This window comes from Amphiura filiformis, chromosome 15 (assembly GCF_039555335.1).
Source record: "Amphiura filiformis chromosome 15, Afil_fr2py, whole genome shotgun sequence".
Lineage (NCBI taxonomy): Eukaryota > Metazoa > Echinodermata > Ophiuroidea > Amphilepidida > Amphiuridae > Amphiura > Amphiura filiformis.
This window is the reverse complement of record NC_092642.1, coordinates 57,072,388-57,200,154: the sequence shown is the minus strand read 5'-3', so window position 1 is coordinate 57,200,154 and position 127,767 is coordinate 57,072,388. Positions and strand designations below refer to the sequence as shown.

The 127,767-nt window shown below is 36.6% G+C and overlaps 3 protein-coding genes across 3 annotated transcripts; 2 read left to right on the top strand and 1 right to left on the bottom strand.

Moving 5' to 3' along the window:
- Nucleotides 1–69,658: 69,658 nt before the first annotated feature.
- LOC140171863 (uncharacterized) lies at nucleotides 69,659–108,599 on the bottom strand. Its single transcript, XM_072195197.1, has 6 exons — nucleotides 108,478–108,599; nucleotides 76,483–76,972; nucleotides 75,153–75,317; nucleotides 74,168–74,392; nucleotides 71,766–71,858; nucleotides 69,659–70,771 (listed from the first exon to the last, which is right to left on the bottom strand). Exons 2-6 carry the CDS (start codon nucleotides 76,952–76,954, stop codon nucleotides 70,578–70,580), a joined length of 1,149 nt encoding a protein of 382 aa, XP_072051298.1. The 5' UTR covers nucleotides 76,955–76,972; nucleotides 108,478–108,599; the 3' UTR covers nucleotides 69,659–70,577.
- Nucleotides 80,165–83,359, top strand: LOC140170675 (histamine N-methyltransferase-like). The gene is made up of 3 exons (XM_072193920.1): nucleotides 80,165–80,366; nucleotides 82,000–82,326; nucleotides 82,859–83,359. The coding sequence occupies exons 1-3, from the start codon at nucleotides 80,165–80,167 to the stop codon at nucleotides 83,260–83,262; spliced, it is 933 nt and encodes a 310-aa protein (XP_072050021.1). The 3' UTR covers nucleotides 83,263–83,359.
- A 295-nt stretch (nucleotides 108,600–108,894) lies between the features above and the next one.
- LOC140171860 (THO complex subunit 7 homolog) lies at nucleotides 108,895–125,026 on the top strand. The gene is made up of 7 exons (XM_072195192.1): nucleotides 108,895–109,060; nucleotides 114,360–114,480; nucleotides 115,853–115,980; nucleotides 117,171–117,315; nucleotides 119,123–119,189; nucleotides 123,104–123,173; nucleotides 124,228–125,026. Exons 1-7 carry the CDS (start codon nucleotides 109,048–109,050, stop codon nucleotides 124,308–124,310), a joined length of 627 nt encoding a protein of 208 aa, XP_072051293.1. The 5' UTR covers nucleotides 108,895–109,047; the 3' UTR covers nucleotides 124,311–125,026.
- Nucleotides 125,027–127,767: the final 2,741 nt, after the last annotated feature.

The following is a 127,767-nucleotide window of genomic DNA, read 5'->3' as shown; positions in this document are numbered from 1 at the left end:
TATGTTAGGCAAAAATGACTATTTTTGAAAGCGTCAACTTAATACTAAAACACAAAAAATACAAAACAAATCTTATGTTCCTAGTAACATTAAACTACATTCTTTCAGATGCAAAAGACTAGAAATTCATATCTGGTGTACACCTAAAGTTATTAGGGGTCAAAATTTGCCGACTTTAAGTGCCATTTGTGGCTGAACCACTTTAGGGGTGGCCTAAAATTCTGTAGGGGTCTAGAAATTTCTCTTTTTTTTTAATTGCTCATAGACATTGGCATATGGTTAATCCATTCTGAACATAATTAGGACCTATAAGTGCACTGTGACATTATCATGGGTCCTTCAAAATCAAGATAATTTGATTGAACAGTACGAAGTGCTGATTTTGACCCCCTCTGAAATCCCAACGAAATTCCGAAATCTATCTTTTTTGGCATTAGGTATTTCAGACACAGCCAGTGAGTGACCACATTCAAAAAGAGGATCACAACTGATTCAATTAAGAAGAAAGTGCCCCTCAAAGAGAGCACTTTGTCATTTGGACCCCTTAAATTCACAATTTTGGTCGAGGTCGGCAAACTTTGATTGCCCGCCATTCGCAAACGAAATGGAAATTGAATTTTTTTCTTGTGACCTCACCTAGGGATCCATGAAAGGTACCCCTGAGCCAAAGGAGAGCAAAATCCAAGAGGGTGGGTGTACACTCAATCTGTTTCGACATGGACTGACCCAGATGTTATTTTTGCTAATTGATTATGAAAAAGATTGGAAAATGTGTTTTCCAAAAATTAGAATGCGTAACTTGAAATTAGTCTTTGTTCAAGTCTTTTGGCTTGATTGTCACAATACGAAATAGGTAAAAATCCTAAAAATGCATGTTTTGGGCCATTTTTTCCAAAAATTGACCAAATATTAAATTTTTTCTTTCATTGCCGAATAACAAAATTAAAATGTGATGGAAATTGTACATTATGGCTGTAATTTTACATTGAAAAAAAACAAAAAACAACACCAAAAACACCTCATCAGTTCATGAAAATCCTCTGGACTAGAACCCAAAAATTATTTTCATATACCCAAATGTGTATTTTGATTTTGTGTTAAGTGGGGGATGAGGCCACGCGCCTTTAACATAGGTTGATAATGATATAGTCATGTGTGCTAAAAATAAACGAATGAAAAGCAAAAACAGACATATCCTATTTCTTTGTTTTTATAGGATGTGTGTGAAGAGTTGAGATGAGAATCACAATACTAAGGTCTATATCCACAAAGGCTGCTTTGTGGATTATTTGTATGGGTGTGAAGAGTTGCGAACCACGATAGGGCTTATATTCACAAAGGCTGCTGTGTGTATCATTTGTAAGGGTGTGTGAAGAGGTGCGAATCATGATAGGGCCTTACCGCCTATATCAAAAGGCTGTTTTGTGTATTATTTGTATCAATATTAGCTGGGTTTTTTTTGTTACTTAAGTGATGGAATGCCTTTGTAATTGTCCATTGAAAAACGAAATACATAAGGCAATTTCGGGGAAGGGGGTGGGGGCTGGACTTTGGATGTGATGGGGATGTGCAGACACCAGTTTGAATCTAGGGGTCTTCCGGTGAGAGACTTGACTCAAAAAATTGGGTCATTTGGCGAGACCCCAGCTGGGTACAACATTTTTAAAACTGGTTATATACAGGGTTTGGGGAAAATAAAAATTTAGGCCAAAATATTTTGATAAATCGAATGATTAAAATTTGAAGAAAAATAATGAAAGTAAATGGGTAAAACAAGAAAGGGGGTCATTCGGTGAGACACGAGTTGAAAAATGCACATCCTCGTCACCCATTTTGGCGAGTGCCCCCCCGAATTCACAGGGTCGGTTAAATCAGTGATATGACTCAAAACTGATGTGAAAATCCACTACCCAGTTATTTGGTTAATATAAATTAAACCAGATACATGGCCAATGGATCTTCCAGTGAGACGGGGAAAGACTCAAACAGAAACATACGGAGAGCAAAATATAACTTCAGAAATAAACTTTAATTTCTCATCAACAAAGTGATCACAACATATTATAGATGAGTAAATATTCTCACGTCCTTTCTTCGCAGCGGCTGGCTGTCATCTACTACCCAGAATAATAGACGAGGGTAATTGATGACACGAAGCCGCGGAGCGATATATTTAAATTAGAAACTATGGAAAGCAAATAGCGCCATAACACACGCCCTGCCTTTCTTGAATTGGCGCCTGACAATTCTAATTTAATAATACAACTTTTTAAAATAGCAATTTAAATTGATTCAACATATGATTTAAAAATAATTATATCTTTTTTAACATAAACTTTAACATCAGACATAACATTCATCAAGTAACTGCATGACTAATAATTAACTGCATCTTTTCATCTGAAACTCCAAAACACGATTGGATGGGAAGAAAATTATTTTTAAAAACAACATCTGAAGCTCGTACAGCAGACAAGGAAAAGGGATGACAAACTAACACAATTCTGAAAGACATCGACCAAGACCTTGCACAATTCCCAAACTGGGCATTTACAATGTCAAGTTCCATGTGTTTCAGAAAGTGCAAAGATCTTACTCTACACCTTAAACTACACCTTAAAATTAACCCTAGAGTTCATAATCTTGAATCGCTGAATCCATGGCCAGTAGATCCACCGCTGTCGACTTGAACCCATTCGCTGCACTGTACTTGACGCTGATCTTGACGTTGAACTTGACACTTGCGTGATGAACTCGACACTCAATTTGTCGGTGTGATTCAGATCATGTTTTCCATAAAATTTTAAACATGACGTAACAAGAATTGCTTTTTGCAATTAGACGATAACTGATGACGGATGTCAATATAAATAACAGACGAATTAATTTCTTCATACAATTGCAGTTTTCAATGCACCAACATTGTGAAATAACCGGTTTAACCCACCAGAGTCTGGTCCTAAGTCCAGAGACCTCAGTGATTTGATTGATGCCTACCCAAGACAAGGAGATATGCAGTTCAATAAATACTTCACAAGACACCTTCAAAGAGGCATTATAATGGATTGCTCATCTGTATAAGGGTGAAATAAGGCTCCGAAGGTGACTGCGCTGGTGCTCTACCAATGAATTGCTTCTCTTTTAGAAAGAAACCTCACAGTGTATCTTAAAGGTAAAGGTCTAAGGATTCTTAGTAATCGTTGTATTATGAGCCAAAGGGAAACATTTGTTACAAGTTGTTTGAATTTTTTTACTACATTCAAGCACCATGCCTTTTTAAATTCACTTCACTTTGGAAAGGTTACTACATGTAGGCCTATTAACGGATTTCGTTAAATTTTGGATATGCGTTGCTAACACATTAGAGAAAAAATGAGAGCAAGGTTTAAGTTTTATAACAAGGTTATTACTGAAAGCAGGTACCGTCTGTGCCCCTCACTTTTTATAATTTTAAATTTCATATTATGTTAGGTGGCTGGGAGAATGTATGCATGGCGAAGAGTGGTGTGTGTCTGAGATATGAAGTACTATAAAACCTTTCACTAAAGGCAGCTATTAATGTGTGTGTACACTGTATGTATAATACAATAGCTGCCGGCCGGACTTTTACTGGTTGCCTCTGTCCGAACTTTAAGTTTAAGCTCACGGTGGACCCCCTTCCCGACCTCCGGTTGAATTTAAATTTGGAGGGGATAATTTTCTAGTTAGATGGCACAGTTTGACACTAGGAGCAAAAAATATGGTTAACATGAGGGCGTTTGATGCACCAGGGTTCAAAGCATTATATTATGATGAGTTATATCATATGTTGATCAATGCCATGAAATTGACCGAGTCGCACCTGGTTAAAATTATGAAACGCAAAATGAGTAAATCAGCTTAATATTTTTAAATTGAATTTATTTGATAGGCGTGCGTAAAATTTTGTCGACAAAACCACATGAGAAAACATTAAATTAGAAACATGAACAAATCAAACATCACATTGTATCAAACATTTCTTAATGCATGACAGACTTTAAATGTTCACAACATTTTAAATAAATATTGGATCAAGGTAAACATCATCCCCTGTCAAGGTTGTCTTTATATTAAGTGCAAACTACTTAATCGTTCTCTCATTTCATTAATATCAACAAAATAAAATCTTATGTAAACTATTTTATTGCGAAATAATGTACAAGTGTGAACAATTCAGCATCGAAGTGGTTACGTAATTCTCTTGGTTACCGGATCACGCTACTTTGGTATGCCTTCGAGTGCCATACTTTATGTGGTGATCATTTCGATCGTGGTTCATTACTCTAGCGCGTGATCCCGTTGACATAGTAACATTACGTAACTTCGATACTGAATTGTTTTCAAAAGCAGCGGGTCCCGATGGCGGTGCACGCGTTCTTCCCCGCGTGCTTACCCTCATCCACGTGCGCAATAATATACTCATATAATAAATATCTTTGTCCCTTTCTTGCGGCTGAGAATCAAACCCGTATTTTCGAGATATCGCTGACCAGTGGCGTGTTTATTTTTCTTATATTTTTTTTTAATTGTTTCATCTTCTAAGTTTACCCCCCCTCCCTTTTTATTTATTTTTTTAATTATTCAAATCGTAGAGGCTTGATTTAAATAGTTTTGATTAAAAATTGGTTTGTTAATATTGAAAATATCATGAAAGAAAAGTGCATTTGCATCTCAAGGACCTATAGCGTGTTTTTTATTGCAACAAAATTTATAGGCCTTTTAACGACAATTTCTATTCACTTTCAACCTATCAACCTACAGTTTGCTAAGGGACCGATCGTTATTTACGGCAGGGGGGGGTAATGGGCATTTTGGAAAAAATATCGACAAAAAATTTCGCGTTCCCCCCTCGCGTCCGCTCAAAATTTTCGGATTCCCCCCTTGTTTTCCCGAATTTCTCCATTTAAAACTTAACATTCCCCCCTCTTGGTTCAACGAAAAATTTCGCGTTCCCCCCTCAAGACCCAAAAAAATTTCGCGATTCCCCCCTCAAAACGCCCATTACCCCCCTGTCGTAAATAACGATCACTCCCTAAGTAACAGTGCCATGGCGTATGTAACAAATTCAACATTTTATAGAATAGTCATTAAATGAGTTACAGAGTCCGGAAAAACAACACGGTGCACCTACCTTTGTGCGTTGTTCGTCATTATTTAATGTAGGCCCCTATGAGGAATTAACTAATATAAAAGGAATTTTTCCTTTTTTTTTTTCTTTTTTTTTTTTCTTTTTTCTTTTTTCCTTTTTTCCTTTTTTCTTTTTTTCTTTTTTCTTTTTTCTTTTTTCTTTTTTTTTTTTTTTTTTTTTTTTCTTTTTTTCTTTTTTTTTTTTTCTTTTTTTTCTTTTTTTCAAATATCTATATGGTCGAATCCAACCAAAAGTGTCCACGGGCCAAAAATAAAATTCCGAAATAAAAATGTCTCCACAATTTTTTCCTTTTGCCCATTGATTTATGACATATTGGCCTTATAGGAACCAAAAGTGCCATTACTAATCTTGAAAAATAAATCCAGGACGTGTGATAGTAAATGTGATATCAAAACCCAATGTTACCTACGAATACCACTAGGATGCTTTCACTATCGCAATACTAATCAACCTAAAACAAATGGAATATTCCCATTAACGCTTTTTTTCGTGTAATGTAGACCACAGGGTGTCAGGAAAATGCTAACTCAACCAGAAAATATTTGTTTTTATTTTTATAACGCGATCAATATGAGCTTAGTCAATTTATGCTAGTTTATTTTTGAAAATGAAGTTTAGGTCAGTTTCTGTATTTTATTTATCAAATGAGTATGAATCAATTTACACATTGTAGAAGAACGAGTATGATATATGTTTTCAAGAATATTAGGAATTATACGCATACACCTAACGCTTTATACAATGAAAAGGTGAAGAAACCCGGGTATTCGTAGGTAACATGAGCGATTTAACAATATCTATATTGAGTTTATAGGTTTAAATGTTGCTATTATGGTAATGAATTAATAAAATGGTAGTTTTTAGATCTCTTTCAGATGGTACGTCCAAATAAATAAATGCTTTTACCTTAGATCAAAAAATTTTGGATGCTTTTAGCAAGATTTTGACCTCTTCATTTTGATATACAAGTAGTTAATCAGCAATTTTACATAATAAATAATTAATTAATGAATCCGTATATGGGTAATAATAGTGTCCTGGGGGTACCGCTTAAAGTTTTTGACAATTAATTTCCATTGGTAGGGACACTTCATTACACATGTCAGGTATTATGCTGTATTCGTAAGTAACATTTCAGTATTTGTAGGTAAGAATTAGACTCTTGGTGGATATCGCAATCAAAACTTCATTTTATAAAGCACTTTGAATGTATTATTTTCTTTGTGTGCGTTTATTGATACTTTAGACCCTATCATGTATTAATAATTTCGGTTCAAAGCGGTTGAAAGAGGATTGAAGTAAGAAACAAAGGCACTAAAGTGACTTTAATTTGCTTAATTGCACACAAATCGCTTAAAACCGTTATTGCAGACTTGTGAAGTCCATCTTGGAGTCAGTTACGTCTTGTGGCCTTTCGTTTGAGGGCAACTACCATTAGCTTTATACCAGGGTCCATCAATGTGTTGTCTAGATCATGAGACAATGAGAACAGTAGTTTTTTCCATGGTATTCGTAGGTAACCTTAGCGAAAACGTCAAAAGTTACCTTCGAATAAATCAATTTGGACACAAATTACTCAGAAACCAGAAGGTCGGTAAACATTTAAAATGAAGCACACATGACAGTTGACAAATCCAAGTATTTATCCCTTCTAATCTTCTTTGAATCTGATTTTCTTTCAAATGAGCAGACCGTCGTCTATTTCAGTACATATTTTTCACCAATTAAGCCGTATTCAGTTTTGCATGGTGGGCATGTATGTGAATTTGCAACTTTCATTGACATATGATTTGATAGCAAACATACAGGCCTTCGTTATGTACCAATATGGGCATTGGCATGAATGGCGGTGTTTCACAATACTGTCATGATGTCAAAGTGTATTCGTAGGTAACATTCGGTTACCGAAATTTACCTACGAATACTTGCTTTTATTGTTGACATCTCAGAAATATTTAAACACAGGTTATTGAAACTTGGTAGAAATAAAGAGTGTATTACCCTGCACCTATTGCTTAACTATTGTTTACTATTCTCTCACTTTGTGGAAATGGCACAGCTTTTAACATGTATTCGGAGGTAATGCATATTTTTTACCAAACCGACCTTTGTGCCATTTAGAATTTCTGGCAGCTAAACACAATAATAAAGATGTCCGAATCCAATGCATTTCAGTATTGGACATATCAAAGCTTGTATCAATTGCGCATTTATTAGTGATTTCCATTTTTAAAGATATATCTAGTGCTATGAAAAATTGTATTCGTAGGTAATGTAAAAAAATACCACTCAAAAAATTATCACAAAAAATTCATAATTATGTACAAATATGTGAAAAATTGAACAGGCAATCTTTGAATACACACCTTTCAGGAAATCAATTTAGATTCAATCCAATGACTTCTTTTCATAACTGATTTAGATGTTTTAAAAATACTTTAAGAAATATTTTGAAAAAATGGGTAAAAATAGCATGTTTTGGGGTCTCTGTGTCTAAGTTTTTCACAGAAGGGGGTCTTATTATATATGGCGTGAAGCGTATGATCAGCGCGAATAAACACAATACAAAAACGAATGCCAATTGATTAATACTTTTAAGTTATGGCCCTGAACATGCCGTGTACACTTTTCGTTGGATTCGACCATATACGTTTCACACTGACATTGAGTATACTGGTTGTTTAGGTAACATGTTGAAAAGGTTAGACAATGATAGCAATAAAACTCTCGATTATTTGACAAGAGTTAGCTGGTAATTTGACAAAATTTACATTAATTCGTCATTAAATGCAATGACATCAAAATCATGTTGCATTGATTTGATATAACCTATTACTGCGTGATTTGTTCGCACGCGTGTCAACTGGTTAAAAAAAGGGCGATTTTACTCAGCTGATTATACAAGGTGCAGTGATAAAACACGAATTTTATACACTAAGAATCAACTCTTTACTGTGCCACATGATTGTGAACGATGGTTTATAACATCTAACACAATACTACAAGTTTGTTAGATACATTTTGCGCGGAACCTCGAAAAACGGAAAGCCTGCATTTATGTAGTCTTTGACAAAGACCATCACTCTGAACGCTGGTCGCAAAAGGTCGATCGATTCATGTTGAAATCCGCATAATTCAGAAATACACCTTTTTGCTTTGAAATTAATTTTCTCGGTCAAATATAAAGCAATAATTTTGTTCCTTCAGTAATGTCAGTTAAAACATAGTGCTTGGATATACATTTAAAACAAAATCCTGGTTTTAAAATTAGGCATGAAATTGTGTCTTTTACTGTAAGATTTTTGATTTTTATAGACCTTAATTTCGCCCGCGAGCTTTTTGCGGAATTCGTGTTTTAGCGTTTCAAACTAATATAATTCGCTAAAGAAAGATATTTCCCACCTCTAAGGCACATCGTGTGAGTCTATATATTATAGTTTTGTCAGAATATCCGTTTGATTTCACCTTTTTCCACTTGCGACTCCCAAAATGTCCAACCAGTGATTCATTTCTAATTTGATTTTGACAAAATTGGTAGTCAAAATTTTGACAAAACTATGACATATAGCCCATTATGATGTGCTTTAGAAAGTTGGGAAATATCTTTCGTCTGCGAATTATGTTACTTTGAAAAGCAAACACGTTAACCCCAGAAAAAGCTCGCGGGGCAAAATGAAGTCTGTGAAAATCGAAAATCTTACACTAGAAGCCTAAATTTCACACATAAGTTTAACACCAGGGTTTGAAAAAAATACAGTACCAAGCATTATAGTTTTCTTCTGACATTTACCAAAGACATGAAAATTATTGCTTTTCATTTGACGGAGGAAAATTAATTATTGCGTGAAAAGGTGTAACTAAAAAATGTGCTTATTTTAACACCGAATTCGATCGTTTCAAGCGCCTAATCGACTGACTAGCGTTCAGCCTGTATGATGGCGTGAGGAAGCCAAACAAATCCCAAACAGAATCTGACATTTTCTCAAATGCCCGATTTTGCATTCAATCAAAACGGTATACAATCAAAACGGTATACGTAAATGACTAGGACTACCTGGAAATATTATATTGTTCAGGGAAAAACTGAGAGGAATATAATTGGTCATATAAAGGGTTTCATGTATTTAACATGGTTAGGTATATAAATACTAGTTTTTATCTCGGACATTTTATGCAGTGTTGTTCTCGCAAAGAATTATGGGATCGCATTCAATATTAAATGTAAAGGACGCGAGTGACAACAGACAATATATGAGCCAAAATAAATATTACGGAAATCATCCTCATGACTTCTTACATTAATGGTACATCACTCTATACATGATTAGGGCTTTTGTGTCTTTTATACCATGAAATTACTAGGATAGACACGCGTTTACCATTAGGATTTTGACACAATTAAAACTCGGTTAACATCATCACGTGTCTACTGTTGTTCAAAAAAGGAATTTTTCCCCATTTTAGACAAAAATGCAGAGATTGTGCCTGTGAATGCATTTATTTACGGTATTACGGTAAAAATATTACTTGAACACTTTCCACTAAATATAAACAATTTCCACTAAATATAGCCTAAATTCTAATTTCAAAATAAATTTCAAAATAAAGTTTTTAAAATAAAGGGTTCTTAACATTTTATTTATTTTTTATATTCTGTATCGGAGATAAGGCTGAAAGTTGAACAGTTTTCTTCAGATCTGCCATTGCAATACGTCACACGCACTTACGAACTCGTTTTGATGTCCTGGTTTAAAGTATTGTGTCTAAATCTAAACATTTGGTATAAATTGAGAGAGCGTATAGAATTATGGGATTGTATTTTATGTTGTGATGACAGCTGCCTTTATGGAGATAAAAGATAAAGGTGTCTATTTTGATATGTTTATTACTATTTCGAGTCTTAGTTCAATATAAATGAAGAAAGTATTGCCAAAGATACTATACATCTTGTAAAAGAGTGATATTAAAATAATTAACAATTGTAATTGGCCTCTACGAATTGCTATTAGGCGCGTGAAAGTCGATTCCGAGTTTATCGTCCCCCGCCCGCGTCACTTTTTGGACACCAAAAACACCCGCGTCAAATTTTCTAAAATGCCAAAATAATTCATTATTTTCAAAGTATCAGTGTTTTCACCAGTTTTAGCAATTGGAAACATATATTTTGTTTGTAAAACATATAAATTTATAACTTGGAACCAAAACCAGGCTCTTTTCTAACTTTTCTAGTCCCTACCCATATAAAAACATGTTTATAAATAACATGTATGAGTGTGGCTTTAAATCAACACGCACTTTAGGTCAATAATGAAATCTGATGAAATAATGAAAAATGAAAAAGTCACCTCACCAACCTGGGAAAAAAAAGGGACGATAAACTCGGAATTGACTTTCATGGGCCTTATGAATACAAATAATGTATAGACAAGAAGAAACGTCAGACAACACAATCATTTATATAACAAATGAATGCTTCAAGACGACAAAAAAAAACTGTTCTAGGTCCCGACCGACCCAGATTTTCCGTTTTAGGATTTTCTTTACAAAACTTGCTGTATGCCTATAGCATGTAAAATCGGTGCTTTCTTGGTCGTCAAAAGTGGATTGATTTGCATGTCAGCTGTTTTGACTTATTTTGACTAAAATACGCGAGCGAAGCGAAGGAACAAAAAATACAGATTTTGGTGATTTTTAGAATCATTTGCTAAGGAAACAAATAACGCTCGACCGATCGACCGACCGAAGTCCATCCGCCTGTAGATCAAGTCTTTTTTTCCGTCGCGCCCTAATCCCAAATCACAAAATACAAGCGTCCCTGGCTGCATGTAAAGCGTCAAAATACAGACACGCCTGCATATAAAGCGTATAGAATAACAGATACGTCAAATTTGACAAAACATAAAACACAATTTTACTGATGAGGCTTAAATAATTAATAGACCTTTTTATCATGATGACATTAATGTTATTGTATTATGTTGTTAATGTTTCCATTTTGTCTCGGTTCTAAACGGTTCTATGGCTCCTTCACGTTTTGTTTTCAAAGAAAACATGCATTCACAAAACGTCTGAATCTGCGACTGTAACATTCATGATTGTTGTGAGCACAAAAGATCGTATCTTTAAAACTACAATGTGACGACGTATAAGCAATTAAGAAAAACCCGGTCAAACGGGGATAGAAAAACAAATTTAATGATCATAACACCAAGCTTTAACTGGCATGACATATGACTATAGCGTGTCTTTCTGATCTTTTCTCTCTTATTGATTTCGTACCTCCCTTTTACGTTATATTATATTCTTCTTCTTTCCATATCCTGATTTGCTTTTACCTTCCTTCCTTTCTTCCTTCTTTCATTCCTTTCTTTCTTTCTTTTCTTCCTTTCTTCCTTCCTTCCCTCCTTCCTTCCCTTTTTCCTTTCATTCCTTCCTCCTTTCCTTCCTTTCCTCCTTCCTTCCTTCTTTCTTTCCTTTCATCCTTCGAATCTACATTCTTTATCCTTCAAGTCATGATTCTGTTTTTCCCGATTCCTTTCCCGTGCTGACGCATATAGGTATGTCATAGTGCAGGTTTTCCACTTTCCGGACTTCCGCACAAAATTATCTATGTGATATCCCCGTCTAATAATTGGGTTGTTCCATAATTTTGAAATCCATACACCTTAATCTCCCGCACAAGGGGTGCAGATTTCAAATGGAATCACCCATTTATTTTTGCTTTTTAATTCAAAAACTTTATTAAGACCAACTCAAATAAGTATTAATTTTATTTAAAATTCTTTATAATCATATGGTTTATTTTGTTTAAGAAATACAAAACAGTTGAAATTGTCGACTTGAAGTGTACACGTGTCAAACCCTATACCGCACATTCATCAAGCATGCAAGCCTCAAAGTATGTGTTTCAAAAGACAAAAAATATAATTGCAAAAATTTGATTATTTGTTTTGTTGAAAAGCTAGTTGGTTGGCACGCGAGTGGCTAATTTCTACACCAAAGTTAAAACCTTTTGAAATAATTGGTATCATCTATAGTGTTCGTACTTGCTATACAGTGGTTTGAAAATTGCAATGTGATTAATTTGTCTTATTATGATGACACAAGACATCGCTTGATTGACACACCGTGACGGGGTCGGATATCTTTTGAGAGCAAATTGCGCCTAACAAAGATAATTGGAGATTTCCCATAATACACTGCAAGCTTGTTCTTCTTAATTTATTATGTTACTTAGACGAGTGGTGTACTAAAAAAAAAGTTTTGTATCATTTTCCTCGCTTTTCGCTGTCTCGTGGAAACAAAAAACGCTCTCGTCGGCCTACCTATTATAGCTATGCAAATTGCTGGCAAAACAGGAAGCAATTATTAAATGATTCATAAATTTCTAGATGAAAGTTGTAGCGAATTCGGGGAAAGCATCAACCATGTCTACTTAAAAGATCCGCACGCGAGTAGATTTACACACGTGCATTGGTCGCCATCCTTCGCGAGGCATAGTCCACTTCGATCAAATTCGCTCGTTTTGTCCGTCGCAATGACGCGCTGGAACTGACATCCAACTCGCGCATCATTCTTGTCGAAAGTCATATCATAGAAAAATTGGTCATATCCCCGGGTATGGTTTGTAAAGTGTTAACATAAATCACACAATTGAATATGTTTGCCTTAGATTTCCCAAAATATGTATAAAAAAGTATGTCTCGATTTTGAGCTCATCATAAACAAATTTTTTTATTTATTATCATCCGTAGTCCTGAAAAAAATATATCTTTCAGTTTTACACAATTAGTACTAAAAGGGTTAACTAAAAAGATCCAAATAAAATGGTGATGGGATTATAGTTAAACAATTAGCATGACTATGTATGCTTCAAAGAACATCTTTAAATACCATATCACGTGAGCAGTGCTAATTTGAAGCCAGCGCATGCGCAGTAGCGATGACGAACAGGTGGATTGTAGCTGATAGGCAAAGCAACTGTTTCACGCTTTTAATAATAAAACACCATGGAAGACTGATTATCAGCCAATCTAACGCAATACTGAATCTTCAATGACTGAGTAAACATACTTTTGAAATTCGATATCAGCATTACATGCATGACTCCTAAATAGTATTATATAAACTCGTTACTTGATCAACTCATCAATATCATTTGTATGTACCACCTGATGACTTCATACGAGTCGATTCGTCAAAAATTTCACGCCGCTATAAAACTTTCAAAAAATGACGAGGACAGTGGTATTTCTACTTTGCAACCCGGTCGTTGGGACGCCTCGTCAAAATATTGCCACCAAAAATAAAACGATGACTTTCGACAAGTACTTGCTTATTGATGGTTGGAAAGAAATAGATATTTCTGAGTCACATGATGTGCTTTCCTCCGCTGATTGCTATATTTCATCTCAAACTTCTGATCAAATCTGGACTTCAAATGTTAACCATTCAAACGGATTCAAAAGATGTCAGAAGAAATTGTCCAAACTCCAAATATCTGCACTTGGTTTGAAGCATGCAGACGCAGTAACCACAGCCTCAGTGTCGACCACGTACAAGCCATGCTTACAGAAGAAACGGAGGAAAGCGGCAAATGATCGCGAAAGATGTCGAATGAAGAAGATCAACACTGCATTTAACGAACTCCGTCAAAAGGTGCCGTCGTATAACGAAAGCGACAGACTATCTAAATATGATACGTTGTTGATGGCTCAACAGTATATCTGCGCTTTACAGGACTTGCTTCAACGAGAAACTGAGCGAGAACGGAAATCTAAAACTGATGAAAAACGAAGGAATTCGTGATTTTAATGGGTCGGCAATTACGTGCAATATGAAGGTAAGGACAATTTCGTGAGCATGGCTTACCAGTCACGCTCAACACATCTTTATTATGCATTTTTCAAATTCATACAGTAGATTGTTTTTTTCTAGTCCAAAAGAAGACCCTATACAACAAGATCATTTTTGGAAGAAATTTCACTTTTCACAAAATCGCCCCCCCCGGAAAAAGTCCACTTTTTCAAAATCAGCACCCCCCTCAAATAAAATCCTGCGTAACTTTTGAATAAAAAGTACTCTTGCGCACGCAGATTTTATTGCCTTCAACACCTCTAAAAATAACCATTTTGGACCTCTTCTCACCAGTGATCACCAAAGTTTTGTATGTTGTCAATTAATTCTCCCATACACTTTTGGACCTTTTTAATTTTTTGATTGAATTTGTTTTAATTATTATTATTATTTTTTTTTATTGGACCTCTTGGGGTGTCTTAACAGTTTGATATATACAGAGCTATATAGTGTGTATCGGAAAAATTAGTCTATAGTCTGGTCAGTACAAAAAACCCAGAGTGAATTTTAATTTATTTTCTAAAATTAAAAGAACCGCTTTTTAGCGGGAATTTATGTAAGTTATGCAGCGGAAGTTGTGATAGTATTAAAATACTACAATATTATGGTATAAAAAACAATACGTTCATTTGGTCATTATTTCTATGTCCATATCCCTTAAGGTTATTAATTATTTTAAACTGTTGTGATTTGGTAGTTCACAGCATCTTACGAATGGTAGTGAGCTTTGGCAAAATCTGCATTGCTCAATTCATAGCGAGTGTGTAGAAGAATTAAAATATCACAGATAGGCCTATACTTTTATAGGTGCTGCGGTTCTTGAGTTACGTTGTAAAGAGGGCTGAAACAACAACACTTTTGTAAAACGTACATAACTCATTAACAACAATAAATTAAGCAAGTTTGCAAAGTATACGATTTGTAGAATGAACTTTTGCAAAACATCAAGGTGTTATTTTCAATAATATATTGATCTAGATAATGAAAATCGATTTTTATGTTGCTTCGACCAACAATGCCTCGTCTACCCTTAAGTACACATCATTAGATTTTTAAAGTTTACTTCGTATCAATTTATAAAATTGGTATTATATGATATTAGAAGGACGTTCCTCGTATTCAGACTGCAATTTGGGTTGTCTGATGTGCTCTCAGGTCACACAAAAATACTGTGCAAATGTTGCTATCTGAGCCCTTAAGAAGCTTAATATATAAAATAATAGAGTACAAATTCAAAGTATAGACCTCTGGCAAGGCAACCGTTACTTAAAGTTTCACGGAATACCCTCACTTACGATCATTGGGTAAACCGATCATCAGATGGATAATTTGTCATGATTTCAAATTTACAGGAATGTTTATACAAGTATATACATTCTGTGGTGTCGAAAAATGACAAACCAAGCCAACCAGAACAGTCTCTACTCCAAAAGTAGTCGAGAGTGCTCAACCACTAAAAATAGTGGGGGCGTATTATAACAAGTATACTTTACAAGTGACTAACTTTGGAATTTAGAGTGCTCAAACCCATTACAGGTGAGCTATAGAAACAAATTCAATTATTCAAAGTATAGACCTCTGGCAAGGCAACCGTTACTTAAAGTTTCACGGAATACCCTCACTTACGATCATTGGGTAAACCGATCATCAAGTTAGTCACTTGCACTTGTAAAGTATACTTGTTAAAATAATAGAGTATATAGGAGTATGATAAAACAAGTTCTCCGAGCACCGACGCTTATAAGATGGTCAAATAAAATACAGCGCATGCAAATCAATTTCAATAAAACAATATTCGGGATTCTTTATAGCTTCAAAAGAAACAAAAACACGAAATATCACGGATTTCAACAAACACGATGACCTGTTGATTCAAGATTTGTTAACCAAAATAATTTTCAATTACTTTCGAAAGAATAAGTTATTTTATGAATGCACCAACACACGTGCTATGTGGAAGACCTGCAAACATGCGCGTGCCAAGACCGCGGCATACGTCAACCTTGTATATAGAACGGGTGCTCTGACACGGGCGCCGTGCCGGTCATTCGAAGAGGGCTGGTGATCGACGTGCATGATATAGTCCAAATTACTACGAAAACAAAAATTCTATACATTATTTTAGATTCTTTATTATATATTTATCATCAAAACATTTCTCTGTTTCGACAATTGTCGTTTATTAAAGCACGAAGTAACTCGCTGCTTGCATGAAGGTAGCGCGTAAGTCCGGAATACGGAAAACCTACATTAGGATCGCATTCATCATAAAAACTTCCTTATAGGCTACATCTACACTATAGGCCTAGCCCTACATTGTGTAAACCAGGTGTGTAGGGTGGTGTGAGGGTACGTATGAAGGGTGGATGATGGGTGGGGGGACGTTGGTGCCTTGAACTATAAAGTATGGGTTATACGGTCAGCTTCATAATAATGGATTTGCAAAGATGTAGGCTATATTATACGCGTGTATATGAAAGGAAGTTACAGTTTCAATATGATGCCATTATTAAGGGGTTGGTCACCCACCTTTGCACAGTATTTTTGTGGGGCCTAAGAACACATCAGACACACCAAATTGTATTCTGAATACGAGGAATGTCCTTCTGATATCAAATAATTTATTTTACAATGTAGGCCTATATCATTATGAACTCAATATTAAAGCAGCGTTAATGCTTTAAGGGGGTACTACACCCCTGCCCAATTTTGTGCCTATTTTTGCACTTTTCTCAAAAAATATAGCGCATTGGGGACAAGTAAGATATGTATATTATAGGGGCAAGGACTACAACTACTGCACAGGAAATTTTATTTCAGCACAGACAACAGTTGTGGAGTTACAGTCAAAAATGAGGGAAAACCAATATTTGATCAATAAATCAAAACTACTTGCTTAGAGTTGCTGAATGTTCAGTACAGTAGCCGGGTAGTCCTTGCCCCTATAATATACATAATCTTACTTGTCACCATTGTGCTATAATTTTTGAGAAAAATACAATGTTGCTGATTGGTCCAATCGATAATGAAAGCTTCTTTTTGGCCAATCGGCAGGTAGTTCTCCTGGGGTTAATTTGTTTGCTTCTGAACTCCAGTAATGCACCAACATCCTGAAATAATAGGTTAAATCCACATGTTTGTTAAAAGCTATGCATGGTCTTCAATCTTTAGGAAGAGGAGAGGAACTTAGGCTAATTTATTACTCGCAGCATTGTGGGTAATAGGCAAGGGGCATTGGGAATAATTAAAGGTATTCAAAAAAATGACAAAATATATAAAAAATCAAGGTTTAATCTGAATTACTAGATATTCATTGTACATTATAGGCCAAGAAAAGGGAAATTTATCCAGTGTTTAGAGCGATGTAAACGGATAGAAATATGAAAGTTAGTGCAGAATTATGTGGAGTTCAAAATTTGGCATACTTTGTAGGTGTAAGCTTATATCGAAATTGTAAATTCGCGAAATTAAATACTCGCGAAAATGTCGATCATCGCCAATTCGCGGAATCAAGTACCCGCGAAATTAAAGTGTTTTACAGTAGCTGCAAAACTTATCTAAAAAGTAGGCCCCTGATGTAGGCTTGTGTGATGTTTCTGTTTTCCTTATTATAATGACCCTATGATAGTTTTAGTGTAAAGTTTTGAAAACATTTAACCCCTGCGTGGTAAAAATTGGATTGGAAATATATAAAAGTACGGTCGAAAGATAGGCCTATAATTGTTATTGATATTATATACCAGTGCGTATTGCACTATCAGTTCTTTGCAGTGCTGGGCTGGGCACACTGTTCTGTGAGGTCTTGAAATTTTTACAGATACGTCATACGTGTCTGAAGAATTTCGAAAAACTGCCCGTCTCAGGCTGAACAGATTACATGAACTACTTCATTCACCAAATTAGACCCAAACAATATGCCGGTTATTTGAGTTCTTGGAATTGTTGCCACTTTCATTGTATATGCCTTTGTAATAGTATGACATCGACATGACAGAGCGGGTGTAAATCGCTATATAGGCCTAAATTACCAGAATTCAGTGCTTAAGGGTAGACAAGGTATACTGTTGGTCGAAGCAGCCACAAATATCGATTTTCATTATGTAAATCAATATATTATTGAAAAATAACACTTTGATGTTTTGCAAAAGTTCATTCTATAAACCATATATTTTCCAACTTTGCTTGATTTATCGTTGTTAATGAGTTATGTACGTTTATGTATATTTGCAGGGTTTTAGCCCCTCCCCTACACCATAACTCAAGAACCACAGGACCTGCAAAAGTATATCTGTGATATTTGAATTCTTCTGCACTCGCTATGAAATGAGCAATGCGATTTTTGCCAAAGCTGACATTCGCAAGATGATGTGAACTACCAACTGGCAACACTTTAAAATAGTGTCAAACCTTAACCTTAAGGGGTACTACACCCCTTGATAAATGTGTGACTATTTTTGCATTTTTCTCAAAAACTAATAAACACTGGTAACAAAAGTTGTGTATATTATAGGGGCAAGGAATCCAGTTACTACACTGGAATTTCAGTGACTCAAAACAAGCGGTACGTTATTTATGATAAGAAAAGAGGTACCGCTAGAATGTACCTCATTTCTTAACATATATAATGAACCATTTGCCTTGAATCACTGACTTGTGCATGGCAAAGGCAATTAGACCATTATCTTATTTTAAAAGTTTTCAGATGAAAAAAACCCATGCGTTTTCTGACATGGCTTATCTAACTAAATATAGCTTGATTTGTACAAAATGTGACCTGTTTAAATGATCAAATGCTTTAAAAAAAGCTGATTATGATTGTCAGCAATTACTACTCCTCCAAAGCGCTCTCTTGAAATGGTCGAATTAACGGACTATTGCAACTTTTGTAATGTTTAGGAGGTTTGCTGCTTTAAAATCGTACTATTATGACACCATAATTCTAAGTAGGGCCTAAATAAATTCTAAAGTAAATTCTACGTAAATTTTATCTACCATAAATCAGCCCGATCATTGGTCAAAATAGTGTAAAATACAACATTTTTGCGCGCACATTGTAAGGATAAAGCCATTTCCATCCTGATAATGGGTGAAAATAGTGTAAAATATCAAATTTTCAAAACAAAGCCTTTTTGAAGCTCGAAGATATGTATTGTTTGATGCAACAAATTTTTTTGTCTGTGCCCCCGAAATTTTATTTTGGCCCCCTTACCAAAAAAAAGCTGGCTACGCCCCCGGGGGGGGGGAAGTACACGTGATATCTAGGAGCCGTCTGGGGGAGCCAAATCGACCAATTCTGCGCCCCTAGATTGATGCTGGTCCCCTCCAACATTGCCCAAGCGGTGAAAGTCCACATTTTCGCGTGTTTCACTCGCATTTCAACATAAATATCATGTGAAAGAAACTTTTTTAAAGACCTGAATTGTTTCAAGAATTGTGGGGTGGACGATATTCTGTATCCTTGCCCCGGGTTGCGATACCCCAAGCTATAATGTAGTTGTGATAAATAATGAGTTTCTCCGATAACACATCACTGAATGGAGCTTATGCATCAACAGGCAATTATAATTACTAAAATTAATAATTGACCTTTTTTTCTTATATAGGCTTTATTCTGAACATTCTGAACATTGTCATTGATAAGGAGGAACCACCACACCCTAAAATTCAGTTTCAAAAGGCTTAAAAACAGATAAAATTTTAAGCAAATTGTTTGTGAATATAATATAATGTTTCATCAAATTGTAATTTTAATTATATTATTTGTGAATATAATATAATATTTTCATCAAATAGTAATTTTTATTTGTATTTTTCTTACGTTTCCAGGGCAACACGTGATGCTAATGACATCAGACCAATCATCCTCATTAACTCTGTCGGCATAATCATCGTCATCGGTTTGAATATAAAGCCTGGAACAAGTCAGCTGCTTCTAAAACACCATCAATAATAAACGCTAATGATGGATTTAGCAAGAAATGCTTCATTGATAATGATTATTTCATTCATATTTGGCATCAATAATGACAATTTTCAATTCATATGGTGCTAAGTAATGACATTTAATACAGCCTAATTTTAATTGCTTTCATGTATAATATAATAACTTTAAGGGGGTACTACACCCCTGCCCAATTTTGTGCCTATTTTTGCATTTTTCTCAAAAATTGTAGCGCATTGGTGACAAGTAAGATCTGTATATTATAGGGGCAAGGACTACAACTACTGTAGTGGAAATTTTATTTCAGCACAGACAACAGTTGTGGAGTTACAGTCAAAATGAGGGAAAACCAATATTTGATCAATAAATCAATAACTACTTGCCTTGAGTTGCTGAATTTTCAGTGCCGTAGTTGTAGTCCTTGCCCCTATAATATACATATCTTACTTGTCACCAATGCGCTATAATGTTTGAGAAAAGTGCAAAAATAGGCACAAAATTTGCCAGGGGTGTAATACCCCCTTAATGGTGTTATTGAAAATAAAATGCTGTAATTAAGGTTGATAGTATTATGCGACTTTTGCCCCACCGTGACAAAAGGGCATAACTGACACTTTCGTCAAAATTGAGTTACGACCACAGATGTATCCAGGTATATTATGATATCTATTCACAGAATAATATAATTACACCAATCTGGCAATCTCTATCCCGAACCATACATTAAGGTGGTATTTGAGGCCTTTTGCAAGTGCTCTGAGCATGTTTTCAACAGATTAATTGAGTAGAGCAAACACACTTACCAATTAGTACTGATGCAAATTAGCTCATTTATTATGCAATATAATACATTAGAACATATTAGAAACACTTTGATCAAGTTCCAAGCCAAAATGTTCAAAATAAAAGTACCCTGAACAGTTATGCATTAATGTTTAGCAAAATATTAGCAAAAAATACATATTAATGAGCCTTTTCAGTCATTTTAGCTCAGTAACTACATTTTTATTGATAAAAACAATAAGATACAAAGAAAATATCAACAATAAATTGATGTATTATGAAAACCGTATATGTCTGATTTGCTTCAAACAAAAGGCTCATTGATCGGTGTACTTTAATATATTTAAAACATACTCCGAGCATTTCCTAGAACATTTTTGTAGAAATATCCTCTATGAGCGTGTTTATAGTGAATATGCCGCATTTTGAGTATACCGTACACGATCACACCACTCCACGCCATACATAAATTCTCCCAGTCACATTTCCCCAATATGAAAAAAGTTAAATTTTAATTTTAATTTTACTTCTTTTAAAGTTTGGCAGAGGCGGGGTTCGAACTCACGGCGCACCACGCCGCTTTGGATATGCTCTATGAGCCTAGCGCCTTAGACCACTCGGCCACTTGTCTTGATGGAATCCATTTGAAGATATAATCGCAACTTCAATATAGGCCTACCACGTGACAAGCAAAAGCAGAAAACGTACCATATTTTGGAATTTTATTTGCCTAAACATTAATGTGTATTAATAGCGCTCAATTGTTGTTAATCCGACAATAAACATGATAAATGCGCGTCTATATGGACAATACGTTTATCGATTTTGACATGTGCTCGCACGGTGTCAGTACATTTCCATGGTCAGTAAAATACTATAGAGGAACCTACCATTTTTCTTGTATACACGTTCGATGTTTTTATCAATTACATAAAAATCCATTTTAGACCCCAAATGTTTCTTCGGGAAATAAAAGATTAGATTACCATAAAAACGAAACAGTAATCTTTTGCCGGGTCTAATGTTATTTATACATAGAATTTTCAACGTTTTTTCTATCCTTATTCTTGCTCAATTAAAAAAATATTTTGGCGTATATAAAATTGAAATAAAATTCTCTGGCTCATAAACAACATCAAATGTGCCACAATTGGGTATCACGAATCGTTATATATGATGTGCAGTTAATATTCATATTTTCTTTTATACAGAGGATGCTTCAGTTTTGACAGGAAAATATTTTCTTGAAAACCCTCTCACTCGGTTATTTCAAAACGGTAACCACGCTTCCCTAGAATGTGCAATAATTTAGCATTAAAATTTTTCTTATTCTAACAGCAAGCGTTTCTAGAATGCAGTATGGCGAAATGTAGTGTAGTACACGATAATCCTTGTATATATACCGATACCCTTGCTGTTTATAGTGAGACACAGTTACCGCACAAATTATATACCGACTAACATTATCGTACATTTGCAATGACCCCGAGGTCACACGGGGAATGCGTAAATATTGTGGCGCGAGCTATAAACAGCCCATTCTACAATATGATCATGGCGGTGAACATGTAGCTTCTGTTTTGATAACTCTTGGGGTGAGAATCGTTCCGAATGTCCTGCGCGCATCCTACGCATCATGAAGAAGCTCCTACTTCCGGTAATACCGCACACAATTTATACTGGTGTGTTTATAGTGTGAATATCGATATCGATGTACCGTATATACTGTGGCGGGACGGCCGATTGCCAAGAGAGCTCGGGATGTCTCAATGTGTGTTAAATGAATACCTGATTAGCTGTAAGTTGGTATATGAATGTCAGGTGGCCGGGTTGACACTAGACTATGCCATAGTCGATTTTTGATAAATAAAAATGTTATTAATCATGATGAACGCATTCAGTTGAACTCGAAATTATACTGATATTTAGTAGGCCTACATCAAAATACTAGTATAAAATGGTTATGAAACAGTTTAGGCTATAGGCCTATAATTATATTTGTGACAGTAAAAGTAAAGTATAGGCCCTACGTAGGCTTATATTATTGAATGCAACATATCATAATGGCATAATTATAATGACACTTCAATACTGAACAATTCTAATTTTAGAATCTGCCAGTTTATTATCCGAAAAACCGACTATGGACTTTCACTTTTAAGCAGAACTTTACCCCGGGACTCACACACTGTCAATCATACTTGTTTATCAATAAAATCTAACCACAAGACTAAGCATGGTGGTACAATACGCGCTAGATGCATACGTTCATCCACCAGCACAAAAGCGCCGCATTCCCTAGATAGTTGTGTACCATGTATAGTTATAATGGTACCAGTACGCGTCGGGAGGATTTAAACAATAACGAGATCTGGGCGACCAATCACAAGCCAGATTCATTTTTAAAGATGCATTACATCATCACCAATTTTAGTTAGGCCAGAAATTGGCCTAACTCTCAAGGCAAAGTCAGTAGTCCACTTGGGAAGCTAACAAACAGAGGGCGTACGCGTACGGTGACTGAAAAGATCAGTTGTGAAAATCTATCAATTGTGCACTCATTAATTAAATCAGCTTTTGAGTTTTAAGCTTAAATGTAATAGCCAGAGTAGTGCACAATTGGCAAGTGGACTACGGAGAAGTCTAGGTTGACACCAGTTCCCAAAATGGGAACACGAAAAGTTTTGCACGAGACGTGGGCAAGTCGTGGGGGCAGAACCCCACCTTCAGAGTATCTTTTACAAACAGAAGCACATCTAAATAATCCTCCACGTAGGTCGTTCTCTCAATTATCCTCAACTATATTTTATTTACTCCAGACTATAACATACAATACTCAGCCACACCCCTATCCTACACTTTAGCTTCCTACTCCTACAACTACCTCTGCAGTACTATACAGCGAGCACCCCCGGCAGCAAAAGATGAGAATCAATAGAAAAAATGTGTTAATACAATTTAACATGAAAGGCCTACAAAAATCTAAGTTATTTTGGTACCAAATGAAAGTTTGGGCAGCATGGCTCCGCTAAGCGCATGCTAATAGTAATGACACTTACGAACACATGGCAAGCATGTATTGGTAAAGTATCATCATAACATTCATCAGAAATCCTATAAAACACAACTACCTTTTTGCCAAATGAAAATCTGGTCAGCATGGCTCCCCTCTAGCTGCTGACCAGATTTTCGATAATACATAAAAATGTCACACCTGAGGTATGCATCTTTATGTATCATCACCATTTCATAATACACATAACAAAACAATATGATTCCAACGACTGTGTTATAACAAAATATAATACAAACCATTAGGCCCCCATCATCAGGCCTCCGATTGGTCACTCCTCTCTACTACAAATAATAACTCCCCAAAATAATATCCTCTCTTGATTATAAAACATATAACTCGCCAAAATGTACTCTACTCAGGCATAACATCGCCCCACGCGATGTTACCCCATTACTCCGCAATCCTTTGGTATGTCTTTTAGGCATAACATCGCCCCACGCGATGTTACCCCTTTACTCCGCCATCCTTTGGTATGTCTTTTAGGCATAAGATCGCCCCACGCGATATTACCCCTTTACTCCGCAATCCTTTGGTATGTCTTTTAGGCATAAGATCGCCTCATGCGATATTACCCCCTTACTCCGCAATCCTTTGGTATGTCTGTTAGGCATAAGATCGCCCCACGCGATATTACCGCCTTTACTCCGCAATCCTTTGGTATGTCTTTTAGGCATAAGATCGCCTCATGCGATATTACCCCTTTACTCCGCAATCCTTTGGTATGTCTTTTAGGCATAAGATCGCCTCATGCGATATTACCCCCTTACTCCGCAATCCTTTGGTATGTCTGTTAGGCATAAGATCGCCCCACGCGATCTTACCCCTTTACTACGCAATCCTTTGGTATGTCTTTTAGGCATAAGATCGCCTCATGCGATATTACCCCTTACTCCGCAATCCGTTGGTATGTCTTTTAGGCATAAGATCGCCTCATGCGATATTACCCCTTTACTCCGCAATCCTTTGGTATGTCTTTTAGGCATAAGATCGCCTCATGCGATATTACCCCTTTACTCCGCAATCCTTTGGTATGTCTTTTAGGCATAAGATCGCCTTATGCGATATTACCCCTTACTCCGCAATCCTTTGGTATGTCTGTTAGGCATAAGATCGCCCCACGCGATATTACCCTTTACTCCGCAATCCTTTGGTATGTCTTTTAGGCATAAGATCGCCTCATGCGATATTACCCCTTACTCCGCAATCCTTTGGTATGTCTGTTAGGCATAAGATCGCCCCACGCGATATTACCCCTTTACTCCGCAATCCTTTGGTATGTCTTTTAGGCATAAGATCGCCTCATGCGATATTACCCCCTTACTCCGCAATCCGTTGGTATGTCTTTTAGGCATATACATAGAAGTCCTCCTGATGCACTGAAAAGCAAACATCACGTGCACGGGACCATAACACATGTCGGTTGGAATCAATAATAAAATAAATAATAATTAAAAAAAATATACCATATCAACTCACCACAACCTTCCGTGAACGCTTAATTCACTTAAATATATATGAATATTTAAATATACCTTTTCACACAATGCATAGGCCTAAATAAAATCATAGGCCCTGTACATGACAATCTCATAATAAAAACCTAATTATCTTGAAGTAGCATTTGGGTGTGACTGTACATATGATCTAAATGTTAAAGCCTCTATGATTTGAAACAAATTGTAATTTCGTTACAAGACTACTTTTGGTTGAGGCCTATGTTTGCATATTAGAAATAAGCATGAATAATGTCAAAGGTCAGGCAACATTGCAAACACATAATAATTTGTGAAAAGTGAGAGAGAGAGTGTGAATATTATTTTCTGCACGAAAATAATACAACGCGAAAATATAATGATCCCGCTTAATTATGCACAACATGCCACGTCTAAAATAATTAATTAAATCAAAGATAAGAAAACATAAAACGGGGAAACCCCGTATTGACGCAATTAACACATGTACATTGCATGCACTCCCAGTAATGTACCCGTGCTGTACACGCACCTTTGACCTCGAAGAAAGGCCATCCATCACCTTCACACGTAACCCACGCTGAATAAGCATGCACAGTGATGGAACCCCTATTTAATTACACAATAAAATAATTCACAACACCAAACTAATTCAGCTCTTTCACACTTCCCACTTTACCTAGAAAGCTGAAATGCACACCATAGTAAGGGCAAAGGTATGCTGTCTGGTTTAGGACCTACGATTATAAAATACTATAATGAGAAATCATGATTTAAGAGGTGCATTTGAAACCATAAACGACAATAAATTTGGATACAGGCGCTATGCATGCCGTATACACGTACGAGACAACATGACAAAATCACTAAACTCACGCATGATGAAAATCATCCAAAACACGTTTTAAAATTGATTTCACGATCTCAAAACCACCTCCCCGCGTTCTATACACAATATCCTAACTTAATTTGGCACGATTTAATTCCGAAAACATAATAATACTCCAAAAAAATAATGAAATTAAAAACACGACAAAGAAAACTGTATATTCACCTGCAGCAAGGACGAGATTGACATGAGGTCGCCCATCACGTACGGCGCGCTGGTTGGCTGAGGCGATAATTGATTGAATACGTACGGCGCACTGATTGGCTGACGGTTAATTGATTGAATACGTACGGCGCGCTGATTGGCTGACGGAGATAATTGATTGATAAATAATGACGGGTCTCCCTGGCTGCTCCAGAAGGGAAATTTAAAGGGACACTACGCGATTTGGGTAGGAAAATGAAATGGGAATTACCTAAAAAAAAAATATTATGTGTTGGCTTGATTTACCAATACCGTTTCAATACATTATACTGCTAGTGTTTTACAGGTTAATCCACTCATTTGCACGTAAAACTTACCATATTGACCAGGTAAATCTAACTGAAGGAATTAAAATGATACACAGGTTTTTCTTTCAAAATCACTTCCCATGGACTTGGGTGGGTTTTGTATTCATGTATTCAATTGTTACCTTGCGTTTGCTTTATAATCGTTCACCCAACTGAAACTATAATACCAGCTCATTGCTCATCACACAGATAAAACAGACACACGTGTGTGTGGATTTAACCAGAGAAGATCTGATGTAACATAGTTGAGCTGTTTTCAATGAGTGTTATTTTGGTTTAATAGCTTTTAATGGGGTTTAAGTCCTGCAAAGGTCGTGGTGAATTCTACTGTAGATATGACTGCATCATGACCGGTTTATTGATCGCGAAACCCCGAGTCTGTGGCAGAAGCCAATGTATGGCAAGCCTTGTTGCAATAGTCTAATTGCATAATGATGACAAAAGAAGTTATACTGGACACACAGTGGAGCTGTGCATTTGTCGCGGGATGTGAATGACATTGTATCTTGACTGATATAAATAGGTTGTTTACGGTTGCTTGGTCATTTATCATGTTTATATGATCGTAAACAACTTATTAATATTATAGAGGAGGGGTGATGTAGTTTTATAGAATAGCTCCTCAAATTGTCAAACGATGAATATGTAATTAGAGGATGAAGGTATTGTTTTAGCCGCTGTCGTGCATCTATCGTCTCATATAAAGCTATATAACACGGTCAACATCATGTAGAACAACCAGGCGAAGCCGAGTTGTTTTACGCTAAAAATTATGATGTCGCCCGTGTTATATGAGACGATAGATGCACGACAGCGGCTAAAAACAATACCTTTATTCTCATTCCTAAACACTTCAATTCAAATAAAAATATTAATCATAAGAATACCAAATTTTAATCAAATTAAATCCTATATTTTACAAAGAATTACCAAGGGCTTAGAATCGATCGATCTTGTTGTTGCTATTCGCCCTCTGATTGCTTCCGATTGGTTATATCGTGTCATATCAGTATGACACGGCTAAGAACCAATAAGATTGCAGGAACTTTCCCAAGTGTTTAAGGTGGTACTACACCCCTTGATAAATTTGTGATTATTTTTGCATTTTCCTCAAATAATAACACTGGTAACAAAAGTTATGTATATCATAGGGGTAGGGATCCAGTTACTACACTGGAATTTCAGTGACTCAAGACAAGTGGTACTTTATTTATGATAAGAAAAGAGGTACCGCTAGAATATAATCTCATTTCTTAATACATATAATGAACCACTTGTCTTGAATCACCGAAATTTCAGTGAAGTAATCGGAGAAATGAGAAAAATACAAAATAGTCACAACATTTATCAGGGGGTGTATTACCACCTTAAGAATAAAAGAATTTACCTTAATTTATTATCAATGATTTCCTTTGCAAACCTTTGACAATAATTCGAAACATTACTATTCACAAATTAACCCATTGAAGATAGTGACAAAGAAAATCCACAAAGCGTTCAAATCCCTGCGGTGAACATTATCAGTGTATTTTGTCATCTTATTCTATCGACGATTGACACGAAGCGATTGAGTGGCGTAATGATTTTGCTCCTGGACTCAGTAGTTTTGACAACCGCAACTGGATGTTAAAGAGCGTACAATATATTGTGCCATTAGTTCAAACTTGGATCATAGTAGAAGTAATACTTTGTGAGCAAAGTAGTACAGAACGAACTAGAACAAACTACGCTAGCAAAAAAGTTTCAACATGTCGAATAGTTCGAACATCTCCATGATCTCAGACGTCTTGGACGTATCTGATCACTCAGTCTTAAATACTAGCAATTTAGTAATTAACATCAGTGTCGTCATATGGACGATATGCCTTTCTCTCATAACAGTCCTAGCCAATCTTGGTACAATCATAGCATTCTGGAAGGTGAAAGGTTTAAGAGAGAAACCATCGAATCTTCTGATATTGAGTCTTGATGTTAATGACCTTTTCCGGGGATTGATAATAGTCCCGTATCATATGTCTAGTTCCATATTTGGAGGAGGCTGGATTTTTGGAGAACTTGGATGCAAGTTTTACGTCGCAATGGGTTACGCATCTGTGACCAACGGCCTCCTGATTCTTTGTACCATCAGTTTGGATCGCCTTCTCCTCGTCAAACTTCAGTATCCAAAATACATCCAAGTTTCAGTCAAAACCACGGATTTTGTTGGCAATATCTATATGTTGGATTCTGTCTTTAGCAGCTGCTGTGATAGATATAGGATTTTGGGAATATGCTAAATCTACTAGCGTAATCGCTGCGCACATCAACTTTGACTTTGTCTGTCTGTCGCCGATAAGGTGGATTCCAGAAGTATCCCTTGCATTTTTGTTCACATTTTTATTTACTCCTGTGTTTCTTGTTGCTGTATTTAGTCTAGCCTTTCTTCATGCATTACATCTGAGACTTCAGAGGATCAAGAGAGTGGACCTGAAGATGAGAGCACTATGGCTAGTACAACAGGTCCAATGACATCAGAAAAACGATTGCAACGGAACCGAAATCGATACTTAAAACCTGCCATGACTTTAGGTGCTTTAAGAACCGCTATGTGTATTTCTGTATTGCCTTACATATCATACGTGGTAGTTATTGGTTTAATTTGTCCAACTTACCTGAAACCAATAATCGTCTATTATCTGGTGCTTCTGTTGTATTGTACGTCATTATTTGATGCGCTAATGTATGGAATTACAGAAAGTAAGCTACGTAAATTTTATATCTCGTGTTTCAAAAAACTCATTGAACGCCGGTAATCATTATGCAAAAAAAAAATGCAAATAATACAAAAACTATACATTAGCACATTCCCCACATTGTAGATTTAACCGATATCGCACTGACCGTAAAGTTCATGTTAGTCAATGTCGTCTTTTTGATATTTATCATAATTATTCTCTTTTTACTGCTGCATATCTTAATATACAAAATGATTAGTATCCATCAGTTTCCAGTGATTATGGACAAGACTGTCACATCAAAATGCAACATAAATTAACCTTATTTTTAGGTGAATGTTAGAATTATACATTCATAAAAGTATAAATCCTGGACATTTCAAGAAAATCCAATGTTGCACATTCAGCGTTTTTCTATTGAACGTACGGTATAATAAAACAATTATTCCGGTTAGAGATTAAGGGATTTTGAGCGTTTCGACAGTATTTTTTGTGGGACATGAGAGCACATCAGACATATCGAATTGTATTCTGAATACGAAGAATGTCTTTCTGATATCAAATAATTTTCATTTTTTGAAATTGGCACATATTTGAACGTATTCCTAATGTTTTCCTACACCTTTTTAGGGCGTAATATAGAAACGATGCCCAAAATATCTGTGCCAACCATACTGCAGTTACTGTCCGTTTTCCTATACACAATACACAGTGCTCTTTCCCATTGACGCGTGACCTCTACAAATAGCCCTACGTTAAAAGTATGGGGATATGACTAGTTAACGTCGCTGTGTGAAAAATAACCGGCCAATATTAAAAGTACTCTTCTAAAGTTCTAGAAAATATAGTTTTTTAACATGTCCTAAATTTTGAGCTAATTTAGATGTTTGGAAATATTCGTACTTTGGTGTTTTAGTTAATGTTATAGGTAATAGTACATTGCCTAGTTAACGTCGCTGTGTGAAAAATAACCGGCCAATATTAAAAGTACTCTTCTAAAATTCTAGACAATATAGTTTTGTAACATGTCCTAAATTTTTAGCTAATTTAGGTGTTTGGAGAGGGTCGTACTTTTGTGTTTTAGGAAGGATATGTAAACGACAGATAACACCAAAAATATGAAGAAATTATTTCAAACCGTGTTAAGTCAACAATCATTATGTTGCTCATTTTCAAGAATGCTGGTTTACAAAAAGCAGACCATTGTCTCATTTCGTGAACAAAGGTACACATACTATTGTTTCCTTTCGTTTCCTTTATGATCGGTTACCCAACTGAAGCTATAATACCAGCTTTATTGCGATATCGCACATGAAAACAGACACTTGTGCACAACCAGAGAAGATCCGATTTATCTTGGTTTAATAGCTTTTAATGGGGTTAAGTCCTGCAAAGGTCGAGATGAATTCTACTGTAGACATGACTGCATCATGGGGTGTAGAATTGTCACTCAGTAGAGGATCATACTTAGAAAGTGGGCCCGTCGTCCCTTTTTCATGACGTTGACAACCACATTTGACCAATTGCAACCACACTTATGTTGGTGAGACCGGAAGGAAGTATGAAACGCGACTCAAAGAGCTTCAAAAAGCAGGGGCGTACCAAGAGCATCAGGGGCCATGGACAAGGAGCAGTACGGGCCCTTTTAACCAGGGCGGGATTTACCTCATGGGGGCCCTGGACCAGGCCAAAATTTGGAGGCCCCGAATTCACTTGCCGAAGAAGGCATGTGCACTCAAGTGAGTGGCCAAGTTTTAGTTTACGTATAATATAGAGGGAAACTAACATATTTTGTTCCGATGTTACTAGGACATTTGGGCTCAAAGCACGCGAAAAATGTCAATTTCAAACTAATTTAGCCTCAGATCAACATGAATTTTGCTATTTGAATGCGCGCAAAGCGCGGAAAATTTTACAATTTTGGCCAAAAAACATGCTGTTATTGGGGTTAAAAGAAAGATGCATAAGGCAATTTTGGGGAAAATTTTGGGGCCCTGGACCCGGGCCCATCTGGCCCAATGGTAAATCTGGCCCTACTCTCCATTATCAGCCCTTATTTAATTTTCGCTTTTGTGCTCAGGGCCCCGAGGCCACCCTGCCCCCCCCATAAGTCACTTCCATCTGAGCCTCCAACTGCTCAACATCAACATAATCGTCATATATCATATTATCATCAATTGCATCCATCTTCAGGAACATTGTTTCTACATATTAATTATTATTTTATTAAAGCCGGAGCACTAACATCTTATAGACGAATCCGACCGCGCACTCTCGAAAGGGCGCCCTCTTACATCGCCGCCATTACGGGGGCCATTACGGGCATGACGGGGGCCATTTGTGCAGCATAGCATAGGCAAACAACAACAATACTTTGGATATGCTTCTCTAAGTTCACTTCACTGTCACCATTATCAAATTTCCATGGCTGCTTAGGCAGATGATGTTCGAGACTGGCCAAAACTAGAATTTCAAGGCCAAATTTACTTGTCAAAAAAGTGAATTTATGCAACTTTTTTCGCCGTAGCTTATTTCATCCGTATGAAAAGTGTTAAAAAGCATCGGTCGCTTAGCTCTGGTTTAAAGAACCGGATAGGCCTACAGGTGTATTGAAAATAGTTTTAACTTTTAAGTAGTATAAAATATCGCAAAATTGTCATCAGAAGTAGAGTTTTAAACTTAAAAAAAATGCAAATGATGAATGCTTTTAATTAAGAAGCGACAAAAGAACAAGAACATTATCGGTCTTTGACTGACGATTTTCTTCGGCGACGAATTGAAAGTCCGATGCCGTAGGCCTACTTCCCGATGAGGCCAATTGAAAATAAATAACGTCCCAGCCCGATTTTTGAAGATTTTCAAATATTTTTGTTATTTTTCTTCTTTGGTCCCTTTCTTTGTTTCTAAAATTGTTGCAATGAAAAGACATGTTTAGAAGTTCTTGCTTACCATTTATAAACATGTATTGCAAACACTCTCTTCAAGCTAGGGGTAGGCTTGCCTAGGGCTTTGGGGAAATAACAAAAAATATTAGGGGCCTCCCCGTTTTTATGATGTGTTGCCAAAGCCTTTGCAATTGCAATTTTACACAGAAATGGATGGTAAAAAACAACATATAAATAACAAATAATAAGGGACTCCCTCACTGATTTTTGAAAAAGTCCGGACGGCACAAATCTTTGTAGGGTTCTTACACTTCATGAGCAAAAAAATCCATGACTTCCCATGACTTTAATTAAAGAATTCCATGACTTGCTCTGGTATATAATGCACCAACCATTTTCATACAATTGTACTATATGTGTAGGAAACCCTAACCATGCTAAGGGGCACTATACTTTCAAAATATGCTTTAATTCAACCACCTTCACAATAAAAAAAATGACAATAGCAATTGGCATTTATTTTTTTCAAAACAATTTTCAAAGAAGCTCCATTTTCAAGTTACAACACTTTAAAATGTCCACGTTCCCATATTCAACTAGGCCTATGCACGAAGCATTTTTTAAAACTTTTGCACTGGCTTTATTACATGACCTATGCATAAACTAACAATTCATTGTGATTTTATAAAAAAACGGGGAAATTTTACTTTGACACACATGACCTACATGTAAGTTGACAATTTTTCACCGGGCGAAAAAAAATTCCACCGGGAGAAAAATAATTTAAATAACAAAACAATTTCTAACGGTTTTTAAAAATTTGATTTAAATATGCAAATTAACTTTATTTTAACTAAAATTGATGAAAAATTACTACTAATTGTACATTCATTGATAATTTTATATATTTTACCTACTTCTTTACTCTAAACCAAGAAATAACGGTAGGCCTATATTAAAAGATGCTCTATTTGAAATAGAGCATTGCATTGTGGGATACCATACTGCCTGACTCGGCAACATACTGCCTGTTTCGGCAGTACTTCCTGATCAGGCAGTCGGACCGGACTGATTATATAGCTAAATAAATTTAGTTTTACTAAGATGGGCAATTCCACGGTAACGGAATGTAACATGTATGTTTACATTTTCAAAAACAAGATTTTGGGCAGAAAATCATGTCTTTTGAAAAAAAAATCAGTACTGAGTAGTAAACATATTTCAATATAGGCCTAACTGCAATACGCATCAAATTAAAGATATTGTTCTACTCTATCATTTCATACCAAATTTGTAATATTGTGGCACCAGTGTTTTTGGAGATATCAACTATTTTCACCATTTGGAATTTGCTCTCTATCATACGGAATTGCCCATATACCTTCAGACGACATAGCATGATAGGTCTACTTAATAAAAAAATATTAATGTGCATGAACCATCTGAAAGTCAGAAGTATTATTTCGGAAATCATCTTTTAGGTAGGGCCTATAGGCCTATTAAATAAAAAAATTAATGTGCATTCATGCATGATCCGAAAATCGGAACGAAAACGATGTCGGAAATCATCTTTTAGGCCTATTATTTTGCACCAAAATAGCTAAATATAGTTAACTAAATATATACCTTCAGACGGCGGAATAGTGGGCAAGTGGCATAATGTCTGTGCATAATTTACCCAGCAGGTGCTGGCCGGTAAATTATGCGTGATTTTACTTTCCGATTTAGAAAGTAGGCCTAACAATCGGAATGGATTTTAAAAACACGGCAAAGGGTACCGTATTAAATGAAAAAGCTAATAAATTTAATTACCATTTTTGGTTTAAAATAATATTATTAATCAGAGAAACTCTTTTGGGGGAGCAAATTGTGAAATTCCACGACTTTCCATGACTTTCAAGAGATTTTCTGAATTCCATGACTTTGCAGGCCTGGAAAATGAAAAAGCAAAATTCCATGACCCATACGAACCCTGCTTTGCTCTCACAAAACGTGTTACGTTTTTTATTGTAGGCCCATGGGCCCGAGTAGGCCTATATGCTTCGATCGTTTATTGATAAATCATGAATGAATCCCACCTCTAGATCCCTGACTTGAAGTTAAACCTTGTCTAAATTATACCAACATGCCAATATCGGTTGTGAGAGCCGGCGAGTTATGCTAGGGTCGGCTACCCGTGTCAATGCCGAGTAGGCCTACCAACCAAAAATAAATGACTAGTCAGGCCCAAGGCCTAGCATATCAGGCCTAAAGTTGAGCATCAATATAATTGTAGGTCTAAATGCTCAAAAATGTTCCGACCACAGCTCCTCAAAATAAGGTAGACCTAATCATGAAAAAATTGCAGTAGTAACCTGATTAAAATTGCTTAAAACAGATGAAAGGTGAACATACAGCGTGCACGTGAACTTGAATCAAGCGCGAAATGGCCCCCGGCAATGGCGGACGCAACAGCGCCACCCACGGTTGAGGAGTAGAAACAGCTCCCGTCGGATTCGTGTATACCTACAAGTCTTCCATGTGTTTTATTTTGTGTAACGGGATTGGACATTGCAATCGCCCGAATAAGTCCCTTAACATAATGAGCTATTCCAGATAAAACCAATCAGGGGCTATTTTAACGTGCCTCCTGGCACGTTTGTGCAGTGAGATTAAAAATCCGTGCAATGAGAATTTCAAAAAAAAAATCCGTGCTTGAAATATTTCTATTCCATTCGTTAAAATCAATAGAGATGGTTAGTAGGGCTTACCTAATGATTACTTTTAGGTAAAAATGTCAAAATGTTCGCGCTGCACCGCTATTTTATATCGTCAACCCGCCAACGCTTTTGCGCACAGTGCTTATACAAGCAATACAATCTGGAAACTTTCTATTTGCCAACGTGCGTGCTATCATGGTATGTGGGTGTACATTTAACCCCATAGGTTGTTATTATAACTTATTTATTGGACATGAAGAACAAGGATGTTATGACTGGCAATCATGAGTGCCTCGGCCGTTTTCATTATTGTACGAAATGTTTATTAAAAGCGGATGGTCCATTTTTTTCAACGAGGCGGGTTGAAGAAAGGCAAGTGGGCGGGGACGAGAAACTAATTTATTTTTTGATGAACCATGAAATGGTCTCAGCATATATTAGTGTATATTACTTACTACTTACTTACTTACTTACTTACTTACTTACTTACTTACTTACTTACTTACTTACTTACTTACTTACTTACTTACTTACTTACTTACTTACTTACTTACTTACTTACTTACTTACTTACTTACTTACTTACTTACTTACTTAAGACCCGGGTCAATATTCCTATTTTGGGTCCTTTTCATATCTCGAAATGCCAAGACGGTATGACCCCCTGAAGAAAGTATGATCCCCGTGTCAAATGAAAGAGAAAAAAGTACAGAATATAATATGAAAATAATTTCCCACCGGGGGTGACAAGACTAGTGTGACAATGTATACCACAATATACTGCCGAAGCCCCGTGGTTCAGCTTTGGTGCGGCAATCGCTCTAGTTTTCACTGGTCCTTACAGCAAGGCTAACAAAACAAGTCTTGCCTGCTTTCGCGATGACTTTTGAGCTTTTTGGGTAACAGGGCGATTCTCAAACCACAAAGCTGGACCTTGGGGCTTTCGGTTTGTAAACAAATATGAAAAAAATGAGAAAAAATCTCCAAACCAAACAAAAAACCACTCCCACACTAGCTCACACTACCCACCACCCCAACATTATAACCTCGCCCTTCCTCACCACTATCCCATCTCACCCTTTACCTCACCCATTCCCAATCCCACCCATACTATTACCACATCCCTACCCGGGGTATTATTACTAATATTATTTCAACATTTTGAATAAAGAATAAGAAAATAAAAATTTGACGGAAATCGTACATTAAGGCTTTAATATCAAATTTTGCGCTGAAAAATCTTATCAGGTGTACAGCTGGATATCTATTATCCTCCCCCCCCCCACCAATACAAGTGGCATTCCCATAGGCCTTACAGATCCCGAGATATACAGCTCAGGATGGACACACAGACAGACAGGAAAGTTGTTACAAAGGCTCATCCTGAACATAATTTAGCCTCACTGCTTACTGTGCAGCGTATACTGTGCTACTATGCCTCCTCGTACACTGTTGAGCTATAATGCTTAATTCAAGCACTGTGATTGGTTGAAAGTTTTAAAATACTTCACTCTGTTATCACACTAGCTACAGTGCTTAGAGTGTTGACCGCGGTGGTAATTGACATTTGATACGCTGGGTATAAGATGACAGAAAGAGTCTTTGCAATGATGGACAATAAGATATTCTAAAAATATTTGGTGCCATTCATCTGCTTGATTGTTGGACAAAGTGACTCTCAACATCTTTCCTCAACATCTTTCCAAGAATTAGAGGCTGCCAATTAAGTCTTCACAATTGTTGCTACTTCATCCATTTATTAATATCTTAGTGGAAACTACAACATTTAATATAACACACGAAAGTAGCATAAACAATTGTACTTGTACTCCATGACATTTTACAGGTCAGGTTGTTATTAGAAACCTTATCTATTACTTACAATTTGGGCGCAAAAGGTTTAATCAAAAAGTCAATCGTATATTAATGCAATAAACTTCTCCTGGTCAAGGACTAGTATATGTATAATGGTAATGCTACTTAGTGCACAAAAATATATATTTATCCTCGGCGTAATAGTTCAAAAACAGATTTTGCTCTTAACAATGTTTGATGAAAGGTACGGAAAATTGGTTGCAGTTTTCATGTGGGGAGGTGTATACTACAGGGTGTCCCTGAAAGAACTGTATCGTCGGAAACGTAATTGTTTGGGTATTTTAATGCCACAACTAAACATAACTAAATACTTGGTATGGTTGAGGACTAAATCAACCCTCATATATGTTTTGTACGTGTCAGTTCCTGGAGAACTGACACCTTCTAATACAGGTTTGACGATCACGTGACAAATCGAATCTGTGACGTCAATATTGATATCGATATCAATTTAAGGCTGTTCTAGTTAAATTACATACCCATTGGCATTTTGGCTGTTCCATTTAATTTACATACTCCCTCTGAAATAATGGCCCCAAAATAGCTGTTCCATTTAATTTACATACCCCTCTGAAAACAAATGGCTGTTCCATCCGCTGAGAAATCAACATTTCCCTGTGCATTTAGTCCATGAATTGATCCTGATTTGCATTGTCGTATAGAGTTATTTTTGTACACAACAGGGATGTTACTATTGTTTAACTAAATGAAGTATACTTTTGCGTTTATCTTTCTTTGTCCTTTATTAATTATAAATTAGGTAATTTAATTAATATAATTCTTTGTTTCAGCGACCCTGGGGTAAACAGACAAACAAAAACATTGGTCAAAATCCTTCAATTTCTATGAAAATTGAACTTTAAAAATCATTTAAAATGACTTATAAATTGCCTTATGCTATAATGGGGCCTTATACATTTGTATTGTGTGAACTTTGTTTTTAAATGCCTTTGGCTTCCAGGTTAGTTTCTCGGAGCTGGTGAGGTGTATTGGGGTGTAACTTGGTAGGGTGGTGGTAAGTGGCTGCCTTAAGACTTGATGCAATGTTTGGCGCAAAATATGCAAGTTAATTTGCATATTTAACTTAAAAATTGTTTTGGGTTTTTTTTTTTTGCCATTTCGAAGAACTGGTGAGGCGTATAGGGATATAACTTGATGAGGATGTGGTAAGCGGCAATCGTTGGATTCGATGCGATTTTTGGTCGCAAGATATGCAAATTAGTCACCACATTTTTCGGAGCTGGTGAGGCATATAGAAATGTAATTTGGTGGGGTGATGGTTAAGAGCAGTCTTAAGATCAGATGCTATTTTTGTCACAAAAATGCAAATCAGCCACCTCATTTCCTTTTTTTTCTATTTTTAAAAACGCTTTTTGCCATTTTTCGGAACTGGTAGGGGATACATAGATGTAACTTGGTAGGATGGTGGTAAAGGGGCAGTCTTAAGAGCCCACGTGATTTTTGTCGCAAAATATTCAAATTAGCCACCTCATTTGCATATTTGTTTATTTTTAAAAAGGCTTTTTGCCATTTTTTGGAACTGGTGAGGCGTATAGAGATTTAACTTGTGGTAAGGGGCAGTCTTAAGATCCCATGTGATTTTTGTCGCAAAATATGCAAATTAGCTACCTCATTTGCATATTATAGATGGTAGATAAATGTACACAGGTATCAGTTTTGGCCCCCAAAGACCGTGGTACCTGGGCCTGTGCCCACTCTGCCCTATGGTAAATCTACCCATGGGCCTATGTGTACAAAATAATTTTGCAATGAGAAATAGTAAACTGAAGTGTGCAGTTTACGTGCAAAGAAATCCAATTTATTTGCAATATTTGCTTGATTTAGTTGTATTTTGATCAGATTGGTACATAATCATTTTTGTAGCCTACTTTGAAGAGATATAAAATTCTATGATAAAAAGTGCCAGTATTTCTTAGACCAACCCAGATGTTGCATGTTGCTGATCATCTTTAATGTTATATTAATTAATAGATATGTGTACACTAAGTGCCATCATTTTTTTCAAACAAAAGCACTGAAAACCCAAACTTGCCCATGTTAAAAGTGATATAGATGGTCTCAATACGCGCGAAGCGCGCGAAAATTTTGGGTTTTGAAGAGGAAAACTTTTTTGGCCCCCTTTCCTACCACCTAAAACTTTTTGGTCCCCCCTCTTTTAAGGTCCAAAACTTGTTTGGCCCCCATCCCTTTTTACCAGCCTCCCACCAATGTATATCTGAACACTCCCTAATGGCAAAGAAAATTCACAAAGCATTGAAGTTGATACCCCGGTTCCAACGGTAATCAGTAGCAGTATTTTCTCGTCTTAATCTATCGACCACATGACACGTGATTGAAGCGATTGAGTAGCGTATAAAATGAGTTTGCTCATAACTCGGTAGTTTTGACAACGGGAGTTAGAAGTTACAGAGCGTACAATATGGTGTTATTTAACAGTTGAACTTGGATCATATAGTGGCAGTAATATTTGTGAACAAGCTGTATAACAGAAGGAACTACTGGAACGAACTCAGTACGCTAGCAAAAAAGCTTCAACATGTCGAATAGTTCGAACATCTCCATGCTCTCAGACGTTTCGGACGTATCTGATAACCCAGTCTTGAACACTAGCAATTTAGTAATTAGCATCAGTGTCGTCATATGGACGATATGCCTTTCTCTCATAACAGTCCTAGCCAATCTTGGTACAATCATAGCATTCTGGAAGGTCAAAGGTTTACGAGAGAAACCATCGAATCTTCTGATATTGAGTCTTGCTTTTGTTGACCTATTCCAAGGATCGATAGTAATCCCATATCATATGTCTATTGGCATATTTGGCGGACGCTGGATTTTTGGAGAGCTTGCCTGCAAGGTTTACGTTGCCATGGCTTACGCATCTGTGACCAATGGCCTCCTGATTCTCTGCGCCATTAGTCTGGATCGCCTTCTCCTCGTCAAACTTCAGTATCCAAAATACATAAAGTTTCAGTCAAAACCACGGATTTTGTTTGCAATATCTATATGTTGGATTCTGTCGCTAACAGCAGCTATTATAGATATAGGATTTTGGGAATATGCTAAATCTACTAGCTTAATCGCTGCGCAAATCAACTTTGACTTTGTCTGCATGTCACCGACAAGGTGGATTCCAGAAGTATCCCTTGTATTTTTGTTTACATTTTTATTTACTCCTGTGTTTCTTGTTGCTGTTTTTAGTCTAGCCTTTCTTCATGCATTACATCTGAGACTTCAGAAGATCAGGAGAGTCGGACCTGAAGATGAGAACACTGTGGCTAGTACAACATCGGAAAAACAATTGCAACGGCGCCGAAATCGATACTTAAAGCCTGCCATGACTTTAGGTGCTTTAGTAACCGCTATGTGTATTTCTGTATTACCTTACTTATCATACGTGGTAGTTGTTGGTTTAATTTGTCCAACTTGCCTTAAACAAATAATCGCCTATTATCTGGGGCATTTGTTGTATTGTACGTCATTATTTGATGCGCTATTGTATGGAATTACAGAAAGTAAGATACGTAAATTTTATTTCTCTTGTTTCAAAAGACTCACAGAACGCCGGTAATCATCATGCAAAAAATTGCAAATATTTATACAAAAACTACATTTATAGCACATTCATCACATGCACATTGTAGATTTAACTGATATTGCACTGACCGTAAAGTTCATGTTTGTCAATTTTGTCTTTTAGATATTTATCATAATTATTCTCTTTTTACTGCTGCATATCTTAATACACAAATAACTTATGCATCAGTTTCCAGTGATTATGGACAAGACTGTCTCATCAAAATAGAAGCTACCTTATTTTTAGGTGAATGTTAGAATTATACGTTCATAAAACTATAAATCCTGGACATTTCAAGAAGATCCAATGTTGTACATTGAAGAAGCAAGATTGTCAATAAACCAAAAACTGACGGGTACCAATCATTTTGATACAGCTTGTATATGATAAAGAATAAAGTGCTACGTACTGTACACAGGTGCGTCAGCCCTTACCCAATGTGAATAATAAAAAAGATAAACAACCAATAATATTTCGTTTAAGCCTCTTTTTTCCTTGTTAGCAACCAATACTTTTAATTTAATATAATTTGTCTAATTTATTGTCTCGGTATTAACATAATGGGCTATTCCGGCAGGTGGTTGCGTCTCCTTTGGATTTAATGAAATCTTCAGATGATGGTGGATGCGATATCGCCATTTTTGACGTCGCCATTGGATTAACACATAATCATGAAATCTGCACAAACAATTCTAAATTTGTTATGTGGTGTCAAAGCAAAATTATCTTACTCTAAAACCGTCGGGGTACGACAAAGTACCCCACTGCTAGTATGTTAATTTTCCATTTCAAATTGCTAACCGTATATTTTGAATGGGGCTATCAGCCCTGAATCTTCGCGAGCCTCGTACGTCACGTGTTGTGTGTCCTCTGCCGCCTGGAAATCTTCACAAACAGTTCTAAATATTTGTTATGTGGTGTCAAAGCAAAATTATCTTACTCTAAAACCCTTGGAGTACGACAAAGTACCCTATGTTGTTTTTCAATTTATAACTGCTAACCAGGTGTTTTCATAAAAAACGTTTTAAAACGTTTCCATGACCTTTAACCCGACATTTAGATTAAAACGTTTAAATTTAAACCCAAACCCAAAATATAACATGTTTAAAACGTTTTAAAAACATATTTGTGTTTGCTGGGTATACATTAGCAGATTGGACATTAAAGCCTTAATGTACGATTTCCGTCAAATTTTAATTTTGTTATTCTTTATTCAAAATGTTGAAATAATATTAGTAATAACTGCTAGGAAGGGTTGCTGTCCATTTTAAGTTGAAATAACAAGGTTAAGTGAAAGAAACGTACTCACTGGTTATTTTGGCCATTTAACATGCAGTTCTATGGGAGGACATATGTGACGTGTCATGTCAAAAGGAGACACTTTTGGGCAGGATCGTAAATGGAGAAATAGCCAAAATCTGCCCGGGGTGATTTTTTCACAATTTGAGTTTGTTGCGAATTTGTGATGTTTTTAATGTTTAAAATATTGTCTGATAGTTTTAGACCGGAATATAACTGGCATCTTGTATTTTTTGAGACATTTTTCAAGGTAATTCCTACTCTTAACATTGTCAATAATATTTTTAAATGCCGATATCTCAATTTCCAATTTTATAATACCATAACTTATGAACTCAATATCTTCGCTTAGGAATGTCCGATTTCATTGGGGAAAACGGCGGTGTGGAGCAAAGTATCTCTACATTTAAGATATGTAAAAACCTCAAAATTGATAACCTGCCCAAAAGTGTCTCCTTTTGACATGACACGTCACATATTATCATAATTTTTAAATTATGATAATATGTCGAACTTTGCTCTGTTGACCTACAAAGACAACAAATTTGGCCGATTCAAGTGCAAGTTGGGACATGTGGAAATGTTACAAATATGCAAACAAATCAGGTTTGAAAGATTTCATATTATAAGATCGTAAATTATGGCTTTAAACATTTAAACACTGAAGGTTGTAGGCAGAAAGGCATTAGTCCCTGTTTCCACCTGGCCAGGGCCTGCACCCCCGGCCTGCACCTGGCTACGTACTGTACTTACCCAATGTGAATAATAAAAACGATAAAACAACCAATTTCGTTTAAGCCTCTTTTTTCCTTGTTAGCAACCAATACTTTTAATTTAATATAATTTGTCTAATTTATTTGTCTCGGTATTAACATAATGGGCTATTCCGGCAGGTGGTGGCGTCGCCATTGGATTAACATATATTAATGAAATCTTCACAAACAATTCTAAATTTGTTATGTGGTGTCAAAGCAAAATTATCTTACTCTAAAACCCTTGGGGTACGACAAAGTACCCTATGTTGTTTTTCAATTTATAACTGCTAACCGTCTATTTTGAATGGGCTTGACCGCCTTGTATTTTCGCCAGCCTCGAACGTCACGTGTCGCGTGTCCTATACCGCCTGATTCCGATTAAAATCCATACACCCCCCCCACCCGACACCCCCTATGGAAGAAATGACCGATTCCATCCCACACACATGACACAGGGAATGTGAATTTCAAATGGGTACCTGATCGGTGACACCATTTGAATTCTACACCTGTGTGGGAAATGACGGTCAGGTCAAATCTTCCACAGGGGTGTATGTGTATCAACTGGAATAAATTATAGCCCAATGTAATAAAGGGCGTCTAACCTGATTGTGTAATGAACATGGGGAGAAACAAATTTCACAAATCCTTGTCCACGGTGACCGGTGTCAGTAGCGGGGTCAGTTGTTATTACCCTTACGAAGGGGACGGGGTGTACCAACCCCCGTGGGGCACTCCAACTTTGGAGGTGACGCGTATGTAGGGTTGTTAAGACCCCCCTTTTCAGCGTCGCTGTCACCCAAAGACCCCTTATTTTTTTACGAACACATGTTCTGTCACCCGAAGACCCCCTATTTATTAATTTGATCTGTCACCCAAAGACCCTTACTTGTTCAATTTTAACAGCAACTTTCATTTATCACTGATTTTGTCACTTATTTTGAAAAAACAGAGAAATTTGAAGCCATTTAGAACTAGAAATTCGATCTTCGAGGTTTCTGTTGCCCTATTTCGGCTCTCACCCAAAGATTCCATTTAAAAAACGGTCATGTTCTCACCCAATGACCCCATATTTTTTACATTTTGCTCTCACCGAATGCCAAAAATCATGCTCTCACCCAATGACCCCATATTTTTTACATTTTGCTCTCACCGAATGCCCCTTAGTGCGAAAGTGCCAGCCCTACACCTAAGTGCCCCCCCGTACCAACCCCTAAGATATTTATCCGTCATAAAACAAAACCCGCACGCGTTTACGCCCAAACGACCTAAGCTAATAGTTGATCCATCCTTTACGCTCATTTTAGTGATACAACTTTTTACCCCAGAACCCTACCCATAGACAACCATAGAGGGGGTGATGTAGTTTAATACCTCCTCACATTGTCAAATGATGTAATTAGAGGATGAAGGTATTGTTTTAGCCGCTGTCGTGCATCTATCGTCTCATATAACACGGTCAACATCAGGTAGAACAACCAGGCGAAGCCTAGTTGTTTTACGCCAAAATGTCGCCCGTCTTATATGAGACGATAGATGCACGACAGCGGCTAAAAAACAATACCTTTATTCTCATTCTTACACACTTCAATTCAAATAAAAATATTAATCATAAGAATACCAAATTTAAATTAAATCCTATATTTTACAAAGAATTACCAAGGGCTTAGAATCGATCGATCTTGTTGTTGCTATTCGCCCTCTGATTGCTTCCGATTGGTTATATCGTGTCATATATATATCAGTATCACACGTCTAATAACCAATAAGATTGAAGGAACTTTCCCAAGTGTTTAAGGTGGTACTACACCCCTTGATAAATTTGTAATTATTTTTGCATTTTTCTCAACAAATAATAACACACTGGTAACAAAAGTTATGTATATCATAGGGATAGGAATCCAGTTACTACACTGGAATTTCAGTGACTCAAGACAAGTGGTACGTTATTTATGATAAGAAAAGAGGTACCGCTAGAATGTGTCTCATTTCTTAACATAATGAACCACTTGTCTTGAATCACCGAAATTCCAGTGAAGTAATCGGATTCCTTGCCCCTATAATATACATAACTTTAGTTACCAGTTTGTAGTTATTTTTTGAGAAAAATACAAAATAGTCACAACATTTATCAGGGGGTGTATTACCACCTTAAGAATAAAAGATTTCACCTTAATTTATTATCAATGATTTCTATGCAAACCTTTGACAATAATTCGAAACATTACTATTCACAAATGCGTTTCCACGACGACCTGTGCCAATATTGTTTTGTGATTAAGCACAGTGGCTCGAGAGGTTGTTCAAAAGTTAACTATGTCAACTAATGTAATAAAGGATGTCCAAATCAAATTTATTAACAGCATATTCTATACAATTAACCCATTGAAGATAATGACCAAAAAAATCCACAAAGCGTTCGAGTCCCTGCGGTGATCATAATCAGTATAATTTTGTCATCTTATTCTATCGACGATTGACACGAAGCGATTGAGTGGCGTAATGATTTTGCTCCTGAACTCAGTAGTTTTGGCAACGACAACTGGATGTTAAAGAGCGTACAATATATTGTGCCATTTGGAACTTGGATCATAGTGGAAGTAATACTTTGTGAGCAAAGTAGTACAGAACGAACTAAACTACGCTAGCAAAAAAGTTGCAACATGTCGAATAGTTCGAACATCTCCATGATCTCAGACGTCTTGGACGTATCTGATCACTCAGTCTTGAATACTAGCAATTTAGTAATTAGCCTCAGTGTCGTCATATGGACGATATGCCTTTCTCTCATAACAGTCCTAGCCAATCTTGGTACAATCATAGCATTCTGGAAGGTCAAAGGTTTACGAGAGAAACCATCGAATCTTCTGATATTGAGTCTTGCTGTTAATGACCTTTTCCGAGGATTGATAATAGTCCCGTATCATATGTCTAGTTCCATATTTGGAGGAGGCTGGATTTTTGGAGAACTTGGATGCAAGTTTTACGTCGCAATGGGTTACGCATCTGTGACCAACGGCCTCCTGATTCTTTGTACCATCAGTTTGGATCGCCTTCTCCTCGTCAAACTTCAGTATCCAAAATACATCAAGTTTCAGTCGAAAGCACGGATTTTTTTGACAATATCTATATGTTGGATTCTGTCTTTAGCAGCTGCTGTGATAGATATAGGATTCTGGAAATATGCTAAATCTACTAGCGTAATTGCTGCGCACATCAACTTTGACTTGGTCTGCCTGTCGCCGATAAGGTGGATTCCAGAAGTATCCCTTGCATTTTTGTTCACATTTTTATTTACTCCTGTGTTTCTTGTTGCTGTATTTAGTCTAGCCTTTCTTCATGCATTACATCTGAGACTTCAGAGGATCAAGAGAGTCGGACCTGAAGATGAGAGCACTGTGGCTAGTACAACAGGTCCACTGTCATCGGAAAAACAATTGCAACGGAGCCGAAATCGATACTTAAAACCTGCCATGACTTTAGGTGCTTTAGTAACCGCTATGTGTACTTCTGTATTGCCTTACATATCATACGTGGTAGTTATTGGTTTAATTTGTCCAACTTGCCTGAAACCAATAATCGTCTATTATCTGGTGCTTCTGTTGTATTGTACGTCACTATTTGATGCGCTAATGTATGGAATTACAGAAAGTAAGCTGCGTAAATTTTATATCTCTTGTTTCAAAAGACTCACAAAACGTCGGTAATCGCAATGATGGCAACACAACACTATATATAGCGTATAATTTGCACATTGTACATTGAACATTAAAACTTACGCATAACAACAGAGATCATCACGTTAAAGTTCAACACGTTCAAGGACTTTTGACAGGAAGTTGTCATCTGTGCAAGGATTTTGGACGCAAAGATTAATGTATCAACATAGGTCTACAGAGGTCTTCATGGGACATACGTTTGGATGATACTTCAAAGAAACTGATTAACAACTAGAACAAGACTTTTGGATGAGCATCATTATAAAGAGTATCATACCTTGTACCGTACATGTAAATAGTAAGATCCTAAGAAGTGACTGTCATGCTGAATGTTTTACATGTTTTAGCGATGTCCGTCGTTCAATAATACTATACTTTTTATTAAATAATTTGTTGTGACTTATATATCGCTGTGTTTGTTTTTGCATATTTGCGTGACCTAGCAAGAGGTGATTTAGGCTTTGAGGAGGAGTATTTCCTACCCGTAATATTTTGCGCATGCTCATCAGGTCACAGAACTTTAGTCAATAAGTGTAGTTATACAGTCATGGAATCAAAAGTTTCAACGTAAGGTCTATTAGTTGTTGGATGAAGGTTATTGAACCAGGCCACTGGAACCCCAGAGGTGGTAGGTTCCTGGTTGAAGGTAGACATATACGGCAGAGGCTCCGGACGATTTTAAATATTGGGGGCCAATGGCGCCTGGTCCAAATTATTGGGGGCCCAATGGTACTTTTCCATAGACACCAAAATTATTGGGGGCCTGTTCTGGAGCCACTGTACGGGGATGTGCCACGGTTTGGGGTACCTTTTCAGCGTTTTCAGTATGTCGATGGGTGGGTTTTAATTCATTGGAGACCAATGCGCCCAATTGGGCTCATTCGGTCAAAAGTGCCCCTAAAAGCGCCCAATTATGGCAAATTTGGATGATTGAAATATTGGTATACTGATGGGTGGCAAAAACAGCAAAAAGTAGGAATTGAGAAAGACAACATCCAAAAGTATGCGTGGTACATCACCGTTCAAATTTTTTCGAAGAACTCCCCCCCCTCCCCCACCTTCGGGACTGGAACCAGGTGGTGGTCACACTGCATTCTCTAAATTCAGTAAATTTTCATCGTCAACCGTGTAATTGAATGGGGTTATTTTGACATTTTAAAACGCTTGAAATATCACAAACAAATAGGCCTATGTTAATAAATAATATAAATACAAGATAAAACCGTTGGGGTTCGATAATGAACCCCACAAAACTAACCAAGTATATGGAAAATACCATACGGCCGGGCGGTTTCACAAGTTGCCGGCTCGATCATGCCATTCGCCGCCTGACTGGAGCAAGACCATTGGGCTATTCTATTTGAAATCATACTCCCCCTGTGGAAGACATGACCTTAAATCTTCCACACAAGGGGTGTAGATTCGGGAATCGCCATTCATTTGAAATTCACATTCCCTGTGTGGAAGATAAGGTCATGTCTTTCATAGGGAGTGTGTGAATTTCGCTCATGGTGTTTATTTTCATGATTGATATCGTATAGTTTATGTATTTTGGTAAGTCACTGGTGAATCGATGGAAATGAGGTATAATTAGCCAATTATTGTCATGTTGATTTTATTTGAATTGATCAATATGGCGCCCTCTACGGGTGGCGCCCAGGGCACCCCCCCCGTCGCTGCTCCAATGACTTTAATAATGCTTATACACTTTGTTCAGGTTTTTTTGTTACTATTCCCTATTCCAGAAAAATACTAATTTTTTTGGATTAAAAAAAATATTATCCGATCCTGTTTTTACCAAATGAAACATAGCTAAATCCTAATCATTCATTTAGTACTAAAAAAATATTTAAAAAAAAGTATTTTACCAATTTCTTGAAAAAAGAACCAAAAACATGCATTTTCACAGCATGTCAAAATACCCTTAAAACGCACGTTTTTGGCCCTTAATTCATACATGTGGCCAAATAGTGAAATTTGACTTTTATTGCCAGTTAGTACTAGATGGATTGAGCTGTGTTTCATTTGGCAGAAGTTGATAATATTTTTTATCTTAAAAAATTAGTGCTGTATTTTTCTGGAATGGGGAGTCAATCACGCTTTTCATCGATTCTGCGCCCCCTCCAAGCGATGAAAGTCAAAATTTTCAGCACAAAATCATTTCAGACCGTTATTTAATTTCATTATAACCAAAATTAATTAGTGGTTGGCCCTATGTGCAAATTTTCGCCCCCTCCGTACGCACAGGGCCTGCGTACGCATTTGTGTCAACAATGGGGCGCCATTCTGTATCCTTAGCCCTGGGTGCCACAACCCCAAGCTGCTCCACTGATTTGCATTGTCTATTTTAGCAATGGTTAGTGTTATGTGTCATTGCCTCAATTTCATATTGCAAGGTATTTCATCGCATCGATTTGTATTTCTTGCCATTTTCAGAGCGATAATAGCAGATATAAATGGGGTGAATTTAATATCCTGGTGACCTGGTTATGATGTATTTTTCAGAGAAAAATAAATAAATTGACACTATTGTATTGACTATAATATGTTTTACATTATTGAAGTTGTCAAATTGTCAGCGTTTAAAGGGTATTATACTAAAGGCATTTTTCAGTCTGTCATACATGATGGTTGGTGTAGGTCATGTTTACTTTTTAACAGAGGTTAACCTGAAAAACGGTCGCTATGACACCCCTTAAGGAAATGAGGATATAAAGTAATGTAGAATGCATAATATTATACGATACAAAATACAATATAGGTACGTCGCTTCTATGTGAGATAACGGAGTGAACCCAACGGAATTATCGGAACGCATGTGAACCCCGGGATACGTGAACATCAAAAACAAAACAATTTACAACAACGAAGAAAAAGGTGGAAAAAGCCTGAAGCCGCTCCAAAATGGTCATTCATCAATTATTTGTATTAAAGAATTCTGTTACCAATCATTCACAAGCTTTTAATAATGACATGATGCGACCCATTTTGGCATATTAATTCAATTTCCTTTCCACAAGATCAACGATTCCTCGTTTATTACTAAGTTTTGGTTCGTCCATTTTAACCTAGAAATAAAAAATGAATGGATTACACTCAAACGAATTAAGAATGGAACAAGCTAAAAATCAAATTTACTGAGAATGAGTTTGAGGCTGTGAGAAGGATTTATAACGACCTGAACCTATTCATTTTCGATAATTTACCAGGTATAATAATTATTATGTTACATTAACGACCTTGAACATAGTTTGAGGTTGTGAGAAGGATTTATAACGACCTGAACCTATTCATTTTCGATAATTTACCAGGTATAATAATTATTATGTTACATTAACGACCTGAACATATTTATGTTCGATAATTTACCAGGTAGATTAATTATTATGTTATCCTTTCAGTTTCGTAGCATATTTGTACATTTACCGAATACTACTCTTAAGGTTAGCAACTATTTTAAACACCATAGGATGGCGTTTTCCTTCTCTTATGCGAAGCATGACTTGTTCATCTTGCGCCAAAATTGAAACATTTAGTCGATTCAATCGAGCTATGTAATGAAGCAAATAAACTAACATTGTAATCAGACGTGCCGTGCTTTATAACGGCTAGATTGTCTTGTCGTGGCGTGGCCTCAGTCATTATTTCATAGACTTGAGCAGAAGTAATGATTTTCCGGTCAAAAAGTGATTTTCAAATCTTAATGAAGCGAAATGAGCAGCTAAAATATATTGCTGACAAGTTACACGACTTGACATTGATTCATTGTGGGTAGTGGAATATTATGAATTACTGGTATTCAGTTTGCTCTGCTGCAAATTTGCTGCATGATCAACTATGGATACGTCAACTTGACTCTTGAAGGCCAGCTACTCATTTTTTCCATGCAGCATTACATGTAGTATGAACATAATAACAATCCTAGACACTAGCATACCTGAGAAATGTTCGTCTAAGAATCTTGCTTCTTTCCTGATTATTGGGATATTTATTGCAACAGGCACGACGTAGAAGATTTCCGCGTTCTGATTGCTGGATATTCTACAATTGTGTATTGTGTGTTAATACAGCCTGCTGGCGTATATGAACTGAAAAGTTCAAACAATGAACAATACAAACATTTCGGATTCCTTTGAACAAGTTGTTGCCAGTGATCCCATCTTGAACGTCAACACCAGCGTCGCTATAATGTCAATCATTCTGGCATTTGTAACTGCCGCGGCAAATCTTGGCATAATAATAGCATTCTGGAAAATCAACGCGTTGGGAGAAAAACCAAGTGATTTCTTCATTTTGAGTCTCGCTTGTGTCGATTTCTTCGTAGGATTGATCGTGATACCTTTTCATATGTCTACTTTTACATTTGGACGCTGGATATTTGGCGAGATTGGTTGCCAGTGTTACGTGTTCCTAGCTTACGCAACTGTAACGAACGGACTATTACTGATATGCTGTATTACCTTGGATAGACTACTTTTAGTTCGATTGGAATATCCACGTTATGTCAAGTTTCAATCTAAGCCCCGTGTATTATTAACTGTAGTAATTTGCTGGATTTTGTCTATTATACCAGCTATATCTGATTTAGGTTTTTGGGACTATGCTAAATCAATCAGCGCTATAGCGTCAGGGATCAACTTTGAATTTGCTTGCCTTTCACCAATCAGATTCGGAATCCCGGAAGTGTCGCTTGTAATTTTGTTTTTATTTCTCTTATTTCCAATATTATTAGTGGCATCTCTGAGTATCGCCTTTCTTCGTGCGTTACATCTGAGACTTCAAAGGATCAGAAGCGTCGGACCTGAAGATGAGAGCACAGTGGCTAGTACATCAGGTCCAATGACATCAGGTAAACGATCGCAACGGAGCCGAAATCGATACTTAAAACCTGCCATAACTTTGGGCGCGTTGGTACTGGCTATGACCATTGCCGTTCTGCCTTATGTTTGTTATGTCATAATCATCGGGACATTATGGCCAGAATATCTAAAGCCGAGGGTTGTTTATCTGATTGTTCTCGTTTTGTATTGTAAACCACTTTTTGACGCATTAATGTACACGATGACCGAAAGTAAAATACGTCAATTTTACGTCACACGTTTTCGAGAACTTACGAGGAGACGGTAATTTACGAGGAGGGAAGACTAGAGGTGTAAATAACGTTACAAGAATTGTAAAGTATGTGTCTAGAGCTAGGCAGCGAAACAAACAATGACTGTTCAGAACAGTCCATATTTGGAATCTCGTCTATTCTGAATGGGTTTTGAGCAAGACTGTTTTTCGAGCTTTTTTACAGTCCATATTTGGAATCTCGTCTATTCCAATACACAGAATCAATCGAAAGACATGTGACGTCGGGTTTTTACTAGGTGATTTCGGTTATAATATACGAAATTGGAATTCGGAAAACGAAAAGTTATTTTCAAATCCATGGAGGGAAAATGCGCGAAAAAATCTTGCTCAAACCTATTTTTCTAACTCAAAGTTGAACGGAGGTTTAACATGTTTAAAGTATTAAAAAAAGATAGATATAGATAAGATTCAAGGTCACACGATGCACAGCGAAAATATTCTGTAAAATTAATATAATGCAACACTAATATCACGGAATATGCGGCAAGACGCAGTTGTTTTTCTTATGTGATTAATTGCATTCCATTGTGTTTCATGTTCCATTGACTTAAAGCTTCTATTACAAAGACCATGTTTCAAGGTTGATATTTTTTATATACGACGAAGGGATGAATTGATTTACTTGGCTTAATGTTAAAGCAATTAATTATAATGGAATATTTCGGATTAATTCAGATTGTTTTGAAATGATAAAATAATATTAGTTGTCACTATTAGATAATGTTCCCTTTTTATATTGAGCCCAACTCATAAGGTAAAATGAAAGAAACGAGTCGAGCTATATTTCATTCCAGTGCTTTGCTCATGGAAATGCCTGGATGCTGAGATTTATTAAAATCATAATATACTTAATCATAATATGAAATTGGTTAAATTTTTTCAAACCTGATTTTTTTGGTATATTTGTAATGTTTACACATGTCCCAACTTTCAGACAAATTCAGTGTGTTTTGAGGACAACAGAGCAAGCTTGAATTAAAGTCATATTTGGTTATTCGAACAAATAAGCAATTCCCCACAATTGCGGAGAATTGAGTCACACGCAGATTCGCAGATCCCTGTTGTCCAGCATGGAACCAGGACCGCGACACTCCGGCACTTGTTGGAAGACATCTAGTACAGCAGACAGTACATGTACAATGTGATTTTCTCATTTATAATTAGGATTACGTCATTGCCAGAGCTTGTTTATTTGTTCATTAGAATGATTGACAGCGGTGGGCGGACTTATAGTCTTTGTTTTGTGAGCGGTACAAAAATGTGATTCTCTAATATATTATAGGTCAAGGTAGGTCAATTCGGACCGTCTCTTCCCCAGACCTCTATGTAGGACTCTATGGTATCTTCTCATTACACGTTCGTAGTAAGACTTGGCCGGCGACGACGCTTGCGAATTGCATGTCTTCAACTGCGGTATAGCATGGTATGGGCAGTTTGTAGAGAGTGTCTTATCTCATTATTATAGTATCTCTGATGGAACCCAATAATAACTTTTCATTCGTATTCGTTCACCTGTCCACCAAATATACATAAAATTAGTCCAGTTTGTTAGTAAGCTAAAATAAGATTTTCATTATGTGTTATTTTTGCAGTAGTACAAAAATGTTGGACCATGGTAGGATTGGGTTGCACGATTTTGGAGAATAGACTTTCTTCAACTGTCAACAGCAGCCATTTTTGTGGTATAGACCTCTATATACGACGTATATTTTTAGCCATAAAACATTCAATAATTTTAATCTTTTATAAGGACCCATTTTAAACTGTATACAAAGACTTGTAAACAAAATACAAATGTCACAAATGCCGCGTAGAAAAAATATATAGCACACAATTAACTGCAGTTCATGAAGTACAAATTATTTTCATTAGAAAACAAAGTTCTCTGTCTATACCCATAGCAACGACAGAGAGCGCGGTATAAACAAATGAAACCTTTGGAAATCTTGTTTATTGGAAAAAAGAGGGTTATTGTACTCACAAATGGTAAATCCATAAATGAAACCTTTGGAAATCTTGTTTATTGAAAAAAAGAGGGTTATTGTACTCACAAATGGTAAATCCATAAATGAAACTTTGAAGGTGTTGATACACTTCAAAAATATGAAACAAACAAAAAATGACTTCGCTAATCCCCGGCTGGCCAAACATCAATGCTACATCCCTTAAAAACCGTGATAGTAATTCGCTGTAGAAGTAACGTCATAATCGGATGAACTACCATAGCAATAGGTGAATACAATTTTTGACTATATCGCCCTGCACTACAAGCAGGTTGCACTTATCACCTGTGTATGTCTGCAATCAAAGATTGAATACAATACCGCTCTTTTCAAAGATACTAATCTTACAGGTACGAGTGAACGTTGTAGTGAAAGGCGATATAGTCCAAAATTGTATTCATCTATTGCTATGGTAGCCTTACGTCACTTCTGTAGGTAATAGGTAGTCACAAAATTAAAAGATAAACAGATAAAAAGGTGGTGCTCAAAATTATGCACTCTGTAAAATAATATCAACTACATTACTACTTCCCATTATACACATGATATAAATCGCAATAATTATTGCGAATATTCGCAATGTTTAGGATATTGCCGCTTAAATGGTATAAATTCACACTTTGCCAAAAAACAAGGTGAAATGCATCTTGGGATGGCATTTTCCATCTCTTATGCGAAGCATGACTTGTTCATCTTGTGCCGAAGTTAAGACATTTGGTCGATGCCATCGAGCTATGTAATGATTGTAAAATGCTTTATAACGACTAGATGGCATTGTCATTCCAATACATGGACTCGAGTCAGAAAGTGATTTTAAAATCTTAATGAAGCGAAATGAGGAGCTACATCATAACTGACACGCACACGACTTGACATCGATTCATTGTAACAAAAGATAAATAATAAAAAATCTGAATTACTGGTTTTCTACTTGCTCTGCTGCATATTTGCTGCATGATCAACTCTATAGATGATGTGACTTCTGACGTCAATGCCTGACAGTATGCGCACGCATCATCACAATTTCCATTGTTTTTTGCCTGACAGTATGCGCGCGCATCATATTTTGTTCAGGGCTCGTGTTTTTAAAACTCCCGCCACATCACAATAAGACTATTAAACAGTGTAGTGGTTGCATGGGTTTCATTCAAGCATAAAGATAATACCAGTCCCTTGCCTTTGTTGATAAACATTGAGGTCACCTCATCTATATACGCCAAATTGACACTTGGAGGCCGGCAACACATCTTTTCCATGCAGCATTAATATGAACATGATAAAAAAATAGTAGCAGTCTGGGACACTAGCGTAACTCGGAAATATTCGTTTAAGAATCTTGCTCTTTCCTGATTACTGGGATAGGTATTGCAATAGGCACAATTTGGAAGATTTCCTCGTTCAAATTTCTAGACAATCTGATCAACAAAATTGTATATTGAGAGTTGATATAGTCTGCTGATACTTGTGCCTTGTCAATGTCCCGGTCAATGTATGAATTGAAAGGTTGAAGCGATGAATAATACAAACATTTCGGATTCCTTTGAACAGATTGTTGCCAGTGATCCCATCTTGAACGTCAACACCAGCGTCGCTATAATGTCAATCATTCTGGCATTGGTAACTGCCGCCGCAAATCTTGGCATAATAATAGCATTCTGGAAAATCAACGCGTTGGGAGAAAAACCAAGTGATTTCTTCATTTTGAGTCTTGCTTGTGTCGATTTCTTCGTAGGATTGATCGTGATATCTTTGCATATGTCTACTTTTACATTTGGACGCTGGATATTTGGCGAGATTGGTTGTCAGTGTTATGTGTTCCTAGCTTACGCAACTGTAACGAATGGATTATTACTGATATGCTGTATTACCTTGGATAGACTACTTTTAGTTCGATTGGAATATCCACGTTATGTCAAGTTTCAATCTAAGCCCCGTGTATTATTAACTGTAGTAATTTGCTGGATTTTGTCGATTATACCAGCTATATCTGATTTAGGTTTTTGGGACTATGCTAAATCAATCAGCGCTATAGCGGCAGGGATCAACTTTGAATTTGCTTGCCTTTCACCGATCAGATTCGGAATCCCAGAAGTGTCGCTTGTAATTTTGTTTTTATTTCTCTTATTTCCAATATTATTAGTGGCATCTCTGAGTATCGCCTTTCTTCGTGCGTTACATCTGAGACTTCAAAGGATCAGAAGCTTCGGACCTGAAGATGAGAGCACAGTGGCTAGTACATCAGGTCCAATGACATCAGGTAAACGATCGCAACGGAGCCGAAATCGATACTTAAAACCTGCCATAACTTTGGGCGCGTTGGTACTGGCTATGACCTTTGCCGTTCTGCCTTATGTTTGTTATGTCATAATCATCGGGACATTATGGCTAGAATATCTAAAGCCGAGGGTTGTTTATCTGATTGTTCTCGTTTTGTATTGTAAACCACTTTTTGACGCATTAATGTACACGATGACCGAAAGTAAAATACGTCAATTTTACGTCACACGTTTTCGAGAATTTACGAGAAGACGGTAATTTAAACTTGAGGAGGGAAGATTATAGGTGTAATTAACGTTATAAGAAATAACCTAAAGAGTAAAAGGAATTTTAAAGATATTGATGAAATCAAAACTCGACCGGCGGTTGACCGCTGGTTCCCATTGTTTAGAACAATAGAAACGGACAGAACCGGACGTATCTACGTAGGGCTACATCATATTTTTGCTTCGTCACCATGGTCACAGCCAATTCACAAGTTTTTAAAACAACTGTTTGGTGTAGTACAAACTTTTTAGCTAATCTAGTGTTTTCAGTAGCTAATCTAGATGAACTCGGTTCAAATCAATCATGTGTATTTTTCAATAACCAGAGTGGCACACGTAAAAAATGCTCACATGAAATCATTTACGACGGGGGCTTAAAGGCATTCCTACAATGCACTATGATTGGGAAATTTGATCAATATAACCTAATTTTAAAGGCAAAGTCCCCATTGCCACACACACACAAAATGGTAATTTTAAAACTGCAGCCAACGAGCTAATAGTTGAGACTTAGGACTGATATTTGATTTTCTTACAGGAAACATTCATATTGTCCCACTGCATTAATTTTATTCCTAAGTCTCGATGTTTTGAATGTTAAATAATAGGATGAAAACACCAGATATTTGCACACAATCCCAATGCAAGGCATGGTCAACTATACCACATGTGTACAAAAGCCAGACATACAAGGTCAGAAACCCCATTGGGTTGTGGGAATGTCTTTAAACATCCTCTGATTTACGATCAAACCTTTCTTATTCCCATATCACCATGATCACCCTGGCTGCATCAAAAATATTGTTCTCCATCAATTTTGATGTTTGTTGCGATGCCTGCTTCCAAGTATTGTTGTTTTAGCTCTCTTTACAACAGAACTCAAGAACCACAGGCCCTACAAAAGTATATCTGTGATATTTGAATTTTTCTACACACTCATTATGAAATGATCAATACATTTTTTGCAAAAGCTCACTGCCATTCCCAGATGCTGTTCTAGGATCTGTGCTGTGAACTACCAAACTCGCAACAGTTTAAAATAGTTGCTAACCTTATTATTTTATAACATTAGTCGATAAATTAGGTAGATCTTTATGCTTAATTATGTATAAAGTGTTCTAAACACGTGATATAATAAACAATTTTGATTGGCTGATAAATTGCAGTAGATGCTGGTATTGTACATGGTTGTAAAGAACGTGTCTAGAGGCAGCGGAAATAAAAATCCCTTTATAAAGGATGTACCAACAAAGGATGAATTACAATGAGTAACATCGGATTTCCTTTTATATAAATATATGGTAAAAATAATTTTAGGGTAATTAAAGGTTGTGCGAGCATTTTGAGTCAAAAATTCTTTCAAGTTCCCAAAGTCTACAAAAACAGTCCATATATGGCATGTACTCCCTATTTCTATTACCGTAAAACCTCGTCTACAAGCATAGAGTGCTTCTGATGAAAGCTAAATTAATACAGATTCCATGCGCTATTATGGAATTTGAGCAAATAAATTACAGTTCCAAGCACATACAAACAAGTATTATTCTAAAACCAATATTGTATTGGCATATTACGCATGTATCATATTAATTTAGCTTTCATCAAAAACACTCTATACGAGGTTTTACGGTATTACACGAATAATAGTGGGAAAAGAGGGAAAGAGAGAGGGGAGAGAGAGATCCAAATAAATTACAGATCCAAGCATATACAAACAAGTATTATTGTAAAACCAATCTATTGTATTGGCACATTACGCATGTATCGTATTAATTTAGCTTTCATCAAAAACACTATATTACACGAATTATAGTGGGAAAAGAGGGAAAGAGAGAGTGGGAGAGAGAGAGAGAGGGAGGGAGATGGGAGAGAGAGAGAGAGGGAGGGAGAGAGAGAGATAAAAGGGGAACAAAGAAATCAAATATAAATTTTACTATTATTACACTACCATGACTACAGATCATAGTAAAAAGCTTTTCTGAATAAGCTGAAAAGCAAGCACAAGACGCTTATGTTTTTCCTTATATTATTGGAAATTAAGTCCAGTTCAGAGAACATCTTACGACGCACGCAGCTACAAAACTAAATAATAATTTTACTAGTATTACGCTACAGATAAAATCTTTTAGTATTGTATTCCCTTTGTAATGAAAAGCAAGTACAAAAAGTTTATGGCTTTATATTATCTGAAATTAAGTCCAGTTCAGAGCACATCGCACGGCGCTCAGCTATAAAAGTAAATATAATTTTGCTATTGTTAGTTTTTTTGTTACTCTACAGATAAAGGTTCTAGAGCTTGGTTCCTTCTTTATTGAAAATCTTGCTATAGATTATCATGTACGAGTGGCAATATTAAAAACGTATTCGTATACATTATATTTATTTTAAAAATAGCTTAAATAAAGAACCAGGATCAAAATTGCGTATTAACATTACGTTTCACTACCTGAAGAGAATTGATCAAAAATTGCATTCCCTCCTGAGGTTAGTATCATCAGGCTGTCATTATAGCTAGTGGTATTTAGTTCCCAGGATGTGAGTTTTGCCTGAGGCAATTTGTGGTTAAATGTTGATCCCTCACTACAAGAGTTAATACCGTCGATTTGGTTGAAAAGGAGGTGATACATGCTCAAATCTCTCCAGGTAACAAAACGTAATGCAAATATTAATTAAAAAATTACTGATTAAATATTGCAAAAGTAATAGAGCGCCCTCAAACTACCAGTTTATATGGCTAGTAAATACACCTCGTGCCTTAAGGGCTGGGGTATGAACGTTTGGACAGTATTTATTGTGGGACATTAGAGCACATCAGACATATCGAATTGCATTCTGAATACGAAGAATGTCATTCTGATATCAAATCATTTTGATTTTTGAAATTCACAATTTAATACACATTTTATGGCAAATCATTAAAAATTGATATTTTTGATATTTAACAGTACTTGAAGTAAACTTTATAAATCTGATGATTTATACTTAAAGTGTATGTAGGTGGGATGAAAAGCCGACGATCAATTGAAAATTTTGACCTTCGTATTGAAGATATGGATTTTTTTCCCAAAACACCAAAAAAAATTAGGTCTTTTGGGGAAAAAAATCCATATCTTCAATACAAAAGGGCAAAATTTTCAATTGACCGTCGGCTTTTCCTCCCTGCTACATACACTTTAAGAATATGTCATTAGATTTATATAATTTACTTCGAGGACTGTTATATATCAAAATTTGAAAAATATCAAATTTTTATAATTTGTCATAAAATTTGTATATATTGTGATTTTCAAAAATGAAAATTATTTGATAGCAGAAAGACATGCTTCGTATTCAGAATGCAATTCGATAGGTCTGAGGTGCTCTCATGTCCCACAAAAAATACTGTCGAAACGCAATAAACGCTCATTTTAGATCCCTTAACGCCAGAGACTAATGTTGTTTTTCCAGTCTTTGGGTGACCATGAAAGTGAAAATGAAAATGAAAGGGAAAAAATCAGCACCCTGGGATCCATGATGTGCTTGCCTTTCACCTATGATCACATATCAGATATACGGAATATAATTTCCGAGCAAATGATTAAGATTATGGATTTTATCTCAGGTAAATTATTGAGATCATCACGGGTTAAGGGCAGTGACAGTGGATATCATGTTCCATGGACGTCAGGAAGGGGCTCATAAATGTTTGACACACTAAAATAGGGGGTCATATAATTGATAACAAATATGTACGAGATAGGTATGAAGCCTACTTGTTCCAAAAAAATACAAAAGATTTTCCCCTTTCTGCGGCGATTTTGGGGAAAATTTGTTGATTCCCCCCTTGAAATTCAAATCCCCCATAGCCCCCGAAAAAAATTCCTGGTGCCGCCACTGAAAATAGAGCATTGCCCTTTATTTTTTTTACAAATTGGTAAATGAGCATATGTGTATCAATTACTAAGGCACGCTTTTAAGAATTTGGTAATGGATGATTTAAACAATAATTTTTATATAGAAATGCAAACAAAAAGTCATGGTCATTTCCGAGTGTTTCTAAATATATTCGTCATTGAGGTACAATAATGGACAGTGCTTATAATTAAAAGGCGTAATGTTTGTACCTGAACGATTTCTCAAGTGACATCATGACATGTGCCAATGTTTAATGCCAAACTTAATTAACAAAAATGTCAACATGCTACTATATTCTAGAAGTTACAAGCAAAATTAATAATAATTCAATACAACAATTAGTGTCCATAAATAGGAGCACGATATATAATGGAAATAATTTATATTGCACCACATGCACTGGAAAATGGAATGCTAGTATTATTTATTTTCTATTGTTTTATTTTATCTATCTATTTTATTTATTTAATTAATTAAATACTTCACATGCCTGATACTTCACTATATAGTTATATAGACCTACCTCTATAATTTATTAGCTGATGTCAAATGACTGTTAACGTCGAGGTACTCCAACTTTTGAGGATTGTTTTTCATCATCGCAGCCACCAAAAGGCCCCACATTTATTTTTTTTCCATTCAATCTGTCGCCCTTACTTTTCGGTTTGAACTATATAGCAACTTTCATTTATCCCTGATTTTGTTACTTTATTTAGAACTAGAAATTCACTGTTAAGGGATCTAAAATGATCGTTTATTGCGTTTCGACAGTATTTTTTGTGGGACATGAGAGCACCTCAGACCTATCGAATTGCATTCTGAATACGAAGCATGTCTTTCTGATATCAAATAATTTTCATTTTTGAAAATCACAATATGATACAAATTTTATGACAAATTATAAAAATTTGATATTTTTCAAATTTTTGATAACAGTCCTCGAAGTAAATTATATAAATCTAATGATATATTCTTAAAGTGTATGTAGCAGGGAGGAAAAGCCGACGCTCAATTGAACATTTTGACCTTTCATATTGAAGATATGGATTTTTTTCCAAAAGACCTAATTTTTTTTGGTGTTTTGGGAAAAAAATCCATATCTTCAATACGAAAGGTCAAAATTTTCAATTGATCGTCGGCTTTTCATCCCACCTACATACACTTTAAGTATCAATCATCCGATTTATAAAGTTTACTTCAAGTACTGTTAAATATCAAAATATCAATTTTAATGATTTGCCATAAAATGTGTATTAAATTGCGAATTTCAAAAATCAAAATTATTTGATATCAGAATGACATTCTTCGTATTCAGAATGCAATTCGATATGTCTGATGTGCTCTAATGTCCCAAAATAAATACTGTCCAAACGTTCATACCCCAGCCCTTAATGTTCAAGCCTTTTGCTCTCACCTTAAGATCATTTTATTTGAAGGCCATACCAATGCCCCCCTAATTTAGGTCCAAAATAATGGTCTATCTCACCCAATTTGTTCTCACCGAATGCCAAAAATCATGCACTCATCCAATGACCCGCATGTCCAAATGCGAATTTCAAAATGATAAAAGTGACCGTAAGCAGGTAAGAAAGAAAGTCTCTATACTAAGCATCTCTTGTCTACATATTTTAAGCACGGATTTTTAATCTCATTGCACGAACGTGCCAGGAGGCATGTTAAAATAGGCCCTGACGCGCATGGTATGGTTTTCAACTGCAGTAGCCCATTCGACAAGACCTTGTCCTTTAAGAGTGCAAGAACTTTCCATTCAAGGTGGCAATGACCATGATGATAGACACGTGGTAATATAACAGCGATAAACTAATAAAAAAGAACGCTTTTGATAATTTAGTACTAATGGGTGACATTAATTTCCATAATAAAGAAATATGCAAACAGAAAGGCATTTCCGAGTGTTTCTAAATATATTCGTCATTGAGGTCCACTAGCCTATATATAAAAGGACAGTGCTTAATTTTTGCACTTCAGCGATCTACGAAGGGGATACAATCATGACGTATGCGTAAGTGACGTGTTATGTAATACCAAATTTAAATTTAATAAGAAATGGTATGTTTAACTCTCTTCACGCGGGTGTCGAAAATTCAAAAATTTCAGAAATGTAAATTTTCATGACCATATTTGGTATCAGCATGAAAAATGCATTAAAACGAGTACAAACAAGCCTAGTATTGGTTGAGTAGTTGTTAAGATAGCTCTTGATATTTTGAGAAAATATTTCAAAATTTCAACTTTTTCCGTTGAAGCGCATGGCTAGCACGCAGAGCATTAACGTTCAACATGAAAGAATGCTACTTTTCTATAAGCTACTGTCAAAATAAATCACAAATCCTCATAAAACTTGGGTCAATATTCTTATTTTGAGTCCTTTCCATATCTCGAAATGCCAAGAAGATATAACCTTCGGGTAGTGTCAAATGAAGAAGAAAAAAGGTAAAGAATTTAATAAAAATATTTTATGGGGTGGGGGCGGGGGTAACACTCCTCATATATAAATCCGAAATTTATATTTTTTTATTTATTATTATATATCATAAAACCTGGGTCAGTATACATTTTTGGGTCCTCTTCATATCTCGAAATACCAATATGGTATAACCCCCTCGAGTGGTATCAAATGAAAGAGAAAAAAAGTAAAGAATATAATACAAATTAATAATTTTCCCACCCTGGGTGATAGTCCTCATATGACGTGTGTCAATATTCGTATTTTGGGTCCTTTTTATATTTGTGGCAATATTTAAATTTCTTTTGAAGTCTGAAATGAAACGTGTGACAGTGGTATACCACAATTTACTATGATATGCTTGCACAGAGGCAGTTATGAGTTACCAACCAAATGTTCACCACATCGCGATCGGTGTTTAATTTTAAGGAAGTTGAAGTACCCTCCTCTTACCACTGCCCACAAATCAGGGTTTGTTTCATATCCCTGTACAAATCTACCTGATCTGGTGTGTGCAATCACGATAGTTATATATATAGTTCATCAATGTACATAAGTTGTAGGTAGTTACTTCATCAATGCCCGTATCAGTACAAGATAGCTACTTCATCAATGTTCATATCAGTAGTAGATAGCTACTTCATCAATGCCCGTACCCGTAGTAGATAGCTACTTCAGTAATGCCCATATCAGTAGTATATAGATAGTTACTTCATCAATGTCAATATCAGTGGTAGATAGCTATTTCATCAATGCCAATATCAGTGGTAGATAGCTACTTCATCAATGCCCATATCAGTGGTAGATAGACAGTTACTTCATCAATGCCAATATCAGTGGTAGATAGCTACTTCAATGTCCCTATCAGTAGTATATAGATAGGGAGTTACTTCATCAATGCCAATACCAGTAGTAGTAGCTACTTAATCAATGCCCGTATTGGTAGAAGATGGCTACTTCATCAATGCCCGTATCAGTAGTAGACAGTTACTTCATCAATGCCAATATCAGTGGTAGATAGCTACTTCAATGCCCCTATCAGTAGTATATAGATAGAGAGTTACTTCATCAATGCCAATACCAGTAGTAGTAGCTACTTAATCAATGCCCGTATTGGTAGAAGATGGCTACTTCATCAATGCCCGTATCAGTAGTAGATAGTTACTTAATCAATGCCAATATCAGTGGTAGATAGCTATAATTGGCATTGAAGAAGTTGCTATGTCATCAATGCCCATATCGGTAGTAGATAGCTACTTCATCAATGCCCGTATAAGAGAAGATAACTACTTTATCAATGTCAATATCAGTTGTAGATAGCTACTTCATCAATGCCCGTATCAATTGAAGATAGCTACTTCATCAATGCCACTATCAGTAGTAGATAGTTACTTCATCAATGCCCATATCGGTAGTAGATAGACACGTACTTCATCAATGCCAATGTCACTTATATCAATGGTAGATACCTATTTTATCAATGCCCATATCGGTAGTAGATAGCTACTTCATCAATGCCCGTATCAGCAGAAGATAGCTACTTTATCAATGCCAATATCAGTAGTCCATAGCTACTTTATCAATGCCAATTTCAGTGGTAGATAGCTACTTCATCAATGCCCATATCGGTAGTAGATATAGTTACTTCATCAATTCCAATATCAGTGGCAGATAGCTACATCATCAATGCCCATAACGGTAGAAGATAGCTACTGCCCGTATCAGTAGAAGATAGCTACTTCATCAATGCCAATATCACTTATATCAGTGGTAGATAGCTACTTCAATGCCCATATCGGTAGTAGATAGCTACTTCATCAATGCCCATATCAGTAGTAGATATAGTTACTTCATCAATGCCCGTATCAGTAAAAGATAGCTACTTCATTAACAGTGGCGTAAAAAGCGTGGCGTGGGTCATCATATTGGGGGGCACCGACCACGATGGGTGGGGGGGGGCACCGGGTCCCAGTGGTAGATAGCTACTTCATCAATGCCCATATCAGTAGTAGATCAGGATCAGCTACTTCATCGATGCCAATATCAGTAGTAGGTATAGCTTAGACTGCTGCCCTCAGTCGTCAACCATCTGGATTGACGACTGAGAAAACTACGTGGAAAAAAAGTGACGGATTTTGCAACAGCATTCCTGTGGCATAGAGCATGCGCAGTTGTGTCCAAATTGACCTTTTGACCGAGTTTGTTGTTTTTAGAAGTTCAGAGCGCGATCTTGTCACAGCGGCGCGGTACAGCGACGCTGGCATGCTGGCGCCGCTAGTCAGTCGCGCTTCGGCGCACAACTGAAGTCGCATTGAATAGTTTTCAGAAGTCCGTCATGATATTGGCTGTAAGATAATCAGTCGTCACTACGAAGCATACACAGTACATGCGAAGTGTAGACGGCTGATTGGAATTAGTCTAAGGTATAGCTACTTCATCAATGCCTGTATCAGTAGTAGTATTATGGAACAAAACTTATACTCGAGATTCATCAATCAGTTATTCTGGTGAAATATAGATTTCACACCATAATAGATGACTGATGGATCTCAAAGTTTCATGGGAAGAGAAGTCGCCCAATTTTAGGAATGTTTATAATGCCCCCAAATTTCACTCCCCAAAAAAATTCACAGAGCTACCACTAGGGGGAAAGAGAGAGATAGAGGGAAGCGAGCAAAATAAGCATCAGCCATCACAATAATCTGAACATTAAATGCACATTTTTTAAATTTTATTGATAAATATTGATATTACATACAGATTGACATGAGGTTTTTATTTATTTGTTTGTTTGTTTGTTTGTTTGTTTACATGAACTTGTTTACAATGAAAATACATAATTAATTCTAAAATAATATAATCTGTACGAATCTCAGACTGAGCCCTCACCTACAAATTTAATACATCTAATGAAAATATATAATCAATTCCAAATATAATCTGTTAGAATCTCGGACTGAATTCGCACCTACTTATTTAATACTAATAATGAAAATATATAACTAATCCAGGGGAGGGGGTACTCAAATTTGGTTTTGGTAGGGGTGTGCCGCTGAGAATTTGAAAGTGGCATCATTATACCAATTTTTCAAGAAATTTGGACCCATCGATATACCAAAAGTGAAAATTTTCGATCATATATTCTTTACAACTTTCGCGGAAATATCCAAATTTTTTGGTCAAAATCGGGCTATTTTGGGGAAAATAATTGAGAAAAATTTGAAAACAGGACTCATCCATATACCAAAATTGGGCTAAAAGCAATACTGATAAAGAACCACAAGAACCAAGCAAACACATGTTTAACAGAAAATGTTTAAATGTCGATTTATATAAAGGGTTTTTTAAAATAACATTCAAAAACATTTTTGAAAATGTGTGATTTAGGTGTTGACAAAATATTTTGGAAATATTTTTGCCCAAAATATTTTACAATAATGTTTTAAAAGCGTATTCATGACCTTTATAGAACCCGACATTTGAATGTTATTAAAACGTTTTGAATATTTTAAGAATATTTTTGTGTATGCTGGGATAGGATGAATTTGTTAATTGTATTGTAAAACATGGGCCAATTTCAAAATCTGAGTTTAGGCTCAAACAATTGATGAGGGCTCTGAGATTTTCTGACGTAAGGGCCCAATGACCATTGATAATTTTAGCTGATCCCTAAACACTGGTACTGAGTACAAAAATACTGATTTCCTTGAATAGTTTCCCCCTTCAATAAAACGCCCCACCACTTTTTTCAACCAAGATGTTTAAAAAATGCTGATATTTCCATGCTATCTTGTGTAGTAAGCTTACTAAGGTGTTTACATGGTCGCTAATGGCTCGGTAATTAAATTGGCGAAAATCAGGTCGTAAACAGGAAGTCATTGTTCCTAAGTTCATAGTTCATCATTTCAGCGTGAGTTTTAAGCTTACCTAATGATTTTAACAGGAATTATCGTTTTACAAATGACCTCTAACAAATGCTCCCTTTTGGAAAATGCAACGCCACCGGGGGCAACTGTTCAAGGATATACGGTACATTAATTCTAACTATGTGTGTGACCTATTAATAAGCAGCAAAGTTTCAAGAAAACATGTCTCAATGGAGCTATTCCAGTTGAAATCCATACACCCCCTATGGAAGATATGACCTGTATCTCATATACAGGAAGTGTAGATTTCAAATGGAGTGAATTAAATCCACACTCCTTGTGTGGAAGATTAAGGTCATGTATTCCACATGGGGTGTATCATACATAATGGATTTCAACTAGAATGATTTCTGTCCACCATTAACACGCTTAATAGAAACACAAGATACAAATGTGTGTGTCATGCAAAATCCCACAAAAATTCAAACCTATACACACTCAACTCATAAATTATTTCACATACATTTCATTTCAAGAATTGTAAGACACTAAAACAAGTAAAAAAATCTTTAAAATATAGTACAAAATATCAAAGTACTGACAAAATTACGTAGGAAAAGGCATGATAAGTTATCAAATGTATTCAATTCATAATGCCATTACTTCCCGAAATTCATATCGGGCTAATTAAGGGGGTACTACACCCCTCGATAAATTTGTGTCTATTTTAGCATTTTTCTCAAAAAGTAACGACACAGTGGTAACAAAAAGTTATGTATATTATAGGGGCAAGGAATCAATTACTACACTGAAATTTCAGTGACTCAAGACAATCGATTCGTTATTTATGATAAGAAATAAGGTACCGCACGGATGTACCTCATTTTCTATCATATATACTGAACCGCTTGTCTTGAGTCACTGAAATTTCAGTGTAGTAATTGGATTCCTTGCCCCAATAATATACATAACTTTTGTTACCATTGTATTATTATTTTTTGAGAAAAATGCAAAAATAGTCACAAATTTACCACAGGGGTGTAGTACCCCCTTAAATCCATATAAAGTCCACACTCCCCCTGTAGAAGATATAGTATGAATTTCAAATGAAATAAGCATATTATTTTGAGAAAAACCCACCCTCAGAAAATTCATGTTGCATCATTTTCAGAGGGTATACTAACATGTTTTCAATTGCATAATGTGTCAATTCAATTTGCACACTTCCCCTGGGAAGATATTTATAACATTTTCCACAGGGGGAGTGTGGATTTTAAATGGATTAGCCCAGAAGAAAATTTAATCTGAGAAAGTGATAATGAAATTATTGATGGTACAATTTTATATTTCTTGGCCTATATACAACAATTTCAAGAATAAGCAGCTTTGTACAGGTACAGTACCTAAATAAGCCTATATAGAATAACCACGACAGCCAGGATCAGCTCCTGGAGTTTTTAACGGGTAAACCAGGCCAATCCACAATTAGTTCATTGTCAATTCATCGGTAGCATCACATACTGATCTATTCGACATAACACACTTTTCGAGAAAATTGCGATCAAAAATTCTGTTGTTGGATTTGGCTTCATACTTATTTCTCAATAGAATTTCCTCAACAGGGTATTTATATAACTTTAGAAGAGACTTGGAAGTTTCATTTTGGTGAAATTGACATGTCCATCATTCAAGTAAAATTGTTTAATAAGGTGTTAAACTTACAGCTTTTTTTACTCTGTCTCTATATTATGCTACAGTCTTGCTATGTTTTTCTTTATACGTATAGATCTCTAATAACATATTTTTATATTTCTCAAAAAGTCAGTTATGGCATAGTAGTCTAACAACTGAGTAAAATTGATATCTCAAATAATGCAACCATAAATTAAAGATAAAGCGGGCAAGCACCAAATGTTATGGTTCATTTTAACATAAATATCGCTTATTTATCTTGATCCCCTTATAATAAATAAACAAGGTATAAACCAGGGGTAGCGCTAGAACAAAACACTCCAGAGTCGGCAGGGACCCTTGAACTTGCAGAAAATAAAAAAATTAAGGGGTCCGTAACAGAGTTTGGTGAGTCAGAGTTTCACAAATGCAGCATAAATAGTATGTCTGCGGTAGTGCTGGATTGAAAAACTGGGGGTCTGCAGGAACCCCTGAACTTGCATAAAATTTAAAAATAGGGGGTCCGAACTGAATTTTGGTGAGTCCGGGACACCCGAATGCAGCCTAGCGCTACCCCTGGTATAAACTTACATAAAATTGATAATAAATACAGATGGTCTCAACATGACCAGTACTGGCACATCCTACAACTTGTTCAGTGACAATGGGCTATTCCATTTAAAATCCACACTACCCCTGTGAAAGATTTTGGAAATATCTTCCACAGGGGGAGTATGAATTTCAAATGGAATTAACACATTGACTAACTCTATTTGAAGCTCACCCTCCTGTGGAAGATTCAGATTGAATTTTTTCTCAGAGGGTGTATAAAATTCAAATGGAACTGACTAATGTGTTCATTCTATTTGAAATTCATACGCCCCCTGTGGAAGATATTTCAAAAATCTTCCACAGAGGTAGTGTGGATTTTAAATGGAATAGCCAAATGTAATATCTGTAAAATATTGAACTAATTCTTGCCAATTTCATTTCAAATTAAAGCAAAGATGTAGTGCAAGTTAACCTGTGTCGACTGCAGACGACATGTTCAAACTTTTTTTTTTAAATTCAAAACATTTAAGAATTGTACATTTTCTTTACTATACGAAGAGCTTGGTTTCAATCCATGTTAAGTCCACAAACACATGTTTCTGATTTACCTGTGCGATATTGCAATGGGTTTTAAGATGCTATAGGTATAGTAATTTCAGTTGGATGCACGATTACAAAGCGAACAGTGGATGGATGCACAGTAACAATACTGTGTGAGGCCTTTGGTTCCCAAATGAGAACAATAGTCTGCATATTGTTAAGTGGTAAATAATGGCTTGTTGATGGTACAACTCATTGTTGCTGATGTCAAACTAATTGTGATTGTATCACACAAGTAAATGAGAAACATGTGGTTGTGGACTTAACATGGTTTGGAAACAAGCTCTTCATATTTGGAATTAGCATGAAAAATGTATTAAAATAAGTACAATTAAGCCAGGTACTGGTTACGTGGTTCTTAAGATAGTTCTTGACACTATGAGAAAATTTGCTTGGAATTCCAAAACCTTTCTCAGTGAGAATGTAGATTTCAAATAGTTTTTCCCATTTCTATGCAAATCTGTCAGATGTTTAGACTGAAATTGACTGACAGTATTACAGATCAAGCTACATATCGTCGTCTGCATCACATACTGTCGTATCTCTTATTAAAAAGGCTGCCTTGAGTGATTTTTTTTTATTATTGTCATCAAATTGTGCTGAAATACTCTGTAAAATTAACTTGATATATTAATGTTGAGATCATCACAATATTATAATCTCATGTCCATTCATAAAAATTCATAGAAATATGGAATGCAATAATGATAATAAAAATCACACAAGGCAGCTTTTTAAGAAACAACAGAATGTGATGTAGATGACGAATAGTACATTCTTGTATTTCAGTACTTATTTGCCATGTATTCAAGCAAAGTGAGTCACATGTCAGGAGCAATGAGCTTTTCCATTTGAAATTCATACACCCTATGGAAGACATGACCTTAATCTCCCACACAGGGGTGTAGATTTCAAATGGAATCACTCATTCAGGTAAGGTCATGTCTTCCATAGCATGTACTTGCCACTGAACTCTTCAACTTGTCTCACTTTACTTGACTGGATCCTGCACTGGGCCATTCCAGTTAAAATCCATATACCCCTATGGAAGACATGACCTTAATCTCCCACACAGGGGGGGGGGGGTGTAGATTTCAAATGGAATCACCAATTCAGGTCTTCCATAGCATGTACTTGCCCCTGAACTAGTCAACTTGACTCGCTTCACTTGACTTGATCCTGCATTGGGCCATTCCAGTCAAAATACATATACCCCCTATGGAAGACATGACCTTAATCTTTCACACAGGGAGTGTGAATTTCAAATGGAGTCACCCATTCAGTGTTGTCTGCTCCAAAATGGGCTATTCCAGTTGAAATCCATACACCCCTACGGAAGATATGATCTTAATCTCCTACATAGGGAGTGTGAATTTCAAATGGAGTCACCCATTCAGTGTTGTCGGCTCCAAATTGGGCTATTCCAGTTGAAATCCACATACCCCTGATGGGAGACAAGACCTTAATCTTCCACACAGGGAACGTGAATTTCTAATAGGGTTACCCGAATGGGTGACTCCATTTGAAATCTACACCTGCTGTGTGAGAGATTATGGGCATGTCTCCCAGGTTGTATGGATTGCAACTGTCATAGTACATTATAATACATTAACTAGTACTGCTAAGAGCATCCACAGCTCCCGTAAGGCCTTGCGGTGTGAACCCACCAATTATAACCATACGATTCTGATATACGATGCATGTCCCTGAGCCTCTCATTGTTGAGCAGTGGTCAATGAACACCCAGCTGTTTTTGTCGGTGTCAAAGAATTCAGCATCGGTGTGTGGCTTCTCGCTGGGACCTGTTGTAAACAAATAATATGAGAATGAAGGTGAGCATTGCTGTGTAATAATAGCCATGTACGATAAGGCCCTTAAAGCTCTGAAGTCAGGGTTGCTTGGTTGATTTAAAATAATAATAATATTTTGCTTTTGAGGATTAAAAAATGCAAGTCCCCAGGACAAAATTATGATGGTACATGGTTTGTGAGGCTCATTCTTGAAATACATCAGACTTGTGGTACGAATTACATACCCAAAACAAAGCAACCCTAGATTTTCTCATTTTTGGGTTGGTCGGAAAAAGGGCAATATAACTTTGCTTCAAATTCTAAGTATCAATTTGGGCTCAGTTGAATTCCTGATGTAGCCAGCCATCATCAGCCTTTTTATCTTTAACACATTATGCTAACTATCAAGTTTTTACGGTATGCATTAACTTTTATCATCAGGAGCCAATTTCACTAACATTTGCGACAAGTCCTGTAACCCATCGCAGGATTGTCACTTCACCCAGAGATCCTTTAATAATAGAGATAGGACACTCTCTACAAACTGCCTATACCATGCTATACAGCAGTTGAAGACATGCAATTCTGCATAGCGTAAATGTCATGCCAAGTCTTACTACGATCGTGTAATGAGAAGATACCATAGAGTCCTACATATAGAGATCTGAGGAAGAGACGGTCCGAATTGACCTAGTGACCTATAATTTATCCGAGAATCACATTTTTAGAGTATAAGTCCGCCCACCGCTGTCAATCATTCTAATGAACAAATAAACAAGCTCTGGCAATGACGTAATCCTAATTATAAATGAGAGAATCACATTGTACATGTACTGTCTGCTGTACTAGATGTCTTCCAACAAGTGCCGGAGTGTCGCGGTCCTGCTTCACCGGCCTGTATTCAATGCTCTTATTAAAGCATACCACTGAGAAAAAGGAAGTTTCATCATTTTCAAATAAACAACATAGGTTACCAATCTAACAACAATAGAATTATTTATCTTACCTATTCCTCCTACGACCACTAATTTGTCCCCTACTAGTGCCGCTGAAAAATCACCTCGCTTGTTGGACATATTAGGTAACTCATTCCATTTCCCTGGAGCAAATTAAAGAACAACATTAACCCCATGAGAACTACCTGCCGATTGGCCAAAAGAAGTTTTCATTATCAATTGGACCAATCAGCAACATTGTTAGAATAATTTCACCACGCAAAAAAATTGGGGTGAATTATTTGCAAAGCTCCATTGTGATTGGTGATTAAAGTGAAGATATCATGTAATTGACCAATCGGAGGCAATGTTAGATCGGCAGGTAGTGCTCAGGGTGTTAAACACATGGTTGAATACATGAATATTCATCAGAATAAACTCAGACCAGAGAAGATATCTTACTCTTCCCAGAATCCTTTGCAACATGATATATCGCCTCATTTCATCAGATAACAATCTTGTTACATTTTGCACAGGTTCCCTTTGTTTTCATTTTGAAAATAGACTGGCTAAGCATGGGCCGATAGTCAAGAAATAAACACATTTTGTAACACCTGGATGTGCTCTGTTCATGTTGCACTATGGTAAATCAGAACTGAAAATTAAAATGGGAGAAATGCATTATGGGAAGTGTAACATATATTCTCTGAATTCAAACAACCAGGTTGTTTTTATCTTATCCAATAATTGCACTTGTGTATGTTTAAAACAATGGCGCAAGACAAAGTCAAAAGTTAGATAAAGGAGGTTGTAAAGAGGAGTGGCACCAAAATAAAAAAAAAAAAAGTAAAATTTTTGCTTGTCCATAGATCACTTTCAGAAGTTTGGTCGGTTGGTCAGTCAGGAAAAGTTTTGTTTTTCTTATATTTTTTTTACCAAAGTATACCAAAAGTATAATTTGAAGTACTTGTTTGAAACATGCAGGAATTGATATTTTACAACATTTCTTTAATATCTTCAATTTTCAGGTGAAAAGTCACGACTTTTAGGGAAAATTATATTTAAAAAAAACCCAATTAATAATCAATAAACGGTCAAAACCAACACCGGATCTATGATTAATGAAAAGACTGGCTCAAAACCTTTGAGTGCGTTTACTCTCCCTGAGGTTTTGGATCTTTGTCCAGAAAAATAACAGGGCAATGAGGTCAAGGAATTGTATAGAAACAGTGTGGTTAAGTTTGCCACAAAACAACAACTTACAATTACAAACACTGTGGTAGTAGTAAAGGGTCTTCAAGAAGCACATGCAAACAGTGTAGTCGGGCATTGGTCTTGCTTGCCACTTGATTAAACTCTCCGAGAGTGTGAAGTGTGTGGACTAATTTTATCCCATAAGACTGAACCATGTCTAGTTCTATGGAAACTTCAAGCTAATAACACTTACCACGCACTACCACATCTACGGATTCCCCTCCTTGCAAATCCAAGTTGCTGACATGGCTTGAGAATGGTATTAAATTATTCACAATGCAAGTTTTGGTTGAATTTCAAAAACTTTTAATATGAGGAACGATATTTATGAAGTAATTGTGGTATTATGTTTCCTTATATCACCGCATATCCCAGATGGCTATCATGGGCTTGCGCAATCAGCACAATGGGCTATTCCCTGTTTGAAGATTTTGGAAATATATTCTATCTTTCACAGGGGGAGTATGAATTTCAAATGGAATGAACACATTAGCAGATCCATTTCAAACTCACCCTTCCTCATTGGAAGATTCAGGTTGAATCTTTCTCAGAGGGTGTATGAAATTCAAATGGAGCTGCCCAATGTGTTCATTCCATTTGAAATTCATACTCCCCTTGAGGAAGATATTTCCAAAATCTTCCACAGGGGTAGTGTGGATCTTAAACGGAAGAGCCCATTTGTGCGACTTGCCCTGGGAGTGTGATTTCACAAACTTGCAATATTACGAGTTACCCTCAACAAATTAACAAAGATTGTGTAATTCAGCAAATGCCATATCAAACAACCATCAGCACACATTAAACACCAAAACTCTGGATATGTCAGGGAATGGGGCTCATCTTCATATCATCATCATCATATGATGATGACGATGAAGAAGATGATGATGATGATGATCTAATTTTCAAATGTGACATGATCTGGTCCATTGAGGTCAAAGGAGGCATTTTTTGAAATTGAGTTACTATAATTATTACCTCATACAAACATTAAGCTATTATACATTGTATACTGAAATCACTAGAGGTCTAGCAGACTTCGTTCTAAAGTTCTGAAGTTTTGTGATGTCTATTTTCTTATGCATTTTATTGATTTTCATTCCATATTTTTGCCTTTATCTCAATTTTGAATTTGCCACATTTGGCCTCCATGGACCAGATTGTGTCACAAATATAAGTGCTGTGTTATATTGAAATAAGGATTGAACCTGGCACTCACCTTCCTCTATACTATATTGTGAAACCGAGTCATCAAACTTAGGTGGGACACCCCGCTGTGTCTCATGTAACCCTCCTAGCCTATACAAGTGTGTATCCGTGGCAAGGTAGCAAGAGAAGACTAGCTTGATAGGCAGCTCTGGTAAGATTTTCCATTCAGGTGTGGGCTGAGATGCAAGGTCCAACATCTCAAAGGCTTGGCAAGCTTTTTTACCTATTCTACCACCTGTTCGTGAGATAATAGGATAAAACAAAAGAAAGTTATTTTACAGTTGATTTTAAGGGTTTAGTGAATGATTGAAGGTCCTATCAGGAATAGCTGCCTTGTAGATTTTTTTGACAATTTCTGGATTCTATATTGTACACATCTTCAAATATGACACTTGGCAGCTATTTTAGATGGGGCCTTCTTGTGATAAGCTCTCAAATTATGGCTCTGTTGGTAGATGAGTAATGATAAGTATACTCTGGTTGCTCTACGAAAAAGGAATTACTATTAAAACCACTAATCTATCCAATTATCCCCTGCTGATGCCCTATTATATAGCTATCAAAATGGTGTGAAAAGTGTGCCAACAGATCCCATAATACCATTATTACAACAATTTTCTTTCTTTTGGCTTGTCTACTGTGGTTTATCATTGGGGTGGGCTTGTCCAGCCTGGAGTGAATTTGGCTTAAGGGGGTATTTACTACAGTAATTGGTCCTGGATAAACATCCCTTTTTCATAGAGCAAGAGGACTATAAGAGCTCTTTGACAAAATGCTCGATATGTTCAAATTTTTTAAACAGGCAACCAATCTCACATGTGGCAGCGCAGGGAATTGAACCCAGGCCGCAGTAGTAAGAAGCGAGTAAGAAGACCACTACACTACCCGTCTCGGATTGTATTGGGTTTTGCTTCCGATTTTACCAGAATCTCAATTTTCACAATGGCAACCTTTGGACTTGTTGGATCCCATTCTGTCACACATATTATACACACCTAGTAAATACAGCTTGTCTCCCTTCAGAAATGTTCCAGCAGCATATCTAGCAGTGGGCATATCAGGTAATTTTAGCCATATATTCTGTTCAATGTCTAAGACCATACTAATGGATACAGGATTAGTATCACCCTTCATGCCACCAATCACGATAACTTTACCATCTGAAAATAAAGCAGACATTTTTATTCACCTGTACCGGGTATTTAAGGAAGGGGTATGAACGTTTGGACAGTATTTATTGTGGGACATTAGAGCACATCAGACATATCAAATTGCATTCTGAATACGAAGAATGGCCTTCTGATATCAAATAATTTTGATTTTTGAAATTATGAATGTAATACACATTTTATGGCAAATCATTAAAATTGATATTTTTGATGTTTAACAGTACTCGAAGTAAACTTTATAAATCTGATGATTTCTACCTAAAGTGTATGTAGGTGGGATGAAAAGCCGACGATCAATTGAAAATTTTGACCTTTTGTATTGGAGATATGGATATTTTTTCCCAAAACACCAAAAAAAATTAGGTCTTTTTGGGAAAAAAATCCATATCTTCAATATGAAAGGTCAAAATTTTCAATTGATTGTCGGCTTTTCCTCCCAGCTACATACACTTTAAGACTACATCATTAAATTTATAAAATTTACTTCAAGGACTGTTATATCTCCAAAATGTGAAAAATATCAAATTTTAATAATTTGTCATAAAATTTGTATTATATCGTGAATTTCATAAAATGAAAATTATTTGATATCAGAAAGACATTCTTCAGTATTCAGAATGCAATTCGATAGGTCTGATGTGCTCTCATGTCCCACAAAAATGCTGTCGAAATGCTCAAATGCTCATTCCAGTTCCTTAAAAGTATAGTGAAATATTTTCGCTGGCAGGTTAATTTTTTATGATTTTATCAATTCAGGACAGTTTAGTTGGTGTATAGTTTCACGTTTCCAAATATATTCACATTAAGTACTATGTATAATAAATATTTTTGCAGGGTTAAAAATTTGCAGTTCCTGTTCGACTGCAAAAAGCATGAAAATTAAACCTCAGCGAAAATTTCCCGCTATAAGACTTCTTAAACTGGTATAAATTCCAAGTCTCATTAATTTCCATGGAATATTTCCATTCTTTTCATTTTGAAATTAGATAAATATATTAAGCACAATTCCTCACACCCTTGCATGATGTGAATCTACCAAATTTCTAAATGTTACTGCACATGTCCCACAATTATTCAAACAGATTAAGCCAAACTTATGTTCATTGTTGTGTAAGTAAAATTAGAAACTATTTTTCTGGAACCTTTGACCACTTACTGTGAACCACTGCTGATACCCCCTGTAGTTTCTCGTCCATATCTCTCACATTCTCCAACCACTTCTTCTGCTCAACGTCATAAATATCGACAAAATTCACCGGTTGCGCATCGCTGCCCACACCACCTATCACCACAATCTTTGAACCCACGGTGACCACTGCCGGCTGTGCCCGTGGGTTGGGCATATTCAGCAGTCGCATCCACTTCTTCTTCTTTGTATTGTAACACTCAAATGCATCCAGGGTCTGTCCTCTTTGATCCGAACCACCAATCACATAGAGAATATCATCTAGTTCGACAGCTGAGGAATAAACTCTTTTTGTAGGCATTACAGGCCACGAATCCCATTTGAATGGTCCTGTCGATACTTGAGCACCTCCAGATGCTCCTGCTCCTCCTTTTGATCCTCCTCCTCCTCCCTTTGATCCTCCTCCCTTTCCTTTTCCTCCATGTTTACCTTTGGAAGCCATGTTAAACACAATCAAAATCTGTAGAAGATTATAAAAGTACACCAATTACACAAAATAAAGTTTTCTAACGCAAAGCAGTTAGACAACCCTTTTAACCTCAAGCAGAGACACCCCCGCGTCATGCTTTGTCAGATCGTTTTTTCCCGGGAGTTGCCAGGGCAGCGCGATTGGCATCGGTTTTTGGCCAATGAGAGCGGTCCTTTCTGAGGGCCAGGTCACAGAGGTCGCAGATTTTGTCATTGCATTTGTTGACCAGCAATCGGATGGACGGAAAATTTATTTTTGTCCGTTTTTTCTGGGTTGTGCGCAGACTGGGGTTAATGCAGATACTGGGCTATTCCAATTGAAATCTTTACACCCCTATGGAAGACATGACCCACATGACCTTAATTAATCTGGAGTGTAAATTTCTGAATGGGTGACTCACTTTATTTTGAAATCTGCACCCATTTATATGGCATGGGTGAATAAGGTCATGTCTTCCATCTAGGGATATGGATTTCAACTGAAATTCCGAAAATCGGTAAAGAGGGTGGGGGGTTAAAATTGGGCTGTATAAAGGGTGGGTTTCTAAAATGTGATGTGTGGGATCAAAATATGGGTAAAATATCAAGCATATGGGTAAAGCTACCAATTAGGGCTCAACCGATTGTCGGATCGGATATCGTATTGACCCGATATTTGCAATATCGGAATTGGATTGGATATCGGTAAAAACAAAATTTTCGATGACTTTAAATAAAGAACACTGGAGCTATTCTGAAGTGCAAGTATCACTTACAGGTAATTTGAAAAATATTTGAAAAAAAAATTATAGTTTGTTATCCTGCAAACAACAAACTAATAAATATTTACCTCTTCATCTATCACATATATTATAAATGCATGGAAAACCAATGCATTTACAATACATTGGGTCCTTTTATTTTTTCGACTATATAAAACAGATAATGACGCTCTTTGACCGAAGTGATGCTCGCTATACTGGTACCTCTTTGTCTATGTAAACAACAAATATTTAATGTCAGACACATTTTGGCTAGAGTAACTTATATGCAAACAAACAAACAAACAAACAAAACAAAACAAAACAAAAAAAACAATGAAAAACCAAAGAAATTGTGACAGATATTATGTATGCAATCATTGTCACTTGGGGTCCTGAATATAGCTCAATTTTAGAGAGTAGCATATTACATCAAACTTTGTGATAATTGTGAGAGCTAACTTTCAATGTTGAAACCATTTTTTCGTTTGCCTCTTCTATATTGTGACGGAGATAAAAAAAACCCCTTGACATCAGCTGCATAAAAAATATTATGAGGTTGCTGATAAAGTTGCTGTTGTTTTCCTACATGTGTAAAAAACTAAATTAAAAAACCATTTTGAAATCACTTTCCAAACCTGCAAATAGGCATTACCAAAGAATGGGCCATAAAGTTTAGTACATTTTGACTCACCCTGTATGTCATTCAAAGGACAACAAGTGATTTGGTAAACCTTACCAGTAAGTAACAAAGGGAAGGAAGAAAAACCATGATTTATTGCGCTTTAATAGCCTTGATACAAGTCTTGAACCTTTCTCCATTTATTATGGTCTATTTGGTAGGCCCATTTTTACAACAACAAAAAAAAATGTTGCCCACTACATGAGCAAAAACAAAAACTTTTTTTTTCTTCGATTTTTCAATTTGAAATATCGATTTTGAGTTATAGCCAAACAAAGGAAATACATTTATTTTTGTTTTCTGTTGTTTTGGAAACTCTTTAATTGCTCATTTCTTTTGAACTGGTTGTTCAATTTCAATGGGAGTTTCTGCAAAATGCAACTTTTTAAATGCTGTTCACTATCATAATAGTGAAAGGCAAAGTTCGGGTCAGCTATAATAAAACAATGCGTCGCGAGTTGTGACTTATGAGTCCGCCGGTTTACTTGGTACTTGGTTGAGGGTCCTCCTAAATACTCCAAGAAGAGGTTTAACTGGATGGAGTTGGGACGACAATGTTAATAATGTTACGCTGCTACACATTTTTCTTTTGTTTATATAGAAAATAATACAAAGTCATCAAAAGCCAAGAATAAATGCACAATATTAGGTGTTTTTCTATTCAAATCTTGCAATATTTGAACAGGTACGTTTTCAATATTTTGTACCCGTTGGACCTTGGGACTTTGGATTTAAAGGGGTCCGCAAGTACGCATGTTTTGTGTGTTAAAGTAAACCCTCGTTGAACTTGATGCCCCAAAAACTGGAATCCCAAATAACATGTTATAGGCCTACGTACATTAGGGGTTTGAGATGGTAGTTTATCCACATTGTTGATACTAGGGGTAATATATATGGAGCAGTGTAATACATATAATCATGCATAATTTGCAAGTGCAAAATCAGAATAAACTGAAATTTTGTTGTGGATATCTACTAAAAAATGCAATAAAAAGAGGATGCTAGGATCACGAAATCCTCCTTTAATACCATGTGAAAGGACCAATGTATTATAAAGGGTTAAGTGCTGTTTCAGGAAAATATCTTTTGACCTTAATTATACAAGATTCAAATGCTAATTGAACATTTTTTAGCAAGTTAATTAATATGATTCTTCCAAGTTAGATTTTGATCAACAGGACACCCAAGAAAAATGCATTGACATGATTTATTTCTGTACATTATGCCTTTAAAGGGGTCATGCCCAAGGACTGGTAGCAACTCTGCATGTTTAAAGACAATCAAGCATAACTAATTATAGAAACTCGTGTCTAGACACTGTTACACTCGTGCATAAAGTTTATTGTTATAGTGTGTAATGTAGGCCTATATGCCAAGTTTATACCAACATTAAACCCAAAAAACCAACCCAGTTAATCTAAGATGTGATACTGTAATAAAACCAAAGCATAAGATAAGATGTACAGATGTACACGTCTTAGTTTTACAGGTCTTACGTGTAAGTCCTGAGCTTTTACAGGTCTTTATAAGTCCGGAGCGTTGGGGTATCCGTGGTATTTTACGAAATATAGCCAACAATATTCAATTTTGTAAGTGTGACCATTGACCTGTGAAACCCTCGCACACACATGACGTAGCCAATTCCATAGCCCCTGGAGATTACATAGCACATTCTCAAGAACATTAAAGGTGTATCATGAGATATTAATACAAAAATGTATGTAACATTGTGGAATCATTTGCACACATAAAGATTGTCTAGATGTCTTTACCACTAAGTTCTAATAAGGACCACTGGTTGGAGTGTTACAAGTTGACATGGGACAACAGAGTCTGTGATAGACATGTGCGTTTTAGAGAGTGGATAGAGAAAGAATTTGAACCACAACTAGTGAAGACTTTGTCAGCTGGGCTTGGTGCTACTGGCAAGCCACTCTGTGTGCTTGGTATTGGGAGTGCTGAAGGTAGGTCGGTCTTTATAGATCTATTTAAAGGAGGAATTTGTGATCCTAGCATCCTCTTTTTATGACAGTTTTCCGTAGATGTCCACAGATGCGTTTGCAAGTTATGCATGATTTTGTGTATTACACTGCTCCATAGGCCACTGTTGTAATTTTAAAGGTCTTGGTGGCTCTGAAAAGAGCCGTTCACTGAAGAAAGACTCTTTTTCAGAGCCAACAAACCTTTAAATTTAGCAGATAGGTGAGATCTGCTTGATTTCTGTGGACAAGGGCAGTCTTCAGTGAACGGCTCTTTTCAGAGCCACCAAAACCTTTAAAATTAGCAGATAGGCGAGATCTGCTTGTTCTCTGTTGACAAGGGGCAGTCTTCAGTGAACGGCTCTTTTCAGAGCCACCAAAACCTTAAAAATCAGCAAATAGGCGAGATCTGCTTGTTCTCTGTTGACAAGGGGCAGTCTTCAGTGAACGGCTCTTTTCAGTAGAGTTGGGTGACTATCACTTTTTTCCTAGTCGACTATATGTAGTCGGCAGCAAATAGTCACGATTACGACTATAGTTGTGACTATCTGTGGTCATGCAGAATTGGACCAAAAAATCGGGTGAAAGTTTGGTGCAAATTTACAATAACAAGTCAACAAGACCAATTTAATGATGATTTATGGACTTTATGATTACTTGTTTAGTAAATATTTGACACTAAACAATAATGCATGCAGTAATAAAACTGAATTTACGGATAAGATGCATATAATATTGCTATATCTTCTACTTAAAAATAATTATAAATATTGTACCAACAGATAACTTCATGTGAGATCTGAGAAGATTACTGAAAATATCATCAGTAGATAGCATGTTGTCAAATAATGTTTGGTTATGTTTTTGCACCAAACATGTCCTTAAATTAATAGGCCTAATGTTTTACTTTTGACAAACATTTGAATAATTTGTTTGAAGTGTGAACTTGAAACAATTTTTGCTTTACTTTTTAGGCAAATCACAGTTTACTTTCCATTGGGCTTATAGTTTTCCCTTTTTGGGATGCAAAGAAAAAATCACAAGTAAAAAGCATAGACGTGTCATTCATACAAGTTGGACTCATAAAAAGTCAAATGGAAATAAAATAATACATAAAAGACACAAAGACAGACACAATATTCTTGCATCAAGTTGTGTATGGTAGGCCTATAAATGGTATAAGCCCAAGCACAAGACCATGGGTCTAGGCTAGTCTTTGCGCTGGGAACATTGCGATAATGAGACGGCAACCTTGTTAGTACGGTAAACTGTGAAGGACAATAGCTTATACCTTAAAATAATAAGTTAACCACATTTTGATTTATCATTGTCCAAATCAATAAAACATTAAAAAACCATGGTAAAGTACATGATGTAGGCCTATATCTTTGATTTGATACCGACTCCAAAATCATAGTTGATTATACAAACATCATAATTTTTTCTAGTGCCTTCTTCTTCTTTCATGGCAAATTTCTTAAATCTTAATAATCAGCTATATCCCCTATTTGGGACAATGGTCGAGGTCCAATGACCTTTAAGCTTTCAAGTCCCATCGCTCCAATGTGATATGGAATCTATTATAATTATGTTTATTTCTTTCATTGTTTTCGCACAGGTAATCACGAAATGTTGCAGCTGAAAAAATTGAAAACCAAATTCGCCAAATTATCTACAACTGTCATTGAACCAAACAAACAAATGTTCCTTCAATATCAAGAAACCGTACGCCAGAAAAGCAGTGATTTTACAGGAATTGAATTTGAGTGGCACAACCAAACCTTCCAAGACTATGTTCAACTGTATGGAGTTAGGAAGAAATATCACTTCATTAGCATGGTTCATTCCATTTATTACGTTGGGGACTCCGATTTAGAGGAAACAATCAGGGAATTGTATGACATACTAGCACCAGGAGGAGTGATACTTATGGTAGTAATGACAGGTAGGATATCAAATATCAGTCATAAAGGTCATTAATATAATATGCAGACAATATAACATCAAACTACACAGCACCACAACTCATCATACTCATCAACCGTGAATGTCAGGAATATTGATTTTGAGATATTGCCAATAATAGTATTCAACTAACTTTGTATTTTATTGTTCTGAGCAATCATATGGCTATATCTCTGGAACTGTAAGTCTAATTATAATGGGATTTTTCAGCAAAATTAAGCTCCTAGAGAATGGCGCATGAAATGAAAATTGGAAACTAAATTTTGATTTTGATCGACATCAGACTCAGTTAGCTTGATCGCATCACATATTGGTTGGGGCTAAAGAATACCAACAGTATGGTGTCAGATTGTCACAAATGGATTTTGAAATAACGCTGTGTCAGAATAACAAATAGCATTTTACAATGGCTACATGATCAATTTCTTCCCATCCTCGCATTGAATTGTGAAGAAAAAATACTAGAAAGTTATAGATTTTCTTTCAACATGTATTCATTTCCATTCATGCAGATCACACAGGGATCGGGAAAGTAGTGCATACCTTTCCAAATCTCGCCACAAAGGAGCAGAAATCAGCGAGTAGTGACCCATCAATGACCAAATCAAACCGTCTCATCAACTCCACAGACGTAACATCCATCCTTGACAAATACAAGATTGTCTACACTCAATCAGAGTATAGAGAATCCTGGGATATAACAGCATGTTTTACCGGAGTCGACACAACAAAAGGGAATCTACTGCTTGATATTCATACTCAAACCATCAATTTCAAAGCATCAGTGTCGACTACTGTCTACAGCCAAGTGATGGACTTTCTTAAAGATCATATGAGTGTCAGAAAAAGTCACCAAAGTGATGAAGAACTTTGCTATTTCGATACTGTTAGTGATATTCTTCTGATCACAAAATAAAATAAAACAACAAATAAAGTTTAGACATGTGATACAAGCATGATCAAAGGCGGTGTATCTGTACTGTAGGGGGGGTAGTCATTTTGCGCTGTATCACCTTGGCACTGTACAGATGCACCACCTTGGTCCCCATGATTTCGTGTGTATCACTCACCTGCGCTACTGCTTTGCAAAGCCAAATGGACTATTTTTTGTGTCAGAAAAAGTCACCAAAGTGATGAAGAACTTTGCTATTTCGATACTGTTAGTGATATTCTTCTGATCACAAAATAAAATAAAACTACAAATAAAGTTTAGAGATGTGATACAAGCATGATCAAAAGCGGTGTATCTGTACTGTAGGGGGGGGTAGTCATTTTGCGCTGTATCACCTTGGCACTGTACAGATGCACCACCTTGGTCCCCATGATTTCGTGTGTATCACTCACCTGCGCTACTGCTTTGCAAAGCCAAATGGACTATACACTTGCTTGAACCTGGTAATGATACAAACCCAGAGTGTTGACTCTGTTTTCAAAGGTGCAATACATTATAATTTTGGAATTTCAACAAGAGCACCAATGGTGCTGTAGCTCATTTTCCCTAATTAAATATGCAAATTAGTTTAATTAATATGCTTAACATTTGAGTATTTTTTGTTTATATCAATTACTTTGTACCAAGTTTTAAATTTCTATGATCTTCACACAAAAACGATTACACCTGTCTCACCTTAATATAAAGCAGGGCCAAATTTTTACGAGCTGCATAGTCAATAAGATAACAATAATGTTAATTGGACCACTAAGTACTTATCTTGGAGACAAACAACTGGGTGAGAAGAAAAACAAGAAACAATTATATTGAGGGTTTAGGACCATACACTGCAAACCCAAAGTGCCTATATTTCAGCAGATCCTCTAAAATTGGTTTGGCAGTAACAATTAGTGTGTTGCTATTGGGACCATTTACCGGTAAAAAGACGGTAAAGGGATTAATTCTGCTCAATATAAACTGACCTTCCCCGCTATTTACCGGTAAACAGAGGCAAGTTTTTACGTAACGTTTTCCTTCTTGAGGAAGGAAAATAGCGGGGGCGCTACCGATAAACGTCAATAAAAACTGACTCCGTTCGATTGAATGCGCATACAGGGAAGAAAAGCGGAAGTTGAGTCGCGAAATTGACCTCTGCATCATCAATGAGCTAGAATGTATTATACCATGATTATCATGATTATACCATTCCGTTCGCAAAAATTCTTAGGCCTAATCACATACAAATATTTGACTCACTTGCTATAGGCTTAAATAAAGTAAATGGAAGAAATATTCATAATGCATTATCCCTGCATTATACATATTATGCTAAATATTTAAGTGAGTTGTGATTTATGAGTAAATTTATGAGAAATAAAACAACAACAACAACATCAGCGGATGAATCCAGCTGTGCATGCGAAATAAATAGAAATCAACTCGGATCCGCGGCGGTGTGTGCTTCAGAAAATTAGAAAGATTTCATGAATTTAATATTATGTTGTTGATGTTAAATTACTATTTGCTAAAAAGAATATTAACTGAAATTAAACTGTGAAAGATTAAATTCTAAGACCTATTTTTTTTTTTTTTTTTTAATACTGAGTACTCACGTCGATATCACTGAGGGGGATTTCCCAATGACGTAATTTGATGTACGAGAACGAATGAAAACGCTAATAAAAAAACATTATTCTTCAGTCTTCTTTTCTCGTGTTTGCTACCTCATTTTTATCCAAACAATTAAGAAAATACTACAATATTAAAATCCACAATGCTTTGCGATTGACCCGGGGATTGACCCCAGTGCACAACCTTTCGCCGGCAAACTTTTCAGGTGTGTCAATTGACGCTGTTCATCGAGTGTTTACCGGTAAACAACATGCAATGGAAACTGACCGTTATCCGCCTTTCGCCGCTATTTGACGGCGAACAGTTTTACCGGTAAAATGCAGGGGACTCAATAGAAACATGCTAAATGAGGGATTAATTACTAAATATAGGCACAAATTTAGACCACTATTTGGGGAGTATACAATCCAGAAGACCAGACCTCAAATGTAGTCTGATAAATAGACTCAAAATTAGACACTATAAGCCCAAAACAGCATAGGGTGCATTTTACACATGGGTGGTTCTGGAATAAGAAGCAAACATGGGTAACATTATGGGCTGTTATAAATCATTGCAAAGGAGTAATTTCCAGTTCAGTGAATTGCTTGCAAACAATAAGCATGGATTTCAATGGTGATGTTATTAATAGTATTATTTGAGCAGTAATTTTACATATAGTTGTACAACAATCAACATTGAATAATAGTTAGTGATCTTCAGAAAAAGTGTATATCAAACCAATTGGGAGGGAGCTAGCAGACCATGAATGTGTCTATAATAATTGTTTCCATAAGTAATTTTGTCCAGTATCAGTTTAACAAAGGCTAATACTCTAGATTCATATCTAATCTCCAATACTAGAAGTTTTGCTGAATTTAGACGTTCTGGGTTTTTAGTGATAGCTGCTCCATAGACATTTGGGTAATTTCTGCATTCTATATTATACACATTTTACACCTGGCAGCTATTGCAGATAGGGTTTTCTTGCCCTAAACCCTAATGTGTACTTTATCTCATATACAAAATTGTAAAAACACATCTAGGTAGGGTTTATGCAATAGCTGTCAAGTGCTTTATTTTTAAGATTATGTATAGGGTAGCTATTGCAGATACGACCTTCTCGATATATAATTACTTTCACAACATGTTTGCCTGATCTAATTAAATGTATTTAATTAGCTCTCAGTTTATTTGCTCAGTATTTTATGACTGCTAAGCCTTTATAGTTGTTTACTGGTCCCCCAAAAACCTCCCAATTGGAAAAATTACACATTATTAGCACATAGCAGCACCATTGAGTTATTAGTTAGCCTTGGTGCAATATCTATGGACTTGCAAAATGTATGGCAAGCAACACTGAAAAGCAAACATTGAAGCCGCACTGAAGCAATTAAAATTCAACATCTCTTTTACAAAATCGCCACATCAAGGAGTTAGAACAGTGTTTGTAATATGATCAGCACCACAAACAGTCTGTAAAGGAGACTATTCTATGAAATCTGGTAAAATTTTCGTGAAAATGCTCCAAAAATCACACTTTCTGTCCGAATTTTCCTAGCTAATTAAGTAACAATCATGAACGATCATGCAAAGATTGCTCCCTCAAATTAGCAGCTCCACTGCTCAAACGATGTAGCAAGAGAAAGTAAAAAACATAGACAAATTTAGACTACGGCTATAGTTCATTTGCTGGCGCAAATGAGCTAAAAAACTGGGCATTGAGTAAAACAAGGATATTTTATTTATGCAGAAAGTATAACGCAGACTGAAATTTCTGTTGCAATGGACTAAATGTGCTATATAAATCGCTTATTAATTACTATTAATTACAGTGTATTATTAACAAATTCTGAATCTTCATTAAAATGTACTATTATGATTGTATTATATTACAATGTACCGGTACACTATGATGCATGTCCGCTGTATCTTCTTCTTAAACTTTGTAATGCTCGGTATGTCTGTAAAGTAATTTGGCAAATAAATATATACATGTACGTTTAGCCATATTAGTCCGACGAATAGGACCTGGTTTTTTTCTCAGTTACCAACTATCACTGCTCAGGCTCTGATTGCTCAAGAAAGATTGACCGCGAGAGTCCAGTGACCACGCCGCCCGTAATTTTTTTCGGGCGGCGATGGTCACTGGACTTTCGCGATTCGTCTTTCTTGCGCCATAGATATGAGATAGTGGTCATAGTCTGAGGTGAATATTGTCTGGGAAATAAGAAAAAAAGGTCCTACACGTCGGACTACTGTCCACGGATAGCAAACAGAGTGGTTGGGATTGCTCATGTTGTGGAGTGGCCTGTACGATCACTAGACCAAACACCACTTGATTTTTTTCCTTTGTGGCAAAATCCAAGATATTCGCAAACGTATTACTGAATGCATTCGCAAGTATCCGGCGCACAAGGATGGTACGCAACGCAATTGATGCAATGAGGACCAGGGCTGAAACCTATATTCGCCAAGGAGGCAACCAGGTAGAGGGCAGAGCAGCACAGTAAACTCACTTCAAAAGAACTAAAGACAAAAACCAAACAGCCTTTTAGGGCTACCTTTTATCCTAAAAAGAGAAATGACTTACAGGGTGTATCAAAATGATTGGTACCGGGCTATGTGACATTTTCAAAAATATATAAAAAATATAAAATTGCTAATTAATATAGTTTTTGTACTATAAATAGAAAGAGGCATATGTTAACTTGTTGATCTATTAATCTGAAGTTGATAGGTTGATGCACCTGGGAGCCATTGTCATTTAAACGAAGATCGACATAATCATGATTTGACTTACACAACACAAGATGAATATGTTCACTGCTTGAACCATTTATTGCACACATACTCTTCAATTCATAAAATTGCTTTACACATGCTTTTAGAAAGATAGTTCCTGAAGTCCCTGCCTTACGACTCTGGCAGTGTGAGGTGAAGCCCTATCTTGAAAGAACATAACACCTGGGATGGGTCCATTCTGTTCTGTAACTGCCCATATCAAATTTTGAAGCATTGCAAGTTATTGCATGTTTGCATGGGATACGCCTTGCTCTTAGAAACTGTCTCCTAAATCTTCTCTGCACTTCTCCATAGCTTCGTGTCGATCAGTAATTCTTAACTATGAATTCACACTGAAGTGTGGAATACTGTGGAGCCATTCCAATAACTTTTACCAGGTCTATACTAACCTACACTGTCTACAGTCTATAGCCATTCTGACACACCATCTACTTAGTAATCTCAATAATACAACTTAAATTACCGCCCTGGATGGTGTTGATACACAAACTTCTTTCACCCCATCTAAATTATTTAAGTCAATAATATTACTCTCAAGCAATAAATATTGATTATAACATTTATATATATTATGAATGAAGAAATAGGCAAAGAAAATATTTAATATTTCCATGATTTTCAACATATCATCCTCACAAGGTATTTGCAGTAAAATAGAGCTTTGAAAATGGTGCGCTACTGATCCAGCGTTACGATGAAAAGTGTCAAAACACCTACTTTCCTTTAGAATCACGTAACTTCTAAATAGAATGTGCTATCTTTATTATCTAAAATTCTTAGAGAAGATAAAACTACTATAATTACAAGTATTTAAACAACTAACACCAAAATGACACAAAAAATAGTAAAACAATTTGGCAAAAATGAGAAGTCTTCGGTACCAATCATTTTGATACACCCTGTATGTTGTAAATTAAAAAAAAAAAAAAGAAAGCAAGAAACAACAAAGTAAGAAAGTAAGAAACATAATAAAACAAAAAGGCATAAATAACAAAGAAAAAATAAGTAATTGCAAGTAAATCATTCGGCATCCATTTTACCCACAAAAAATGATATTATTAACAAAATCCATTGCCCATAAACCCACCGGTAAAGCCCATTCCATAAATAAAGTTATTTATAAAGTTATCATTGAGGAATGTTTGATATTCATGCATGGTATGTGTACTCCTTTTCAATCTTTGAAGCAGCGAAACCTTGTCAGTGGACAGAGTGAAAAACGGGTACATTTCTTTAAAAGAGCATATCTTCAAAAGTTGTGAGCCGATTGATATAATTGTTTTGGTTTATTAAAGCTAACGACTCAAGGTTTTTTTACATTCCAAAATATATTTGATCAACTTTTCAGAAATAGGAGAAAAAGAGGGCGCAATGAGGGGCCTCTTTTTTTGGGACACCCTGTATTTATATGACATGGCAATCTGATGACAAATAGATTTTAGGGCCTATATTATGGGCATAATTTATACATATGTATATATAGTATTGTACAATGTATCCTATTTGAACTGTTAAATAAATAAATAGATTGGATTATTTTATTATATTTTTTATTAATTGTTCAATTATTTATGATCTTCATCTATAGCTTTGTCTTTTTTAAAACAGTTCTTGTTTGACTTGACTCCTTGCAAATAGGGGTCACAGAATTAAGAAGGGCTTAAAATTTCAAATTGGTTAAATTTCTTTCAGATTACTTGAGTGACAATGATTACAACTATGTATAGTTCGTCAATCGTCATATCTACAATTCTACATGTACATTGTACAACATTAATTAAAGTTCTGTCTGAGAGTTGAAAGTTAACAAATAAGACACCCAACAACATTTTGCACTTGCTATTTTCAAATTAGTTTCCTTGGTGCTTTAATTACCAAGGTGCCATATCCACAGCAGGTTTTCGCCAGCGCATAGGGCGCTGGTACCTAATTCTGAGATGGGGTTTGTGTACACTAAAGATTAGCTAAGATTATAGCCTTCTTCTATTGGTATGAATTATTTTTTTTACTTCTCGTGGTGGAAATGTTTTTGATGTCTGCTAATTCGATTTGCAAGGAAAAGAAAGTATGTTTTGCCGTTTCAACGAACGAAACGATTGAGTATTGCCAAAGTTATGTTTGAATTAATTATGACTTAAAAAGTTATCATAGGTTAGGCCTACACATATAAACATAAACTTGTTCAGCAATCAGCATATCAAAAAAAATGACATGGTCAAAGCGGGGAATGATCACGAGGTCATATCAGTGGACTACTGATAGCATGATGTTTGGTTGCCTGTGAGTGCATAATTGATATGTTGATAACACTATTAACAGATCTAATAATGTTGTGGAATCAAAATCTTCATTATATGGACCACATTGAAGTCAAAGTAATTATCTATCCTATCCTGTATCGTTTTATGGATAAAATTGACTCAAAATGTTATTGATGATATTATTGCTATCTTTAACATCAGTTTTGTCTTTTCAACGGAAAAATCCGATTGAAAATAAAGTTTTTAGGGGCTAGCTATAATATTGAACAATATATCCCATATTTTGACATGCACTTATAGAAAATAAATAAATTATTGTCTTACTTCATAAATGATAAATACTGTAAAATGACACATAACTAAAGTGAGGCTAATTTCTATCTTTTTTATTTGATTCATAAAATTACATTCAACAAAATGATTGAAGACTGAGAAAACACACAATGCAGACTACAGAATGGAGTAGGTAAGATGCCATGTCCATAGCTTTGCAGGAGTTTCGGACTAACAATCAACACATTCAAAAATACAGTTTAAAAGTGAAGATTGTAGTGAATGATCAGTCCTTTATCATGTGCTTGCCACTATCTACTTTATAGTAAACTATACATTGCGAAATAATATAAAATTATTTTAAAATAAAATGTGCATGTAAGTTGAGTTAACATAGCGAATTAACTAACAACTGCAGTGTATTTCTTGATTTTTATAATAAGCATGGGTAAAAAGCAGTAAAGACAAAAATACAGAACAATTTGGGAGTACATATGGAAAACTTTGGTGCATCTGCTCACGCCACTTTCAAAAGGTCTTTTTAACACAGGAAATTCTAGTAAAATTTTGACTTTTCTACCTATCTTCAACCACTACAGGAAAATGAAAAATGTTTTTAAATATCTTCGCTCGATATTAAAAACTTTGCTATATCTACTTTCAAATAATATAAATTATAAATCCATTGAGTTTTGGGAAAAGGTGGCACTTTTTACTTAGAAAGTTGTACGTTTTTCAATTTTCAATGGGAAATGGGTTATTCCTTCATGTAATTTTACACGAAGTTAGGGTTAGGGTTAGAGTTAGTTTAGGGTTAGGATTAGGGTTAGGATTTTTCTTTCTTTTTCAAGTTTTTTTGAGCAAATTATTTGCTAATTATTTCAGAACATTTCACTGGAACATGCTAACATTTTTCTTCGCGATGCAATAAACACTTGAGAGAGTTATCTTTCTGATGATATAAAATTCATGTTTAATAGTGGATAGCAAATGGTGGCACTTTTTGATCCAAAATAATAATAAACATCACCAAAACTCATTTTTTCGATGTGCACAGGGATTCCTAACAATGGAAATCAATCAGCCATAACGAGTGAACAATGGGGAGCACAATGGGTTTTCCCATGCTTGCCTAATACAAGGTCATGCAGTAAAAAATGTTGCTCTTCATGCTACCACTTTTCTGCTCATATTGTGGCCAAACTTTTTCATATGTGAATTAAAGAGTTGACAGGAGTTATAGGAGTTAATGTGTTTTGCTGTTTCAGTGTGCATGTTCTCACCATTGATGGTTTGGTGAACTGTCATGTAACATGGATGTAAGCGTGATCCTAAAAATGCCTTTCACGGTGACCCAAACTATTTACAAGACCTCTTCTGCATTGGCGCTGGCCTTCCCTTTTAAAGGGAATTTTTATTTATAGATGCATTCAGGTAGCTCTTTATTCCAATACAGACAATTTCTGCATTGATGTCTTTTGGGGATTTTGAAAGAAAAACATTGAATTTAATTACAGTTGTTATCTGCACTTATCTTTTCTTTGCTAAGTAAAAAGCAATTATTTTTGTTAGAGTAGTGCAGATTTATTTTTGCCATTTTACTTAATTTTCAACATTTTTCCTTATGTCAGCTTCAAATAAAGCATCTGAAGGGACTAAATCGATGTTATGGTAACTTCAATTTGGTCTACTTATGTGTTCTTTGTGGATATATCCGGGGGGGGGGGCACTCCCATATATTGACATGTACGCCATGTGCCCATGAAATGACCCCGTTATTTTTGGCAAATACTACACCCAATGACCCAGTTTTTTTTCCAGTAGCCAACACTGAGTCTGAATGACCCCCTTTTTTGAACAATTAGTCCTCAAAATTGAAATTTCGGCGCTTAAAGTTGCGCGCATTTTGAAAATATAATGAGTTTTGTCTATTTTGTAAAGTAAAATTGGGTAAAAAGCTATTTTTGATTGTTAATGATTTGAAATTTTGGGCGCTCCCAATCCCATACAAAATCACCCAATTTTTTGACATTGCCAACACCGAATGACCCCCTTTTTTCTGAAAATTTCTACACTGATAGACCCCTAGTTTCATACGCTGGTGGGCACAGGTACGTCACTTTCATATTCGAAAGTGCCCCGAATATATGTACAGATTGAAATACGAGGGTGGAGGTAGAACTTTTTAAATGACCCTCGTATAATCTTTAAAAAAAAACCAATTTGTGTGGTCTGCTTGTTTGATTTTACAAAAGCATTCATGCACCCAAGAAAATCATGTCATTGATTGGGAGGGGGCCAGCATACATGTACTAGACAAACAGGCGGTGATGGAAGCGATATCGCCAATTTTGAGGTCGCCATTGAATTAACACATACCGTATTTCGTCAAATAGTCGCCCCCCCACCACTTTTTTCAACCAAGATGTTTCAAAAATTCCGATATTTCTTGTGTAGTAAGCTTACCAAGTTCCCCACATGGTCAATAATAGCGTCAATAATTGGCGAAAATCTGCATCGGAACACCGGAAGTGAACCAAAAGTCAGTGTCAAAAGTTCATAGTTCGTCATTTTAGCGTGACTTTTAAGCTTACCTAATGATTTTAATGGGAATTGTCGTGCTACAAATGACCTCCCCCGGGGGCGTTTATTCAACGAAATACGGTAATCATAAAATCTTCACAAACAATTCTAAATTTGTTATGTGGTGTCAAAGCAAAATTATCTTACTCTAAAACCGTTGGGGTTCGACAAAGTACCGCACTGCAAGTATGTTAATTTTCCATTTGTAATTGCTAACCGTGTATTTTGAATGGGGCTGTCAGCCCTGTATCTTCGCCAGCCTCGTACGTCACGTGTTGCGCTTCCTATGCCGCCTGAGACAAAGACTCAAATGTCATATCAAGAAGAATCAGAGTTCTCTGATTCTAATCATTTCAGATCCGCAAGAAGGGGCCAAAGCAATCAACGGCAATGACGGCTCTTTCTCTCTGAGTCAAGTATATGATCCACTGCTAAAACAAACTTTGATCCTGAGGAGTGAGATTGCATCCAAACACCGTAGGAAATGCAGTGGACCAGATAACAGATAAATTGTGATCAAGCCATCAGCCTGGATGGCAAAAGGTCAAGTCAGAGAGTACAAATGTATATTTATTGGATTTGATGAACAAAAATCTAACCAATTTTATCTACAAGCCTACTGATGCATCTGTTTACAGATTTTATTTGTATGGCTATTACCATGGAAGAAAGAGATAAGAAGGAACCACAACGAACGCATTCACTTTGTCCACTCCCTTTACCGACATTTCATTGACATTGTTATTCATGAGGATTTACTTTGATCAATACCCTCATGCGTTAAATAGGTGATTGGTATTGTACTCCATGTATTTGCATGTCTTTTGGAGCGTGTCTGGAGGATGATTTGAACTAATGACCTTCCGTGCAAGCACCCTGTAGGATTTTCTCTGGTGACGTGATCATCGGTCATTGATGGCCTACATCTCTTTCTTCCATTTTGCCCAATTTTCCCGAACTTTGATGACTTTTTTCTCAGTGTTGGCAATCTTTGGCACTGAAACGAGTTAGCTAGTTACGATTATACACATATAAGCTATTAAATTAAACAGGTTTCATGTACCGGACTCAACCGGTACATGAAAGCTATTAAATTAAACAGGTTTCATGTACCGGACTCAACCGGAACATTGTGCATTATTTAAGAACATTTTACATCTATTTTTCATCGAAAAAGTCACCAAAATCTTACATTATTTGATAAAGATGAAACTCAGCAAAAAAACGGCCGATTTTGATGACCTTTTCGATGTGTTAAAGGACATTTTCTACACAACACGATCAAGAAAACAGTTTGACTGTAGATCCTAAAACAAGGCTATACTATACATGTTCAAAGCATCAGTGAAATTCCAGAATCTTACTCCCGGGTAGTATTTGTTTGTTCGTGGATGGGTTTGTTATAGTTTTTTTCCAGTAATGATTTCGCCAAGCATCGATCGCGGTAAATGGATCATACATGAAAGGAAGTACCATTGATAGCTTTTCTTTTCATGCGTCAATAGATAAGCGGATTAAAACTTGGCGGATCGAAGTCATTGTGGTTCCTTCTTATCTCTTTCTTCCATGCTATTACCTAGATATGTGACCATCCAGCACAACTGAGCCCGGATGTCGCCAGTGCCACTATTGAGATATGCTCCATTGAACTTAACAATAAACAATAGGAAACAAAGGATTTATTGACTGTTTTATTGATTTTCCACTACTTAAATGTCAAGTACTATAGACATGATATACATCATTTTAAAGCTAATTTCAAGCAGAATATTTTGGTTGAATATCTCAAAAATGATGATTGGCGACTTCAGGGCTCAGTTGTGCTGGATGGTCACATATTGTTGATGAAAGACCATCTCAAAACAGGTATTAATGCTTAGATCATCATTACAGACATTAAGCAACAGATCTAGATTTGAATTTGTTTTAAAGAAACATGATTAGGTATTCCTTAAATTTCCATTTTTTACTACATCCTCTACACCTACAACTAAGAAAAACTGCTGATTATGATCAGCAGGGGATGTCAGACATTTTGAGAGGTTCAATGTTAATTATTTCCATCTCAATTTTCAGATACCGGTAATTGACTTTTTATGAAAATAATTAAAGTTTTGGTCAAATTGAAAAGGTGATGCGGGCGGGTGATGGGAAACTAAGAATCAACTTTCATTAGCCTAATGATCATGATAATATTTATGATCGGCAAGATTATACACACATTTTAAGCACTGTCCCTCTTGATGTATAATCTGTGTGCATATCGCTATTCGTCTTACGTCTTGTTTGTTCGTCCTAGCTGGTAAAGTGTAAAACTACGGCTATGACAATATTCATGACAATAATAAGGCCATCTGCAATGGATTCTGAGTTTCCTGTTGGGATGTTTGAAAAATTTGATGAGGGAGAATTCATTATTCATTCTTTGGTGTCAATTAATTTTTGTCTTCCAAATGATAAATATGACCGGTACTATTGAGCACTAGTGAGCAGTGGCGGATCCAGTGCAGTCAGAGGGGGGGCCAATTTTTGGGGAAAAATGTAAGTAATGGCCGCGAAGCGGCCATCCCGGAGCGCTTGCGCGACGTAGGGGTGTCTGAGGGTGGATGTGCCCCCCTCAGAAGTTAGAAACTTTTGGAAAATGTAGACCCATTTAAAGCCATTTGGTGGACCATTTTGTCACTATTATTGTGTAAAATTTTAGTTTGAAAAAGCCTAAAATTGGAGAAAAACAGCCCAATTGAAGCCATTTGTAAAGAAAATTTTGTAAACTGAAGGCCTAATTGAAGCAATTTGGTGGACTATTTTTGCACTATTTATTGTGTAAAATTTTATGTTTGAAAAGGCAGAAAATTTGCGAAATGACGGCCCAATTGAAGCCATTCATGGACAAGTTTTGACCTTTATAAATTACCCGATATTGCTTTAGATGTAAACATAAAGTTGCGCACACAGGGGGGTGTCTGAGGGGGGATATGCCCCCCTCAGAAGTGAGAAACTTTTGCAAAATGAAGACCTAATTGAAGCCATTTGGTGGACCATTTTTACACTATCATTGCTTTTTAAAACAAAAAAGGGCCCGAACTCGATTTGTAAAATTGTAAATGTAACACTGACACTTTATAGGCCTATAAAGACTTGAGATTCGCAATTAAAGCATGCATGGTGTTGAATTGAAGTCGGCTCGGAGCCGTCTTAATAGGCCTACTAAATGAATTGTTTTTAAATTATTTGACCCTGCAATCAAATCTGACCCGGCCTAATCGCCCAGGGCGCTTAGCAAAGTCATCTTGGGTGGGTGCTTATTTTTTACATGGTTTACCTAATTTTTATTTTATTAGTTTATTAGAGACAAATTTATGTATGTTACAAAAGGGTCCTGAGATGTTCTGGTAGCTTTTCTGATGCAAAAATGTATTGCAAGTTTACACAGGACTTATAAATCCCCCAGCTATGGGCAGCCATTGTTTTCAACATCTATCCGTCACTTTTTTAATGGTACCCTTTAGCATTTTTGAAAATACCCTGGGTGGGTGCTTATTGGGGCATGGGCGCTTATTGGAACGAATACGGTACTCATGTCATACTCTATTAATGATTTCAAAATGCATACAAATTTTGGGGGGTGGGACTTTACTCGAAGGTGGGATTATACTCGCGCCAGTATGGTAAAACTGCTTTAAAGCATTAATGTACGATCTTTTTAAATTTTTAGATTTTTCTTTTTTCTTCCAAAATGATAAGGCGTGTGAAAGTCAATTTTGAGTTTCCCGTCACCCGCCCTCACTTCATTTTCTGACCCTCACTTGAATTCATTATTGTGATTTTCCAAAAAACTGGTTATATTTGCAAACAAAATTATGAATATCCCTTTATTTTTTGTGGAAAAATCAAAATCAAAACATACATTTTGCTGTTAACCTTGCAGACTCTTTTTACTTTTGAATCTCATTTGGGCTAAACATCCATCTTCAAGTGAGTGAGAGGCAAATAACAACACATTTTACATGCGTGTTGGTCATATAATGAAAGGCAGAAAAATAATGAATAATGAAAAAGTTACCTCACTTGTTTTCAGAAATTATGTGACGGAAAACTCAAAATTGACTGTTAGTGGCCTAATATGCAATCATTATGAAAGTTCCCAATACAATTGGACGTGAAAAACATTGGAAATTGCAAAGAAACAACATCATAAACTTCACCTCTAACACTCGAAATATCTTGCACTTTTTGGATTAGGACGCCGAGTGCAGCCTCAGAGTTACGCAGCCAGTTGGGTTACGCTCCCAAACTGGCTTCGTAGGAGATTAAGATTTGGGATCGTTCCGACATATTATCATCAATCCGAAAATTATGATAATATATGTCGGACCAACAGTAAATCATCCCGTTTTACTACAAACAGGGTGAATTTGAACTTTTGCTCATAGATTTAAGTTGGAACATTACAAATACCGGTATGCCAAAAATCGGTTTGGAAAAAATAAAGGTATATTCTGAAAATGATCGTACATTAAGGGCACGATGGTTCAGTGGTTACGGCCTTGGACTCATAATCTGAGAGCTTGCTTGATGTGCATGGGTTCGAGTCCCCGTCCCACCACCGTGTTGTGCCCTTGGGCAAGGCGCTCATGCCTCGCTTGCCTCACCCCACCCAGGTACAATGGGAAGCTGTTAGGGGTTGTCACAGTCGTTGTACTGATGGACCCTGCGCCAATTGTAGGTTGCAAACATGGTTCCGACATAGATTCTAATGACGGCGGAATAAATGTAAAGTGCTTTGAGGCTGTTTACGGCATAAAGCGCTATATGTATCTGCATTTATCATTTTTTTTATTTAAGGCTTTAACAACTATAAGGGGCTGTGCAATAATTATTTTTGGCAAGCCGAGAGGGGGGGGGGGCAAGTGATTTTACGCACACATTCTTGTTTCCCTTTACAATTGATTCTTAGTTTCCTGTTTCATGGTTGAAAATAAGGGATGAGGTGACTTTTAATTATTAATTACGGTATCTATTATTTTTTTATTTTAAAACAAGTGGTCGCAACCTACCCGTTTTAACATGCATTAAATTATTTTACAACTACCGTATTTTGTCAAATAAACGCTTCGGGCGTTACATTTTCCCAAGGGGGGCATTTATTCAAGGTCAATTTCTGACTTCTGGCTCACTTCCGGGTTTCTGATCCAGATTTTCGCCAATTATTGACGCTATTATGGACCATGTGCGCAACTTGGTAAGCTTACTACACAAGATAGCATGGAAATATCGGAATTCTTGAAACATCTTGGTTGCAAAAAGTGGTGGGGGGGCGTTTATTTGAGGGGGGGCGACTATTTGACGAAATACGGTATGTTTGATTTTATACTAGAGACTGACCGATCAGATCGGTAGCTTCCGAATCGGACCGATTATTAGCTTATCGGTAGTGATCTGCATCGGCCGATTTTTCCTTCATCCGCCGATGTAATGCACCGATCACCCAATATCATGAAAGTAATTGTAGAAGCTTAACAAGTATTCATTTATTGGTATATTTTTTTGAATTAGACTAGTTAAATCAAGCGAAATTTAGCAAAGAACAAGCTTTGTAGGCGATAAACCTATAATCATACCGTGATTCAGGCACGCAGCTGAGATAATCAGGTAATTCCCCGCATGCACATGTACGTACTCCGTATGGCCAACAGATGAATATGTACAACTGTAGTTCTTACTTCCGGTTCCGAGTTACACACGTGCGTGTCAGATTGGAGAGAGCTACGGGCCGTGTGCAAAACTCAATACTGATTTGAACGTAAACACAATATTAAAATGGGGCGATCAAATGATTCGACGGACTCGGATATCAGGGGGAAAAGGTAAATTGAACTTAGAATAATCATGGTCAAATTAAGTATTGTAAATGAGCACGGGAGTGTATTTTTGTGCTCATAGCATACATAATTATGGTAATACTTTGCGTACAAGTACCCTTTCAACATACGGGTGAAATTTACTCATGGCGATGGCAGCCATTGTTTACAATTGGGGAATTGGTAATCGGTGATCGAATCGGCAGATCAAAGAGGGAATTGATCGGCCAATCGGCCGATTCAGATAAGGACCTGATCGGTCAGACACTATTTTATACATAAGTAATGGTACAGTTATGTTCTTTGTTTATTCATCATTATTTATAATTGATATGATCAAAGTCAGGAAGTAGCAAATGGGAGTCATTAAAAGTTATTTTAAAAGAGAAAATCCAAAATATGAATAGAATAATTAAATATTTTGCAATTCTCTACTATAGACGCGAGCGAGAAACAGGAAACTAAGAATCAATTGTAAAGGGCCTAAAAAGGCTTACATGTAGCCTTAGGAAAACCGTACGGAAACGCTTAAATATGCAAATTTTCCGGCTCACTTTGCTCGCAACATGTATAGACCATTTAAGGTTTGCAAATTTGGCATGTGCAAGGGGGGGGGGGCAAACGATTTTTGGCGAGCCGTTTTTTTACCCCCCTGGAAGGGGAGCTCGTAATTATTGCACAGCCCCTAATAAGTAGGTATGACAGGGAAACCTCAGTTAACACATTTGCTAGTCAGCCAAAATGGCCTAAACCGGCAATACAAATTTACATTGAAATTTAAAAGAACCGCTTGCTAAAGGAAACCTTCATAAATACTTCACTTGACCCAAATATATGATTTTTTTTTGGTGATGAGAGACTACGCACATGGAATTTCAGAGGATTTTGATAGCAGTTCCATTAAAAAAGCTGCTATCGTCATGAGACCAAGATCTAGAAACACCCCCGTAATGCTGTTTTGGGGAATTTTGCTAGCAGAATCTTTTTGATGAAAGTCAATCTTTGACTATACCTGATCTCATGTACCAATACCTTGTGTATTGGTACATGATTCGGCGAGTATATATCAGCAATAGCGAATAAATGGTTGTTTTTTACTCTGTTCAAAACGTCACATGTACACCAAATACAGCCCTCGAAATGGTCTACTTTTAGCGTGCCTTAATTCCGAAACAGTTTAGTCAAAGTTAAAAATGCGATCCCCAACCCTTTGCTTACCTTTGGACGAATTTGCTGTAATTTCCGCTAGCTCCGTGTTGAAAAATGTCCGGTACTTGCCCGGTACAAACATAGAAATGGCCACATTTGCTTCAGTCCTGGTAATGAATATTTCTTCCGTAATCCAATGGTTCCAACGTGGCCTTACATGGGCATCACGATGATAGTCTCCTACACAACCAGATTGTGTCGGCCTGACGCTCGTCGATCCTAATCGCTAAAGTGAGGACAGCGTGAGCTCTTACCTGCGTAAAAGTCTGTTCGACAAAGGCAATTGTGAATAAGGATGATTGACAGCGCCGTATATGGTTCATTGGGCGGAGCCATTATGCCCATATTAGGCTGTTGTTGTGCACGCTATATTACGGCATGGCAGCAGACAGGTTGCGCTGTCCTCTGACCTTGACTGTTCATCACGTAGACAGACCGTGACCTGGGTACACATACAAAGCAGGAGATGCCGGGAGGAGATGCGACTGCGAGCCGCCATTTTGACATGAGGTATCTACTCTTCAGAAAAATTACTTTTGTTGACGTTTTATATCAAACAATTTTCGATAACGGATTTCTACTAGGATTTCAATTTTTTATTAATGAAGGTGCATGTAGTTTTGAGGAATAACACGGGATGTTTCGAGTTTTATTTCAACTGGTGGTGTAGGAAGGTGAGTGAATTCGTGAATGAGGCCGGGGAATGAGATTTTCTTGTTTCAACGATCCGATAGTAGGTTACGAAACGTAGGCTAAAAAAGTCTAATGACGCCATGTTTACATGAAAACATTAGCTGCTGCGAGGTCAGTGTCGTTCAATTAGTTACCTAAATTCCTTTCAGGATATTCTGATTTCACTTATTTATAATGTGTAATGCGAACGTGCTCCATACAAACTCAAAAGTATGAATGCAAGGTGTTATTGCTGACAATAGAAACATTGTTGCAACGTCATTAAAAACAGGTATGTGCTACAGACGTTCTTTCGCTGAAACGTGATACAGGCTTGTAAGGCAGTCTGATCTTTGACAAGATGTAACTTTGCTTCGGAAAGTGCTATGACAAAAAGGTTTTCAGTATTGGCTTTCTTTACTCAAGGGCTTTAATTTGATATATAAAATGATGCAGTTTGATGGCAAATTTGAATTCACCTGGGCCTGGCATACCTATAATAAGCTTATGGGTTATGGGCAGACAGGGTCTAATTCTGCATAAAACCGGGCAACGTTATTTCTATAGATCTGCTTCGCATTCAAATTGCATTGTATTGCATCGTAATTTCATTTGTGTCTATGCTAATTATGTTTACACAACATGAACTCACATGTTTTCAAGCAAATTCGCCGATAATAGGTGATCAAAAGCGATCGGAATGTTACAAAAGTACAGATCGCATTCAGCTTACTTCATATGAGATGATCTTTGGAAAAATACGGCATAATTTGTCTTGGTGTTTGCGGAATGCCATGCAGTAAAATATTAATACGTTGCGGCAATTCATGATTGACAACTAACTAAGAGAGGAGAGCGTGGCCTAGCGGTTAAGGCATAGGACTGTGAACCCAAGGGTCAAGGGTTCGAATCCCAGGTCCGGCTCTTTGTGTCCTTGAGCAAGACACTTCACTCTACTTGCTTAGTGCTTCGGAGGGCACTTTAAGCTGTCGGTCCTGTGTACATGCATATTTTCTCACATTAATGTAGTGTGCACGTTAAAGAACGTCTGAGGCTATTCGAAAAGAGCAGGGGATCATCCCGGTCATGTTGACTGTACTTCAAAATACACTCATCTACTCTAGGTTCCAGAGTAAAAAAATAAGTACAGCTTGTCTGTACGCAGTGCGACAATACTCATACATATGAGGGAGGCACTTATAAGGAAGAAGAAGAAGAAGAACAATCGGTGTGTCCTTCGTATCCTCCACTGTCAATTTCTTATCCACTCACTAATCCTCACAAAAGCTTTGTGTTGATTACGTAATGTGTGAGGCAAATTGCAATAAGTACAATGAAATAATGAGTAGGGCGGGCTCCGAGGCGGGTTTCTTCTTCATCTTACGTAACAGTATTGTTCTCCAAAAAACCCGGAAGCTTGTCGTTTGGAGCTCTAGCTGAAATACAGCAAGATAATGTAAGATAGTAAATGTAAACCTGTATTTTAGGTAGAGTATCTCGAGCTAGTTATGGGTGTGGATTTAAATTGTCATTTCATTGTCATGAACAGGGGTAGCGTTAACCCCAGATCAGTAGTCCATACAGGACCAACGCAATATGTAGCACTATTATCAACGCCGTCAGGCGTTGGTCCTTATAGATTGGTGCTCTACCCCCAGCAGCGCAATCGAATTACCATAAGCAGTGACCAGAACCAACCCAGTTAATGACAACGTAATAACTCCAAATATGGTTGGTAACCCCGCCCATTATTTAACCGCATCTGTTATGTAACTGGGACGAGTACGCTAGTCATCATCTCAATCGATTGATTATGAGATTGCATGGATCAAAACACTTCACACTTTTGAAGTAGCTGGGTTTCGACCAGTGTAGGCCTAAATCGTGATATCATATTGATTTATTTTGTAAAATCAGTGTTGTTATTTTAGTCTGGCTCTATTTTGGAAATGTGCTTATTTAAGCATCAAGCGGCAAGTTCGCGTAATAGCTGGCAACCAAATTGTTTTGTTTAATTCGGGTATGCTGAATTCAAAACTTTGGTCTACCAAGCTATATATATATTGGAACTCCGTGACCCTCCAAAAAGACCCTCAAACACCCTACATGCTCATGTCATATGGGGGGCAAAAATGCTCCAAATTCACTAAAAACGTGTCAAATTATTTGTCTGGGTCTAAGGATCACAAAAGTGCAACATTATTGCGCACGTAGGACATATTGAGTTTTGAGGTTCGACAGGTCCAAGGTCAATTTGCACGCTAGGGTGAAAAATTAAAAGTTGCTCCGATTTTCAAAAATGGATGCAAACTGTTCTTCAAGTTCAAGGATTCTTTGATTAATCACTCAATCGTTGGTTCATTCAACCAACGATCCGTCCAATAAGTATTCAACAAACAATCAAGAAAACAATCAGAATCATTATTGAATTGATTGATTAATCAATTAATTGATATGGTCATCCAATCAATCAATATAATAATATAATATAATAGAATCACAATAACTTATTAGATTGATATATCGATAATAGTCAGTCAATTATTGAACTACTCATCAAGTATCAATCAATAATCATTCCTTCGATCAATCGATCAATTATTAACAAATTACATTGTAGTCTCGCAATTAATGTACCGTATCTTGGTGTTAAAATATCAATCAATTAAGTAATCGAGTAGTCAAGCAACCACTCAATTTATAATCAGTCTCTCAATTGTCTCTTCATGGTCTTACACTAGGATCCACAACATGCTCATCTATAATTAATAAGGGCACAATTCTTTAACCCCAATGCATTTGTATAGTCATTGAATGACCTTTGAAAATTTGGATACAAAACTCATACTCTGAAACTTGAGGTCAAATTTGCACTATTGAGTATTTAATTGAGGTTATTGAACTATGTCATTAGGATGAGGCCATTGTGGTCCATAGTGTTAGATCTGGCAATCTCAATCAGTCAGCCAAATAGTTATTGACCGCTCATAACTTCATCAATCTCAAATTAATCAGTCTCTCAATCAACCAATCTACCAATCATTCATTCTATAATTCAATTACAAATTGCATTCCTTTATAATTCATATGCATGATAATCATTCATTAGTGACTGATTAAGCATCAATAATCATTAATACTCTGGTTCTGATATGATTAGTCTTTGATCTAAAAATCTCTAAACAAAAAAGTAAGCAAGCAAAAATGAAAGAAATCATAATTTCACGATATAAGCTATAGAAGCCTGATCAATGGCAATATATAAATCAATCAACGAAAATAAAATAAATAAATGAATAATTAATGAACACACATCTATATAAATAAAAGGAAGTCGCTAAATCTTGTCCAGAAGCAGGCTCCGAGATGATTTGACTTTCAGCTCTGATTTATTCGTACATTGATCGGGTACATATTGCCATTAAACCATCTGACGTTCATTTTTGCAAAACTATTCAATCACTATGGAAATAACAAAAAAAATGGTCGGTTGCTAGGCCGTTGAGGTCAATAACCTTATGGATTAGGTCATGACAGCAAACGCGTCAAATGCAGTAAGTGGCGAGTCACGCACCTGCGCCGCATACGGCACCATAGTTTCACGCGCGCATTGCCGCGCATGGTATGGACGCATTTAATGTTGGCTTCCGCGCGCAGGCCTAGACAGTGGCGAAGGGGGGGCACACTCGAAGTTTTTGCCGCCATGCAAGCGCGACATGGATGATGGCGCATTTGAGAGACGCACTTGATGCGACCTGCACGCGAGTACCAAGACGCTTCAGATGAGACGCAGAATTGTTTTCGTTCGTCTCCGCGCACCGTCGGCAAGGACCCGAATACCCCCAATTTTCTCCCCATAGCTGACGGCGCGATTGTACGTGGCGGTATAGGGAGTCCCGGTTCTCCTTCTCTAATTCTGTGGGCTTCACCTACTGCCACGGTCAGGGATGAGCAGTCATAGGTCTAGGTTGGTATGTCTATGTGTGTAAGTGACTGACTTCTTCTGTGAGACAGTGGCGGATCCAGAAATTTGGGAAAGGGGGGGGGGGGCACACTCGAAGTTTTTGCCGCCACCTTCTTGAATGGCCACGAAGCCTCATTGTGTCCCGCGCCCGTGCATGGGGTTGTGTCCCCTCAGAATTGGAAACTAGTAAAGGTCTTGAAGCCATTTCGGGGGATCATTGGGTGTAAGCTGATAAAAAAGGGGGTCATTGGGTGACAGATTTGCAAAAAAGTCCACTTTTCAGAGGGAATGTTAAAATGTAGCCAACAGGGACCGAATTAGTCGTTAACTGTTCAGTATTAGCTCGAAATGGTAAAAATGTTAGGGGGTGGGTGAAAGTCCACAAATACGGAAATGTTTTGCTGCAACTTTTAAACATGTTTCTTACATGTTTTATACTATTATAACCCGGAATTGAAACGTTTTCTAGCAACCTCTTCTAACCTTAATGTTTTATGTTTGTTGGGATAAAGTTAAAATCAATCATTCTGTCACGAGCTGTTTCAAAAGTAATCTGAGGGATTGAGTGAGTAGGCCTAACAACATTATCACAGGTCTGGATAATTAGCCTATGTTGATCAAGCTAACATGATCATTACTATACTGGATGAATAATCTACACCAAGACACCATGATTATCATCACCGTTTACCATGTTTACCAACCACTCCCGTTTACTAACCGCTCCCGTTTACTCAACTAGCGGGGACCCGCGCGAAGCGCGGGTCTCCCGCTAGTTAATAATAAAACATAAATGATGATACATGAAATAAATGTAATTATAGGCCCGTATTAAATAATGAAAGAAAAAAAGAGAGAAGGAAAGAAAGAAAGAAGGAAAGAAAGAAAGAACTTGCTGAACTTCTTTTTTTTTTCAAGAAAAGGAATTAAAGTAAATAAATGAGTGAAACCCAAAGTTTTTATGAAGCGTGTGTCCTCCAATTCTATATTTTTCTTAAACATGTTAAACGAATAGGTCAACTATCACAATTAATAGAGGTTATGCATATGACGTATCATACCGTAAATATGGCGGTATACTCAAATCCATTCAACAAAAGCATGATTGCAATCTACCGAGACAGTTCGTCTCACACACATAACAAATGCACTACGATCAAATAGGTTTATGACAACATTTGATTGAATGGACTGCACTGCAATCAATAATTTCAAGCACAACCTCTATACAAAAATAGTAAGGAATCGAGGTTAACCAGGACAATATTAAATGTAGTGATGACAAAAGGAATTGATTGTGTGCAACCTACAGGTCAGTGAACTGAGGGTAAGAAGAAAACCGAGTATTATAAGGCCGTATAAAATTAATGTTTTGGTTCTCGTCCAGAGGATTTTCATGAATTGATGAGGGAGGGAGGTGTTTTTTTTTTTTTTTTTTTTTCCAATGTAAAATTAGCATTGTCAGTAGTTTTCGGTCTTCTCCAACAGTGCTCGAGGAACGATGAGGCCCTTTTTTTTTTTTTTTTCAAATGTGAGATTCTGAGGATACACCCCTAGAGTACCACAAAAAAGACTTGGAAGTGATGCTTGTTCTCTAATAAACTTATTTATATGTATGAAGATTTCATAAATCATTCCAAAGTCTAAAAAATTGAAAAATCTAAAAAAAAAAAAAATCTGACAAATCCCAGAAATTGAGGAGGGAGGGGCGAGAACCAAAATATTAATTTTACACGGCCTAACAGGATTAACACATGCAACTGAAGAGGGTTAATAATCAATTTTGTTACGCAATACTGGTGTCAATTCCAAGCTGGAAGCTAGTGTTCTGGTAGCAGGTAGGCAAGCCACACCTACTGACAGCTATTGATGATATTTAGTCAATCGGATTGGCTGAATATCATTAGTAGCTGTCAGTAGGCGTGGTTAATCAGTTTGAGATTTCCCTCGACTTTCCAGGTCAGGATATGTCTAATCTAGAAGGACCCACGCCTGACGGCGTGGACTATCGTACTAAATGGAGCGTGGTCCTCCTTGAAGGACTACAGATCAGGGGTGAATGACCCCCTAAATTTAAAAAATATTAATTTTTCACACTCTATATTGGGAATATGTGCATTGCACATTGTGCAAGCTCGGGGGTGAACTCTGACCCTCTACTTTTGGACCTTACTCCTACCCTGACTAGTACGAGGAACCCATACCGTAGTAGCTCTGCACAACGGTATGGGACAAAGTGTATACAAAAAGCTAGTGCAACGCAATTGCATGGTTTCAATTAGAGTTTGCACTAAAAAATACAAGGCTCCTGTAGCTTAAATAGTTGCATGTTTGTCATAATATAAATTACATGTACACAGCTTCTTGTACTTCTTACCTAAACTTCTATGCTTGAAATTGTAATAAATACTCCATTATTTTATCCAGAATAAATAAAAATTCATTAGCACATGATCCAAGTCGGAGCACCAAAACTGAGATGGCACTTCAGTGCAAACTTAGATAGGGCGTCACCAATTACGAAAATGTCATACCGATAACTGATGTATCTGTTTGCCCGTTTTTCTAAGTTTGCGTTGCGAACTAACCCCTGACTACACTGCAAAATATTTTTCACCCCCGAGATTTAATTTTCACCCCATGTATTTGGATTTTCTGCAAGCTCGGGAGTGAAAAACACAGGAAAACAACCCCCGACTTTCGGGCCTTAAAGGGGCATTGAGAGATATCGCGCACAGAACGCCCTCAATTTCGGTCAAACTAGCTCAAAGTCTGGTTTTTTACATATACGTAATGGAAATACATATTCAAATCTTAATCTGAAATAGTTAAGCGAAATTCGGCGTCTTTCGGGTAAAATTTCATGATTTTCTAATAAAAGTATAGATCTACATGTATACATAAATTCCCATTGATTTTAGGTTAATGCGTGCATTGCATCATGGGAATGAGCCATAACATTTACGTTACGTTGTTGATGTTGATGTTGGCAGATGATGAGTTGGCGAGCGAGTGAAACAGTGTTGTTGTACATGGTGCGATACACCCAGGAGCCAGGACGATATGTAACTATGCGTTTCTTTAGCTTCAAGGGTCAGTTTGCTTGCGCTTCAGTTTAGTCATCCTCAGGAACCAACTGAAGTTGGAAAACTTTACATTTCAACCGTTGCGTGTGATCATCACTGTGATGACGATGTATGTACTGTGTTCAGTCTGAGACGAATATACCGGTACCTACGCACGAGTGCAGAATTCGACAGCATGAACTTCTTCTCTCTGTTCAGCAACTGGATGCATGTTCAATATGCATTGATTGCAATTTCATTATTTGCAACATCAACTACTAGTACCATGTATGTATGTAGCCGATCCTGTGTAAGTGAGGACGCGATAAACATTCTGATGAGCCTAATGGTGAAGTACATCAATACTAGACTAGTCAGTGCTATAACTATATATTGCACATGAATTAGTAGTGATCAAAGCATAATACTTCACATGCTGGGCAAATACAGTACAGATCGAAATAAACTAACCGCCCTACACGCGATGATATCGCGACGGGTTCCCGTGGCAAAAACGTGGGTTTTTCGTTGACCACGCAAAAAACCACCCGTGGCAAATGGCATACACAACGCGTTGTGCGCGCGTGGAAAACCTGTTGACAATTTGTAGCAGATTCTCGAGTACAAATATCGGATGACACCTCAACGAGAAAACCACACATTTTGCAATCTGGATTGGTTATGAGCCAGCAAGATTGACATTCTTGAGTCGATCAATAACCTCTACCCCTGGCCCTGCCCCCTGCTGGTCATGAATATTGACTTCGTAGTTCGTACTTGTTTAATTAACATAAAGCTTACCCACAGCACAGGCTTACCTAGCATTTACATTAAGAATAAAAAAATATATATCCTACAGTAAAATTATGCTGTCAGACAAACTAGATTAAGCTTACCTATCCTCAAATCATGCATGCATGTCATGTCATCAATTGATCAATCGTGGGAATCGCTGTAAATGAAAATCTCATGATCTCCATTCCCGATGACTAATTCAATAAATCAGTACAAAAATTGGACAATGTACGCTGAGATGAGGCTGCCTACAAGCTCTTCCTGAGCGTCTCCCTAAATTTAAACCAAAATATAGCAGGATTAAAATTTTCAATATATTAATAATGTAAAATAATATTATTATAAAGTTCATTTATATTACGATACAAATTTATTTATTAGGGGTTAGATGGATTTAATAGTCATTTAAATGTTTATTTATCGTATAATTAATTTCCAATATCAGCTATTTTAAATAAACTTACATCAACTGTATGTTAATTTGCTCTTCATTACATGTATCGTTCAGATAATGCATCAAAAAATCAGAGCTGCAGATTTGCAAATAAGCCAAGTTTGTCCTAAAAATATAGTGTACAGAAAGTAAATTGCACGAAAAGGTTGTTGTCACAAACGGTGAAATAGTTGCTTGAATAGATCACGTTGCTTGAAGTTGAAGAAATTATCAAATTATGGCTACAGACGGTGAGTTTTTGTTTAGTGTTTTTGCTATTCATACAATGTAGTAGTATTGTAGGTATGCCAGGTGAATTCAAATTTGCCATCAAACTGCATCATTTTATATATCAAATTAAAGCCCTTGAGTAAAGAAAGCCAACACTGAAAACCTTTTGTCATAGCACTTTCCGTAGCAAAGTTACATCTTGTCAAAGATTGACTTTCATCAAAAAGATTCTCCTAGCAAAATTCCCCAAAACAGCATTACGGGGTGTTTCTAGATCTTAGTCTCATGACGATAGCACCTTTTTTAATGGAACTGCTATCAAAATCTCTCTGAAATTCCATGTGCGAGTCTCTCATCACCAAAAAAAATCATACATTTGGGTCAATTGAAGTATAGACAACATATTTATGAAGGTTTCCTTCTTAAAAAGCTTCTTTTTAATTTCAATGTAAATTTGTATTGCCGGTTTAGGGCAGGCCATTTTGACTGACTAACAAATGTGTTAACCGAGGTTTCCCTGTGATACCTACTATTCATTCAATCATCACTGATCATGTCAATTAGCTACAATGTAGCTATTCATTTGCATTTAATTTTAATTCTAACTATTTACTGTTAGTGTTACACCTTCACAATTGGGTTTCATCATGTATGCGGTTAATAGCCCTAGGTACTCACACCTCCATCACTAGTCCGAATAATCAGACCCAGAACAAAATATTAATTTCTGACATGATCCTGTACTGGGTCTGAACTGTTTCCATATGAAATCTTGATGGCAAATTGGACAATAGAAGCACATGGTTCTACGGGACAGCTTTTTAATCCTTATTCATGTTACGTGAATCACGCTATTGTGGACCATCCTTCTGATACTTGAGTGTTTGGACAAGCGGGACGGTCTTTTGTCTATACTATACTATACTATGCAGGCACTTTTATAGCGCTCTTACAAAGAAAACCATGTATCACAGCGCTTTACAAAAGAAAATAAAAAAAAAAAAAACATACAAGAACAAACAACAAATCAAATATCAAATAAATGAGTCTTTAGATTAGACCGGAAGCTTGCCAGCGTTGGAGAGTGGCGGATATGGCGAGGGAGTTTGTTCCAAAGAAAAGGTCCTGCTACAGAGAAGGCTTTATCACCAGTTAGAGTGCGTGTATGCGGAACAATGAGAAGCCTGGTGTCCTGGGCAGAGCGTAATCCACTTCTACTGGGAATGTAAGGCTGAATGAGTTCAGTGATGTATGATGGAGATGTTGTTGAGTCCATGAAACATTTGTAGACAATGGTTAACAGCTTGAAATGGATGTGACTAGGTATTGGTAACCAGTGGAGTTCACGAAGGAGAGGTGTGGCATGATCATACTTTTTTGCCTTGAAGATGAGCTTGGCAGCACGGTTCTGTAGACGTTGGAGTCTCTTTGAGTCTTTTGATGTAATACCATAAAGCAAGGAGTTGGCATAATCAAGCCTGGATGTTATAATGGCTCGAACTGCATCTTGACAGGCAGCTTGGTCTAGAAACATTCGGATACGCGCTAAGTTGCGGAGGTGGAAGCCCGGGGGTGCCAGTTGAACCGTCAATGAAGTCATCACCGACCAAAATTTCGCGGTAAAAGGGTATCTTTTTAAGCATAGGCCGTCCAGCTGGACGGCCTTGAAAAGGGTCTCAATTTTGGTGTTTTCTGGAAAAAGGGTACCTTTTTACAATAGATATGTCGGCGTTTTGGGTTCATGAAAAATCAAAGTCCAGCATTTGACGTCAGCCGCTGTTTTCGTTCCTGATTGTAAACAACTTCTTACTTCCGGGTCTGTAAGTGTAATATATTAGTCTTGTGCCCGGTCTTGTACCATGATTAAAACTCGGTGATGTTTGTGCATGCTGCCGAGCGGGACATGTAAGGTCAGTGATATGGGTACCTTTGTTTGCACCATGGCTGTGGTCAGTGATTTGGGTATCCTTTTTTCATAGCAGGTCAGTGGTAAGGGTTACCTTTCAGCCCTTGGGCATGTCAGTGTTTTGGGTGAAAAATAAAAGTGTCTGGTCAGTGATGACAACATGCAATGGTATATGAGTGGCACCCCCGGGGGTGGAAGCTTATTGAACTGCATATCGAAGAGACCTGGTTTGACATTGATAACGTTTTGTCAAACACAACACCAAGGTTCTTTGTGGTAGTAGATGGAACAATAACATCAGATCCAATATTCAGCCTCACCTCTGATATATAGTGCTCGAATCGTGGGCTGGATATGACAAAGAACTCAGTTTTTGTTTCATTTAATTGAAGCATGTTGCGGTCCATCCAAAGTTTGATATCCATGATGCAATTAGTCTACCTCTCTGTTTGTAAACAAACCAGGAGGTCGAAATCGTCCTCCTCGCCAAATACGAAAGTCAGCGTAATAGTACGGCACTACTCCATCACTATGATTTCCACTGACTTCTCCGCAGCGCAATTCATGAATTAGCATCCGGTGCTTATTTAATACTCCAGCTTCAAGTTCAAATATGTAGGTATGCCAGGTGAATTCAAAGCCCTTGAGTAAAGAAAGCCAAAACTGAAAACCTTTTTGTCATAGCACTTTCCGTAGCAAAGTTACATCTTGTCAAAGATTGACTTTCATCAAAAAGATTCTGCAAGCAAAATTCCCCAAAACAGCATTTCGGGGGTGTTTCTAGATCTTAGTCTCATGATGATAGCAGCTTTTTTTAATGGAACTGCTATCAAAATCCCTAGGATTACAAAAAATAGGCTTATGTTGATAAATAATATAAATACAAGCTAAAACCGTTGGGGTTCGATAATGAACCCCACAAAACTAACCGACTATATTGGAAAATGCCATACGGCCGGGCGGTTTCACAAGTTGCCGGCTCGATCATGTCATCCGCCGCCTGGTCTTTTTATTTGGGGCAAGTGAAGTACGTATAGAAAACATATTTATGTAGGTTTCCTTGACCATCAGCCTGTTCTTTTACATTTCTATGTAAAATATGTATTGTGTTCTAGGCGAATTTGGTTGACTAGCAAATGTGTTAATTAAGGTTTGCCTGGCATACCTAAAATATGCACATGATAGTTACGCATTCGTTTTTTCGGTCAGACAGTGGTGTAAGTTTTTTCACCGGAGGTTATTGATTCTGTTTAATGTTGAAATTTAGATGAAAGTTATTTCGATGCAGCCGAACATTCTTGCAGCCGGTCCAGACGCGCAGCTCATCTCGGCTCAACCATAACAAATCATTCAAGAAACTAAGTGGCAGAACCAACTACTATAACTTTTCATACTTCCCAAACACCATAAACAATTGGAACAGTCTACCTGAGCACATTGTAAACATAGAGGACACAAATATATTCAAGGAAACCCTGGCTAACTATATCAGCCAGCGAAAAGACGTGGACTAATTATATTCTTGCGCACACCATCTTCTCGGTTGGCTTCGAATGAGAAGCGTTGAGAATATTCTTCAGATTCAGATTCAGATTCAGATGAGTCAACTGTATCTTTTGAGCAAGATTTTCCTATTTTTGACAGTCTAAAATTTTGCTGAAGTGTAATATTAGCAACTTTTCTGATGCAATCGCCTGTCTTGATCAGCTGTGTTAACTTCTGAACTTCCATTGCTTTACACGGTGTCATGCTTCAGCAAATCTGATTTTTTATGCAATGGTCTCTAGCCTAGAATGTGAAGCTATCGTTGAGCAATTTCTTGGCTAGACTTCTCGAGCAACCGGTGCTGCACCCAAGTGAGTGCACGCTGATGGCATTAGCCAGGATTCACCAGTCATTTCGATGGCGTGGGTTCGTATCCCACCGCTGCCACCATGTTACGATGTCTTGCTGGCCGAGCGGTTAATATTTTACTGTTTTTCTTATGGTTAGATGGGTGTTGGTCCATCTTACATAAATAACAAGACGCATTTGGCACCAGTCACATTACAGTTAGTTTCATTATGATTTATTTTAACCATCATTTCGAAGACATGTTCTCCAATTCTTAGTGAGTCTATATTTTCAGACTCCAGCTACTGAGTGTAGACTCCAGCTAGCTTCAAAGGTAGATTTAGAACTCAATAAGTTTGGGTGTTGTCCTCCCATATCTTAAAGTGGAATAGAATATTCTTTGTTTTAAGTTCCTCCCACCTATCAAATTTTATCAAATTACATCTCAAAAATCATGGACTGATAAAAGTCTGACCAATCACATTTTACCTAGGAAAATTTCTTTTACATAAGTTCCAAAATATGCAGGTAGGAAGATCAGAACAAAAGAAAGAAATTTCATTTCTTTTGTCAGCCCATATTATTGTGAAATCTTGGGAGGAATCTCAATTTTATATAATGTGAAATTGACATATCTTTATAATATCTGTTGTAGTTAATCACCACCAACCTAATTGATACCAATAAGAGATTAGTATAATTATATCATAGTCATAAAGCATCAAGTTCATATGATAAATAAAAATATAATAATTTTAGCATGGAAACATTATAAAATGTTACCATTACATATCACATCTAATGTCCTGGTTTTTCCACAACCTTGAGATCACAATAGATGTGCATTTCTATTAAATTGGTTATTTTGCCAAACTTATTGTGCCGAAGCACATTTCCTCTTGTATCATAATTATCCTATTCATAATATTCATGAAGAAAAATTAGAGGTTGTTAATAGAGTTCTCTTTCTGAGAGGCAAACAATGCTAGACATTTTCCCTTTGTTAGGTATTAGACTCTCTCTGTTATTTTTTCACAAATAAGCTGAATATGCAGAATTTAGCTATGTCACAGCTATCAACAGCCGAAATCCGGCTAATTCACCAAACCAGGATGTAAACAAGCCTAAACAAAATGGCACCCATCGAAGGTCGTTACTTTCATATGCAAAATCGCATCACAAAGTGCCTTTTATAGACATTTAAAAAGGCTCCTAACAGTGGTTTTGTAACATTAAACATGATTGTATATCGCAAAAGGCTTTTACTTTGAACGGCCTTGCAGACGGCTTTAAGCTGGTTTCATACTACCCTGCCGCTTGCCGCTCAGCGGCGTGGTGCACGCGCACTGCAGACAAACAGACACAATCAAGGCTTGTCATTGGTTGAAACGCCCTGCCGCTTGCCGCGCTGCGGCAAGCGCCAGGAAAATATGCTGGGGTCTCTAGCTAAAGCTTTGCACGCCATTCTACATGTATATTTGTATCTATACATGTAGGTCAGTCACTGACATATTATAAGCCGAACAAAGTATGAAATTGTTTATGGCATTAACATTTGAATATCTTCTTATGAATTTCAGATGAAGTTATCCGTAAGAGACTGTTGATAGAAGGTGAAAGTGGTGCTGATGACAGGAGAATCAACACGCTGCTGAAGAATTTCATGAAATGGTGTAATACCCCAGCAAGTGATGAAGAAAAGTATAAAAAAATTGTTGTATTTATTTTTATTACATGATTTTGGTGTATACATCCAAAGGATTTTTAACATAACACTGTGTGACAAAACTCTGAACAAATTCATCAGGATCGTTGATAAAAGTCACTGGTAAATAATGTTCTCAAGACAGATCCAAATAAGTAAAATTATTGATGAACAAGGACGAGGGGGCATACAGACTTGATGTGATCTACAATCAGATCCTCAATCGGCAAGCAACCCATGTGACGTCATCAAGACCAGTCACAAAGTTTGCCGATAAGATCTAGAAACACCACCACTCACCACAACCAGAGTGAATAAGATTCCTGACACGAATTGAAATATTTCTAGTGAGTACCTAATTTTACTTATTTGGATCTGTCTTGAGAACATTATTTACCAGTGACTGTGACAAACCAATTAATAATTAACTACAACAATTTGTTTCATCTGTATTGTCGTTAATTTTGCATACTTAGTGATTTTTTACTTTTCCCTTTGTCTAAAAACTAATCAAGTATAAATTCAACTCAATATATTCATGCCAGCTGTTCCTCATGTTCCTGTGTTGACACAAAATTGTCAGGGCCTTGAATTTGAGTTCTCATGTCAAGCTTAGGAATTTTAAAAACACATTTTGTGTCATCAGGAATTATGCAGGGACTGCCGTTTGAGAGGAGCTAGAGCAATCACTCCTCTACAGCTCTTCTTAAGTTGCATTTGCAAGGGTGATTTATAGCTCCTCTACATGTAGATGACTACTGTCTGTTCAATTAGCTTAGGTTGGGTCTAAGGCTGTGCTAACACTTTTTTTGATGACTTTGACCACAATGTTTTATTTTTTCAAATATCTTAAAAATACAAGAATCTAAGCTAATTGAACAGCCAGTAGTTAAATTCATTATGCTTTAATGGCCACAGGTGCAAACAGCTCTTCTAGAGCTCTTCTTGAAGAGATCAGAAGAGCATTCTACAGCTGTTGTCCAAGCCTCGAAATAAGCAGATCTGGACCGGGAGCCACTAATTTGGAAAAAGCGGCTCCTGGTCCTGCGATTATCTAGTGAACCAGGAGCCATTTTTAAAGAGCTAGGAGTCATTTAGATTTTAAATGTACACATTAGATACAAAAACGGGTTTAACTACCAGGCTCTAATTTTTGTTTAAATGTAGAGCCTGGTTCACTTGATTTTGGTGTGGACCAGGAGCCAAAATGTTATGACCATTGGGTAAATGGCTCCTGGGTGCCTGCTTATTTCGAGGCTTGCTGTTGTCTAATTTTCAAAAGGCAGTCCCTGATTATGTGTTAACCCGTTTCCACTGTACAAAAAATGCTCAATACAATTATTTCTACCACCGTTTCTTTGCATACAGCAATTCTACCTTTCAGAAGATGTCATTGATAATGTCTCAGATAGAGTTTGCAATGGAGAAGACGTACCTCATTCATGAAATGAACACAAAGGAAATGACTAACTATGAACAGTTGTACAAAGAAATAGGTAAGAACAGAGTCGAGAAGCATCAAAATATAGCAGGCTCAGGATTACGCGAATCAATTTTCCTAAAGATACTCGTAAAACATCAACCGGATTTTGTTATTCTTTATTCAAAATGTTTTATTTTAAGTTGAAATAACAAGGTAATGTGAAAGAAACCCCACTGGTTATTTTGGACATTTAACACACAGTTCTATGGGAGGACATATTATCATACTTTTTAAATTATGATAATATGTCGAACTTTGCTCTGTTGACCTACAAAGACAACACATTTGGCTGATTCCATTTAGGTGCAAGTTGGAACATGTGTAAACATTACAAATATGCAAAAAAAAATCAGATTTGAAAAAAATTAACCAATTTCATATTATAAGAGTGTACATTATGGCTTTGAAATATTGTACAATAATACTGATTTGAGAAGGTATTTTAACAGCAAAAACAGCCGTTCTGTTGCGTGAATATTTCATTTGCCAAAGCGGCCATCTTGAATTTGATGACTTCCTGAATCACACTGATAGAGGGTAGTATTTTTTTAATCATTGAGGTTGATAGGTAAATTGAGGCAATCCTAAATTTGTGTGAATCAAGGATTCTCGCAAAATTCCTTTGTGAGAATTCAAATGGACACCTGCCATGGATTTCTAGACCTGTATACTTTATGAATACATCAAAAATATAGATTGATTGGTTGAAAGTGGATCACATGACCAAAAATAGTTCTACCATCAAGACTGTCATCCATAAATAGTACCGCTAAGCTGTAAATAAGTCATTTCAATGTCCTGAATGAAGAATAAACTTTGTTCTAGATGAGGACTTACCTTGATTTTTAGTCCAAGATGATAGGGAGAAATTTCAAATCATTACTTAGGGGGTACTACACCCCTGGCCAATTTTGTGCCTATTTTTGCATTTTTCTCAAAAATTATAGCACATTGGCGACAAGTAAGATATGTATATTATAGGGGCAAGGACTACAACTACTGGACTGAAAATTCAGCAACTCAAAGCAAGTAGTTATTGATTTATTGATCAAATATTGGTTTTCCCTCATTTTTGACTGTAACTCCACAACTGTTGTCTGTGCTGAAATAAAATTTAATTTGCTTTACTTGAGACAATTAAAGCAATATGTAATACCATGGTTGACAGAATGAATCCATTTTTTCTCCAATTTTTACTTAAAGAGCAACAAATTCAGGAAGCTCATACCAAGATTTCAGAATGTAAGCTGGAACTGCTGGAGGCGAAGCGTGTGAGGAGAAATCGACAAGAATATGATGCACTGGCTAAAGTCATCCAGAAACAGCCGGATAGGAAAGAGACAACTAAGTAAGTGCTGTAACTAAATGCTGTACAGCATGTCTCAAAAAAAATTGTGCAAGTGAAAAGCGCTCTCTGTGTCAATTAGAAAATACCGTTGTGACATGATGCTTACATCAACGTCAAGGGCACAGTCTTAGCTCATACCGGTTAGCAAATACCGTTTGTTCTGTTCAATTTGCTTTTTTAAATCTCGAGATATATTTAGTTAACAACGAAAGGGTAAAGTCACAATTGTGCCACTTTTACTAGGGAAAAGGGCTGTACATGTAAATCAATGATAGCTGATGTTGATGCGTCTAATGCACTCCACCCTTCCGGGCTCGTGCATTAGGCGCATCAACATCAGCTTCGTGTGCATTTCATTAATTTGTCAAATTTCATGAACTTGTCTAAGTTCAATAGTTCATTAACCTATAAGTGTGCAATATTTGTTTGTCTTTTAACATGTCTTGAGTGACAAAGAAAACAGTATTTACCATGATGAAATTATTGACATGCACACGTAATGTATTTAATTTTACGGCAGAATGTGAAATATTTATTTATCTTTTAATTTGTCGTAAGTGGAAAAAGAGAATCATTATACCTGTATCATGATAAAACAGTAAAAAACAGTTAAAATAATTTTGTATTGTTGTGTAATTGATGCATTCTTTTGATTTCACGAAGGAACTCTTGATAAACTTGATGCTATCATTGATTTACATGTACAGCCCTCTTCCCTAGTAAAAGTGGCACAATTGTGATTTTACCCTTTCGTTGTTAAGTAGGCATATCTCAAGATCAAAACAAGCAAATTGAACAGAACAAACAGCATTTGAGAGCTAAGACTGTGCCCATGACGTTGACGTAAGCATTATGTCACAACTGTATTTTCTAATTGCCACAGAGGGTGCTTTTTACTTGCACAATTTTTTTTAGATAGGCTGTAGTGTGTTTCATCTCATGTTGAGAGAGCAAAAAAATTGTTGTGTTGCCCCCTGCGACAGACCCTTTAAATCCTGAAAAATCGGGGTCTCAATTTTGATGATTTTTATGTTAAAAAATCAATGTTTTTCACTTAGGTTAAAAATTAATATTTTATTGAAAGACTATTCATAAATTAATTATATACCAAGTATCCAGTGTTCAAAATTGACAAATTTCCCAAATAGAAGAAGCATTATTTAATATTTGTGGGGATTTTTAAAAACTGATGGTTAAAAAAAAAATGACCGACCGACCGACCATCACATTATTCCCACTTGAATGACTTGATGGCAACTCAACGTTTGTTTTCTTTTTTTTTTTGGCATGTTGAATTTTGCAGTGGTAGATTCAATTGAGTGAGTGTTTGAGGTTGAATCACTGATATATCAACACTTTACAATGAGCATGATGAGGGGATTGTGCTACAACCAATAGATGTTTTACAAAAGGCAGCTATTACATTCTAAAGTTGTTTTCTTTAAACTTCCGTGGTCAGGGTACGCGCTGGTGAATTGCGATCGCGTAGAAGTGACAAGGTCGCCTACTACGCGCCGCGCCGAAGACCAATGGGTCAGCCGGCTTGTTGTCAAGTGCATTGATCAGCCAATCAGCGTGATTGTTTATTGCTTTTGTGTTTACGCTTGGGTACGCGATACGCACAGGCACGACCACGGAAGTTTAAAGAAAACAACTTTACTGCACTTTCGATAGTGTTGCACTCTGCCAACCAAATGGAATGATAAGTGATAACAGCCCACTATTTTCCATAATGTTGTCCCTAGGGCTATACAGTATCCAAGTTATATACATCTAATTGTTTGCAATAAATATTATTTCTTTCTAGGAAACTTGAAGATCTAGACAGGGAACTTGGTCAACAAACAAAAGCTAAACAAATCTTGGAACAAAAGGTAAGATAGTTAATGAATAATAACTATTTTTCGCTCACCTGGAATGTTGTCGCAAGTTCGATTAACGTCTTCAGCAGATGGTGATGGTGATGCTATGATGAATACTGATGCTTACATATTTTAATCTAGCTCTTGATCAGAGCCCTCGCAGTACCTTAGAAGATCCAGAGATCCCCAAGTAAAATAAACCCAAGCAAGTGACTAGTATTAGTAAAGAAAATGTATATAGGCCAATCCATTCTGTGAAAAATTAATACCACTCCCCCATGCATCACCCAGCAGTACATGTATTTGTACAGAGCTTGCGAAGGCAAGCTTCACTATAAACAAGTCACCAACAAGTAAAGTAGGACCACAATGCAGTAAAGATCACTGTCTACCTGAGATATTGGTCTACCCCACACACCAACCGCGAAAGTCCACTGACCGACGCGCCAGCCGGTCTTTACTATAGTGTCAGAGGGCATATGGCATGGTTTTTTCATTTTTTCTTTCAATTGGATGGAAAATAGGTTGGCTTTGGAGCAAAGCTAATTTTAATCTCTCAAGATGTATACCTGTGTTTGCTAGCTTTTAAATGGGCAGCCATAGGTTTGGTTTCAATACCCAGGAATTATGTTCATCAGTTTACAAAGGATATGTTTGACCATTACTTGAATACGCGGATGTAGTTTGGCATTCCTCACTCACCACAACTCAAGATCATACTTTGGAGCAGCTGCAAAAAAGAGCTTGCAAAATAGTTCTGGGCAATTTGTATGATGGTTATGATAATGCTCTTAATCTGTGCCAGCTAGACTCTCTAGCTGATAGGAGGGAGGATCATTGTCGTTAGTTGGCCGAAGGGCTTTCTGCTTCTATTCGAACAAAAGATCTCATCCCTTCTACCAGACTGGAGAGTCATGGCAGAACCTTTCGCAATGCAAATCAAATCTCTCAACTTTATGCAAGGACCGATCGTTTCAAAAACAGCGCTATTCCATACTTTATCAATTTATTGAATAACTAAATGCCCTGAACAGTTTTGCATATTTTTACTTTTTAAATCTGGTAATATTTAGCCAATTTTAGCCTTTTAATGGTGTGTATTTATAATGTTTTTGAATGATGTCTTGAATAAGGGTCACTCCATATGAAATCAAGGAGTCGCCCCACCTGACCCCCTCAGATTTGCTTTATATTTTAGTAATATGTTGTACCTGTAAAAATATTAAAAACCTGCAAATTTGAGGTCTGTATCTCTTACAGATTGTCTGTGGCAGCCATTTAAAGTTGGAGTAGGGGGTCTAAATTTGGACCCAAAAGTTGCCCTTTAAACAAATTTCATCTTTGGGAGTCTGTGCCTTCTTTATAAAAAGAGAGAGAAGTCTGAAACTTTGTGTACACACTAACTGCATGCCCAATTTGTCAAAAAATAAAAAATAAAAAATTTCTGTAATTGCGTGTTGTGTCACGGGGTCATTAAATATGCAAGAAAAAATGTAATGTTTTGTAAACTGGCAAGTTTAGCCCCCTAAATTCACATTTTTTGTCAGATTAATAATCTTTTGTTGTCACTGATGCTATATATAGGATAAATACAATGCATATCCAAAAAATTGAGGTCACAACTCATTTACATTTAAACAAGCGCCCTCACGAAGATGAAATGTATTGCAAATTCAACATTTTCAGGGGGCCCAAAGTCGATGTGGTCCACCTTCAAAATTTATAAAACATCACTTTTATATAACTACTAGTCTTAAATTACAACTTTGCTAAGTCCCAGTAATTGTATAGGTTGACTTCATATAAAATGACAAGCCCAAAGTTGACCATTTTCTTATGATTGCATGTAGTGCAAATGTGCCGAATTCGGAAGCCTTGAAAGTCAAATTGGCCCCAATATTGAAAATAAAATGGAAATAAAAGTAAATAGGGCCAATAACTATGCATCTAGTCATTTATTTTCAATATTGTGGCCATTTTGACTTTTAAACCTTCCGACTTCGTCCTATTTGCAGTACATGCAATCATAAGAAAATGGTCAACTTTGGGCTTGTCGCTTTATATGAAGTCAATCTATAAAATTACTGGGATTGAGCAAAGTTGCAATTAAGACTAGTAGTCATATAAAAGTGATGTTTTATAAATTTTGAAGGTTGACCACGCCGACTTTGGGCCCCCTGAAAATGGTGAATTTGCAATAATTTTCATCTACTCGAGGGCGCTGTTGGAAATGTAAATAAATGGTCACCTCAATGTCTTGTATATGCATTGTATTTGTCCTATATATCGCATCAGTGACAACAAAAACAATTAATCTGACAAAAATGTGAATTTAGGGGGCTAAACTTGCCAGTATACAAAACATTACATTTTTTTTTGCATATTTAATGACCCTGTGACACAAATCTAACAATTACAGACATTTATTTTTTTTTACTTGTTGACAAATTGGACATGCAATTAGTGTGTATACAAAGTTTCAGACCTCTCTCTCTCTTTTTATTAGGAAGGTACAGACTCCCAAAGATGAAATTTATTCAAAGGGCAACTTTTGGGTCCAAATTTAGATCCCTACTCCAACTGTAAATGGCTACCATAGAAAATCTGTATATATTGAAAATGAAATGGAAATAAAAGTAAATAGGGCCAATAACTACTCATCTAATCATTTATTTTTTAATATTGTGGCCAATTTGACTTTCAAGCCTTCCGAATTCGGCACATTTGCACTACATGCAATCATAAGAAAATGGTCAACTTTGGGCTTGTCATTTTATATGAAGTCAACCTATACAATTACTGGGACTTAGCAAAGTTGTAATTTAAGACTAGTAGTTATATAAAAGTGATGTTTTATAAATTTTGAAGGTGGACCACATCGACTTTGGGCCCCTGAAAATGTTGAATTTGCAATAAATTTCATCTTCGTGAGGGCGCTGTTCAAATGTAAATGAGTTGTGACCTCAATTTTTGGATATGCATTGTATTTATCCTATATATAGCATCAGTGACAACAAAAAATAATTAATCTGACCAAAAATGTGAATTTAGGGGGCTAAACTTGCCAGTTTACAAAATATTACATTTTTCTTGCATATTTAATGACCCTGTGACACAACGCAATTACAGAATTTTTTTATTTTTTATTTTTTGACAAATTGGGCATGCAGTTAGTGTGTATACAAAGTTTCAGACTTCTCTTTCTTTTTATAAAGAAGGCACAGACTCCCAAAGATGAAATTTATTTAAAGGGCAACTTTTGGGTCCAAATTTAGACCCCCTACTCCAACTTTAAATGGCTGCCACAGAAAATCCGTAAGAGCTACAGACCTCAAATTTGCAGGTTTTTAATATTTTTACAGGTACAACATATGACTAAAATATAAAGCAAATCTGAGGGGGTCAGGTGGGGCGACTCCTTGATTTCATATGGAATGACCCATAAGTGCAATATTTTATTTTCTATCAACAGCAGTTGCTGTATTTTTCCTTGTTAATATTGATACTGTATTTTTTTATGTTTAATTGTTTTTAATATTGTAAACCACTTGTAATTTGGCCTGAGGGCCCACGATTTGTGTGTGAATAAAATATATTATATCACTCATTAGAACTGGCTCAGTTCCTCGGACTATGAGGCCGCGAATGGAACAATCCATCTTTCACCTCGTGATTATAATATTACGACCATCACACTCATAGACAGTTAATATTTGTATACTATACTATACTATACTATACATAGTACCAAAAGTAGTTTGTTTTCATCAGATTGACAATTACAAGAACTAACAACGAAATAAGTCTGAACCTCATAAATTAAATTGCCCAGACCGTAGCTACCAAGGCATAACCACCATTTAAAATATGTGTAAAGGTGTAAACTGTATGATTATTGAAAGAATGTTTTCTTGTATTTCTTGTAGCTTGAAGTGCGGCGTAAGCAGTTTCATGTTCTCATCAGTGCCATCAATGAATTACAAAGAATATTGGCAGGTATGTTGATTTCCTTTGTTGTTTGTTGATGAAAATCAAGATTTGATATTTATTTACAAGCTTAAACAATCAAAATCATCACAATCCCAAGCTAGAAGGTTAACATGGTTATTTTATTTAGATATTTGATGGAATTTATCCCGGTGTTATCACTTAACATCGACTATGTGTACGCATGATTGTTCCCAATTTGGAGAAAAAAAGGGTTATTTTAAAACAAAGTTTGCGAACAAAAAATAGGGTTGATTTTGCCGGATTTTGAAATTTGATGATTGTCGGAACAGCCTTAGAATTTATTTGTGTAGATGTGTCATATAGACTACTGATTTTGTAACTTGAAATATTCCATACGGGGTGCTTATTAGGGTATTCCATCCAAAGGACATCTATGTGAGTACAGTGGCATAGCCAGGATTTTTCGGGGAGGGGGTGGGGAAGGGGAAAATTTGCAGAATGGGCAACACAAATTGACAAAATGATTATGGCAGCCAGCATCCCACAAAGAGAATGGGATGAGAGGGGGCAATATGTCATGCAAGGGGGGCCTCTGGTCCCTTGGCTATGCCATTGTGTGAGTAAAACAACCTCGATTTCTTACATGCACTCATAAACATTACATGTAAGATCAAAACCAGCACTTTCAAGGGACTTTCAAGAGGGAAAAATGTGCAAAATGGCAACACAAATTGAACAAATTATCACAGCAGCCAGCATCCACAAAGAGAAGGGGATGAGAGGGGGCAATATGTCATACAGTGTGGAGCCTCTGGCCCATTAGCTATGCCACTGTGTGAGTAAAACAACCTTGATGTCTTTTTAAGATGATTTAAAAATCATCGTTGGGCAGGAAAAACCTCTTATGTGTTTGTGGCCCCTGAACATGTTTAAAACAAAACTGCCAACCAGTTACATAAGGGGTTTTGCTGTAAACATGTTCAGGGGCCAGTGACACATAGGTTTTTCTGCCCAACGACGACATGCACTCAAAACCAGCACTTAGATTGTATGCCCCTTCTTCCAGATTCATATTGTTTTGTCATATTTTTGTCCACAGAGGATGAAAATCACAGGGACCAGGAAGACCAACTTGACTCTACCTTCACCAGTTCACTGGACAGTTCTATGGAGATTGTATGACAGGCAAACAAACCAAAACTTTGAACTGACAAACATATTTCAGACTTGTGTCCATATCTTGAGTCACGCTAATTGCAAGAAACCAGTGGAGAACTGATAAACATAAAATGGTACAGCTTGCTAACAGGTTTCAGACTTGTATCCATAACTTAAACTTGAGTCATGCTACTCTCAAGAAACCAATGGAGTTAAAACTTTGTATGTTAGTATGTTTGTATACTAAGTCTGTTATCCGTGGCTTGAATCACTCTACTTGCAAGAAACCAGTGGAGTTGGTTTGAACTGATGAACATAAAATGGCAAACTTGTTTCAGATTGGTATCCGTTGAGCCACTCTACTTGCATGTTGTGATGGCTCAGTGGGATAGTGATTCAGGCTTCTACCCATGAACATAATGTGATGCGATCAAGCAAAATCAGTCGGAACTCTGAAATATTGATTTTGAGATATAGCCACATAAAAGGAAATTGTTTTCTGTTGTTTTGGAAACTCTTTGATTGCTCATATCTTTGAAACTGGTTGTTCAATTTCAATGGGGTTTTCTTCAAAATCCAGCTTTGTAAATGCTTTTTACTATCCTATAAGAAACTGACAATTTCAGAGTTCCGACTGATTTTGCTTGATCGCATCACATATGGTTGTGGGTTTGAGAATAATGAAAGCCTACAGACCTGATGGAGTACAGTTACACATCTTTTTCTTGTAGGGGTGGGGGTGGGGTGGGGGGTGGGGGGGTTGACAAGACTCTTCACCTCTTTTGCACATATGTGTATGAATGGGAATACCTTCGTCTCTATGGCAATGAGATATAGGACATTAAATCTTTAAGGGTGATCATTGATTAGTGAACCTTAAAATTGAATACCAGAGCGCTGAGGTCAGGAACTATGCATTATTTCGACGTATTATTGTTAAATAATGAATGTTTTGAGCAACTTTCATGTAAATTATTAAGGGCGTCTTCAGATTTTGTTACTTTCAACTGTTGATTGGCATTGAAAAATGTAAAATTGAAGGTTGAAAATGACTGGCCTGTTACACGTTTACCACAATTGCTAAACGTTTAACGGATCATGCATGCGTTTAACGGTACATGCGTTTAACTTTCCCATGCCTAATTTGATTTCCAGAGGGCATGGGAGGTTTTGGAAAAAAAACCTTCGCCCACAAGTGAGATAAAAAAGAAGAAATTGCGCTCTGCTGCTGATGCTGTGATGGGTAAAAAAATCTGCCACTAACTCTGTCTGTATAAAGGTAGACCATGGCTAGAATACTTTGGGTAGACCTACACATTAAAATTGAAAAACAAATTAACAAATTAAAAACAAACACAATGTGACCCAAACTCCATGTCCCCCTGAAAATCAAATGATGCACGGTGTGTCCCTTACTACGTTGGGTATATGTACAGGATAAAAAATGTTCTTGGGGTGAGGAATATAAAGTGTTTTAATGACCTACCAAACAGGTGGTGTATGACGTGCAGTCCCTAAATTCAGTAAATTTTCATCGTCAACCGTGTAACTGAATGGGATTATTTTGAAATTTTAAAACGCTTGAAATATCACAAACAAATAGGCCTATGTTGATAAATAATATAAATACAAGCTAAAACCGTTGGGGTTCGATAATGAACCCCACAAAACAAACCGAGTATATGGAAAATGCCATACGGCCGGGCGGTTTCACGAGTTGCCGGCTCGATCATGTCATCCGCCGCCTGCTACCAAATATGATATAGCAGTACGCAAAAACAAGTTTGAGATTTATGCGTCTAAAAAGATACACACTGTAAGTTTGATTGATTAGGTGTGCCTGGTATGAGCCGTCTTGGGGAGAGGCATACTGCCCCCTCCCCTGTCTTTAGGGGCTGTGCAATAATTATGTGTACCCCAGGGTGGTGAATTCTCAAAGTGGTCTGCCAAAATAGCTTGCCCCCCCTGGCTGTGCCAATGAATCTTTGCCCCCCCCTTTGACATGCCAAAAACCTTTGCCCCTTTTTTGATGTGCCAACCCCCCTTTACACACTATAAAGATTTTTGGGAACCTGAATTTAAAACCTTAAATTGTCTTATCATATAATACAAGGGCGGCAAGCAGGACATTTTGCATATTTGAATGTGTTCCTAATGTTTTCCTACACCTTTTTAGGGCGTAATATAGAAACGGTACCCAAAATATCTGTGCCAAAAAATGCTTGCCCCCCCCCTATAATTCACCACCACCCTTTATATAGGCTTACACCATGGTATGTTGTAATATCTTGCTTGTGTGAAGTACATGAATTTGTTCTCTTTGTAATAAAATGGACTTAAAATGGTAGGCTGCAAGGGCCAAAAATGTACTATGCTGTGTCATATAATCTTGTTGTTTGGAAATAAAAATTTTATAAATACTGGAATTTTGTGGCATAAATTTTGAATCACAATCATATGACAGTCTTGGGCTGTCTCACAATGCCTTCCACCTTGGAAGTTGCCTTGCCTACAGTACTGAACCACAGCAGCTGAGGGGAGTATCCCATCATGCATTGCAGTCTATCTGCTTGCTCCATAGCAAATGTATACAAAATAGAAACAAGAGCCACTTAGATATTGAGAGCTATGGATAGTTTCACAATACTTTACAGATCATATTTTTTCAAACAAAAGTCTAAGCTCCCCTGATATAAGCGAATTGAAAGTTGAAGTGAGGAATTTTGTGTACACCTTCTATGGCACAAACAGTTTTATTATGTACTGCAGAGCATGATGGGATACACTTATCAGCTGCTGTGGTACTGAACACTCCCTGCTGAAATTGACACCTGATCCTAGTATTTGATATAGGCATAATAAAAAAAGGAATGGGGCATCCAATGCTGAAATACCTTGAAATGTAACCATTTGGATAACATTTACTTCTTTAAAACAATTCTAACATTAGCATAGTAAACAAAGAAAGATTATGAAATGCAAGGCATTATATTGCAGTGGGAGAGTCTATGGTTGGCCGGAACCGTCATAACATGAAGCTGCTACACGTAGCTTACTTTTCGCTTCACAGAGCTAAATTGACCAATGAAATTGGAGTTTCTCATTCATGAATAGTCAGTTCGGTACCCGGTACATGAATAATCAGTACATAAAATAGTCTGGTAAAAAATAAATCTGGTATCTACTGCAAGCTTAAAGGAAGGTGACCTGATATATTTGGAAAATCAAATTCTTTAAAACTTACGTATAACATAAAATGTCATCCCTTTAAAGCACTCATGCAAACAGAACATGTAAATGTTTTTTTGTAAATGTGACTAATTCTTAATAGAATTACTGACATTTATACAGCGTGATATTGGCAGTCTACAGTGTTTTTATTAATGATAATCATTATGATCATGTAGTATATTGATTTCAAGTGAAATGCCCTATTTTTCTCATAAACATATTGAAATTAGAAGTTCCAACTCGATGTATT

Bases quoted from the DNA above. Each gene is read 5' to 3' on its own strand.
- LOC140171863 (XM_072195197.1), bottom strand. From the start codon at position 76,954: ATGGCTTCCAAAGGTAAACATGGAGGAAAAGGAAAGGGAGGAGGATCA. The intron at 75,318-76,482 runs GTAAGTGGTCAA...CTTTATTTTCAG, and splicing joins GGTATCAGCAGTGGTTCACA to ATGGTAAAGTTATCGTGATT. The intron at 70,772-71,765 runs GTAAGATAAATA...TGTTTACAACAG, and splicing joins AGTGGTCGTAGGAGGAATAG to GTCCCAGCGAGAAGCCACAC.
- LOC140170675 (XM_072193920.1), top strand. From the start codon at position 80,165: ATGTCTTTACCACTAAGTTCTAATAAGGACCACTGGTTGGAGTGTTAC. The intron at 80,367-81,999 runs GTAGGTCGGTCT...GTTTTCGCACAG, and splicing joins TGGTATTGGGAGTGCTGAAG to GTAATCACGAAATGTTGCAG. The intron at 82,327-82,858 runs GTAGGATATCAA...CCATTCATGCAG, and splicing joins ACTTATGGTAGTAATGACAG to ATCACACAGGGATCGGGAAA.
- LOC140171860 (XM_072195192.1), top strand. The intron at 117,316-119,122 runs GTAAGTGCTGTA...ATTTCTTTCTAG, and splicing joins GATAGGAAAGAGACAACTAA to GAAACTTGAAGATCTAGACA. The intron at 119,190-123,103 runs GTAAGATAGTTA...TATTTCTTGTAG, and splicing joins AACAAATCTTGGAACAAAAG to CTTGAAGTGCGGCGTAAGCA.